The sequence below is a fragment of the Emys orbicularis genome, chromosome 2 (assembly GCF_028017835.1).
Source record: "Emys orbicularis isolate rEmyOrb1 chromosome 2, rEmyOrb1.hap1, whole genome shotgun sequence".
Taxonomy (NCBI): Eukaryota; Metazoa; Chordata; order Testudines; family Emydidae; genus Emys; species Emys orbicularis.
In genome coordinates this window covers 126,405,064-126,549,242 of record NC_088684.1, presented here as the reverse complement: position 1 = coordinate 126,549,242, position 144,179 = coordinate 126,405,064, and positions in this window count along the sequence as shown.

Sequence of the window (144,179 nt, the reverse complement as noted above, 5' to 3'; positions counted from 1 at the left end):
CTAGTATTATAGGCATCCCACATATGAGTTTTGATACACTGTATTCTGGTGTGTCAAGTCTCTTAAATTAAGCACAGACCTTTTTTAAACATAAGCAACAAATATTTCTGTATGCGTGGTTCAGATCCAAAGCACATAGTCTCATGGTTGAACAGGCAAAAAGGAGCAACATTGTGATCTAGTCTGATCATGATGCAGCCCAGAGGATTTCACCTAGTACTTCCTGCACGAAGACCAATATCTTGTTGAACTAGAGGATATCTATTAAATAGACATCCAGTCTTGATTTAAGAACTCCAAGTGATGAAGAATTTACCATATGCCATACTAAGAGTCCCTGTGGTTGCATACCCTCACTGTTAAAAGGTTGTTTAAATATTTCTAACTTTAACTTCCAGTCATTGGATCCTGTAAAATATGTCTGCTAAATTAGAGAGCCCTCTAGTATCAGATATCATCTCCTTGTGGGTAAGTACTTGTAGATTTTTATTACAGGTAACATTGGTGCTAGAATGGGAGCTCTTTGAAGTCTCTACGCAAAAGTCTCTTTGCAAAATAATAAATGGACACAAATCAGACATCAAGAATTGTAACATTCAAAAACCAGTAGGAAAGCACTTCAGTCTCCCTGGACCCTCAATAACAGACTTAAAAGTGGCAATTCTTCAACAAAAAACTTCAGAAACAGACTGCAAAACTGGAATTATTTGCAAACTGGACACATGAAATTAGGCCTGAAAAAAGACTGGGAGTGGATGGTCCAGTACAAAAAGTAACTTTCCCTCTGCTGATACTCACACCTTCTTGTCAACTGTTGCAAATGGGTGATGTCCACCTTGATTGCATTGGCCTCATTAGCACTACAAAAGTACTTTTCCCTCTCTTGATATTCACCCCTTCTTGTCAACTGTTCATAATAGGCCACTTCCACCTTAATTGAATTGGCCTTGTTAGCACTGACTCCCCCCCAACCCCCACTTGGTAAGGCAACTCCCATCTTTTCATGTGCTGTAATATTTATACTGCTTACTGTATTTTTCGCTCAATGCAACTGATGAAGTGGGTTTTAGAAAGCTTATGCCCAAATAAATTTGTTAGTCTCTAAGGTGCCACAAGGACTCCTCGTTGTTTTTGCGGATACGGACTAACACAGCTACCCCTCTGAAACCAGGTACTCAAACAGTGTCCCAGTATGGTGTTAGTAGGCACTGTGCTGCGGGAGGAGCCATTTTTAAGAAAGAGGAAGTCATTCTGGTTTATTAAAGATTGTATGGGACTTATGGTGTTTGACAAATTCTGCATAGCAGAACTTCAAAAGAATTGGATTTAAATAGCAATGGATCAAGGAGGTTGTGTTTGAATCTGGACGTTCATTGGGTTTGGAGAAGGGTCCATATATAAACATTGATTGGGACCAAGATTTTGGTTCAGATTTGATGGCATTGAATGTTTGCGAGATTTTCACCATCTTGGAAAGATGCAAATCCCATACGAGCCACTGATTTTCAGAGTTTTTTTTCATCATCAGAAAATTTAAGTCACACCCATAGCATTTTAGTTTTGGATCCATATCTTACTGGTTTTGAGATCTTAATGCAAATGGACCTTTGGATTTGATGTATTCATTTAAATGTGTATGAGAAGCACCTCCCAAGATTTGAGGTTCCAGTTTTGGCCCCCGAAGATTTCAGTAATTTTCCAAATGACAGACCTTTTACATATCTACAGGATGGAAAACAGAATTGTGAAATCCACACTGCACACTTATCATTTCTCCCTGAGCAGAGGATTTGAAATAATGCTTTCATTATCAGGGCCGACGAGAGCGGGGCGGGGGGAAAGCCAGTACAAATTACCGGAGCCCAGCGGTCCGGAAGGGGGTCTGGGGCCCGGCTTCCCCGGCTTCCCCCCCACACTCGTCGCCTTACTGGGGCCTGGCAGTCCAGAAGGGGCCCTGGGGCCCGGCTTTCCCGGCTTCCTCCCCACCCCTCTCGTCGGCCCTGTTTAGCCAGTCCGCCCTTGCTGGGGGGCCCGAAAAAATTTTCACCGGGGCCCGAACCCGCTCTCGGCAGCCCTGTTCATTATGAGCGGAGTCATATAAACTTCCTTAAAAGTAGTGAAGTCCTGGCAACAATATTGTTGTATCCCTGCTGATAATGAGAGTGCTCCTTTTAATTTTTTCTTGGCCATAAATATCTGCAACAAATCTGGAATGAGTTTGGATGAGATTTTAAATTTGGCAGTCTAGACATGAAAGATTTGAAATATCTGGGCGTTCTGTTGTTCAAAATATTGCATTAGGATTGTAAATGTAGTCAAAACAGCAGTCTTCTGTGCTCCTTTTTCATGTGCATCATAACCCTGTAAAACTGTAAATTCAGCTGTGGGGGAAATTATAAGGGTCTATGCAGACTACAAGCTAAGCAAGTTAGGTTTCTAGGAGTTAGTCAGAAAAGTTCTGACAAAACAGTTTTCAGAATGTACGGATTCATCAAAATCAAAACATTGCATGGAGATAATTCCATTTCAATAAAGTTTTTCTGGAAACCAGGCAGGGTTTTGTCAGAAATCTGCCTGGTTTCTTGCCAGCTTGCCTGCCTGGCTCCTCAACAGCATGGGCTTCCAGGGGTGGAGGCTCTGTGACAGTCATCCAGGCGGGCTACCATAGGGCTGGGGACTGAAGGGCACCAGCATCCACAATTCCAGGACAGACAGTTGGATTGCCCCAGGACACAGGGCCCAGGGCTTTGAGAATCTGTAACTCTAGGGCAGTTCTAGCCAAAGTTCTTTCCTGAAGATTTCACCACATATGCATTGTCCCCCAGCACTGTCAGTAGGACCATACCAGTTTATCCTTGGCGTCTCCCCCTTGCCTCCCCACACCAGCTTCCCCCCTTGTCACCTTACCGGGGCCTGGTGGTCCAGAAGGGGGCCCGGGGCCCGGCTTTCTCCCCCCCCCCCCCCCATAGTGTGTAAAAACTGGAGAAAAGGGGATTTATGCTGCACACTGCCTCATTAATTAAGCCGCCCTGAAAAATGAATGTGCTGCACAGAGCAGCTCTTTCCCACCCAGCTAACCAATCCTTTGTCCTCTTCCTGGTAGAGTTCTGGTCACATGGGTGCCATAAAAAAGTTTCAGGCAACTACATGGTGGGGTGTGGGAGAGAGAAAGACATTCCATAGCTTCCATTCATCTGCTCTAACCTTTTCTGTGGGGTTTCAATTCCTTTGCTCCATTCTACCGTGCTCAGCAGAAGGGAACATATGCCCCATAGATTACCAGTCTCTAACACTGTAAACACCATGGTCCAGATTCTGATCTCAGTTCCACTGGTGTGGATTTGGAGTAACTCCATGGATATCCAGATTTATATCAATGGAACTGAGATCAGAAACTTGCCCTTCATAGATGGAGAACAGATACCTTTCATAATGTTCTGGGTTTTTTGTTTTGGTTTTTTTTTACTTATAGAAACACATGGCCACAGTCATTTTTATAGAATGTAATTGAGTGGGAGATTCAGCAAGAAAGAGTTTAAATAATTTAATCCTGGCAAGGAATTGTGTTTAAATTGTGTTTATTGACATTACAAGGCAGATAATGGGCAGCCATATTGTTTCTTATGGATTATGCATCTCTCATGTTCGCTAGAGAAAATCCCATCAGGATTTCACTGTATAAGGATGGCTTTCAAGGCTTTTAACTACTTTGTTTCCTGGGGACTTGAGAAATTTACTTCTTGCTTTCCAGTTGAGAACCTGTGGCTTTACTAGTGTATTTTCTCCATGTTGCAGGTGCCTTGTGGAATAGGGATTTTAAAACCAAAACATTGAAATGCTTGAATTTAATTCCAAATGCATCGAAATAGACAAAAGAGTAAATATACAAACTCAGTGTTCAATTAGGGGAAGGGTAATTTCCCACACTTCCCCTCAAGTTGAATTGTATGAGTTTTGTAATGTTAGTACTGTTTATGTCATCCTATAATCTGTTTACATTCTGAAGTATGTAAAACTATGTTTCCCATAATACCTTGTACTGAACTGGAAATGAAATCTTGGCCCCAGTGAAGTCAATGGGAGCTTTGCCATTGACTTCAATGAGGCCAAGATTTCACCCCTGGTCATTGTCAATGATTAGGAAAATAAATAGAACAAGTCAAATAGCAGACAAATAGAACAAATGAGCATTAGACATGGACCCATACACACACACACGCACAGGTAATGGTGGGTGGATTTGGCTCTGGAAGCCCCTCATCACACCTTAATTTTCACTGAGAATGTGGTCTGGAGGATAAGGCAGTGGACTGCCAGAGGAGGGGCTTGAGTTCTGTCCCTGCGTTAGCCACTGACCTTCTGTGTGTCCATAGGCAAGTCACCACAACTTTTTGTTAGATAATTAAACAATTGAAACTACAAACTCGTAATGGGTATTCCACGGGCATATAAACTCAGTTTACACATTATTCTTTTTTAATTATTCACTCAATTCTACTTATGAGTGCAGATTCTCAGATGAGAAGAATTTTGCCCTATAATGTTTAGTTTTATTCAATGAGAAAATAACTTAGTTTTGTTTCAAGTAAAAGTATCTAGGTCAGTGATATCCTACTGTACCACTGCACATACTAGAGCCAGTTTCCAGTCTCCTGCTTGCAGAGTTCCATCCTTTGAGGGTATAGCATGGCTGAGGGAGTTGTGTCCCTGAGTAAGGTGTGTTTCATAATTTAAAGTGCTGAAAATCACTGGTGAGGTATAGTAATAGCATTATTATTGATCATATCTGCACTGCATGAGTATACATGCAGCACTAACTAACTGGCCCAAACCCTGTCCCAGAATGCACTGTGCTCAATGGAAAACCTGAGACAGATGTGAGGATGGTCTCCTCTTTGATTTTTCCCCAGTCCTGGTTAGGAACTGCAATGGATATGCCAGGTTATTACATGGGCATCATCCCATTCTCTTTCTTTTCCTCAAGGAAGCTGTGTGGGAGAAGAATCTTACTCTTTGTTGCGTGAGTAGGACCTTGTTGCTCCTCCTTGGTTAGGTGTTTTTGTGCCCAGAGATAAATCTCTGGGCACAAAATTCTCTATTAATTCATGGCATGCTATACTTTAGTCCAAGTACAGACTTTAACACCTGGTGAGATCTGCTTACTTAAACCACACAATAGGAGGGCTCACTCCTGCACATTTAAATCTTGGAGAATTTAGGACACACCCCTTTGTGTGCAGCTTTGGGGGATAGTCTGTCCTTTGGTAGTCAGTTGGCCCTCCTTGATCTAGGATATATTGTTTTCACATGATTCAAAAGAAATATGATTTGCTATAAAGTAGCACATTATATATAAACTGTATAAAGTACACATTTTCAGGTTCAAATGTATCACCAAAAGTTTTGTACAGCTCCCATAATAGAAGTCTGTAATACAAGGATTTAGTGCTTTTTTTTCAAATCAAGGAACCACTTTCCTCAGAATAAAATCTCTATGATAAACAGTACATATAAAAGTGAAAAAATTCATTTTGTCATGAAAAAGTGAATCCTGCAGAGAATTATTAAAAAGGGAGTTGTGTCATATTGACATGAAAACTTTCATGCTGATTTTTCCAAGACAAGAAGTATTTTAAATTGTGCTACATTAATAAAAGATTAGCTAAATATGCCAATTATCTCTTCAGTGTAAGACTTTTGCCTGATTCAGTAGCACTAGGAAGTTGGGAACTATTTTAACAATTTGTTCCACTTTAGTAATTTTTATACAAGACAAAAATTAACAAAGAAACCCCTGAGTTTGATTAAAAATAGCAGCTTTCTCTTTTTAATTTGCACCATATTATTTTTGCTTCAGATATTATTAGAATAATTATTAAAAGTTATGGGCTTGATTACTCCATGAGTTCCATTGTCCTCAGTGGGACTGTTTGTAAAGAACCTGGTTCAATGCCCACTGAAGCAAATCAGAATCTTACCATGGGCTTTAATGGGAGCTGGATTAGCTCTGTGGTAGAATTCAGTGAGTAAAAATGTCAGAGGCTGCCCTGGAGTATATGTGTGTGTGTGTAATTTAGTAGTGTGATATTCTTTACACAAAAGGATTATATTCCAATGGAAATGAACAGTTGTATAATGTATTTTTTCTTGACATAATTTGTTTACTTATATGCAGCTGACAACGATCAAGATGCCAGAAGCAGTTTGTATATCTAGCCTGATCTAATCGAGTTGGTATAAACTATTGATTTTGGTGAGGGAGGACACTAACAGTCCTGGTTTGATGAGAACTGTTTTGATTTGAGTGCATATTTCTGAATCAAATCCCATGGTAAGAATGTCAAATGCTCATACAGAAGCTTAAAAACAGCTGCAATCAAAGCTTCTTGGAAGATATTAAGTGAAAAGAAAATAAAGGAAAGAAACCATATTAAGCATAATACATTCTTGTATACTTTTCAGCTACATAGAATAGGGAAAAAATGTTCCTGTCTTGTTAAATTAGCAGATGTTATATATTTTAGAACAATCTACCTATTCTACAAATAGACATACATATGACACCATTAAAAATGTGAAAATTAAGGATCTATTGTTTCCAGCAGACTTCCTCATTCTTAAGTGAGGGAATATCATTAGAATTAGTACACTCTTTAAAAATGGAAGAACTTTTAAAATGTGCCCACTACACATAGACTGAGATTTCCAAATCTGCTTAGGGTATTTGGATAACCAGTTACATTTAATTTCCATTGACAATTGAGTGTCTAAATCCCTTACATGGGTTTGAAAATCCCACTCATACACATGCACGCTTCCGGAAGCATCAAAGCCCCAATCAAATAACCATTAATGCATGTGCTTAATCTTAAGCATGTGAATAGGTCCCATTGACTTAAAATTAAGCACATATGTAAATATTTGCATCATTTAAGCCTAATATTAGGGCTTGATCTAGCGCCATCAAAGTCAGTGGGAGTCTTTCCACTGGTTTCAGTGGAGGCTGGGGAGACAGCAAAAGACATACTATCATATCCTGTCTGCCCTTTCTTAATGCTCACAGCATTCCCTACCTATCAGCCCGATCCCCCTTCTGGTGAACTGGCGAACAGTGAAACAGACGCAGCACTCTTCTATCCCTCCCCCACAGGCCCACAGAAGAAACAATATAGATTTTAATTTATGCATGTAAATTTCTCTCTTCCTCTTTCATATATAATCCATATCATTCATATATATGAAAGAGGAAGAGAGAAATTTAAGGGGAAGAAAGTAAACTTTCATCTGAGATTTGAAAGTAGATGGAGAATCATTGCAGCAGAAAGATATAGGCAAGTTGTTCCACTTGGCAGTTGCTATAGCAAGAAGGCTCTTACAGTGATGTTAGGAAGAGACCGAGATAATGCAGGTTCTGAATAAAAAGAGCAGGTTAGAGAATAAAGAGAGACTACGTCTATTAGGTATGTGTTATATTTCCCCCATTTGAGGTATCCTGCTGAGGTCAAGCATGTTTAGGAAAATGTCCTTGTATTCAACCAACTATTTGGTAGAAAAAAGATTTCAGTTTCTATGCAGGCATTCTGGAATTATCTGCCCAAAGTGATTAGAAATTCTGACTCCTCCTATTTCAGAAGCAAAGCTAAAGCCTACTTACACTATATTTATTTTCAGATTTCATAACTGTTATCATTGCTATTCTTCTCTTTGTCATTCCTTATTTAGACTGAGGCTCTGAGGTACATTGTATAAAAAGCACTTTAATAAAAAAAAAAAAGTGTATTAAGAAGACAAAAGGCTTAAAGAGGATCATGCTACAGTGCCAAGTTAGTATTCTTAGAGATTTTAAATGACCTGATACAAGTTAGGTCAGGGCTCCCTATAAGGCTGATGCTCAGGTTCAGCTCACTGGCTCCAAAATTTTCTAGGGTTTGAGGGGATTTCTTCCCCCCCAAATATTTTTATACTGTTCATCAAAACTATATTGCCTTTAGCTGCCTTATTACACTCAAAAATGTGTGCGTATTCTTCTCTGTAACAGGAGGCGTTTCTTCATATCTGAGAAGCAGCTGGAAATCTTCTATAGGACTAAGGTAGGATTATGGTTCCATTTTAATGTTTATACTCACAGATAAAAGCTATCGTCCATGCAACAGGGGAGATAAGATGGCTGACAGCACTAAGCTGCCTTCAGTACGCAATGCTGATGGCTGCTTTTTTGGCAGCCTGGGGGAGTATGCATGATTAAAGAGAGAAACTTAAGCTAAACCAGACCTTTTAAAAATTTTAAATACACTTTGGAGTAATGTTAACACATAGCACTGAACATTTCACTGTATATCTTAATAGTCTTAAACAACTCCCTTTGTAAACAATTCATCCAGGAGTTAATTTGTCAAGTTCAATATGCATCAAAAAATATTCATTTGTATCTTTAAAGGGTCTTAATGCAGAGAAGCTTTTCATCTTGGACATGTCATCACCAGCCTTCAAGCAACTTACCAGAATATATGTCCTGTGGTACAGCTATGCCACAAAAAAAGATGGGCATGATTTTTTCAACTTTTTACATCATTTTCCCATACCCTCCACCCCTCCCCAAAACTCATTTTTTAAATAAATTTGGAAAGGCTAGACATATTTTACACATGTGCAAGAAATCAAAACAAAAGCCCCTTTTGCTAGAAAATATGTACTTGTAAAATTTAAAATCTGTCATCTTGGTTTAGTGGACTGAGACCAGGCCGGGAGCCAGGAAACCCTGAATTCTGATTCCACCCCTTCATGCACCACCACTGTCCCTATGTAAGTATTAGTAGCTTTGCTAGGCTGTTTTGACACACTGGAAACTAAGTGATTGATTTTGGCTCATGGAAGGCTGAGGAGCCAATTTTGGGTCATTGTTGAATTCAGCTGAGTTATACTGATTTACATTAGTTGAAGATCTGACACGCTGTGTGAACAGAAGGGAAGATTTTAAACTGAGATTGGTGTGGGTGCAGAGGTACGGTAGTTTAATATTAAATATAATACTCCTAAAAGGTAAAATATACTGATTTGGGCATACAACCTTAACTAAATTTCCTAAGGAAGTATATGCACATGCAATATGATAAATGGATATGGATGCACACTACATGAATATAAAGTATGGTACTTTATTCACAGTACTTATATGTGGATTGGGCATTTGGATTGCTGAGCAGAAAAGTCAATGGGCTTCACAAAGTTTCATGTAAAGAAATAACTTTAAAAAAAAATCATGTAACTGATCACCTTCAGTATTACATTTTCATACAAACAAAGCTTCTAAATGGAGCTTAGTTAATAATGCAGTCTATGGAAACAAAGGCTGAACTTTCACTTTATAATCTATATGGCTTCAGAGAGAAAATCATGTAGGCTTACAGACAGGCGGTCTGTTAGCCAAGGAATCTGAGTCATGAAAAACACCATCAGATTCATGGAGCAATAGAAATGATACATTGGAATGTTCTGTTCTTCTTTGTTTATCCTGGAACAATCTTTAGAATTCCTTTTATCTGCGTATGTGCATGAGCATGAGATGACCTTGATATTGTTTATGCAAAATAAGAGAAATTGTGCATTTTATCTTTCCATCTTTGGTTACATTAATCCCGGTGATGACATATTCCCCTTGGATGCTGATCCCCAAAACAGCATCTACTCTAAATTTCCCTTCTCTTGGGATGGATCCATGATGTTTCAAATCCAAATTGTTTACCTTAAATTCCAATCTACATCAGGATGTTCTTTCTAGAATGCTATGCAAACTTCTCTATACTTTTTTGGTAAGTAATATCGACAGTTCACACTGAATTTCTGTAGAACAAACTCATAATCTTTTCACATACAATTTAATATAATTTGTTTTGTTGAATGAGGGACCTCCTTGGTGATAGCTCTATAGGACAAATGCAGCTGATTAACACATTCTCACCTTATGGAAAGTTCTATTGAATTCCATAGAAAATTATGATTTTTTTTTTAAACAACCTATGAGATCTATTATTATTTGTAGTACAGTAGCACCTAAAGGTCCCAATTAAACCAGAGCGTCTATGTAAATCCTAGAATAGTTTCTGGGCAAATCAAGTCTTTTGGCCAATTTGAAAAATATGCAGTTCATTGAAGATACCAAACTCTGTTGCAGATGTGATTCACATAGCAACAGGTCCTGCCCCGGAGAGTTACAATTTGAATATGCTAGACACAAATTGGTAAAACGAAAGTGTTACACGAGAAACAGAGGATGGAGAAAAATTAAGTGGCCTCCCCAAAGCCACACGGAACTAAATGGAAATCTCTTGAGCCCAATGTCTTAACCACAAGGCAATATTTCCTGTCAGAATATTTATATCTGCAATAGAGTTTGTAGAACAGCTCAAAAAACCCCATAGGAAAGTTATCATGGGTGGGTGAAATCCTGGCCCCACTGAAATCAATGAAAAACTCCCACAGACTGACTTAAATACGACCCAGATTTCACATTGTTTAACACTAATAATCTTTCTGTCATAAAATGCTTTAATGGTAGTACTGTGCAACAAAGATACTACTTATTCTATAGTTGCCAATTAGAAAATTGAAACGAAGGGCTTAATCTTGCAACCCATATTCAGTTAAGAAGTTGTTACCTTATCTTATATATTTTGCTCACTTACAAGTAGCCCTCATACTTCATCTGGATTACTCATATGAGTAAGGGTTCATTTTAAGGGAGCAGGTCCTTAACAGTACAGTATTCGGGATCACAATAACTATTTAATATTTGTACCATGGTTAATCATCATATAGCGATTAGCTTAATTTTGATTACTGGCCCTGGTTATCAGTTACACAAAGCCCCCTTTACATTATTCTGGAAATGTAAAGGGGCTTTAAAGGCCCTCTGAAGATGTGCCCTACACAATGGGGCTCCCTAGTAAGTGTAGAATTGGCACAAGTACTCTAACCAGCACCAGGTACATGAGGAGCAGGATGGAGACAGGGCAGTGGATTCTAGCTTTAAGGTTATATACTGCTTCCCAGAGCTTATTGGAAACAGAGTGTGATTTTGAGTAGACTGGAGTGTGCTCTAGCTTATACCATGGGCCAGTCAGGACAGACCCAGAAAATGATTCCTGCAAAGGTGGCATAAAACTACATTTACCTCTCACTATCACTATCACTCTATTCTTGTGCAAAGCTCAGGTCAGAAATTTGGTGTTGGTTGAGTTAATTCACTGGATTTTATCCTATGAAGAACTGAGTTCAAATTTGTTTTGGATCACAAGTTATGAATTTCATGTCTTCAATCTACTGCACATTTCTCAGAAAGGCCCAAAGTCCTGAATTAATGTTAACTGTCCTGGATAATTTGCAAACATCCCAGGCATTCACAGTCCTGGTCAGTGTCCTGTGGGGGCTAGGAAAGAGATCTCTAGTTCCGTAAAGAATTGTAAGTATTTGGAAAACATTTAATCCTGAATCTGAGAAACATTCAAAAACTTGAAATTTTTCACAGAACCGGAAGTCCACAAAATTTTGTTTCGGATACACTGAAATGAAATAAGTTTCCCGGGGTCTTCTGGAGCCTGGCAGCCCTGAGATCCCTGCCTCTGCAGCCATTCTTTCGGCAAGCTGTTAAGCAGCAGAGGAGCTTGGGAGCTGGGCTTCCTCATCAACCTGCCAGTAAGGCTGCCCTGAAAAATGTTACATCAGAAAATTTCCAACCAGCTCTAATCCTGGGTACTGGGCATGCTGGGTTTACCTCAGAGTGGGCAGAAGACCAGCTGGATATTGCCCATTTCCCCTGCTTCATTTGCCATTCTATTCTGTGGCCAATATATGTATATGTGCAGAGGTGAATGATTATGGGGCAGGGAGCACATGGCTCTGTTTTTTCTACTGTGATGGTGGGGGGAGAACAATGGAGAGGAAAGGAGGGAAAAGTTCATTATCAGGTAAGTGAGGGAAATGGACAGAATAAATTGGGAGTCAGAGGCAGTTGGGGATGGAAGTGATTCATGTGGGAGCGAAGAGGGGGGAAGAAATAATGGGGCAGATGAAAATAGAGTGTAAAGGGGGGAGAAGGAGAGAATCAGCTGGGAGAGGAAAGAAATGGACTAACAAAATGTACAGGAAATTGGAAAAATGCTTCCTGAAGTTGACAATAGGTATAAGAACAGGCTTGTGATCCTCCCTCTGAACACAATTAACAAAGTTATCAAGAAAATGGTAGGCATAGTAAGTGGATGAATTAGGCACTGATCCTTCAATTGCCTACAGACAGACCCTTGCATGCACTGGTAGCCCTGTTGAAATCAGTGGTGCTCTGTGAAGGTGCACGAATTCATCCAGGTATTCATCTGTAAAATTAAAGCCTCAATCAGCTAGGGCCTGATCCTAGTAGAAACGGAATGCCTCAACTCCTATTGAAGCGATTGTGAGTTGAAGGCACTTGGCAGCTCTGAAGATTGGGTCTCCAGTTTCTCATTAGCATCAGAAAAGAGGTAGGTGGTCAGGAGGGATTTAAATGTGCAGGGGGAAGCAGTTTTTTGGATCAGGATCCTCCATGGCATGGGAGAAAGCATACAGTTAGCTGAGGGAGAAGCAGACAAACAAGGTGGTGATGAGGCATCGTCGGCTGAGTGAAGGGTCTGGGGTCAGACAGGTTAGGCAACAAAGATAATTTATGTATAGGGGTTTTCACAATATCGCAAAAAGGGTGTCTTTATGTGGTTCAGTTTTCATTCTCATAATAAAACGACATATTATAAATGTACTGTTATGTGCACATGCAGTTCTCCCGTGAGGTGTCTTGAAGGTCTCCACACATCATCCTACATGAAGAAGTGACCTTGGGTAGAAAAACTGTCAAATCTTGGTTACAGTGACATTGTGGACATCACAAATCCACCACAAATTGATATCAGTGGCAGTCACTTCTTAAAAGAGATCCAGGGCTGGAAGAGCAAGGGGTCTGTGAGTCGTCAAAACTAAGGTGTTTTGTCAAAATTTTGTGAGGAACCTTGAAGAGGATCTGTCTGCTTCGCTTTAACTAGTGCTGTTACTTTGGTAAGTACTAAATTCACTCCCATGACAAAGACCTAGATTTCTGACTTGCACAATACATCCACTCAACAGAGTAATAATGAGTAAAAAAACCTCCTTGCAGCCCTGTGCAGGCTACCCAGATCTTGTGTCTGGGCTCACAGGAGTAAGCAGATACTACTCCACTTAGTCTTTGCCAATTGGATTGTGAGTTAAGTGGGGTTGGGAAACCTGGCTAATACAGCTGACCTAACACATAATTTGCTGCTGGTATAGGGAACTCTCCTGGAACAATGAAGAAGCAGGGGTGTAACTGTGACTCAGAGGAATGTGTCTTGGTCTCCATGGTTCCTGAGGCTACTCCTATGATGGTGCAGCTTAAGCACCCACCCCCTTTCTACAGAGCTGTGTATAAAGTATCAGTGTAGTCCAAAGCAGGGGCTGCAGATGCTCACTTTAAATGGGGAGACTGAGGGATAGGAAGGGGAGTGGGGTTGGTGCTTTGCCAAGGGAGTAGTTGAGATTCAGTGGGGGCTGAGAGCTCACGCCAGGCTGGGAAGGGCGACCTGGTGGTTTGCATTTCTCTCACTGGCTGCCGGGGGGGAAGCAGGTCCCTGCCCCAGCCTGTTCATCCCGGTTCCTACCTGTTCCCCAGCCAATCTCTGGCACCACAGTGGCCACTTCAGTTCCTCTGGATCCTGCTCCCCCTCCTTCCCCACCAGCATGTGTGCAGTTTACAGGAAACATTGGTTCCTAAAATATGTAGTGGCAGAAAGCACAGGGGTGGAACATGGATCAATCCCCACAGTATTTCCATTGTTAAGGTGCTAGCTCCCCCCACTCAAAGAAAGAAATAGGTTTGTATCACATGTCTCTTTATTTTAAGAAGAAAACTGTATTTTACACTGGGAACATACAGGTTAACTTCAAAAGGACATGCAGTGTTACACAATCTCTTATAAAATATAGTGTCAGGTTGAAATGCGGCAATCAAATTTACCAGTTATATTATTAATTTGACTTCACTAATAAGTACATAGTGCATGCTGTGCGAAAGGATCAGATAAAACAGTCACAAGTTTATCCTAGGGGTTGAATTTCACCATTTCTGATGCTTTTATCATACTTTCATAATGAAGCTGAAAGAAACAGACCTTATGATTAAAGTTTAAACATTTCACAAAATTCCACCAGGTATGGACAACACAACAAAACGAAACCACCAACCACTCCTCATCATTTTTAGCCAGTTTTGCTAAAAGTAAGATTTTTTTCTAAGGCACAGTCACAGTCTTAGTGCACCCCTCAGTAATAAAGTTCATCCCCACCATTTACATCATCCAGTTCTTCCATAAGAAGCAATACCAGAGTCAAAGCAACACAAAATGTGAAACTATCATTTCACGCTTATCCATGGACTCTTGTATGTTATATCCCTTTTCCACACCCTCTATCTGTTCTGTTTGTTTAGAGCAGAGGTTTTCTACTGTTCTGTTTGTACAATGCCTAGCATAATGGGGCCCCATTCTTGTCTGGTTTCTTGGCAGTATCATAATAAATATGATTAACAGTAACAATGATCAAAATGTTAATTTGTAAAAAGACAGAATTGTTTCCTAGTTGTGCTTTAATTCCTTCATGATTTTGAATTAAAGCTAAACCTTTATTTACACTAGGTGGTCGAGACATGTTACAAAATGTAATTAAAATATAGATTATCAAGGTACTGATGTACCTAACTGAAATGATTTCAATGGGAGATGCTAGGTGCTGAGTAGACATTGTTGTCAAAAGCCTCTTTTCATAATACGTTTTTCAACTAAGTGTGGTGGAGTTTTTTTTGTTTTTTTTGCAAATTAAAAAACAAAATTCATTGATTAAATAAATGGAAAAAAATATTTTCACTTTCATCAAATTTTTTTGCAGGGGGAAATAATAATTTCCTGGCCAGTTCTTGTGGGTGAACACAGTTGAAAATTTGTTCATGACATTAATAAACAGGGTATTTTTTTTCACATTGGCATTTTTATTGTGCTCTTTTAACTAAAAATTAGGAAACATGCATAAAGAAGGATACTTCATGAGAGTAGGGGAGTGTTCATTCTGTTTTTACAGAGGTATTTTATAATGGCCTTAAATAAAAATTTCCAGTGTATTGTTAGTCTCTCCAATTCTCTGCTATAATCTCTCTGTCTTTTTCTTATATTGTGGAGATAAAGATTTTGTGAAAGAGGATTGCTGAGATTTTATAATGCCAACTACAGCAAAACAGAAACTCAAAAGAGAAAAGGCAGGGGCTCCATACAGCAAGTAATCTCTTGAGGCCAATAAATTATGACCACAACTAGAGCTGGTATCATTTAAGTACTCTTTAGTTTCTGATGATAAAGCACTAGCTTATCACTGTGCTGACAACTGCAAGCCCCTGTGGCCCCAGTTTATAGCTTGTCCATTCGTTACCCAGCCAGCCACACTGAATTTAACACAATGCAGTAAACTATCAAGTGGATCAGAAGCCGGGATGAACCCAAGCTTAGTCCAAACAAAAAATCCTTCAACATAGAAAGGGGAGGGTGGCAGGAGAGGATGTCCAGAGGTCTTCTATCCATACACCATTTGTCCACTAAACATGTCAGTAATTGACTTCAGTAGTGATTAGAAGCTAGTCTGAACTAGCTATGGAGATGTTCCAAGAGGGGGCATTTTGTTCAGGTAATTGAAAGTCCCTGTGGCAGAACACTGAACTTTGTTACCTTTGGTTCATGATCTCTGCAAGTAAATAAATATGTTAGCAACAATAATGCAAATGGTATAATTCTGGCTTAGTGCTAATTCCACTTGGGTGCTGTACTGGCTAAAAAATTGACCTGGCTTAGAGGGGAAGTGGAGACAGATAAACAAACAAACAAAACCCACAATATATCACAAATGGAAGAAAGGGGGGGAAGTTGATAGCAATTATTATAAACCAGAAGCTAGGAATTGTAGAGGATTGATATGGGAAGCAAAGAAAAAATCAATGGGCTGCAGAGTTAAGGACAATAAGAAGGAGGGTTTTAAGTATACTAAAAACAAAAAGAATCCTAACATTACTAGATAGAAATGGTAGCATTATCAATAATAATTCAGAAAAGACAGATGTGTTCAATAAATATTTATGTTCTGTATTTGAGAAAAAGCCAGATGGATGTAGTCATATCCTGTGATGATAATGATGACAATCTTTCCATTCCAATAGTAACTGAGGAGGATGATAAATAGCCACTACTAAAGTTAGACATTTTTAAATCAGCAGGTCTGAAAAACTTGCATCCAAGAGTTTTAAAAGAGCTGACTAAATGAGCTTACTGAACCATTAATGTTAATTTTCAATAAGTCTTCGAACAGTGGGGAAGTGCCAGAAGACTGGAAAAAAGCTAATGTTGTGCCAATATTTTAAAAGGGTAAATGGGGTGACCTATGTAATGCTAGGTCTTTCAGTGTGACGTTGATCCCAGGGAAGATGACGGATCAGATGGTAAGGGACTCCAAAAATAAAGAATTAAAGGAGGATAATACAATTAATGCCAATCAGCATGGATGTATGGGGAATAGATCTGTCAAGCTAACTTGATATCTTTTTCTGATAAGATTATTAGTTTGACTGATAAAGGTAGTAGTGCTGGTGTAATACACTGAGACTTCTGTAAAGCATTTGACTTGGTACCATGCAACATTTTGAATTTAAAAACATTGGAACAATACAAAGTTAACATGGCATATATTAAATGGTGTGAACAGAAGCAGGTGATAATGAGTGATTTGTCCCCAAGTCTCTTTAACATATACACAGATTTTAGCTTGGAAAGTTGTAATGAAATGGAAGGAACAGGAATTTCCATTGGTGGGCACCTCTTAATCAATCTTTGATATGCTGAGGAGATGTCACTCTTTGCTACAATCACCAATGCAATACAACTAATGTTGGAGTCAAAAAACAGTTAGTGAGGAATATGGACTATTCTTGAATACAACAAAAACAAAATGTGTGTACATTGATGCTGTGATGAATGGGGGGGTTCTGTCTGTACCACTTCTGAATTTTGGATGATTTTATGAAATGTATCATGAAATTATTGTGTTATGGAAAGCCTATATGTCTGTGGATCCCCCATGAGTTAGCAGGGTTGTGTCATGTCCCTTCCAGCCCAGAGACAATGGTGAATGACCAGCACTCAATAATGGTCTATTCAAAGTAAAACACCTTGGGACAATAGGTTTGCTCTACCTGGAAGAAGACACTTCCTCCTCTTGTCTTAAAGGAGGGCGTTTGGGATTAATGGTAAATTACCAGAAAGCAAAATAAAAGAAGCAGGTGACCCCAGCAAGGGACTCTCAGTAGGGAACTAAGAGCCATTTTACACCCTGACTGTGGCTGCTGCAGGGGCATTGTAGGCAAGGGAATGGAGGATCCTGACAGACTGAAGAACGCAGATCATCTCCAAGTACTCCCAACCCCTCCCCCACCCCCGGAGTTAAACTGTAAACCAGAAGTTTCACACCTGGGAGAGTCAGAGGGGTAAGTGCTGTGCCCAGAGGGTTTAGATGGCTGGGCAGTGGGTTCCAACACTTGGAAGAGGGTGTTAAATAGAAGAGATGCACCTTGAGAGTGAACTGAGGGATCCTGAGATTGGGGCTGTGGCTGGGCTCCGTTCAAGCTCCAGGAACTTTAAAAACCCTGAGGAATCCAAAGTGCAGAGTTGTGGATTCCCCACAAAGCAAACTTAGTGAGTGACCAGGAAAGGGATCTGTGACAGAGCCAACTAACACAAACAGACAGCAAGTGGACATCACGATTAATAGGCAAGCTGTAGAGGCAGTAGAAGGATTTAATTATGTGGCCAACCAAAGAGGCTTTGCTAAAGAATCAGAAAATGACTCCGGATGGCTTGCTCAGCTATTGCCTCTCTTAAGAAAGTGTGGAAAATCATGGCATCTTGAAATGATCGAAGATGTGACTGGTGAAAAGCCTAATTTTTTCCATAGTAATGTATGGATGTGAGCCGTGGAAAGTTAATGCTGCTGACAAGAAGAAAATTGAAGCTTTTGAAATGTGATTCTGGAGAAGAGTCTTGCATATCTCATGGATAGAAAACCAGATGAATGTCTATGTTAGAAATATTATTGGAGAGAAGCAGATCCTAATGTTATAAATGAAAAAAACCACAAACATATGTACTTTGGTTACGTTAGCCATAGAGATGGAAATAACCTTGAGAAAGTTATTATGGAAGAAATGGTCGAGGTTTATCATAGTAGTGGCCAATCAGTGAGGAGCTGGATGGGTGGTGTGCAGCAGATCACAGGAAGGTCAGCTGCTTTATGCTTGAAGTTAGCATTGGATCATGAAGGTTTCAGAAAATGCTGCTATGATTTTTTGTTACTTATTTACATTAAATTGATTAAAAACTGGATAACGGATAGGTCTCAAAAATATAATTGTAAACAGGGAATCATCAATGAGCAGGTGAGTTTCTAGTCGGATCTCACAGGGATCGGTTCTTGACCCTATGCTATTAAGTATGTTTCTCAATGACTTGGAAGAGAACATAAAATTGTCACTGATAAAGATTGCAGATGACCCAAAGATTGGGGAAGTGTTAAATAATGGAGAGGACAGGACACTGATACATAGTGATCTGGATCATATGGTAATCTGGGCATAAGTGAACAATATGTTTTAATGTGGCTAAATGTGCATGTTTACATGTAGGAACAGCAAATATAGCTCATATTTATAAATGGGGGACTCAATCCTGGGAAGCAGTGATTATGAAAAAGACTGGGGGATCATTGTGGATAATCAGATGAACATGAGTTCCCATTGAGATGCTGCAGCCAAAAGGTTTAATGTCATCCTTGAATGCATAAACAGGGACATTGCAAATAAGAATAGAGAGGTTATTTTGCCTTCTTATTTGGAACTGGTACAATGGCTGCTGGAATACTGTGTCCAGGACTGGTGTCCACAATTCAGAAAGGATGATGATAAATTAAAGAGGGTTCAGAGAAGAGCCACGAGAAAGATGAAAAGATTAGAATACATGCTTTATAGTGATAGTCTCAAGGAGCTCAGTCTTTTTAGTTTAACAAAAAGAATGTTAATGGTGACTTGATTACAGCCTAAAAGTACCTACATGGGGAATAAATATTTGATAATGGGCTCTTCAATCTAGTAGAAGAAGGTATAACATGGCTGGAAGTTGAAGTTAGACAAATTTAGACTCTAAATAAGGCATACATATTTAACGTCTCTAGTTAAATTACCCTCTAGTGAGATAATTAACCCTTGGAACAATTTATCATGAGTCATGTTGGAATCTCTATCACTGACCATTTTAAAATCACGAATAGATGTGTTTCTAAAAGCTCTGCTCTGGGAATTATCTGCTCTGGGACGGGCTCCACCTAATGAAGAGAGGGAAGAGCATCTTCGCAAGCAGGCTGGCTAACCTAGTGAGGAGGGCTTTAAATTAGGTTCACCGGGGGAAGGAGACCAAAGCCCTGAGGTAAGTGGGGAAATGGGATCCTGGGAGGAAGCACGAGCAGGAGAGCGCAAGAGGGGAGGACTCCTGTCTCATACTGAGAAAGAGGGACGATCGATGAGTTATCTTAAGTGCCTATACACAAATGCAAGAAGCCTGGGAAACAAGCAGGGAGAACTGGAAGTCCTAGCACAGTCAGGGAACTATGATGCGACTGGAATAACAGAGACTTGGTGGGATAACTCAAATGACTGGAGTACTGTCATGGATGGATATAAACTGTTCAGGAAGGACAGGCAGGGCAGAAAAGGTTGGGGAGTTGCATTGTATGTAAGAGAGGAGTATGACTGCTCAGAGCTCCGGTGTGAAACTGCAGAAAAATCTGAGAGTCTCTGGATAAAGTTGAGAAGTGTGAGCAACAAGGGTGATGTCGTGGTCGGAGTCTGCTATAGACCACCAGATCAGGGGGATGAGGTGGACGAGGCTTTCTTCCAGCAACTAACAGAAGTTGCTAGATCGCAGGCACTGGTTCTCATGGGAGACTTTAATCACCCTGATATCTGCTGGGAGAGCAATACAGCGGTGCACAGACAATCCAGGAAGTTTTTGGAAAGTGTAGGAGACAATTTCCTGGTGCAAGTGCTGGAGGAACCAACTAGGGGCAGAGCTTTTCTTGACCTGCTGCTCACAAACAGGGAAGAATTAGTAGGGGAAGCAAAAGTGGATGGGAACCTGGGAGGCAGTGACCATGAGATGGTCGAGTTCAGGATCCTGACACAAGGAAGAAAGGAGAGCAGCAAAATACGGACCCTGGACTTCAGAAAAGCAGACTTTGACTCCCTCAGGGAACAGATGGGCAGGATCCCCTGGGAGAATAACATGAAGGGCAAAGGGGTCCAGGAGAGCTGGCTGTATTTTAAAGAATCCTTATTGCGGTTGCAGGAACAAACCATCCCGATGTGTAGAAAGAATAGTAAATATGGCAGGCGAAACAGTGAAATCCTTGCTGATCTTAAACACAAAAAAGAAGCTTACAAGAAGTGGAAGATCGGACAAATGACCAGGGAGGAGTATAAAAATATTGCTCAGGCATGCAGGAGTTCTGGGCTGGCTTTAGCAAGAGCGGGGCCCAATTCCTGGGGACGGGGCTTGCTGTAAGCCCCACCCCCAGGAATCAAGCCGTGCTCCGGCCGGGGTTGCCGGGCTTGGGTCCGGCCCAGACCCGCGCCGTGCCGCGGGGGCCGGGCCGGAGCCCCGCCGCGCCGCGGGGGCCGCGCCGGGCCGGAACCCCGCCGTGTCGCGGGGGCCGGGCTGGGCCGGGCCAGAGCCGCGGGGGCCGGGCCGGGCCGGAGCCGCGGGGGCTGGGCCGGAGCCGCGGGGGCCGGGCCGGGCCGGAGCCGCACCGGAGCCGCACTGCGGGACCCGAGCCGGGCCGGGCCGGAGCCGCGCCACGCCGCCGGGGCCGGGCCGGAGCCGCACCGGAGCCGCACCGCGGGAACCGAGCCGGGCCGGAGCCGCGCCGGAGCCGCGCCGCAGGACCCGAGCCGGGCCAGACCCGAGCCGCGCCGCGGGGGCCGGGCCGGGGCCGGGCCGCGCTGCGGGGGCCGCGCTGGGCCGGAGCCGGGCCGCGCCGGACCCGAGCCGCGGGGGCCGGGCTGGAGCCAAGCCGGGCCAGAGCCGCTGGGGCCTGTGTGCTCGGCCGGAACCAGGGCCGGACTGGGCCGCGCCTCCCCAGAGCCCTTCACGCGCCCCCCGCCACCCCAGTTTACCTGGTGCTGCCTGCTCACCCCTGCTTCTTTTCAGACTTTTCAGGCCGGGCCGGGCCGGAGCCGCGCCGCGCCGCGGGGGCTGGGCCGGGCCGGAGCCGCGCTGCAGCCACGCCGCGGGACCCGAGCCGGGCCGGAGCCGCGCCGCGGGACCCGACCGGCCAGACCCGAGCCGCGCCGCGGGGGCCGGGCCGGAGCTGGGCCGTGCCGCGGGGGCCGCGCTGGGCCGGAGCCAGGCCGCGCCGGACCCGGGCCGCGCCACGGGGGCCGGGCCGGACCCGAGCCACGCCGCGCCGTGGGGGCCGGGCTGGAGCCAAGCCGGGCCAGAGCCGCTGGGGCCTGCGTGCTCGGCCGGAACCAGGGCCGGACTGGGCCGCGCCTCCCCAGAGCCCTTCACGCGCCCCCTGCCACCCCAGCTTACCTGGTGCTGCCTGCCCACCCCTGCTTCTTTTCAGACACTTCTTTTCAGAGATTCGCGGGAAGCAGGGGAGGGGGCGGAATGTTCAGGGGAGGGGAGGCGGGGAAGTGAGCTGAGGGCGGGGTGGAGAGCTGCAGCGCGGGGCCCTCTTAGCGCGGGGCCCAATTCAGCCGAATCGGCTGAATCGGCCTAAAGCGGGCCCTGCAGGAGTGAAGTCAGGAAGGCCAAATCACACTTGGAATTGCAGCTAGCAAGAGATGTTAAGAGTAACAAGAAGGGTTTCTTCAGGTATGTTAGCAACAAGAAGAAAGTCAAGGAAAGTGTGGGCCCCTTACTGAATGAGGGAGGAAACCTAGTGACCGAGGATGTGGAAAAAGCCAATGTACTCAATGATTTTTTTGCCTTTGGCCATTATCTTTGAAAACTCATGGCGATCAGGGGAGGTCCCGGATGACTGGAAAAAGGCTAATGTAGTGCCCATCTTTAAAAAAGGGAAGGAGGAGGATCCGGGGAACTACAGGCCAGTCAGCCTCACCTCAGTCCCTGGAAAAATCATGGAGCAGGTCCTCAAGGAATCAATTATGAAACACTTAGAGGAGAGGAAAGTGATCAGGAACAGTCAGCATGGATTCACCAAGGGGAAGTCGTGCCTGACTAACCTAATTGCCTTCTATGATGAGATAACTGGCTCTGTGGATGAGGGGAAAGCAGTGGATGTGTTATTCCTTGACTTTGATACGGTCTCCCACAGTATTCTTGCCGCCAAGTTAAAGAAGTATGGGCTGGATGAATGGACTGTAAGGTGGATAGAAAGCTGGTTAGATCGTCAGGCTCAACGGGTAGTGATCAATGGTTCCATGTCTAGTTGGCAGCCGGTTTCAAGCGGAGTGCCCCAAGGGTCGGTCCTGGGTCCGGTTTTGTTTAATATCTTTATTAATCTTCTGGAGGATGGTGTGGACTGCAGTCTCAGCAAGTTTGCAGATGACACTAAACAGGGAGGCGTGGTAGATACACTGGAGGGTAGGGATAGGATTCAGAGGGACCTAGACAAATTAGAGGATTGGGCCAAAAAAAACCTGATGAGGTTAAACAAAGACAAGTGCAGAGTCCTGCACTTAGGACGGAAGAATCCTATGCACTGCTACAGACTAGGGACCGAACGGCTAGGTAGCAGTTCTGCAGAAAAGGACCTAGGGGTCACAGTGGACGAGAAGCTGGATATGAGTCAACAGTGTGCTCTTGTTGCCAAGAAGGCTAACGGCTTTTTGGGCTGTATAAGTAGGGGCATTGCCAGCAGATCGAGGAACGTGATCATTCCCCTTTATTCGACATTGGTGAGACCTCATCTGGAGTACTGTGTCCAGTTTTGGGCCCCACACTACAAGAAGGATGTGGAAAAATTGGAAAGAATCCAGAGGAGGGCAACAAAAATGATTAGGGGTCTGGAGCACATGACTTATGAGGAGAGGCTGAGGGAACTGGGATTGTTTAGTCTCCAGAAGAGAAGAATGAGGGGGGATTTGATAGCTGCTTTCAACTACCTGAAGGGGGGTTCCAAAGAGGATGGAGCTCAGCTGTTCTCAGTGGTGGCAGATGACAGAACAAGGAGCAATGGTTTCAAGTTGCAGTGGGGGAGGTCTAGGTTGGATATTAGGAAACACTATTTCACTAGGAGGGTGGTGAAGCACTGGAATGCATTACCTAGGGAGGTGGTGGAATCTCCTTCCTTGGAAGCTTTTAAGGCCCGGCTTGACAAAGCCCTGGCTGGGATGATTTAGTTGGGAATTGGTCCTGCTTTGAGCAGGGGGTTGGACTAGATGACCTCCTGAGGTCCCTTCCAACCCTGAAATTCTATGATTCTAAGATGACCACAATGGTCCCTTCTGGCCTTGGAATTTCTGAATCTATCGTTCTATGAATAATGTCATTATACACACACTCACTTGGAATACTGTGTTCAGTTTTGGTCACCCTATCTCAAAAAGATATAGCAGAAATAGAAGGTATCCAAGTAATGATCACAAATGTAAGTGTTTATCCTTGTGATCAGAGAGCGAGAGAATGACTCTGACTCTGTAGTCCAGTAGTTAGGGCATCCACCTGGAAGATTCATAGATTCATATATTCATAGATTCTAGGACTGGAAGGGACCTCGAGAGGTCATCGAGTCCAGTCCCCTGCCCGCATGGCAGGACCAAATACTGTCTAGACCATCCCTGATAGACATTTATCTAACCTACTCTTAAATATCTCCAGAGATGGAGATTCCACAACCTCCCTAGGCAATTTATTCCAGTGTTTAACCACCCTGACAGTTAGGAACTTTTTCCTAATGTCCAACCTAGACCTCCCTTGCTGCAGTTTAAGCCCATTCCTTCTTGTTCTATCCTTAGAGGCTAAGGTGAACAAGTTTTCTCCCTCCTCCTTATGACACCCTTTTAGATACCTGAAAACTGCTATCATGTCCCCTCTCAGTCTTCTCTTTTCCAAACTAAACAAACCCAATTCTTTCAGCCTTCCTTCATAGGTCATGTTCTCAAGACCTTTAATCATTCTTGTTGCTCTTCTCTGGACCCTTTCCAATTTCTCCACATCTTTCTTGAAATGCGGTGCCCAAAACTAGACACAATACTCCAGCTGAGGCCTAACCAGAGCAGAGTAGAGCGGAAGAATGACTTCTCGTGTCTTGCTCACAACACACCTGTTGATACATCCCAGAATCATGTTTGCTTTTTTTGCAACAGCGTCACACTGTTGACTCATATTTAGCTTGTGGTCCACTATAACCCCTAGATCCCTTTCTGCCGTACTCCTTCCTAGACAGTCTCTTCCCATTCTGTATGTGTGAAACTGATTTTTTCTTCCTAAGTGGAGCACTTTGCATTTGTCTTTGTTAAACTTCATCCTGTTTAACTCAGACCATTTCTCCAATTTGTCCAGATCATTTTGAATTATGACCCTGTCCTCCAAAGCAGTTGCAATCCCTCCCAGTTTGGTATCATCCGCAAACTTAATAAGCGTACTTTCTATGCCAATATCTAAGTCGTTAATGAAGATATTTAACAGAGCCGGTCCCAAAACAGACCCCTGCGGAACCCCACTCGTTATGCCTTTCCAGCAGGATTGGGAACCATTAATAACAACTCTCTGAGTACGGTTATCCAGCCAGTTATGCACCCACCTTATAGTAGCCCCATCTAAATTGTATTTGCCTAGTTTATCGATAAGAATATCATGCGAGACCGTATCAAATGCCTTTCTAAAGTCTAGGTATACCACATCCACAGCTTCTCCCTTATCCACAAGACTCGTTATCCTATCGAAGAAAGCTATCAGATTGGTTTGACATGATTTGTTCTTTACAAATCCATGCTGGCTGTTCCCTATCACCTTACCACCTTCCAAGTGTTTGCAGATGATTTCCTTAATTACTTGCTCCATTATCTTCCCTGGCACAGAAGTTAAACTAACTGGTCTGTAGTTTCCTGGGTTGTTTTTATTTCCCTTTTTATAGATGGGCACTATATTTGCCCTTTTCCAGTCTTCTGGAATCTCTCCCGTCTCCCATGATTTTCCAAAGATAATAGCTAGAGGCTCAGATACCTCCTCTATTAGCTCCTTGAGTATTCTAGGATGCATTTCATCAGGCCCTGGTGACTTGCAGGCATCTAACTTTTCTAAGTGATTTTTAACTTGTTCTTTTTTTATTTTATCTGCTAAACCTACCCCCTTCCTATTAGCATTCACTATGTTAGGCATTCCTTCAGACTTCTCGGTGAAGACTGAAACAAAGAAGTCATTAAGCATCTCTGCCATTTCCAAGTTTCCTGTTACTGTTTCTCCCTCTTCACTAAGCAGTGGGCCTACCCTGTCTTTGGTCTTCCTCTTGCTTCTAATGTATTGATAAAAAGTCTTCTTGTTTCCCTTTATTCCTGTAGCTAGTTTGAGCTCATTTTGTGCCTTTGCCTTTCTAATCTTGCCCCTGCATTCCTGTGTTGTTTGCCTATATTCATCCTTTGTAATCTGTCCTAGTTTCCATTTTTTATATGACTCCTTTTTATTTTTTAGATCATGCAAGATCTCGTGGTTAAGCCAAGGTGGTCTTTTGCCACATTTTCTATCTTTCCTAACCAGCGGAATAGCTTGCTTTTGGGCCCTTAATAGTGTCCCTTTGAAAAACTGCCAACTCTCCTCAGTTGTTTTTCCCCTCAGTCTTGATTCCCATGGGACCTTACCTATCAGCTCGCTGAGCTTACCAAAATCCGCCTTCCTGAAATCCATTGTCTCTATTTTGCTGTTCTCCCTTCTACCCTTCCTTAGAATTGCAAACTCTATGATTTCATGATCACTTTCACCCAAGCTGCCTTCTACTTTCAAATTCTCAACGAGTTCCTCCCTATTTGTTAAAATCAAGTCTAGAACAGCTTCCCCCCTAGTAGCTTTTTCAACCTTCTGATGGTAGACCCAGGGTCTGATCCAGTCCCCCTGCTCCTACCACTCTTTGGTTATTTATCCACAGTGGAACAGTTTCAGCAGGAAAGTTGGAGGGAACCCCAGATCAGAATATTAGCAGTTAGAGCACTCTCCTGAGAGCTGGGAGACCCCTGTTCAAATCTTTTCTTCCCATCAAGCAGAGGCGGGAACTGAACCTTTGTCTTCCCACATCCCAGGCAATTGCTCTAACCATTAGTATAAAAGTTCTAAACTTGGTATCTCCACCACCTCATTTCCCTCTCCCATCTGCAGATTTTAAATGGGACCTGACCTGGTAGATGGCCTCTAAGCATTCCTACCGGATTCAGCTCTACACTTGACATAAGTGGCTGAACTCCATCTTTTCCTGGTTTGTAAATCACTCTAGGGCTTAGGGGGAGATAGGCATCCAGACACTAGAGGGAGGCAGCAGTGCACATGCCCAGAGATGGAAATATGGATGCCTAAAGAACTTTTATGCTGAATATTTAAGCGCTGAGTGAGTTTAGGTGGTTACAGGGTTTGGAGGGAGTTTTATGGATTGCAGTGGAGCCAAAACTGGGACTTAGGCACCTAAGTCCAGGGTTTAGGCACCTAAGTATCTTTGTGGATCTGGGCCAGAGAAATTAAAGTCAAAAGTATCCACTAATGTAGGGTGCCCAATTTGAGACAAATTAAGCATGGGTCCTACAGATAACAATCTCCTTCTCTATACAGCCCTGATACATCCCCAGAGCAGGTCCATCCTGAATGAGGCGGGGGTCCTGAGAAGAAAGTTTATGGCATCATGTCATTAAAGACTGTATTATAATATATATGCACAAGGGAGCTGAATTAAGGATACAGAGGCAACTTTAATTTTGGCATTTCCTAAATTTTCAGTGCTTCAGTTTGCAATCTTAATAATGTTCTTTCAGTGTAGTTTTCTATGTGTAATTATAACTAAAACTTGAGGTTAGCCTCTACTTACTGTGAACTATCATCTGTGTTTGAGAACATTTAGAGCTCGCTCATCCAGCTTGGATATCATCTGTGAAATAGCATTGTTGCTAGTTTATATCAAAAGAGACAACTAAGCAAATAAAACTATTGTTTCAAATGGGGGGGGGGGTTGTTTGTTTTTGCAAAAGAGAAAAAAAGGTTATAAAAGGTCTTTTATTTTATAAAGCTTCACTGAAAGTGACACTTACAACATTTCTTATTTCCTGCTTTTTATCTATCTATCTATCTAGGATGGACTAATCAGGCAATCTTTATTTTTTTCTCAGTTAAACTCCCTATCAGTCTCTCTCCAATTACTGATCTGTCCCAGACAGATCTACAGTTTCTCTTTCTGTCCAATTTCCGTGACAAAATGCCACAATGTGCTTCTACTCCCTGGACTCTTTCTCTGCCCCTGGAATTGCTTAAGCTGCTAAAAACTGGTTCTTGGCAGCAGTTGCTGACAACAGTTAAATTTTAATAACCTTTACTTATAATTACAAATGGTGCCATGAAGAGAGCTATTGAGAAAAGTGGAGTTTTTTTAATGTCCTGTAAACTGCACAGTGTTAACATCCATCTGGGAAGAAATAATGGGATTCCTTCTGTTCATAATTATGTTCAGTTTGAAATTAGGATATCTCTAATCTATTTCTAGGTGCCTATTTGGGGGCATTTGAATACTTCTTTTGATATATAAAGCCTAGAGTCTCTTTACTAAACTTATATTAGCTGTACTTTTTAGGTTTTATTAAACATCATTACAGGGGATTGTGGCCAACAACTGATGTGTGGTTAATTAATTCATGGGTTTTTTTTCCTCTGGAGGCAATTAACACATCAATCATAATAGATTTTTAACAACTGGTAAATGACTGCTACCAGGCAATACTGGCTATAAAGAAAAAAATCTCTCTGTGAATAAGAATATATAAATATTATGACAATTACTGGTGTATTACTTCACCAGTAAGTGATCAGAATGAAAATTTAATAATAGTGGCTTATTTTATGTATCCTCTATTAGGAAGAGGCTCACATACATTAATATAAGAGGAAATTGAGCATATTTCTTGGTTTCTGTTTTAAATATTAATCAGTTCCTAGGTGTTTTTGTCACTTCGTACTATCCTGCAAGAAACTTTCTAAAAATAAAATTAAAGGTAAAACTTCTGCCCTGACTTAAGCAGAATGCAACTTCTAATGACACTGAAAGCAAATTCCACACAAATTGAGTTCTGGACTGCAGATTCAGAACAAATTTCCATTGACTTCAAAGAGGTTGCATTTGGTTTAATTCAGGGCAGAATTTAGCCCTTTGTATTTGTCCAAATAATAAGATCCTGGTCTCCTTAATCATGTAATATTCTGACTGAAGCCAAGAGAGGAAAGATTAGTTCCATTGTTTGAACATTTGATTTAGTACCATTGAGAGCTCTGGCTTTTATGGTCAAATAAAATATGTTTTCTGTATATCTTATGGAGCTAACTTTGAAATGCATGTAGTGGAATTTGTGTTCTGTGAATGGAATGTGTATAGTCTGTGTATGCATGTTGTGTCAGTGTGGAATCTGTGTTTGAGTGTATGTAACACTGACAGACCATGGTCATCAGCGGGCAGGATTGAACGTGGGGCTTCCAGAGTTTAATTCATGAGCTTCTACCATATGAGCTAAAAGCCAGCTGGCTGTTGGCTAGGGTTGTAGAGCAGACTCATTTTATCTATCTCTCTAAGTGGTCGCGGTGCCACTAGATGGGACAGAACACCACACCCAGAAGGTGTGTGGGTTACATGTACATTACAGAGCCTGTTGTTGAACCATGTTTCTGAATTTTCAAAAGTTCTGAACATTGTAGAATTTGTTTTGCTGAATGCCAAGTCTCCTTAACTTGGGGCAGTAAGTTGCTTGCTAGCATTTATACAAAATAGTTAAACAGACACAGAGCTTATGAATAATAACTCACTTTAAAATGTGCCTTTCAAAGATGAAATATAATGCCAGGCAATATGAGTTTAGCACTCAGGGTTGGACATGGACATGTTCTGAGTCTGTAGTCCAGAACTCAGTTTGTGTGCTTGCTGTTGTATTTCTTTCTGGATTTTTCCAAAACTTATGAACATTGTGGAATTTGCTTTCAGTGTCACTAAAAGTTTCATTCTGTTTAAGTCAGGGCAGAAGTATTTTTAGAAATATGGTAGACAAGTTAAGGGCTTTTTCACTTCTGGATAAGAAAAATTAGATCATGTCTCAAAGATGAAAAACTGTGGCCTTAATCTTGCAAACATTTAACTTCAGACAGGTGACTTTCATAGGACAACTCTTAAGAGTTTTCATACATCCTTAACCATGTGCAAGATTGTGGCTTAAGTACGATATTGCCCTGAGTCCGGATTCAAACGTGAGTTCTAGGAACACCTAGATGCTGCGGGAAGAAGTAATAGTAATTTAGTAGGCAGCAGTTTTCCTCCATCTAAGTGATTACTGAACCAATGACACACCATTGTGGTAGGGCACACTGTGCAGCTGAAGATGTTGAGGTTCCAATCATATAGGGAAATCCTATAGAATATAATAGAACAGGGGTAGGCAATCTATGGCACGTGTGCCGAAGGCGGCACGCGAGCTGATTTTCAGTGGCACTCACGCTGCCCGGGTCCTGGCCACCGGTCCCGGGGGACTCTGCATTTTAATTTAATTTTAAATGAAGCTTCTTAAAAATTTTAAAAACCTTATTTACTTTACATACAACAATAGTTTAGTTATATATTATAGACTTATAGAAAGAGACCTTCTAAAAATGTTAAAATGTATTACTGGCCCGCAAAACCTTAAATTAGAGTAATAAATGAAGACTCGGCACACCACTTCTGAAAGATTGCCGACCCCTGTAATAGAAAATCATAATATTTGAATAGATTTGTTTTTAACGGTACTGGAGAATTCAAGAGTATTACATCCATACTATAGAATTGAAAAGGATGGTGTCACAACAACAAAAAACTTACAAAAGGGCTATTAAATTCTCTAGATTTAAAAATTCTCTAACATTGTGTACATTTTTATTAAAGAGACAAGGTATGGGAGGTACTATCTTTTATTGGAACAACTTCTATTGGTGAGAGAGACAAGCTCTTGAACTTACACAGAGCTCTTCTTCAGGTCTGGGAGAAGTACTCAAGGCTTGTCTACACTTAAAATGCTACAGCAGCCTGCTGCACCACTGTAGTGCTTAAGTATAGACACTACCTGTGTCAGTGGAAGGAGTCCTCCCATCAGCGTAGGTAATCCACCTCCTCATGAGGCCGTAGCTAGGTTGATGGTTGATTGGTGCAGCTATGCCAATCAGGGCCGGCTCCAGGCACCAGCTTAACAAGCAGGTGCTTGGGGCGCCAAGGGAGAGGGGCGGCACCTGCGGCAATTCGGGGCGGCAGGTCCCTCACTCCCTCTAGGAGCGAAGGACCTGCCGATGAACTGCCGCCGCCGATCGCGGCTTTTTTTTTTTTTTGCTTGGGGCAGCAGAAATGCTGGAGCCGGCCCTGATGCCAATGCGGCGTTTTAAGTGTAGACCTGCCCTGAGTATCTTTCCTAGACCTGAAGAAGAGCTCTGTGAAGCTCAGTAGCTTGTTTCTCTCACCAACAGAAGTTGATCCAATAAAAAACATTACCTCACCCACCTTGTCTCTCTAATATCTCGGGACCAAAACGGCTACAACAACACTGCAAACTCTCCACAGAACCCTATTATAGTTCTATTTACAAAAAAAAACCTCCCTAGGAAATTCTATGGGACTTTTTCCATAAGAATTAAGCCTCTTGCAAACATTAAAGATCCCTTGACATGTTTCATAAAAGCCAGGGCATTAATTTCTGTGTCCTGGCAAAATTCCAGCTCAGGTGATTACATCTGCCTATCTAAATTAGTGCTGCCATATCATTTGGATGCAGTATCCATCTTCATATCATGTGCTAAAGTGTTGGGAAGTTTTGCTGTGCGCTATTACATTGTCTTCTTTTCTTTAGAGTTGTCTGCATTTTTAGTGGTGAGTGAAATATCTCTTTATATCCCTTACTTTTTTACAGTTATATTGTGAGAATCAATTAACATTGGTAAACTGCTTAGACAGGTTCAGATGAAAGGCTTAATACAAGAACAAAATACTATTACGAATTCTCAGTGTCAAGCCGTAGTGAGCAAACTCTTTCAAGCACAACACACTGCACCAGTTCTCCCTCTAGTGGCTAGTGCACTAGATTATAACTACTACTTCTACCTGCTAACAGAGTTGTTCCTTTAATACACATGATAGAGGACTGTGCTTTGGGGTTGAAGGTCCTGGATTCAAATTCCACTGATGACCCACATGGGTATTGCTACACAAAGAGTTAATGGGTTGTCATCCTAGTTCACTTTTTGTTGTGACTGTACAATACATAATGAGCTAAACAGAAATCCTATGCAGGAGCCAGAGGACCTGCTGAAGCCATGAAGGGAAGTTTACACTTAGAGCATTGCCACTTGATCTCACCAATTTTCCTTTCTTAGTGGGGGTGATCCTCATCCTGGCTCCCTGTCAAATGATATAAAGAAGGGAGAGATGGGGTACATTGCCTAAACACCAAACTATATTTGTTTCCAAGTCATTTTGATTAATTTCAGGTTTAGATGGGGGAGCCTCAGTAAAGAAAAAAAGAATGCTCATTTGGGTCTTGATCCAAAGCCTTCTGAGATCAGTGGGAGTCTTTTCACTGACTTCACTGATGTTTGGATCAGGCCGTCTGACCCTAAAACTAAAAAAAAAATTAAAAAAATTATCTTTTCAGAGTTTTCACTTTAGTTTATGTGAAAGTTTGCTTGCTTGTTCGCTTGTTAAACCTTGGTGATGCAGGGTGAAATACTGGCATCATGAGACCAAATCCCAGATATTCTACTCAGACCTAAAATCAATGGGATTTTTGCCTAAGTAAAGAGCAAATAAAATATAGATGTTAGCCTATAAATTGTGTTTTATGTTCCATAATGTATATTTTAGGACATCACCATGGCTTATTCCGCATCCCTTCCCACCCAATATGAACACAAGCACATGTTCAATCATAGGATAACAAGTAGGCAGCCAAGTAAATGAAGCATAATTGGTTGACTACAGTTTTGTATCAATAGCACAATGTCTGATAATGTGACCTTTTAAATTAACCTACTTTAAAGCTGTAATCATTCAAAATAGACAGATACAAAGAAGCTTATTAGCAACAAGCAAAATGAAAATATAACCCATCAATCAGATTTCATGATTGCCAGATAAAAATGTTCAAACTCTCCCCATTCCAAATAAGTACCGGGGCCTTTTTGCTCCATTAGGAGCAAATTAATCAACATTGCTCAGTTTCAAGGGTTAAATTCTACTCCACAAGAGTTTGTCTCGCTCATTCAACAAAATGTCATGCCATGAAAAGGAGATTACACCTGTTTTCCTGATGTTCACTTAACCAGTTTTGAGAAACTGTTCTTGAAAATAAATTATTTCATTTACCTTTGCATGGTACAGGCACAACTTGATGCCATTGAAGAAGCTGGAGACAGTAGCATAGTATCCAGAGCTTAAGGAAAATGATCTTGACTAATTACATGATCAGTCAGTCCTTTTAAACATATGTCATTCACTTTAGCAGTCAGTCATTTGAGACATATGTCCAGTGCAATAGACCTCAATAAAGAAAGAAAAGTATATACTAATGTGAAGTCTGGACCTGAAAACATAGGTGCTTGATTGTGACTTTGCTACATCACCTTTGTGTGGGTATGATGCCCACTCTGGTTCCCCCGTGTTCCAGAGGATGGTCGTAATTTTCTGCTGGTTCACACTCCCTTCATCAGGCCAGCTCAGCTTTGCCATGCACTGATTCCCCCACCCATGTGCTTGGGAGAGAAGCAGTAGATGGGTGCAGTACCTGCTTACCCTTGCACATCTAGACTCCAGGTCCAAATAGCTCATGCAGCTGCATAAGTGGGCTTCCTACTCCCCCTTATACCATTATATAGGTGTGTAAGCTAAGTGACACTCTAGCACTAAGTTAATTTGCAAGACAGAATTTAACTCAAATGTGGCATGCTGTTCCCTGAAGGCCAGGGTCTATCTAGTTGTACAACTCAGGTGATTTAAGCATGTAGAAACCTAAGTGAGCATTTGAAGGTGTCAGTGTCTCATGAGTATTGGGAGAATCAGTCCATCACCCCCACTACATTAACAGTTCAGAAAGCATGTGATGCTTCCCTGCTCACACATTCACTATTTACAACACCTATTTCATGGCATAAGGAGGTAGCCCTAAGAATTGGGAACCCAATTAGTTTTATGTTTACCCTAGAATGAATTGCGTAGTTCCAGATCAGAGGAAGTGATTTAAGTTTGTCCTACATGGATGGACAGTTCTATACCCACGTCAGCTTTCCCCAGAAAAAGCAATAGGAAGATTCTAGCTATTCAGACTTGCCTTAGTAATGAAGGTTCCTCTTTGTTTCTGACAATCTCTGAGCCACAATCTGATAGAGATGAGACAACAAAGGGACTGCTTGACCTGTCATCCAAATTAATACATAAAAAATGTGTCAAGCTTCACATAAAGCACTGCTTTTTACTCATTGCTGGCCGCTAAACATGAAAGATCTTGTTGGTTTCTCTAATTTAAATATAGTGAGATCAAAGAAACAATGGCATCTAACCTGTTGTCTTCCTAGCACTGTTTCAAAACAAGAATCAATTGAAAATTGCCCAGAAAATGCACCATAAGTTGCAAGAATGCAGCTATATTTTTTTTTAGAGAAAATCATAAGTGAAATTGCAGGTGATCTTCCCTGACTGTTTTCTATTATCAAGCAATTGCTTAGGCATCAGACCAAGGTCTGAATGTCACCATGGAGAAGCACCCACCATACCATTTTTTTTTGGAAGGGAATTGTGTTTGGATTTTAGAATTATTATTAGGTCTCTCCAGTGACACCCACAATGTTCTGGGTGCTGTACGAACACAAAGGAAGGCCTGGTTCCTATCCCAAAGAGCTGATAATTAAAACTGGTTGAAAAATGTTAATTGCTTTCTGTGGAAAAACTTAAAAAATGCTTAGATGGGGGGTAGCATTTTTTTCCCTTTCTTACCTTAATTTGCAGTTTCACCACTAGAAAAAAATGAGGAATAAAAATTGAGAGAAAGGGGGAGACGATTCTTGTTTCAGAGAAAAAAAAAGTTGACCAAACCAAATTATTTTGGTTGAAAAGTTTTATTTGGGAAAAAATGCCATTTCCCCATGATGGGAAATTTTCTGCTTACATTCTTCTCCCACTGAACCTTCATGCTAGAGATATGGGTTCTGGGTGGGTTTCAGGGATCATCACTATCATGGTTTGTGGACAAGACACATCCAGAATTGGTAAGAACTGTCAAGAACCTTGAACCTTTCTTCATCACTCTCTTATTGTTGAGAACTATATATGAAGGTGTTTAAGATGTTTTTAATATCTTCATCACCTGGTTAGTCTTCACTTCCTGCTCTTTTGGCAAAATCTTGATGCTACCATTCAGGCCTTTGCCATTGTATTTCATGGCTTGACCGTTGCAATTTCCTCTAGTCTAGACTGTCACTAGAATAAATTCATTGCTTGGAGCTAGTGTAAAATGTAAAATGTAGTTGCATATTTGCTTTCTGGGATTAACATATTGTGCCCAACGTGTATTCTTGACACTTGTCAATAGAACAATGGGTGAATTACAGACTTGCTTTGATGACATATAGTTAGTTAGCTATACTTCCTCTATATAGTGCTTTGAGATCTATGGATGAAAAATGCTATATAAAGAAGGTGTTATTGTTATTTTGTGTATTATATATAATGCCTTGAATAGTTTGATCTAGTGTATAATGGCTAGTTTTTTAAATGTTTTTCTTACTTTTTCTGATTTTACATTAAACTTCTTTAAAAAGACATATTTAAAAGAACTCTTTGGACTGGCTGCATGTTCAAAGATGGAAGCAAATGAATCAAAATGAGCATTCAATCTTTCAGCCCTATCCTATATATAGGAAGCTCCCATCAAGGACAGGAGGAGTTTTGTGTGAGTAGAGATGGAAACAAAGACAGCCTGTAAATACATTTCACTGCTGTATTTATTGAGCAAGGAATTTAGCTTGACTCACTTTCTAATTCTTATACTTTTCCAGCTGTAATGACCTGCTACTGTTTTGTTTACTTTTTTTCCCCAACTGTATTTGCACCAGTCACTAATAGTGCACATTAGTGGTCTGTGAGAAAGTTAATAGCTCCATATACCTTATTAATCTGAGTTGGCTCTGTCAATATCTAGCAATATAAAAATTCAGATAATTGCTTCTCATTAGCAATGGCATATAAACAGTTTATGGGATAACTGATACTGAATCTGTATAAATAATGGTGCATCTGTTTGCAGGACCAAAAAAAACAAAAACAAACAAACAAAAAAGCCTAGTAAACACATTCTGGACACTGAAAGCAAGGTGCAGGCCAGGAAGGAAATAAAAGGCCAAACAAATAGCCATGTCATAATATAAGTTTTTAAGCAAAACCTCTGCAGAGAGTTCTGCAAAAACACAGACATACCATATTAGACAGAATTGTTTCTTATTCTTACCTTTATCCTAGCACTCTCTCCCTTCCTTCCCATTATCATCCCCACTAACTCTGCCATCGGACTTTCACTTTTTATCTGGCTTAGATGGTAAACTCTTTCAAGCAAGGATGGAGTTTTTGCAGCACCTTGTATAAAGGGGACCTGCTCCCTAATGGAACTTATGACCATGAATAATTGTTCTAATGCTAACAATGTGTCAGATAGCTTAGAGACATGTAGGGCTCAACAGCTAAAATTTTCTAAAATTACTAGCGATTTTGGGTTCCTCAATTTTTCCTCAAGTCAGTGCCTGATTTTTACACTTTAAGGTAGCCTAATTTTCAAAGAATGGGGGTTCAGCCATCTCTAAAAATAAGGTCCTTTTAAGGTGTCTCCTGCTGGGCACCCAAAAACTGAGAAACCCTAAATCACCAGCCACTTTAGAAAATCTTGGCTAAGTTCACTGCTCTGAAGAACTTTCTGTCTAAACAGGCAACATATAAATGGGGAACAAGAGGTAACAAAAAGCAATGGGCAAAATGTGAAAAAAATTGATGCTTAAAGTTAGGCTCCAAAATCTATATTTAGCTAAATAAGTGGCCTGATTTTCAAAAGTGCTGAGCACCCAGCAGCTCCCACTGAAGTCAATAGGACTATTTACTCACAGTTTGCTGGATGACTGAAAAACAATATAATGTGTAACTGAGTTGGATTTCCTCACATTCCCTTTAAAAAAAAAAAGCCTAGTATAATTAAGACTGTGAAATTGTTCCACACATGAACTGTATAAAATGTCTGTAGTAAATACCCGAAATTCTTTCATGCAGTACAATGCAGCTTTAACTACTTTTTCATTTTATAAAAATATATGCAATTAAAGTGCAATTACACAGAAATTAAAGTGCCAGTACAATTAAAACACATCAAATGTATAAATCTGTCCACAGCTCCTTCTGATTTCTTTGTCTGCTTAAACTTTCTTAAGCTTTTTCTTTGTGAGTTTCCTGTTTAGCATGTTTAGTTAGAGGAAAATACATGTACATCACGATCATTTAATCTCTTTCCAAAAACAATTAAATGAACATTTATTCTCAAAATTAAATTATACTTAACATCAAGAAAAACAATTCAATTTACTCAGAACATTGTTGTAGTAATCTTACTACCCGGCGTTCAATTAACCCCCAAAAAACTGAAAAAGTCAAAATCATGGTATAATGGAACCAACTTAGTACCAAAGAAGTCGTTAAAAAAAAGAGCCAATGTCTGTCTGTTAAAAAAAAATGTAATTCTTCTTAATATTTTTTGAACAGTGTTATACATCAGTTCATAATGTATGGTTGGAATTGCATTTCTGCAAGAAGATGTTCTGTTTCTTGCAGGCAACATACTATATATGCTATGTGTTGCTGTAGTTGCTATAGTAACTGCACTCATTTTTTATTGAATAGCAGAATTAATAGTGCATGGTCAGATGAAACCTACACAAATGGCCAGAGCATAATTTTAAAGCTACCCTAGGCAGTCTTAACTTACTCACTATCCTTTTATTAGAAACTATGCTAATTTTGGTGCTATTGTAGATATGCAAATTTAGGTTTATCCCTGAAACACTTTTTAAATTGATATCGGTTTTGTTTTCAGTATGAAATCTCTTGGAAGTATCACAGAGATGATACTTTAACCTAATATAAAATGAATCCTAAAATCACATTCCTGAAAGAGCTATGGCAATACAAATAAGAAATAAGAAGAAATAACATCTTCCTTTTTTCTGAATCTGCATGATCACATAACCTTCCACCTTAAATTATAAACTGTGATTTCATCTGAAAAACTCTTAGACAAACACCAGTTTCAGGAACTCAGAATTACAGCAGCGGGGGACATATAAATACTTAGATAGAAAAGTAGGGATTTATATATGTACGCAAAAAAGAGCGAAGTGAAATTTAAATTTAATAATGAAAATTATTAATAACTTAAATGCATATTCATATTTAACAAACAATCATTAACATTAATTCATTTAAAATGAAATAATGTAAATACACACCAATTTTGTTGTTGGTTTAAACTACCCCTTAATACAAATACCCACATTCTGCTCACATTTAACTAGTGTAAACCCAAAGTTAGCTCTATTGACTTTAGTCAGGTTACTCTAGATCTATCTTGGTGTAACTCAGGCAAAAGGTAATCTAAAATAACTAATGACATCAAGATTTACACCATCTTCTGAAAATAGTTCAGAATAAATTCTTAACTGGAAAAAAAATCAGCCCTTGAACTTTTCCATCATTTCAGAAATCTGAAATTTGCAAAGTGTTTACCTGACCAAATAATTCTCTGGAAGTTTGGTGACGATCAACACAATTATTTTTTTCATATCAGAAGATAGTTTGAAAATAAATAAATAAATATAAATATACAGGCTCAATGTATCTGAATATATATATTCATATATATATATATAATTCAGATAAACATAGTGAGCCTATGATTTCTATTTACAGAGATTTCCCTTTGCTTAACAAGTTACTCATTGTCAAGGCTTTGTGTTTTTTGAACAACTTGTATCAAACTGAAGACAGAAGTGATTGTGCTTTGAACTCCTTGCAAACAACAGCAGTGACTACTCTTCTCATCTCCCTACACAGAAAATGTAATCATTTTACAGCTCAAGTCAAGATGAATAATTGTTAACCTTTCTTTGCCTTTTGTGACTCTGAAACCTATGGCTCCAGAAGACTGCTCATGGATATCTATGTGGGAGAGTTGTTTTTGAAAGGTTTAATCATTATTGGCAGCTTGGGTTGTGACTTCACAGCCCAGACATTTCTTTTTACATTGGTGGTTTCACATGAAAGATCTTGGGCAAAACCACATTGTATCCATCAGAGGCTAGCTAAAGGAGCTAAAACATGAAAAGAGCACATTATCTGGAAAACTTTAGGGTTATTAAGGATAATTCTGGGCATCTTTTCATTTCATGGGCATGTCACATGAGGTGAGGTGCAGGTGCTCAGACACTATGGAGCCATTCAGTTACCACAGTGATGCGGCATGGTACAGTATTAACAGAGAGATTGATATGATGCGTGTGTTGCTGTTCAAAAAGTGAGACATAAGAATTTCTGTAATAGTTGAGATATTCAGTTAAAGTAATTGAATCTTCATCTTCACGTCCTTGAAAGGGGTCAGGGTGAGTATGGACCACATAAGCAAATGGATACCAGTTTCATTGTTTCTAATCTTCCAAGATAGATTCTGAGGTCTACACTGCCTGGTATTACTGGTCCAAAACTTGCAAGACATTTATCAACATCAGTTCTCTTTTCAGCATCTGCTAGTCAATAAGGATCCAGTTATGCTCCCACTGCAATCAATTATAAAACTATTAAGGCCTGATCAAAAGCTCATTGAGGTCAATGGGAAGATGCACATGGACTTCAGTGGGCTTTTGATCAGGCCACAATTGCAGATCAACCACATTTCAAGGATAGTCTATCATTAGGACTCAAATGACCACCAGCTCAGTCTTCTATTTATAGCTTAATTCCAAATTTTAAGTGGATAGAAAATCTTTGTATCAAAGTTTGGAATTGATTTTTACTTTTCGTTGCCAACTTTATTAACATATGAAAAACCATGTTAGACTGAGTGAGGTCTTTGGGGCAGCGATAATGCTATGCCCTGTGCACTTAGCACAAAATGTGGGTGCTCCTGCCAAATAAATAATCCATAGTAATAATAATGAACTGTAGTTAAGATTACTAAGAGAACTAATAATGAAACTGCAGTACAAAATATTAAAGTAAATAATAAAATCTGGGATTTTGAGATTATCCATTAAGGTTGCCGAGATGGTAAAGAAATACACATCTGGGACAGTTAACAAAAAGGAAACATTTAAAGATCTAGAAATTCATAGTGAAAGTTACCCAAACCACTGCCATGTTCTCCCACTGTCTCTGTCTATAATTCACTTATGATATGCCCAGAGCATTGTGTTCTCTGTGATACAATTAACCTAAACTTGGTAGTGGTCTCAGGTTTGTTTGCTAAATTGCTCAGGAAGCTGGAAATTCTATGGCAGCATGAGATGGATAGAAAAACTTTCAGAAAATGACTTTTAAGAGCTGAGTTGTAAAGAACTTTTTTTAAAAATTCAGTTGAGATCTATTTTCATTTAAGTCTGCTTTTGAATGTTTCCCCACAGATTTCAGGCAGCTGCCCATTGTTGTATTTGCCAGAGTATTCACTGTCTGCTTGCCACACAAATCAAGGGGACTTGCTGCAGTGTCCAACCATCCAAGCTGCTGAATGTAAGTAGCAGGCCACTTGCTCTCACCTCTGAGAAGACATTCTCAGGTGATGGTGGGAGCAGAGTGTGGGAGGGTTTGCAAAGGCTGTGTGGGATGTTTTCAGCTTGCAAAGTCCTGTTTAGATATGCCTGCTGTAAAGCTTCTTCCCTAGCAGGCTCAGGTTTCGCATTTGTCTGTAGACTTCTTCCTTTGAAGGGAAGAAGAACAGAACAGCCAAACAATAACTAGTTTAGTCCAGCTAGGGGCTAAGATAAAAGTAAAAATGGCTGCCAAGATTCCAGAAAATATGGATTTCTGTGTCTGCCTGGTTGATTTCTCTGAAAGAAATCCGCAAAGAGTAGATTATGCGGCTCTAGACTTGCAGAATTTACATGGCCTTGGTTCCAGTATGCGGACTCTGTTGTATGATAACTACTTTATGGTGCGCAACCTCCTGTACATCAGGTGGATGAATGGGATAGTAGAATATAAAGGAGTATTCTAGTCAACCGATATACTTTGTTGTGTGGATGAGATAGATTGGATTATAACTGGAAAGGGACAGTTTTGGTATTTTAGCACAAGAGGTGAAATGTTTATGTTTCTCATTATTGATACAATTTAGGTCTGGCTACTGGGCCACAGTGATATGTTACCCAAAGTTGTTTTCTAGATCTTTGTTCACAGTATATTAATATTGGTGAGATGAAATATGAGGTGCAGACAAGTGATATCTATTGGAAGCGTGGTAAAATATGTTGGGTCTGGGGTATAACAGCTTGTGGTTAACATGTTGTGGCTGGTTAGACAGAAACTGTGATGTTTAAACTGTTCTTGGTATTGGTATAGTGTTCTTTTCCCCCAGACTCCAGGGTATGTTTGTTGATGGGTATAATTGCTGGGTCACAGTGTATGTTGTTTCTCAACCCCTAACTGTGCTTCTAGAACTTCCAACATTCAAATCTGTTCTGTAGCACACGTTCAGTGGACTTGATTCTCACCTGTCCTTTCTATTGTGCAGTCATTTACCACATCTTCATATTGGGCTCAATCTTCAGCCCCTGATCAGGCTGGGCTATGATGGTACGGAAGGGGAGAAGAGGGATCGAGCACCAGATGTTACACCTGATTCTAGGCTGATACATCAGTCCCTATGGAATCACTGCAACTGCTGTAGTTTAGAGTATTTAAGTTTCTCTAAGTTATCACGGGAGATATTTATTGCCATCCCAGGATCATCTCAGAGCCACATTTCCCCCTCCCACTGGTCCTCAGCTGTGTTCAGTGTAAACTAGGTGGAGCTAAGGAATGAGCCCAGTGAGTGTAAAGTTAGGTGAACATGCTATCAGATCAAAATAATAGTGATTTACATGCATGCTGCACAGGTGTAAATGACTGCACAAAACAAGGGAGAATCAGGCCCTGTATGTCTATTATCTTATCTAATAAGGTTGCCTATAGTCCAGAATGATGTCCACTTTGATCCTGCCCAAGTAGTAAAGAGTCTGTGACAGAATCTCAGATGTAAGTGTTTACAGGCAAAATGATGAAATGGAGTTGGAGGCCCCTGAAATCAATCATTCCTTTTTTGTTGTTCATAGATTGTGTAACCCCAATACGCCACCCAAAGACTCTTTTATATTTTTAGCCAGAAGGAAGAACCATCTCAGGGTTATTTTCTATAGAGTGAAATGCCAAAGAAAAGAGACCTAAAAAGCACACACAAACCTTTGAAGGGCTCTGTCATTTTTTTTTTTATAAATTATGCCCTGAGTCCAGGGTGGCATCACACAAGCAGCAAAGCTTTACATGCTCCACATGGACTAAGGATTTTGACATGAGGCTTTTGTCTGAGATCTTGTATTTCCTAAAAGAATATTTATCAGTGTGCTCTTATGCATTTCAATCTGTCCAGTATCACAAACATTATCATATTTATTTCCTGATCTGCTCTCTACAAGTTACAAACGACCATGGGCTGCTAAAGGCCATTTGCACCACTCTAGCTGTTTAACATGGACCCTAAAAGTGGGTGTGTAAATGGATGGCCTGCCCCTTTATTGGCTATGGGCCTGGGGTTGGCCAGTCCTGGTCACTGAACAGTTCCAGCTGAGCAAGGGACAGATGCTCCTTATAAAGAGCTGCGGAGAGAAGCTGAGGAAAGGGGAAGTTTCCTGAAGTAGTCCCTGGAAAAGACTCCAGGAAGGAAGGCCAGGGGACCAGCCCTGTGGCCACTGTCCTGTACAAGGGCCAGTGAACTGGGGGAGAACAGAAGTTGAAGAAAGCCAACAGCCTGCAGTGGGGATGTTTCCTGCCAATCTCTGAGAGTGCTGAGATGAAGGAAGATTCAGGGGAGGACCCTTTTGCCACTGTCCCGTACAAGGGGCAAGGAGCCAGTTGGGACATAAGCCTTTTATTAAGCCCAGGTTGGGCAGACATTGTTTTATTTGACAGAAAGACTGAGGACCAAAGAAGAAATGAGAGTGATAAAAGCTGGCAGAGACTGAGATGTTTTGACTGACTTTGACAGTACGGGACTTTAGCTTATACCTTTGAGAGGTGTAATAATAAATTACCCTGTGATAAGATGTCCTCAGCCCAAGAGAGCGTACAAGGAATATAGACCCTGGTGGTGGGGGAGGTGGAACTGAGGCTGATTCCTGTGCTTGGCCATGAAGAGGTGCTCCAAGATGGCAACCCTAGAACAGGGTATAAATTCAATATAATGGGGTTTTCGGTAGATGAGAAAATGTAATAACCATCTGTGAATGTTTTAATTTAAATGTATAATATTTTAAAAGCAAACCGAAAATGGTTCCATTTCCAACACTTCCAAATTACAACTTTAACATTTCATCTCACCATCACCACCTTTCATGAAAATAGGTTTATATTTTCCAAACAGCTCTTGTCCTGGCCAAAACATCTTAAATCATTTCTGGCCAAATTCATCTCTGGTATAAAACCCACAGTAGGGATGAATTTGACTCATTATCGGTTTGGTATATTGCTTCTGGACCACCTGAGCACAGAAAAGCTATGGGCTCAGCCTGTCAGATCCTCTTTACCAAGGACATCTTTATCTTGGTCATGTGAAAATACCAACAATATAACAGCCAAATCTTCCCCAGATTTGAGCTTCTTATGCAGACCCACAACCATGGGTTTAGATAACATCCTTCTCTGGGCAACTGTTTTAGAAGCTCTTTGAGCCTGAGGTATATCTACACTGCAGCTGAGAGCATGCTTCCCAGTGTGAGTAGGTAGCCAGGTATGTTACGGTTTGCTTGAGCTAGCACACTACAAATAGCAGCTGGGGGTAGCCCTGGCGGTGGCTCCAGCTAGTGACCTTAGTACAAACTCTCCCGGACCCCCTACGTACGTACTTGGGCAGCTAGCTTGAGCTGCTGCCTATGCTACCCCCAGCTATGCTGCTATTTTTAGTGTTCTAGCTTGAGCAGAGCTAGCGCATGCCTGTTTCCTTATGCTGGGAAGCACGCTCCCAGCTACCGTGTAGACATATCCTATGTGAACTCCTCATTTACCAGGGACAGGGTAGGGTATCTGAATCCTATGCAATAAGTTACTTATAAATCAAATGACACAGTCATGTTTAATGTCTGTCTCACTATTATATTCAAGACTGACAGAAAACTATTTCTCTTGCTGAAGTCGAAAGCAAAGGGTGCATCATGACTTAAAGACATATCTCATAATGGGGTATTGATCCCTTTGGTTATGGTGACAGTTTCCTTGGTCCCCATTTAAAATTTGAAAATGGTATTTTAAAATATTTTGAATATTAGCATGCTTGAAGAAACTCTTCACTTTTGTGTTGATAGTACTGACCACAACATTAGCAAAGCCCTTCGGTAAATTCCAGCTGTGTGTTGTCTCATCAGTTTCTTATCTTACATTCTCTTATTGTGTTAACATCATGGGTAAAGTTTTTTGGTTTTGTTTTTAGCGAGAATAGGGTTAGACTTTTGGTTTGGTTTAAATCAATAGGGTTTGGTTTGGTTTAAATCAATGTAAGATAAAGGGCTTACACTGAAGACTCCCACTGACTACAGTGGGCATTGGATCATCCGCTAAACGAACAACATATTTCTAATTCACTTGGGAAATTAATCGCCGAACTCCATCACAACCAATTCCAAGACATGATCTCATCCTTATGATATGTGTTGGGCAATTTGTTTCTGTAATGGATGTGCTGGCAAAAAGCCAGAGAGGATGAGTAAAAATCCCTTTCTCTCTGTTATTTTTGTCAGCCTTTGCAAGCTTTATTAAACTTGCAAAGCTCCACTTCGGAGCTTTGACTAAATTGCTAAAGACAAAAGGCCAAATTCTGCCCTCTGAAATATGCAGTGGCTCCCACTGAGATCAATGAGTGCAGGGCATGCACATCTGAAGTTAGAATTTGTCCTAGAGGACATTGTTCTGCCTTGATATTCTTTCAAATAATCATGGGTCCCTCCAAATTCCCTCCTATTCAGATGATTTTATGTGATAATTCTGTTGGGGCATATGTGTAATTTACATCACATCAGCTAATCAGCATTGGCTTTTAGATCAGAAGCTCTTTCAGACTGAATGCTCTTTAGGAACAGGAACTGTCATTTACTATATGTTTGTACAGTGCCTAACACAAAGGGACCCCATGGGCTTGGTTGTCATCCAAGCACTACCATATTATAAATGTTAAATAATTGTCTGATTATATTCATAGTACTAGAGCCAAGTGCGGGATTATTTTTAATCCCGCTTCTGTCCCACCCCACAATACCCCCTGCCCACCCACTCCCGCTATTATGGCAGAGGGTCTTGCAGGACCCACGGGACCCCAGTCCCACTGCAAGTTTCTACACTAGTCCCGCACAGGGCTCTACATAATACTAAGGCTGCTCTAAACTTCTCTGAGACTAGGCCCGGGGATGAGAATCAGGGAACTGTAATTGAATCAAATGATAAGCAAGCATAAATGAAGCACAATTATTTTAATGCTTAGGGTGATTAAGCTCTGGGACAAACTACCAAGGGAAGTGATGGATTCTCCATCTTGATCAAGATTAAGACTGAATGCCTTTCTGGAAGGTGAGTTATAGTCAAACATAAGCTATTGGGCTCAATACAGGGGTAACTGGGTTAAATGGCCTGTGTTATACAGGAGGTCAGATTAGATGATATAATGGTCCCTTCTAACTTTAAAATCCATGAATCAATAAGCTGGACAAACAGAGACTTTGACCCTTGGCCTCCAGAAGTAGGACATTTCCTTATTAAGAGAGACAAGACAAAGACTCCAGATAATCTTTCCTAGTCTATTGTGTATTTATGTATAATATTTACATTGTTATTGCTAATGCTTAGAGCAAAGATAGATATTAAGAAGCAAAAGTTACAACTCTCATTCCTCCAAAAATCAGCTGAGTTCAAATCTTCATTTTCACAAACTTTGTCCTGATTGCTATGTCATAACAAACACATTAAAATCCTTTGTTAAGAGGATGGCCCTGGAATGTCACTAGAGCTTGTTGAATTATTTGTCTTGAATAATTTATCCAATTAATTTTGGCAGTTTTGTTGGAAGAAATTATTCATGAATATCGTTTTATTATTATTCACCTAGCTGCAACTGTCATTCAAAGTCACTACCTTCAGCCACTAGCCATGGGTGTCGATCAAAATCACACACCCAAACTAGTGTCAATCTGTCCAGGGCTAGACAAAAGAGATACATTTGCAGTCCTTTCTATTCATTATATTTCAGATCAGCTTTACTTTGAAAACAATAGATGCAGTAAAGATAGCAATGATTGAGTCAGGTTGTTACTTAAGTCACTCTAACAGATCACCCAAACTGATAATGAACCTCACAGACGGAATAGTGCTCTGGGCTATATAAATACATAGATATAGATAGACTTCTTTCTTTGGGTACAGTCATCTCACATATGAACTATTCTAATGGATTTATTATTTTCATAAGTTTAGCATGTTATCTACAGTATTAATTTGTTCTTTATATCTTTCCATTGGTCCTTGTACTGAGGGATAATAACTCCATTTTACTCCTGAAGGTACTTGCGTGCCACACAAATTTAGTATCCCTCTCACTTCTATTGTTGAAAATGATTCACATCAGAAGCAAAGAATCATTAAACTGAGGCTATAGAAAGATTTATTTACACTACAGGAATGAATCCCACAGAATTTCAAACTTCTTCCATGAGAAATCTTTATATTCCCCATTTTGTGTCTTTGGCATACACCACATCTCACATTTTGGCCTTACCAGGGTGCAAAGTATATTGTTTGGTGGATAACAGACAGGAAATTATGACTTTAAAGATGGCACTCCACCAAAATTAATACCATTGGCAATGATCCTGGTCAAAAGCAAAACTCTTTGATTAAAATATCACCAGGCCCCACATGTTTATATCATTATGCAACAACGATATAGAGCCCATTCTGTCATTATTTCTTCGATGTACATACTATATGCTTGTCTAAATGTATTAAAAAAATAAATTTGTTTGAAGAGAGGGAAGTTTTGGTTCTGTTTAGTTTATCCAAGACAAATAAGAGGGGAAATGATAGTGGTATACAAAATAATGAATGATATAGAGAAGATAAATAAATTCTGCTCTTCTATTGACATTTTCTCATAATACAAGAACAGTGGGATGTAATAGTCTATAAAACTGATCAAAAGGAAGCACTTTTTTACACAATTCATCACTAACTTGTGGAACTGGTTGCCTCATGATACTTTTTAGGATGAGGGCTTAGTAGGATACATGTGCATGGACAACTTGAACATCTACAGTTATATTGGAAAAGAAAAAATAAATATAAACTAAGGGTATAAACCCTCATGCTTCAGGTCATAATCCATCCACTAACTGACAAAATTAGGAAGGTCCAAAAAATCCTCGGAACATTCCTATGAAAACATTGTTTTCTTTTTTGTCCAAATTTTCCCTGGACACTCGCCCTCTCCCCTCGGCCTCATTTCCTGACCAGCTTTAATGCTCATGATGAGGTGGGAGAACATGCCCCTAGTAATTCTTCATTGCAATTTTGGGCATAAGTGTTTACACTGTGGATTTGTGCGTGTGTGCCTTCATGCACACACATTGACAGAATAGGAACCAGAGAGGAAAGCATCATCTCCCTTAACATGTGCATTTACGTGTGTGTACACAGACAGAAATATATACACACACATACATTGCTCCATTATATTGTTTAGCACAACCTCTATATTCTTTGCCTGTCTAAAATACTAAAATAATGAATGAGAGCACTGGAGAAAGTCTTTAGGATTGGTATCATTTAATAGAAATCTTTATATGTTCTATTTATATTGTTTTATCTAATCTGTTTTACTAATTCATTAGGGAGAGCTCGGTTGGTGGAGTCGCTAACAGAGAGTGTGAAAGAGAAGAAGTATCCCTAAGTGAAAAACTTGTTAACAGCTATTCAATGAATTTAATTCTTTCTGGAATACTGCCACCAATTACTTTTTGGCACGCTGACTTAAACTGTATGTTATACCTGTAGTCACCATGTACACACACCATAAGCATTATCCTATTTGGCTAAGCAGTTGGAAAATTTCAATCTGACCTGACCTGAGCTTGCATTGGAGAGAGAAATGAGAAAATATAAATTAAAAAGTTGTTATGAATGTTGCTGATGAAAAGGATACAGAGACAAATACATTAAATCCTTCAAAGCCTGGAGAATCTTAGTTAATACTAAAGATTTAGGCTGAAAGAGGGGGGGGGGAAATAGCTTATAAGACTCATCTGAAAATCTTAAACATTTCCATAATGGAGGATCAAAAAAAAAATGCCTGCACACAAGGGCTTGAAGAAATTTATGGATTTTTTCTAGCCATTATGCATGTGAGGGCAGATCCTCAGCTTCTATAAAGTGTATTAGCTCCACTGAAGGCAATGGAGCTATGACTGTTTGCTTTATGTGGAGGGGTCCTCAAGTACTCCTTATGGCCACTGCCATATGTAGGCATGCTTTAAAAGCACAGCTTGCATGGGTGTTGACAGGTGTAACCTATATTGAAGCACACAGAGCTCGGACTGAACACTTAAATTATTTGTTTATAAATCCAAGCTTGGTACTGAGTACACCAAGCTGTAGTTCCCTGCAGTCCAGGATTCCACTTTCCATGATGGAGAATGATCTTTGGTCTCTGCAGCCACAATCACATTTTAAGATAGCAGTTCAACACATCCTTCCCTGGTTTTATTTTAACATAGCAATCCTACTCCTCTTTCCCTGGTTAAACTGGCAGAAAACAATTGCAATTAAACTTCTGTGTTTGTGAAGGATCCTAGAGACATATGCTACTGGTCTAAAGGCTCAGGCTTCCCTTTGCAGTAGTACTACATCTAATTGTGGAGTTGCCATTTGGCTGTAGATTGAAACATGCTGTCAGAAATGGTGCTGCAAGTCTGGTTCTAGTTTTGGTTGCTCTGAATAATTCTTTAGTAGTCTCTCTTCATCTTCCTGAAGCTTATTCTATAAAGCTTGAGGCTGCTCCCAATAAGTCTGTGCCCAAGGGCAGCTGGGGATTATTTCAACATAGGGTTTGGCTACATGGAATGTTAGTCTGCACAAGAGGGATGTAAATTCCAGTTCCCATTGGTTTGTCACCTACTAACTGGCCCGGGTGGACCCTGCTGGCATGCAGCAAAAGTTCCTTAGTGCATGTTAATGTAGTACTGTTTGAAAGGGGACTACATTACTACACGCCAGAAGTGTCCATCCAGGCCAGTTAGCATGCAACGTGCTAGGGGGCATTAGAATTTACACCCCTTTGGTGCAGACTAATTGCACCCTGTAGACAAGCCCAGAATGTTTTGAGGCCACACCCATATCGTTCCTCCGATACCACATTTAGCAGTATCCTTGCCTGTAACACCAGAAATGTGAGATCTGATCCTTCTTAGTTGATGAGAGAGTATTTCTTTCACAGGCTGTTTTTCAGACTTCATTTTATGTAAACTAGTTATATGTCTCAAAAGTAAACTACACAATAACACTGAATAAAAGAATAAAATGTCTCCCAATGTTGATGGCAAGATGCTTTCCTGAGTAAGGTCAGAAATGAACATCAACATAATGCCTACGTCACTATTTAACACATTCTTGGCTGTCTGGCTGGCACTGTAAATGCAACATGACATTATATGCTAATGCACTTAATCAGTGGCTTTCAATCTTTCCAGATTTCTGTACCCCTTGCAGGAGTCTGATTTGTCTTTTGGACCCCCAAGTTTCACATCATTTAAAAACGACTTGCTTACAAAATCAGACATAAAAATACAAAAGTGTCACAGCACCCTATTACTGAAAAATTCCTTACTTTCTCATTTTTATCGTATAATTCTAAAATAATTCAATTGGAATATAAATATTGCACTTACATTTCAGTGTATAATATATAGAGCAGTATAAACAAGTCATTGTCTGTATGAAATTTTAGTTTGTACAGACTTTACTAGTGCTTTTTATGTAGCCTCTTGTAAAAGTAGGCAAATATCCACATGAGTTCATGTACCCCCCTGGAAGACCTCTGTGTACCCCAAGGGGTACGTGTACATCTGGTTGAAAACCACTGCTCTAAATAACTAGGGGCTTGCCAGAATGAATCCTGAACTAATCCTGAATAACTCTGTGTGGACATTCTTAATCCAAAGTAAGAGTTTCTTGTTCTGGTTTATCATGGTCTAGCTAAACAGGAACAAGGAACACTTGCTCCTGAATAACTCCATGTGTAGAGAAGCTGTAAGCTTTCATATGAGGGATGCATCCTTTGCACATGAAAAAGGAACACAAATGAGGCAAGCTGGAATCATGAACGTGAAGGATCGGAAGGGACCCTCAAGAGTCATCTAATCTATCCTCCTTGTAGTGAGGAGGCAAGGCCTTCCTCAGAGGTGGATGCAGAGGGAACGCCGCAAGCTGCTTGGTTGGTGAAACCAGGAGGGCCATGCCCCACATACCAGAAGCAGAGGGGTGGAACAGAAAGAGGAAATATAAAAGGCTGGCCCAGCTGCTGAGTTAGGAGGGAGCTGCCGAGGGAGACAGATGCTTCTTCCCTACTACTGGAGCGGAACGCCGAGGAAAACCACAGCTACCCCAAGGACCAGCCCGAGCTTCTGGAGAGCCCTGCCATTCCTTATGCTGAGGAGCTGCTACCACTACCCTTGGCAGTATATCTCGGAGAGGCTGAGGATGACTCCTGGACACTGGTACACCCAAGAGGGAGAGTAGGAAGCAGCTCAGGGGAACCAGACTACCATCTGGCTGTGGTGATGCCGGAAACACGGTCAGCGTGTTGCGGCTGGAATCCCTGCTGACCCACTCTGGACCACTCTGCCACTGTTAGGGCCCTATGCTGGGATGCAGTGGAGTAGGGAGGGCCCGGGTCCCCCCTCGTTAGGCCAGGAGGCCTATGCTCGTCAGTTATCATACTTGCCAACAGCTAATTTAATCTTAATTATCTTCTCAGCAAAATGCTATTGGACAGAATTTAAAGAACATTTATAGCATGGGTAGAGGTGAAACAGACAATTTAACCTCTCCAGTAATACACAGATTCATTTCACAAAATGTTCCCATCTGTTTGCATAACATGCTTTACTTAGGGTTCTGTCCATCATTTTGGTAAAGGGTCATTCAAGATGTCTTTGTGCAGTGAAAGGAGGTCATGAATCATGGGGGGAAATGTTTGGGGGAAAAGAGAAAGCTCTGGTAGGATTGAGAGGAGAAAGGGGGAAGAAGGAGCAAGCAGCTTACCAGAGGACTTTGTATTCTTCTCTTAGTTCATGTGTAAAAATTCAGAATGGAAGAATCTGAAGAAAGGTAAAAAAGAAAGCCTTGCGTTGCTGGGAAAGAAGTAACTGGAAGGTAATCAAGGAATATTTCACTGGTGCAGAATAATACTAGAGTACATTCACATTGCAGAGAAATAATGAGAGTTGAATGGTTATATCCCTGCATACTAGGCTAAAAATTGATCCCATACTGGGGTGACATTCTCAAACCAGGTGCAGGTTACATTTCTGAAAATACTTAGGTAATGGAGCTGTAGGTGGGAGCTGAGCAAATCTGGTGCAATGTGCCTTTTCCTTACAGCAGTGTGCACAAATTCACATTAGACTTTAAGCTTCTTTGTTGGAAGTACAAGCTAAGCTTTTGTTTTTTGGGGATGAAAATTTCTCATTTCCTGAAGATCCAAACATAGGTGACTCAGTCTCGCAGGCCTCAGGCTAAGGCACTGTTTAATTTTAGTGTAGATGTTTGGGCTTGTGATGGAACCCAGATCCTACGAGGTGGGAGGGTCCCAGAGCTTGGGCTGCAGCCTGAATTCAAATGTCCACACTGTAATTAAACACCCCTTAGCCCAAGCCCCTTAGCCTCTATCAGCCGGTGCAAGCCAGCTGTGAGTGTCTAATTGCAGCATAGACGTACCCAAAGAATGCAGTAAGGCTTAATGTGTACGTATTTGTAAAGTGTTTTGCTTTGAGATCCTCATATGGAAGGTGCAATTGTAATTTTCGTTAACCTTTTTCCATACTGTGTCCCCATGTTACAACAGAAGAAAAGTTTTGGGTTCTCCTCACCCCACCTTCTAGACATAAAAAAGGAACAGACGTCACAACCTGAGCTGATCAGGAATTTTTTGATGAAATGTTTTTCATCTATCAGCATTGATTTGTCGAAACCACACTTCTAACAGAAACATATGGGTTTCAATGAAATCTTCATCAGGAAAATTTCTCGGGTCCAGGGTGAAATTTCTGGTTTGAACCAGACACAGAGAAAGAAAAACTGACGCAAAAGCCTGGTGATTACAGCCTTTTCCTGGTATGTGGGCAAACCAGGTTTAGAGTTCCTGCTCTGAATCAGGCAGAGCAACCACTTGGCTATTCTAGTGACTGTTATGTACAGCCATTTCTGACAAAAAAAATAATGTTTAAAAGATCTCAATTGAGAAATGGAATACATGGGGAGGAGGATAGCTCAGTGGTTTGAGCATTGGCTTGCTAAACCCAGCATTGTGAGCTCAATCCTTGTGGGGGCCACTTAGGGATCTGAGGCAAAAATCAGTACTTAATCCTACTAGTGAAGGCAGGGGGCTGGACTCAATGACCTTTCAAGGTCCCTTCCAGTTCTATGAGATAGGTATATCTCCTTATATTATGTCTGTCAGCCAGCCTAGTCGTAAGCTTCTAGAACCTGGCTGTGACTCCCAGGCTGAGAACCAAACCAATGCAACTCAACAAGCAGGTCCTATTCAAGTATAGTATGTGATGACCTTCTCCCCCTTTTTTGAACAGCTGCCACATTTACACATATATACTTAGTGACTCTCTGTCTGGTACCATTGCTGTCACCATCCAGTATTCACTCCCTGTCTCTTTGAGACTTAAAATCTTAAAGAGTCTAGAGTTAAAAATTTTTAGTCTTTCCTCCCCAGGGACTGGAAAACACAGAGATACACTCTAGCATGTTGTAATTATTATGTGGCATCACTTCGAGAAGCAGCAGTTAGTTGTCTAAATAACTTAGTAACACATATGATGCTTAGCTTTAGAGTTAGTGAAAATAACAGATTTTGTTTATTACGCTCAGAACAAATACAATGTAACATAGAATTGGAAACATTAAAGGAATAGTTTCATTCACAGAAACGGCTCATTTTGTCCTGTCAGTCAATCTTGAGCTTCTTAATTCTCTACAAATATATACATGTATTGTGCCATGACCTTACTGTGTCTGGAGTCACCTTCCAGCAGAAACCCTTGCTGCTGGGTTACTTGGGACGGGTTTTCGAGTACCTCATTTTCTCTGAGGAATCTCTCCCCTCGAAAATCCAACACAGTCTACCTATGTGGGGAGCTTCAGAGGCTCAGGACACCACGCTGAGCTCTCTTCAGCCTTTTTCTTTTAATTTCTCAGAGCTTTACTAACCTTCTTAAGTCGGCCCATCTCTCCAGGCGAGTTTAGCCTGACCTTCCGTCTGAACACCCTGATTCCTTGTTCCCTGCTACCATTCCCAGATCTCCCTCTCTTGAGATCCACTGTCCAACTGTCACCTTGAACAATGACCCCCAGGAGCTCCATCCCCTCTGGGGATGTCACTAGCCTCAGCAGTTCCTTCAGACGTGCAAAATATTCTCAGCAGAGCTCACTCCACAAAGATGAAGACTTTCACAGGAGAGAGTATCCCCTCTTACTCATGTAATGCATGGTTACAGAGCAAACAAATATAAAATTGCAAATCAAGTCACAGAAATTAGAGAAGGGGGGCGGAACTATTAAGCCATCTAATCCACATCCCCACTTGCCCCAGTTGCAATTCACAATTTTACCTATGGTACCCCTAGGATGGTTTAAAAGTAAGATGCCTGTATGCATATGTGTGTGCATATATATAAACTATCATCACCCCTACCAAAACAACAACAACAAAAACCCTTCCAATATCAACACTATACCGCACACACAATTCGCCTCCTGGGGAGAGACTGTAAGAAAGAATGAGTCACACTTGACAGATATTAGTCATGTCACTTAATACAATATTGGAAAGTTCTCAGGTACCATGGTGACAAGGGCAGTATGTGAACCGCTATAGAATAAAATGGAATTGTAATGGTACTTGTGGAAAAGCTAATGTAAAGCTAATGTAGCACCTTAACCATTCTAAAATCATCTCAAGCCCCAAATATCATGAGATTGGCTTAGAAGCCATGAGACTTAAAAAAAGATAAACATGGAGTTATTTTTATTTGCATTCTGGTTTTTAAGTGTTTAGGGTTTACATGTTCAAGCTTTTTTTTCCACAGCTCTGAGGGCTGAAACATTTTTATTTTACACAAAAGTTGAGTTTATCACCTGGTCACATCATTCCAGGAATCGTGGGAGATAACACTGTTTTATGACAATGAGAGCCTTTTAAACAGCCTTAGTGGAACGTTCCTCACTGTTTTGTTGAATCTAGTTTTGAATTACTCAGATTACAGGGTTTCCAGCACTCCATTTGGGATGTTGTTGCACAATCTATCAGGCCTCCCAAGGAAGTATTTCCTGATAATTTAGCCTACATTTTCACTTGTTTAAATTCAGCTAATTATTTGAAATCTGCTATATTCCCTGGGACAGGGCCTTCAGCTAAAATGAATACAGGGCAGTTAAGGAACCAAAACAGTACCCAGTTTGGGTGGATGGAAAAAGTTTCCAAAATTATTTAGTGACTACACATCTATAACTGCAAAACATTAAGAACAATAAGTAATAATCTAAGGGCCTTTTTCAAAACTCACTGAAGTTGGTGGAAAGACTCCCACTGACTTCAGTTTGCTTTAGATCAGGCCCTAAACTTTTTTTGGCAGACAAGTTTCATGTGTGCTTTAAAATATAACAGAATTGTTTGGAAAGATAAGTGAACAAAATTTTAATTTGTATTCAAGTCCATGTCTGTTAACAGATGTCTCTGAGGTAAATGAAATACCGTAAGCACAGCTGAATCAGAATCTTTAAGCTAAAAGAATAACTGGTAGACATTTGTCAGGACAACGGTGTCATGACCTTACCAGAGTCATCTAACCAATCTGTGATTCAGTTTATTCAGAAGTAAAATGGGTATAATGCCACTTACCTACAGACACCAGTACATTGGTAATTTCATTAAACCATTTCATTAATGGTTGTAAAAGTATTTTGGGTTCCTTGGCCCAAAAGCTCTATAAAGTTAAGAAGAGTCATAGAATTCAAGGCCAAAATGGATCATGAGATCATCTATTTTGACCTTCTGTATGTCACAGGCCACCAGCACTGCCGAGCAGCCGCACACTAACTCAATGATTGAAATTAGATAGATCTTACTACTTGATGCCAGCACTGTTTAACTGATACCTCAAAAATTTCACTCAAAAAAATACCTAAAAACCCCTTCTGGATCAATAGTCTAGTAACGGAAACTCAGTCTAACTCAGTGTCCAAGGTGAGAGTAATGTGCTAGCATTAAAGCAGAGAGGCAGATAATTATTTAACTAATAAAAAGCGATGTGAGATGTGCATCCTGATCTGGATTTTGAATACTCCAAAGTGTGGGTATATTCAGAAGATGAGTTGTGAGTCTTTTCATTATTAAAATAGAGGCCATTTATAAAGCCTGGATTTGGATTTTCATCATAGGTGGGGCATTGGCACTATTTGTTGTTAGGGGTTTTGATTCAGGCCTGTCTTTTGTAAAATAAGAACTAACTGATATTTTTCTTAGGGCCAAAATTAATGTTTTGTTTTTTTCTCAAATAAATTCCTTTACTTTTTTTGTTTTCTTTGTTTTTATGGCCTACAGGATAGGGTACTGGACTGAGACTCAGGACACTTGGTTTCAATTCCCGGTACTGCTTTGGTGGGTGACCTCCAGCAAGTCACTTCCTCTCCCTGTACCTCGGTTTTCCTATCTGTAAAATGGAGATAATGAGACTGACCTGTTTTATAAAGTGCTTTGAGATCTACTGATGAAAAGCGTTACAGAAGAGGTATGTATTTTATCTTATTTTATGTGTCTGTAATTTCTGCCTTGACACTCATCATACCAGTGTCAGAAATACTGAGAGAGAAAGGCTGTCCTTACAGTATTTCCACCTGACCAAAATCAGGAAGTACTAGAGATTTTATGAAAAAAACTGTTCTTGTGAGATTTCCAACATAATTTGTAGAACTTGTCTGGCTGTTTTGAAAAGGTTTAGTAAAGGATTCAGATATTAGAATGAACCAGACTGAACCAAACTTCTCAGCCTTCTGAGGTTTGCTACATCATAGCAAAACCAAGAGAGCATATGAATTGGGCTTTTTTGTTGTTATTGCATAGTGAGTGGAGACCTGAAGAATAAATTCCTTCAAGTCTTAAACTGCTGTTGATCTTGGCTGACCTACAGAGGGGAAAGGCTCCAATGAGTTAGAAAAATGTGAATCAGACTGATAAAAGGAACTGGGGGGATGTGTTTGTGAACAATTTTGTTAGATAACAAAATGACTGAAAATCACTTGGAATTCAATAAATCACTTAGTGCCATTTCTGTTATCCAGACACCTGCTAAGTTAGTCCCAGGCTGGTGGAATCTGGCCCTTACTGCTAAATCATACAAACTACTCAATATCTCATGCTGATGAACCTGGTACCTCCGATTAACTTCAATGCGAGTTGTAGGAGCTCAAAAATTGTCAGGATCAAGCCCATGTGATTTTCTTCAAAATCCCTTTCTTGTACTTTCAAAGAACATTGATTGTTGAGACTGGTAGGTTCAAAATATAACCTTCAATTGCTTTTTTTTACTATTATTTGCAAAGTCCATGTAATTTTTTATACACCGTAGGCCTGATTCCAGTTTCACGTGTATGGTCTTCAGTGGAATTATTTGGATTTATTCTACTGTGAGTGAAATTAGAATCTGGTCCAGTACCTTCTTTATTTTCTGAATAAAATCTTATTTTTTTCTTTTTGAAAATTCCTTTTATGTGTATTGAAGATCAACAATTCTTTTGCGTTGTTCAAGTAATCATCCAAACATTAAAGCCATACTATATATATCAGACAGTTAAGGTAGTGGTGTCTGGCATGGGATTACAGACCAGTCATCTTAACTTTGGTACCCAGTAAGCTAATGGAAGAAATAATCAAACAATCAATTTGAAAGCACCCAGAAGATAATAAGGTGATAAATAACAGTCAATATGGATTTGTCAAGAGCAAATCATGTCAAACCATAGAACAAGGTCTTTCCTAGTTGGGGAGACCAAAGAGAAGTGTGTCAAAGAAGGGGAAGATTAATATCATATGCAAGAAATCCTGTGTCATCTGAATTATAGTCCTTCAATCCATCAGTGTCTGGGTGCTCACCTCAAGAGGGAAGCATTATCTTCAAAGGGACTACTCTTAATATGCTTGAAGTTAGGCATGCTTGTTAAGTACTTTGCTAAACTGGGTCCTTGGAGGTTTAATACCAGGATTGATGTGATTTTTCCATTAAAAAGTGATTGAGTTTTGCATAAGAAATGTGTTTCCACAAAATTATTTTTCACTATCACAAAGTCCCTTCTCTTTCCCTGTGTGGCTGGGCTGGTATCTGGGGAAAATAGCAGTTTGGCCCCTATAAATTCTGTTTCTTGTTGAGTATGATCAACAAGCAGAATTCTGTCTCTATCTTTCTGATCAGACAGAGATATGATGATGGTGTTTCCTCCCTGGAAGTTTTCATAGGTTTTCATCATAGGAATGTGTTAGCCTTTTTCCAAGTAGACAGGATATTCTTTTACATCTAGACTCAGAACTTTTGGCAAAAGATTTTTCAATAAAGGAAGGTCTGAATCATCTCTCCCTGGAGGATGGTGTATTAACTTTTTCTTTCAACAGAAGAAACTGAAAAACAGAAACAAAAACCACCTATCACTGGTTGAGCAATCCGGAGCGCTAGGTTCAGGCTACCACTTAACTTACTGTTCAGGCTACATCCTCTCAGTTTTTCTTTCTTTATAAAATAACAATGAGATGAGCTACCCTACCATGATGAACCACATTTATGCATCAATTTTACAGTGATTCCAGGAAGCTTTGGAATCCAAATCTGGCAATTTCCAATGCATGGAAAAGTGAAAATAAGATTGAATGGAGACTAATATTCCAAAATTTATATTTAGAAATACTGATAGTTTTCTGATTTAAAAAAAAAGTAGTCAATGAATTAATATGATCTTATGCTACTTGATATACTTTAATCATTGGTCCTTCTGCTTAAGCTATCAGAAAGGTTCCAGTTTTGATGGTCTTTTATGTGATCTGAACACTTTTCTTCCAGGGACTAGACAGAAACCACCAATTAATTTTACATAGAGCATTGAATAACTATTAGATAATGACAGCTTTTGTTCCTTGAAGATTTGGGCACGATATATACTAATACATTCCAGTTGAAAAGTCCATCACGTCCAGTTCCCAGAAATTTAATCCCTACATAGTTACTGCAGCCAGCGTAAGTGGTAAGAAGTCTTTGTTAGGGAGAAGTGCTGCTATTTCCTGCTTGCAAAGAAAGCTCACTGAAAGATTTGTCATCACAGGTTTCTGCTTCTCCACACTGCCATTTCAGTTATTACCACACATCTTCATGCCGGAATTGGCCTGAGGCAAGCAACAAGGAATGAGTAGTACAGCTGGCATCGCATCTCTGTCTTCAAGCTTTGATTGTAGACTAGGGAATGGGGAACACTAGCTTCCTTAGGGTATGTCTACACTACGAAATTAGTTCGAATTAATAGAAGCCGGTTTTATAGAAATCGGTTGTATACAGCCGATTGTGTGTGTCCCCACATAAAATGCTCTAAGTGCTCTATTCGGTGGACCGCGTCCACAGTACCGAGGCTAGCGTCGACTTCCGGAGCATTGCACTATGGGTAGCTATCCCACAGTTCCCGCAGTCTCCGCCGCCCATTGGAATTCTGGGTTGAGATCCCAATGCCCGAATGATGCAAAACAGTGTTGCGGGGGGTTCTGGGTACATGTCGTCAGGCCCCTCCCCCTCCGTCAGAGCAACGGCAGACAATAGATTCGCGCCTTTTTACCTGGGTTACCTGTGCAGACAACATACCACGGCAAGCATGGAGCCCGCTCAGCTCAGCTCACCGTCACCATATGTCATCTGGGTGCCGGCAGACGTGGGACTGCATTGCTACACAGCAGCAGCAGCTAACTGCCTTTTGGCGGTAGACGGTGCAGCATGACTGGTAGCCTTCATCGGCGATCTGGGTGCTGGCAGCCGTGGAGCTGGCAGCCGTAGGGCTGCATTGCATCAGCCCTTGCCTTTTGCCTTTTGGCAGTAGATGGTTTATTACGACTGGTAACCGTCGTCATCGTACTGCAGTGGCTGTCAATCATGGGCACCTGGGCAGACATGCTCAGTCCTATCGAACTGTCTTGACAATGATGGCTATCAGTCGTAGTATGCTATTTTCTGCCAAGCGCCCAGTATTTTCTGCTAAGCACCCAGAAGAGGCCGAGGGCGATCTGGGTGCTGGCAGACGTGGGGCTGGCAGACGTGGGGCTGCATTGCTACACAGCAGCAGCCCCTTGCCTTTTGGCAGTAGATAGTATATTATGACTGGTATCCATCGTCATCATACTGCAGTGGCTATCAGTCTTAGTACACTAACTGCCAAGCGCCCAGTATTTGCTGCCAAGCACCCAGAAGATGCCGAGGGCTATCAGTCATGCTGCACCGTCGTCTTAAGATGTAAAAAATAGATTTGTTCTGTATTCATTTGCTTCCCCCTCCCTCCATCAAATCAACAGCCTGCTAAACCCAGGCTTTTGAGTTCAATCTTTGGGGGGGGCCATTCTGTGTGACAGTTGTTTGTGTTTCTCCCTGATGCACAGCCACCTTTGTTGATTTTAATTCCCTGTACCTGTATGCCATGTCGTCACTCGCCCCTCCCACCCTCCCTCCCTCCTTCCCCTGGTCCGTCAGATACTAGTTTCGCGCCTTTTTTCAGACCAGACGCCATAGCTAGCACTGGGATCATGGAGCCCGCTCAGATCACCACGGCAATTATGAGCACTATGAACACCACGCGCATTGTCCTGGAGTATATGCAGAGCCAGAACATGCCAAAGCTAAACCAGGACCAGCCGAGGAGGCGATTGCAGCGCGGCGATGAGAGTGATGAGGAAATTGACATGGACATAGACCTCTCACAAGGCACAGGCCCCAGCAATGTGGAAATCATGGTGTTACTGGGGCAGGTTCATGCCGTGGAACGCCGATTCTGGGCCCAGGAAACAAGCACAGACTGGTGGGACCGCATCGTGCTGCAGGTGTGGGACGATTCCCAGTGGCTGCGAAACTTTCGCATGCGTAAGGGCACTTTCATGGAACTTTGTGACTTGCTTTCCCCTGCCCTGAAGCGCCAGAATACCAGGATGAGAGCAGCCCTCACAGTTGAGAAGCGAGTGGCAATAGCCCTGTGGAAGCTTGCAACGCCAGACAGCTACCGGTCAGTCGGGAATCAATTTGGAGTGGGCAAATCTACTGTGGGGGCTGCTGTGATCCAAGTTGCCAGGGCAATGAAAGACCTGGTGATATCAAGGGTAGTGACTCTGGGAAACATGCAGGCCATAGTGGATGGCTTTGCTGCAATGGGATTCCCAAACTGTGGTGGGGCCATAGACGGAACCCATATCCCTATCTTGGCACCGGAGCACCAAGCCACCGAGTACATAAACCGCAAGGGGTACTTTTCAATGCTGCTGCAAGCCCTGGTGGATCACAAGGGACGTTTCACCAACATCAACGTGGGATGGCCGGGAAAGGTACATGATGCTCGTGGCTTCAGGCACTCTGGTCTGTTTCGAAAGCTGGAGGAAGGGACTTTCTTCCTGGACCAGAAAATAACCGTTGGGGATGTTGAAATGCCTATCGTGATCCTTGGGGACCCAGCCTACCCCTTAATGCCATGGCTCATGAAGCCGTACACAGGCAGCCTGGACAGGAGTCAGGACCTGTTCAACTACAGGCTGAGCAAGTGCCGAATGGTGGTGGAATGTGCATTTGGACGTTTAAAAGCGCGCTGGCGCAGCTTACTGACTCGCTCAGACCTTAGCGAAAAGAATATCGCCATTGTTATTGCTGCTTGCTGTGCGCTCCACAATATCTGTGAGAGTAAGGGGGAGACATTTATGGCGGGGTGGGAGGTTGAGGCAAATCGCCTGGCCGCTGATTACGCGCAGCCAGACACAAGGGTGGTTAGAGGAGCACAGCAGGGCACGGTGTGTATCAGAGAAGCTTTGAAAATGAGTTTTGTGACTGGCCAGGCTACGGTGTGAAACTTCTGTTTGTTTCTCCTTGATGAACCCTCCGCCCCCCCCCCCACCCGGTTCACTCTACTTCCCTGTAAGCCAACCACCCCACCCTCTCCTCCCCCCTTCGAGCACCGCTTGCAGAGGCAATAAAGTCATTGTTACTTCACATTCATGCATTCTTTATTAATTCATCACACAACTAGGGGGATAATTGCCAAGGTAGCCCGGGATGGGTGGGGGAGGAGGGAAGGAAAAGGACACACTTCAGTTTAAAACTTTAACTCTTATTGAAGGTCAGCCTTCTGATGCTAGGGCAATCATCTGGGGTGGAGTGACTGGGTGGCCGGAGGCCCCCCCACTGTGTTCTTGGGCGTCTGGGTGAGGAGGCTATGGAACTTGGGGAGGAGGGCTGTTGGTTACACAGGGGCTGTAGCGGCGGTCTCTGCTCCTGCTGCCTTTCCTGCAGCTCAACCATACGCTGGAGCATATCAGTTTGATGCTCCAGCAGCCGGAGCATCGACTCTTGCCTTCTGTCTGCAAGCTGACGCCACCTATCATCTTCAGCCCGCAACTTGCTCTGTTCATCCCGCGATTCAGCATGCCACCTCTCCTCTCGTTCATATTGTGCTTTTCTGTAATCAGTCATTGACTGCCTCCACGCATTCTGCTGTGCTCTGTCAGCGTGGGAGGACATCTGGAGCTCTGTGAACATGTCATCCTGCGTCCTACGTTTTCTCTTTCTAATCTTCACTAGCCTCTGTGAAGGAGAAACATTTGCAGCTGGTGGAGGAGAAGGGAGAGGTGGTTAAAAAAGACACATTTTAGAGAACAATGGGTACACTCTTTCACGTTAAATTTTGCTGTTCACATTACACAGCACATGTGCTTTCATTACAAGGTCGCATTTTTCCTCTTATATTGAGGGCCTGCCGGTTTGGTGTGAGAGATCACTCACGCAGTGCCAGGCCACAGATTTCAGCTTGCAGGCAGCCATGGTAAGCCACAGTCTTTTGGCTTTTTTAACCTTCTTAACATGTGGGAATGGTTTCAAACAGTAGTGCTCTCATTTCCCATACCAAGCACCCGTTGGGTTGGCCATTTAAAATGGGTTTGCAATGTAAAAGGAGGGGCTGCGGTTTCAGGGTTAACATGCAGCACAAACCCAACTAACTCCCCTCCCCCACACACCCAATTCTCTGGGATTATCACTTCACCCCTCCCCCCCACCGTGTGGCTAACAGCGGGGAATATTTCTGTTCAGCAGAGCAGGAACGGGCACCTCTGAATGTCCCCTTAATAAAATTGCCCCATTTCAACCAGGTGACCGTGAATGATATCACTCTCCTGAGGATAACAAAGAGCGATAAGGAATGGATGTTGTCTGCATGCCAGCAAACACCGGGACCATACGCTGCCATGCTTTGTTATGCAATGATTCCAGACTACGTGCTACTGGCCTGGCGTGGTAAAGTGTCCTACCATGGCGGACGGGATAAGGCAGCCCTCCTCAGAAACCTTTTGCAAAGGCTTTGGGAGTACATCCAGGAGAGTTTTCTGGAGATGTCCCTGGAGGACTTCCGCTCCATCCCCATACACGTTAACAGACTTTTCCAGTAGCTGTACTGGCCGCGATTGCCAGGGCAAATTAATCATTAATCATTAAACACGCTTGCTTTTAAACCATGTGTAATATTTACAAAGGTACACTCACCAGAGGTCCCCTGTGTGCCCTCAGGGTCTGGGAGCACGCCTTGGGTGATTTCTGGGGTTACTGGTTCCAGGTCCAGGGTGATAAACATATCCTGGCTTTTGGGGAAACCGGTTTCTCCGCTTCCTTGCAGCTGTGAGCTATCTACATTATCTCCATCCTCATCTTCCTCGTACCCCGAACCCGCTTCCCTGTGTGTTTCTCCAGTGAGGGAGTCATAGCACACGGTTGGGGTAGTGGTGGCTGCACCCACTAGAATGGCATGCTGCTCCGCGTAGAAGCGGCATGTTTGCGGCTCTGCCCCGGACCTTCCGTTTGCTTCTCTGGCTTTGTGGTAGGCTTGCCTTAGCTCCTTAATTTTCATGCGGCACTGCTGTGCGTCCCTGTTATGGCCTCTGTCCTTCATGGCCTTGGAGACCTTTTCTAATATTTTGCCATTTCGTTTACTGCTTCGGAGTTCAGCTAGCAGTGATTCGTCTCCCCATATGGCGAGCAGATCCCGTACCTCCCGTTCTGTCCATGCTGGAGCTCTTTTGCGATCCTGGGACTCCATCACAGTTACCTGTGCTGATGAGCTCTGCGTGGTCACCTGTGCTCTCCACGCTGAGCAAACAGGAAATGAAATTCAAACGTTCGCGGGGCTTTTCCTGTCTACCTGGCCAGTGCATCTGAGTTGAGAGTGCTGTCCAGAGCGGTCACAATGAAGCACTGTGGGATAGCTCCCGGAGGCCAATAACGTCAAATTCCGTCCACACTACCCCAATTCCGACCTCCTAAGGCCGATTTTATCGCTAATCCCCTCGTCGGAGGTGGAGTAAAGAAACCGGTTTAAAGGGCCCTTTAAGTCAAAAGAGAGGGCTTCGTCGTGTGAACGTGTCCAGGCTTAATTCGACTTAACGCTGCTGAAGTCGACCTAAACACGTAGTGTAGACCAGGCCTTAGTTCTGCAGCCGCCAAGTCTTTTCCCGTGATGCCAATAGAAGATGCCGGAGGGTGATGTAAAAGAAAAGAAAGCCAGTGTAATAGGTGTAGGATCTGTTTTGTTTTTGTTTTTGTTTTAGTCAAAAAGAAAGACACAATCTGTCTAGAAAAGGAGATAGTAGGAAGGAGCAGAATAAGCATATGGGGAGAATCATTCTGCTCTGAGAAGTCACTTAAAATTAACCATACCAATGTCACCACTACACTCAGTAGACAGAAACGGAGAGTGTGCAGTGGCTACCAGCCTGAGATACAAATTATATCAACCCCCACCCCGAAAGCTGGCAGCCAAACACCCAACTGTGCAGCACCCAATGGCAGCGGCACTGGGCAGAACAAGCCCTAGAGCCTGGTCCCAAATAGGGTTGCCAACTTTTCAGTTTCTCAAAATCAGACACTACAGCTATGGTCAAAATTTTTGAGGCTGAAGGGGACTGTGTCTCTGCTGCTCCATCCAGCAGTGACTCCAAGGCAAAGAGTTTGCAGGGAGTGATGGGGGCAGGAAGGGGGGGGGCAGGGAGCTTCCTGCAGCCAGAGGAGGTTCCTGGAGATGGGTGTGAGACCCAGCCCCGGAAGCAGCCAGTGCAGTGGTAGAGGAAGTATCCCTCCCTAGCCCAGCCAGGTCTAGCAGCTGGGGTTCCTCCAGTTCTGCCCCTCCCCAGCTCTAGGGCCAGCGCTCGGGGATGAAAGCAGCCTTGGGCTGGCTGGGAGAGGGAGGACAATGGAATTGTGGTAATCAGACTTTTGGTGTCTGGTCAATACTTCTGACCAGAGACTGTACAGGTCCCCTTTAAAACTGGACTTTCTGGTCAAAACACAGACTCCTGAAAACATTATGTGATCCCTCCCCATTCTCCTCCCCTACACCAATGCAGCACAAGGAAGGATGGGGGTGTGAAGCAGCAGACTACACCCATCACAGGTAAAGGGGGGCGGGGGGAGAGAGATAGCACATGGAACACTGATCATACAACTGAGATCTCACCTCGCCACCTGAAGAGTGTCTTTTCTGCTGCCGTTCACTTGGTAGTGAGCAGTTTTCTTAATCATTAAAGCCATACTATATATTTGAAACTAAGATAGTGGTGTCTAGAATGGAATGATAAACCAGTTGGCTTAAGTTTGGTACCCAGTAAAAAAAAATTGAGCAGATAATCTGTAACTGGAAGTTTTTAAGGACAGATTAGACAAACACCTATAGGGGTGGTCTAGATAATACTTAGTCCTGCCTCAGTTCAGGAGCCTGAACGTATCAAGGTCCCTTCCAGTCCTACATTTCTATCATTCTATGGATTTGCATTATGCTAGGGTAATGTCATTGGTAAGTGTGGAAGATTTTCCGGCATCCTGCTTCCATGGATACTGCTAAGCCATCTTCACCCAAGGATTTACGAGTGTGCACCAAATGCTATGTGCATTCTTAAACGTTGCTTTTTAATACTTCCCTGTCACACCCACAATCTATTCAGTTTATGGTTTGCTTAAAAAAATATTGCGTAGTCTTCTTCCTCCATCCAGAACTGCCCCGATCACAATATTTGCTCTGAGTCCTTAAACATGGTGCAGGTTCATGTAGCTCACTGGTGTGTTTAGAGTGCCTCATTTGTTTTGAGTTGTGATATGGGCAAAACTCACATGGGGACTGGATTGGGCCCTAGGTCAGAACTCAGCGTTCCATTTACTTATGCTCACTATGATTTTCTCAAAGCAGGTACTTCATAAATCAGTGTAATAGTCATGGATACCACCTTCGATATTTTCAAACCACATGCAGGGTTTTGGTTTGTTTTTTATCATGATCCTGAACTCCAACCCAAATAACATTCAGTGAATGCACTGGGAAAAAAACCATTCAAACTCTTGTTTATTGAATGTCAAGCTGAGAGCAGTTATTGACCCAGTGAGATTAAAGTTTATTACAGGGTGCCAAGTAATTATAGAAGTGACATTAGACCATCATTTACACTCACAGTGTAGTCTTGAATGACAATGTCATCTTAAGCAAGGACAAATGAGGGAGGCCCCACAGTTTATAGTACTCCTGGCACAATGCTTCTCAGGGATAGGGATAATGGCTGGCCCAGTAGCTGCTCGGTTCCCTTGGAAAATTACCATCTGCTGTTCTTAGTGACAGTTAACACCAACACAAGATTCCCTGAGCCAAACCAAAAACCAACAGTAAATGTTGTTTTCTGTTATGTGTCTTTTCAGTTTGGTAATGGATGGAGGAAATTACAGAAGAGACCTCTTAAGGAGAAAGCTTAGGTACCTAGCAAATGTACTCCTTTATCGAGGAAGTATGTAGCAGAGTTTTTCAACTCTTACAGCACTTGCTTAAATTGGCACTAGTTTATTTATTTACAGGTCAGATATCCGTCCCCTTTACATATATTCCACACAGTTCTTTCCACACTACATGCTACCATGTGCAAACTCATCTGCTAGAAAGCTGAGAACTCCTAAGACAGGAAATGCCAAATCTTTCTGATTGTCATCGCCCTATGCCAGTGGTGGGCAACTTGTAGCCCGCAGGCCACATGCAGCCCGTCAGGGTAATCTGCTGGCAGGCCACCAGACAGTTTGTTTACATTTGCACGGCCGCCTGCAGCTCTCAGTGGCCATGGTTCACTGTTCCCGGCCAATGGGAGCTGCGGGAAGCGGCGGCCAGCACATCCCTAAGGCCCGCGCCGTTTCCCGCAGCTCCCATTGGGAACGGCAAACCATGGCCACTGGGAGCTGCGGGCGGCCATGCAAATGTAAACACAGTGTCTGGTGGCCTGCAGCAGATTACCCTGATGGGCCATGTGCGGTTGCCCACCACTGCCCTATGCAGATCCCCAAGCAAAACTAAATAACCCAGCCCTGAAACATTCAGCAGAAAATAACTTTCTAAAAATGATCACATAATGGCAGTCATAAGGCTTTTGACATAGCAACTTTGGAGACAGGAAGACTAGGAGAAATTTCTAGAGTTAGTTAAAAGAAACTAGTCATGTGGCTCTCACCCAAACAAGACTTATTAAAGACTCTTGTGTAAACGTTAATGAAAGCTCCTCCTGGTGGGTGATGGGCTCTAACATCTGAGAGAGGGATGATCAGCAGGTGAAAGATTTGTATGAACATGCCGGTTGATCCTGTCACCATGGCTGGATAAAGTCAATCTCTGGACACAGCAAAGTAGTTGATATCTGGAGAGCAAGAGTTTGTGACAAGCTGATGAAAGAATGGTCAGAAGAGAGAACTGGCTTCATGAGATGTACATTTTTCACTTTTCTTTGTTCGCTGTATCTAAAATGAAGATCTCATCTAGTTTCGTTTGAGAGGTATAGATCTACATGTGTTAAGAAAACTGTTTATTTTTGTCTGTTACAGCTGTCCCCCTGCTGGATTCCTTTTTTCCCCTCTCCTTTCTGTTTGTGCTGAGTGGCCGCCCCCCCCGGCCATGGAACTGACCAAAGTCACAGCCTGGCCCTGCTCATGGAAATGGCTTGTGCAGACTGACTGGAGCCATTGCTCTGCTCAGGGAGGTGGGGGCTTTTTCGCTCCTTTGTCTAGCTTCTTTGTTCGGACCCGGCTCGGTGTAGGGTGCTCTGCCCAGGTATGCAAGACCTAAAGTGGCCACATAGCTGAGCATATGAGTCATACCTGTAACTCAGAACTTGCCCAGACATGTCCTGTGCCTACCTGCAGTTTTCCCTGCCTTCTCTCCTCCCCTGGATTAAGGGGAACCAATCAAAGTTACTGTCGGGAAACTGCCTGAGTTTGCCCTTAAAACCAGACATTTTCTGATCAGACCCCCGGAGAAGGTCCTTGCTTTGCCACCTGGTCTGATCAGCTACAGGTCTTTGGGGGGCCCTCTCCCCGCTCTCGTTTGTTTTTGAGCGTACCCCCGTTTTTAAACTCCCCTCCCACGAACAATGAATTTGTGCCTGGAGATCTCCTGATTATTGTAAGTGAATCGAGTCCTCTCTGCGTCCTCTGATGCTGAAACTGCTGTTCCTGCTGCTGCTTTGGGGATTGGTAAGGAAAAACCTCTTGCATACTCCCCTTGTTCTAGCTGCTGGCTTCCTTTCCCCAGCAGGCAGACCCAAGCTAACTCCTTGGTCTGTATCTGTAATCTGCTTCTAGCTCCGCAGCGCCTTTGCTGCTAGAAATAAGCCTGCTTGCAGCCACCACTAGTTAAACACCCCCCCCCCCCTTGAAGCTGTATCCTGGGCACACACCACTCTGCCCTCTGGAACTACCCCTAGTATAAAGTGCACCCATTAGGTTAGATTTAGCCTTTAGTCTAGATAAATTGTAATTTCATTTTGCATAGTTGTGGTTAAGTTAGGTTAAGAAAATTGCTTGCATTGTACTCTGTAAGTTAGGCTTAAAGAATTGTTGCATTGTGTTTTGTTACTTGCTAATTTGTGTAGTCTTGGTTAAGTTAAATCATAGATAAGATTTTGCTGTGTTCTGTATAATTGTCTCTCTCTCTCTCTCTCTCTCTTAATCCCTTCCCCCACGTGCTCACCCTGCTCCTACTGCTGCCAGACCTCAATTGTATTACTGAAGTCTAGCATAAAACTCCATTGGTTACCCTTTTTCTCTCTAACACCATTTTACATTTACACCACTGTGACACATTTTTCCCTAGAGTTGTTGGATATTTAACACATTTTACCAATAACTGTTAGTTGGTTATATGCTGCTGTGACACACCCTTTACATAGAAACTGTTAGCTACCTGTTACATTTATACTTCAGTGTTAATTGGTTACCAACTGTATTGTACCCCATTGTATTGTACCCCACTATTGAAACCCCCTATCCTATTTACTAAAAGAAACCCCTCCCCAATTGTCTACCTTAACAAACCCCATACCCCTCACTATTAAATTTTCCCTGTTTTTGCATTTTCTTAATAAAGTTTATTTTACACCCCACCAGTGCAGTAGTTGTCCCCCAAGATTCCCTACCTGCTGGCAGGGTCAATTTTCTTTTAATTACTTTTTCTCTCTGTTTTTAATAAACCCTGTTTTTGTTTAAATTACTGATTTCTGGGTAATTTACACAGGTTTTCCTGGAGAGAGAGAGAACATCTAAGAATTGGTGGTAAAGGGTTTCTGGAACCTACATCTCCTCTCAGTCTTAGCCAAAGGATGCAACCCAGTGAATTATGTTGTTATCAGGCTGTGGCAGGCAAACACAAAGGAAGAAGCCAAAAGACCAAGGAGGAGGTGAGAGCTGGGGCAGTTGTCTGGTGCCTTATTTATGCATTTATTTATCAGGTATTTGCCTGCAAATCAGGTGTCCGTGTAGGAACAAAACAATTAGGAACCTACCTGGCCTTGTGCATATGTAAATATCTAATTTGCACACAGATCAGGTATTGCTTGTGTAAACAGAAGTGCACAAATGTATATGCATATTGACATACACATAGCTTTGATAATCTGGTCCACAACATATAGATTATATACTGCATACACATTCTTTATTTCAGAGTGTGAATCAGAGATTTCCCTTGTCATTCTCAAGATTCAAGCTGGAAAGTTGTGGAACAGCCTACTAGAACCCCAAATAGATCAAGAGATTTGATTGAAGATTTACTAACACAGAGATACACACATTTACTGAAAAATAATACTTCGGATATTTTTGTATGTTGTCCTTTACGTAAAAAAATTGGAAAATTGTCTGTTTAAAAACAATCTGTAACCAATAGAAACAAAGACCCTATTTCCTGAAATCTTTTGATTTCTTGCTGTCATTTGCACATGAGTCTTTCAGTGCTGCCATTTCAGATAAATTGTTTTACCAGTCTTCAATACTTGGAGGCAAGTAGGATTTCTACCTCTGCAAGATGAGACATTTGGCTGCAAGAGCATCCTGAAGAAGCTTGTTTCTGGGATTCTTTACACATTTAAAAAAATTATTGTTAAGTAACTTTCACTCCTGGGGTCGGAATTATTAGCAATTTACATCCCTTGTGGGGGTAGCTAATTAAATGCTCCATTGTTAGCCACTGAAAGCAAGGAATGATTAGAACTCTGCTCTTTTGCCAGTGAACCCTATAAGTCAAAGCTTAAAATATTCCACCACCACCCTACTTCTGCATGTTAGTTTTCAGAGATCTAGAATAACGGAGACATGTCAGCAATAATCTAACAAGCAGTCCAGTTGCTTTGCAGTTGTCTGAAAGACATTTGTACAGGAGCTAAAGTAAAGTAAAAAAAGCTCTAGAAGAAAACAGCTATATCTTTGCTATGTTATGTAACTGGGTAGCTGCACTAGAGTGGCAGGAGGCAAGTAAGGAAGGGAAAGTGTAATTTTCTGGCACTCTTGTAAAAGAAAGGTTTACCACAATTTGTTTATATCCTCAAGCAAATGAAATGCAATTAAGACATGTTTATGGGATAAAAAGAAAGAAACATAGCAAGAACTGGGTGATATGTGTGTGGAATTGGAATCCTATCATTAATCTAATCATCATCTACCTTTAATGTTGTGGTGGGGTTTGCATACCCCGCACTGGACAAGAGGGGGTTAACCCCACACTATGGGTGGCGGAAGTCCTGCCCCTCAGACCATGCTGGACATGCTCCAACTATTGCCTGAGTATAAAAAGGAGCAGCCCAGCTCATTCTAGGCTGACCGCCAGAGGGGAAGGACCTTGGGTGGAGGCTCCAGCCAAAGAGCCCTCACAGCCTTTGCCTGCAGGAACTGGAGACCCTGAGAGCCAGATCAGAGGGCTGCAGCCGACGGAGCCGCAGGGAATCACCCACACTGAGGAGCCCGGTGACCCCGATACTCTATCGACTACAATGCCTGGAAACGCGGTAGGAAGTGACCCAGGGAGGGTGCACGAGTGGTACCTCACACCCGAGTGAGGTCAGCGTGTTTCGGTGGGAGTCCCTGCTGACCCAGTGGTGGACCACTCCACCACTTTCCAGGCCCTGGGTCGAGGCTCGGTGGAATCGGGTGGGCCCGGGCCTCCCTACCTGGGCTGCTATCGCCCTGGTGGTGGTCCCGTCCTCCTCCCCAGATACAGGCCCTTGGGCCTCATTGCCCCATGCCTAGGAGCTGCGATATTGACTCTGTCCATTGGGTCGTACTGCCCCGCGCCTATGGGTTGCGACATTGACCCCAGCCATTGAGCCATATTACCCCATACCAGAGGGCTGTTATATGGACCCTGGCCACTAGGCCATATTGCTCTGCACCTGAGGGTGGTTATATTGACTCTAGCCACTAAACTATGCTGCCCTGAACACAAGGGCTGCTGGAATTGACTCTGGCCACTAGGCAGTGCTGCCCTGAATGTAAGGGTTGCTGTAATTGACTCTGGCCACTAGGCTGTGCTGCGCTGAAAGTAAGGGCTGCTGGAAATGACTCTGGCTGCTTTCGGCCTAAAGTCTATTGGGGAGACTGCAACAGTGGTGGTATCGCAACCCTGCCCTGCCCCAACAGGGGTATGGGGTGTGCATACACTGCAACAGGTGTTCATTAAAAAACAAAAACTCTGGACAGCGACAGCTACAGCAATAAATGTCTCTGTCATAGCTCTGTGCCTTAGGCCCTGATCCTGCAAACACTTATGTATATGAGTACCTTTTAATGGAGAACTCAATTAATGGAGAATGGTTGATTGGGCTATCTTGTACAACAACTATCCCATTGGACTACTCACAACACATAGTGTAAAGCATGCATATCACTTTGCAGAACTGGGGTCTCAGATTGAGTCCCAACCCTGTAATTCACTATGTGTGCCGCATCAACTCCAGTGGGACACTGAATGGCATACGTGAGGTGAATTACAATATCAAGGACGTCAACTGTAAGCTCTTAGAAGCAAGAACTACCTTTTTTTTAATGTGTGTTCATAGTTAGCTCCAATTCTTGATTACCGCCTTTAGATATTGCAATTATTATTAGCTCTAATAATAATAATAATAATATAATATATCCTGCAAGGTTCTGAGCACTCTCGATGTTTATTGATTCAAGTGGGAATTGAGGGAGCTCATAAACTCCTAGGGGAGCTCAGCACCTCCTAGATCAGGCTCCTAGTCACAACCACCCTATCGCAAGTGAACTTCTAAAGGTCACCAGCAACTGGTAAGGGAAAATACCCGTCATTTCTCTTGACAAGGGATATAGCAGTGAATTATGCATCTCTCCCCTCCCCCACCAAGCCAGGAAGCTATAATAATGGCCTTGGCTAGAAAAGGCCAAATAGTGTAATTTTTACTTTGTGAAATTTTCCAATACAAAATTAAACATTTTAGCAAATCTGAAAAATTATATCGTATTAGCAATATGCCCATTGTCATTTGACTTTGCATTTTTCCCCTTTCCTTCTCAGCTTTTCTTTGTCCTCCTTCTGCTTAATTGGTGTCCTGAAGATGTATTCACTACCGACCATGCAGGTGGGCCAACTCCTGTCTTCTGTTGTGTGGTTGGACTGGGGTGTAAGGGGAAGTGGGGAACATCTGCCCCACTCCTATTAAATGTACGTGCCTAGGAGCAGGGTCAGACTGGTCCATTACAGTCCCATCTATGAGTGGTCTGCTAGCTAGTGGGCAGGATGGAGTTCCACTCTGCTATTGTTTGTGCTGTGTTCTAGAGCACAAGCTTGCCAAGGACCATGATTTCAGGGCAGTAGTAAAATACACCAGGAAACAGGTTTCCAACTATCAGTTTTCTCTGAGGGCAGGTCTTCACTACAGGGGGGGGTCGATTTAAGATATGCAAATTCAGCTACACGAATAGCGTAGCTAAATTCGATGTATCAGAGCCGACTTACCCCGCTGTGAGGACGGCGGCAAAATCAACCTCCGCGGCTCCCCGTCGACGGCGCTTACTCCCACCTCCGCTGGTGGAGTAAGAGCATCGATTCGGGGATCGATTGTCGCGTCCCGACGAGACGCGATAATTCGATCCCCGAGAGATCGATTTCTACCCGCCGATTCAGGCGGGTAGTGTAGACCTAGCCTGAGCTATTCATCCCAGTAGGATGGCTCTTGGATCAGGTAGATGCTTCACCCCCAATGTTCCTGAGACTCCTGAGAGATTTTAATTTGATCTTCTCGCTCCCCCCACACTTGGTAATGATGCACAATTTCCAGTTTTCATTGAGTAAAAAGCAGTTCTTACTGTCATATCACAATGGCAACAATTCTTCCCTCAAACCCAGCCCCTCAGCCATAATCCTCACAGTTCTATTTTCTGGAAAATGTCCAGAAGTGACCCCAGCAGTGACAAACTATGAGCAGCGGACCAGATCTTCATCTTATAAAGATTTGGACCAATATTTCCTATACTGCTGCTAAACAATGGTCAGCATTAAAAGTCAACAACCATTCACAGTTAACCATCTGTTGATATCTGATGTAGTACAGTATTTCCCTGTGCATGGATGCATTTCCCTATGAATTTCACTTTATGGATTTATTTTCTTTTGTTGTTATATTTCCTATTACCACCTCCAAAAACATCTAAGAACCAGAGTGAAAACATTACAGGAATAAAACATCTGAATGTTTGGTGGACTTGTTTGAAATGTCATGTTTTGTTTAAAAGGGGGATATCAGAAATCTTCTCATGGTTTTTAATGGGATCCATTGTTCTTGAGGTTGGTTCTAAATCTTGCTCATCAAAATCAACAGGAGAGCAGGGTCTCTTCTAATTAGTTAATTTTGAGAACTTGACCATTGGTTGATATTAAAATCTGGGTACAATCCATCTTCTTTAATCATCTGATTCATGTATCTGAATAAAAGTAAAGGTATTATCATCGGAAACAAAATTTACCCCAAAAGTACTGCTAATTTACAGTTTCATTGCAGAGTTACTGTTGCAAGGTAAAAAGCGAATTAAGTTAAATATCAAAGAATCATAGGGTTTGTGCTCTGAGATGTAGGGTAAAATGTTCAAAAGCACCTAAGTGATTTAGGAGACTCATTTCCATTTTCAGAAGTGACCTGGGACTTAGGAGCATTTCAAAAATGTCCTCTTAGGTACTTGGAAGCCTAATTATCACTTTTGAAAATGGGCCTTAGATTGACAAGTCATGTAGGCACTTTTGAAAATGTTACACTTCCAATACAGTAGTGAGGCAGTGCCATTTTAATTGTTGAAAGCTATGTTGGTCTGAATTCACTTCACACACTGTTATAGCTTAGGAGTAACTCCACTGCAGGTGATGGTGTTATGCTAGTATACAAGCAGTGGCAATGAAAACAGAATTAGACTCAGTGTTGTTCCTATAACATCTGTTAAATATAATAATAATTAATAATTAATAATTAATAAAAAAAATCAAGGGGGACAAAGCTTCTAAACCAACTACCATTTGGAGTAACAGAAATAGAGCCCTATGCTAGAGCACATTGATCTCCCTAAAATGTTAGTATACACATCTTTTCTGACCTGCTGTGCCCTCCCTGTACAGCCCACCCACTTTTGGGCCAAGAGCATAAATAAACTTTGCACACAATTATTCATAGAGATCATTGCTGTATCATCAGCATTCACACATAAGTGTGTGGACAGTCCCATATGGAAAATCCAATAGAATTCAATAGGAATGAAACCTAGAGGCTTTATAGGAATTCTGTAATTTCTGTTCATTTAAAATCTGCTAGATTTTAATAGAGATGATTTCTTTTCAATAGATATTTAGAACCATCCTCCTGAATTCTACAGCAGGCTTATATTCTCTATTGAATCTTATAAACTTGTTAATAACAAACAACAGGCTATAACTTGCTATTCACTTTAATAGGCCTTTTCAGTAAAAGACCTAGGCTGTTTACAGCTTCTGTCATAATTAGGCTGTAGCACAACCTCTCTTTAGAGTATGAGAGAGTAACTTGTGAGGCAGTCAACTTCTACTCCTCCCTTCTACTTCCAGGTAAGGGTAGCAAGTGCCAGTAGGGTATGTACGCATGTAAATAGTCCCATTGACTACTCGTATGTTTAAAGATAGGGAGGTGCTTAATTATATATGCAGTGCCTGCCAGATTTTGGCAGAGGTATAGAAGTATAGTAAACACTGTTTTATTTTACAGTTGCTCGGCTTAGAGATCATACAGACTGTATCACTTTGTCAGGTGGATTAGGTATTAAGTGTCAGAAAGAACCTATATTTTAGACATTCTGATACATGCCCTGTTTGGCACAAAAAGTTCATCTGTGCTTTGACTGCAACTCCATATTTTTTTCTTGGAGATAATAAATGTGTGTATTTATTTGTTATTGTTTTTTATTTATTTATTTTATTTGCTTGCTGCCAGTTGAATGCATTATTGCCTCCAGGAGAAAACTTGTGGTTTAAAGGCTCTGTGATGTATGATACCATGGCACCAGAGTTCGGTTACTAATTTAATTAAAACTCACTCACATATGCTGTCATTATTACCCAGACTTATCTAAAGCTCTGAAGCTCCTGGGACTGCATAGACATTTTACATCCAAATGTATTTTATGTGCCAGTTTCTTTGCAAATTCAATCCCCCTTTTTTTTTTGTCTCTTTCCAGCATACCTTTAATCACACAGGCAAGGAAAAAAGCATCAGCAAAGCTGTGTCTTTTAAAGATTATATTATTGTAGTCTCCTTGTTTCCTCTTGCCCAATATAAGAAACAGATTTCTTCACATATCTGTTCTTTCTCTGTAAGTAGGTTGAATGTGAGTGCTGATGTCTGAATGATTTTGTATTTGAGAACAGAGCTTATATTGAGAGTGCTTCCCAGGATTTACACTCATCTGTAGCTTCACAAAGGTCAGTTGTGATATACCTCAACCACTTGATTACCAATAGTTATCCTGAAAACATTCAATTTTCCCACATGAGTCTATCAGTTATCTGAAGCCACTGCTGGCATCTTCAATGAAGTTATTCTGAGCAGAATGGCTCTTAAACACAGTCCCTCAAACAACACTGTCTGCCATTTAGCATAGTGGACACAGCCCCAGAGGTGGCATTGCTAGGGTGCATTACCCAGATAGGTAGGTACTTCTATATCCAGAATTATCTGAAGTTGTTCAAAGTCTGGTTATAAACAGAAGAATATAACAGTTGAAATTAAGGTGGGAATGGACAGACAGAAAGGCAAAGAGGAAAAATTGAGTAACAGGATAGCTATAACTCGGGCTGAATAAATTATATGTATGAGTGAACTCTGAACCCATTAAAGACACCTAAAGGACCACACTGGTGGCAGCAAACTTTTTCTAGTTTTTGAGCCCTCCGATAGAATTTATTAGAGAATTACATCCCTGCAATAAAATTTTACTGTGTGTCTCAAATTCCATAGAATAGGTTTGCTTTGAAATTGTGTAGGTTTAAATTGTATAGGCTAGAGTTAATGTCTGTAGAACCCCTTTGGCTTCATCTTTATTAAGACCTACAGGACGTTTGCTTACAAGAGTGCCATACTGATTTCTTTAAGCTATGCCAAAACTAAGAAGATCCACATAAAGTAGATAATCAATTTTTTCTTTTTTCTTTTTAATTTTAATGTTGTTGTAGCCATGCTTGTCCCAGGTGTTTTGTTTAGACTTTCGAGAAAGGTCTGTTCAGTTTTTGGTTGACACTTTGAATTAGTTTTTATTTTACTCAAACGGGTCTTGCCCACCTCTAGAACATATCCCTAATTACTATTTTAGGATCTGTTATAGCTATTGTGTTCTGTATCATCTATCGTCCTTCCTTAATTATCTGCTTTTACTGTCAGCAAATACCTAAACTTGCCTTTCTTGGGCTTTTCTACAAATGGCATTTCAGTGCTAATGAGTCAACCAAAAGAAAAAAGTCTGTTTTCAAACAAGCTAATTGCATGAATTTAAAAGAAAAATTAACAAATACCTTATTAAATGCATTTTAATGGATAGTGAAGGCAAAGTCCGCTGCTCTAGCTATAAAAAGATCCTTCTAAAGACATACAAGGGAAAATTACTTGAACAAGCTCTAGAATTGCCACACTCAGAACCAAAAAGTCTCTTCTCCTATCCTGTCCTATAGGCTGTGGATGATGAGGACTCAATTCTGTTTGACAGTCTCATCCCAAAGGCACAGCATCCCAAAAGGAGCTATTTGAATGCAATGGGCCAGATCTACAAAGGGCCTGAGCCATTTAAAGCCCACATTTTTAATTTGCCTTCTGTTTCCTGAGTCTCTCAGGTTCACATTTCCCAGCTTTTCTCCACAACCATGAGGGCTGGAAACTAAGTTCATTAAAAAAAAAAAAAAATAAACCTGATGCTCCCACATAATCACCTGACTCCAGGATCTGGGGATCTAAGAAAGCACTAAATATTGAAACTAAAAACATTTCAAGACCTGTCAATGGCTCTGCTAACAAAGGGGGAGCAGAGCGACTTCTGTGCCTTTGAAGATGGTCAATGTGCATCCCTTTGCTCCTTCCTCCCCCCACACCCAGCTATGCTTGCCAATACTGATGCAGAGTAAGGCCATGACTCAGCTGTCACACTAGCTATCCCCATTCCCTATAGGGAATCTAGCTCCAGAAGCAATACTAGATGCAAGGAACAATAAAAACTACAACCCTGTCCGAACATTAGGAAGAGTCTTAAAGTTGAGGGGAAGGAGGAAGTCTCATCACCTTATGCTCCCTTAAGTGCAAATGCCAAAAAGTACAAATTGCTTCTTTCTGTTATTAGGATTCACTGTATAGTATGGAATTTAGTATAAGGTACATTCAAGTTTTTTCTATCATTAATTCATGTCACTGATGATGATGTATCACTGTTCTGCTAGTCCAGTTTCCTCAGTGGAGAAGCTCTTTCTTTCACTCTTCTCACAACCCCAAAGGAATAATAATATATTTATTCAGCTCTGTTATTCCCAAAGAACTCTACAAAAGCCTTAATGTATAACAGTACTATAGAAATGTAGTTGTTTCTGGGCAAGCATTATAAAGGACAGTGCACAATAGTAGTGAGGAAGATAATATTTTGTACAAGGATAGTGAGATAAACCTTGACATCTGTGAAAAGTGCCATGACATTTGTTTGTCCTAGTAGAAAGGTCTCATCTTAAAACACCCTGAGAATACAACATATCTCACAAAGATAAATAGAGTAACTAGAATCTGCAGGGATATGAATTTCTGCATTTAGGGAGTCTAAGCATTTCAATAAAGCAGAGGTTAACACCTCTAAGCTATTTCCTCCAGCCTAGGGACAGATTTTGCAAGTGCTGAGTGCCTTAAATTCACAATGAAATCAGAAGGGCTTGAGAGAACTCAGCTCATTGGAAGGGCTCAGCAATTTGCAGCACTGGACTTTTAACAAGCATTGAAATGGACAAAATAATATAGTATTGTATTAGTCAGCAATTGTGATTCTATTGCCCCATTACCTTTTAAATTAAATTAATGGAGATATCCTATCTCCTAGAACTGGAAGGGACCCTGAAAGGTCATCAAGTCCAGCCCCCTGCCTTCACTAGCAGGACCAAGTACTGATTTTGCCCCAGATCCTTAAGTGGCCCCCTCAAGGATTGAACTCTCAACCCTGGGTTTAGCAGGCCAGTGCTCAAACCACTGAGCTATCCCTCCCCCCTACCTGATTTCCAGCAGCTAGTGGGTCATCATTGTTCTCTTGCTGACAGGGGCGGCTCTAGCTTTTTTGCTGCCCAAGCACGGCAGGCAGGCTGCCTTTGGTGGCATGCCTGCGGGAGGTCCCCGGTCCTGCAGATTCGACCTCCCGCAGACAAGCCACCAAAGGCTGCCTGACTGCCGCCCTTGCAAGGGACTGGCAGGGTGCCCCCCGCGGCTTGCCGCCCCAGGCACGCGCTTGGAGCCCGGCTGGACCTTTCAAACACCTAATGGCATGTCTATACTGTCTATACTGACCCAGAATTTGGACTAAGGGGGTGTAAATAACAGTGAATAGTAGTCAAAGAGGACTACACTAGTGTGAGCTTGGGACCTGTAAGTTCATGTCTGTAGTATCTGCATGGGGGAGTTACAGGACAGCACATTGGCGAGCCCTGCTCTTCACACCCCCTTAGTCCGAACTGCGGGGCAGTATAGACATGCCATTAGTGAATAGCACAGTTGTTATCAATATCCATTCTTCCCTTCTTAACACACACACAAGTTATAATACAATTGTTGAAGTAGAAATGGAGTGTTAGGGCCAAACTTCACTGTCAAGGTGAATTAGAAGCAGAGCTGGCCAAAGAACTAATGTCTTATGAGTCTCAGTCTGTTTCCCAACATCCCATGCACCTGGTGCCTGGAGCCGCCGCTGATTGCTGAGCCTTCATTCCTAAGAATTCCGAAGTTGCGGAGAACTCAGTACTCAGGGATCAGTATGGTGAAGGTATGATGATATCCCCTTGGAGAATAGTGATGAGCGGATAGTTCAATACCCACCATAAGTGTGTTGGGTCATGATTTCCCTGCACTACCTATGACACTCCCAGTTATGGCCAAGTTGGGGTCAGATTTTCAAAAGCACTTGTTGTTGGCAAACTCTGCTCCTATTGACTTTTACTATTAATTTAATTCAGCAGAGTTAGGCCAACACTAAGCAATTTTGAAAATACCACCTCTTGTGTTTGGTTGCTCATAGTGACCTGAACAATGAGACCCACTGTAATAGGTCAAAATTTTAAATAGGAAAATGGCTGGTGTTCCAAACAAAAACAAAACATCCCCAGCAAAACAAAGTGGCTATTCAAAATCAAATTCCTGCCAAACATTTAATCATTTTAAAGCCTTTAGGCGCTTGCATCTTCAGTGATATCACAAAGCTACAGTATGGTGTAAACAAATGTAGGGTCTCAGAGTCATAAAATTTATTGACCTTTATAAGGACATGGTCAGAAATTCTTGATTAATACAAGTACAGGGTGGCTTGTGCTGTGTGTCAAAGTGACATAATAATTAATAGCAATAATAATAATCCAATGTGTTTTTATACTTATCTGTGAAGTGCGCAATAGGGCATTCTGCTTTTGTAACATAATCAAATTGTGTGATGGGGTTTACAGACCCCACACTAAGGTTACAGAAGTGGTAGAACAGCATTGGGCGAAGAAAGCACCCTACTTGACAGGAGTGGCCCAGGCAGTGTACTGGGGTCTCAACACAATGGCTGAACAAGATTCTCCTCTACTTTAAGCCTGCTATCCTAGATGCCATTGATGTTTCCGTCAAGATATACAGCTAGCGATTTTTGACAGGAAAAGTTCTCACCCAGGGTGTGACCATGGGAGGTGGCTTAGCACCTGAGAGAACACTGCAGGTGGTGGCTCCAACCCAATGAAAAGATGGGAGCCCAGGTAAAAAGAATTGTCCTAGAAAAGTTTACACCAATTCTCTCAGCCAGAGGAAGAGAGTGGGTGATGCCCTGCCATCCTGAAATCCTTTCTGAGGCCACAATCTTGGCTGAGAATTACCAAATCCCCAAAGGGCCCATGAGGAGACACCTGGAGCTTGTCCAGCCCTACCTCAACAAGCCCAGACAATGGATGGGAGAGTGAGAAGGAGTGTGGGGGGTTCAGAAGGACAGGGCCTCCTGGGCCCAGCAAAGATAGAGTTGCAGTTCAAGAGTGGCAGGTGGGGATGCATCTCCAATAGGACCAACGATTAAGAAATGTAGGGGTTTTGGGGTGCAGCCCCTCCCGGAAGCTGGTGGGAGCTGCAGAAGACCAGACAGAGCCCCCCCAAAGACAGGGGTTTGCTTGGCATTTGGGGAGCCAGCCACTTCTGTCATGATTGCCCATACACGGACTGCTTCTACAACCAAATATGGGTGGCTGAATCTAAGGCCTGCAAGAGGGGTCTAATGAAACTATTAATACCCATGTGGGTCAATGGCATAGAGGTGCAAGGATTAATATACTCTGGGTCCTGCCAGATGTTTGGGAGGGCAAGTGTGTGTGTAGGTGGGAGGGGGGGGCTGAAGCAGTTCCCATGGGCACCTTTTATTTGCAATGCTTCCATGGGGATGTGTGCCCTTACCTCACAAAGAAGGTGCAGTTCAGGGTGCGACACCACAATAAGGAGATCAGTGTGGTAAGGTAGCCCCAAACCTTGCATATACAGTGATAATCAGGCAAGATTGGAGGTTTTTTAGAGACCTGATGAGGTCTGAGAACAAGGAGCCCCTGGAGAGACCAACAGTGACACTGGATATGGAGAGACGGCAGATCTGCAAGCCTTAGCAGGTGAAGGTGTGGAAGAATACCCAGGAGATGAAACATCGACCCCACAGAAGATGCCTCAACTGGGGCAGGGTGGGTTTTCCCCAGTGGGGAAAACAAGAGGAGAAATTAAGTGAGCCACCAGAGACTGACATATTTTCAGACAACACACATTTTGTGTTAGAACAAAGAAATGACTTAACGTTGGGATGAGCCTATGAACAGCTCATGTGGGTCAATGGTGAGGTGATAGTACCTCAACTCCTGAAGCCCTAGCTACACTTTAAGCTAGAGGGAGAGAAAATATAAAGAGCAGAGAAATACCACCAGATGGGGGAAGTTAAAATGCAGCTGATTATCCCAAAGAAGTACTGCAGAAAACTACTATGCCTAGCACACGCCATAGCCTGTGTGGGACACCTTGGTTGGGAGAAAATACTCAACCGAGTGACTCTTCATTTTTATTGGCCAGGCATCCACCAAGAGGTGCAAGAGTAAGGCATCTCCTGGCCAGAATTTCAGTGGGCAAATCAAAGGAAGGTACCCTGGGCCTCGCTCATACCTCTCCCCCGGGTAGGGACGCTATTTGAGAGGATTGGCATGGACCTGGTGGACTCCTTGGAAAAAAAGAGTGCAGCTGGATTCCAGCATATACAAGTCATATTAGACAATGCCATGCAATACCCCAAGGTGATTCACTCAGCTCCACAAAGGCAATGGCCCTTGTCTCAGAGCTCATGAAAATATTTGCCTGGGTGGGGATCCCTTGGGAAATAATCACAGATCAGGGCACCAACTTTATGTTCTGATTTATGAGGGAACTATGTAGTCTGTTGAAAATAAAAACCTTAAGAATGTTGGTTTGACACCCTCAATCTGATGGACTGGTAGAAAGATTTAATAAGATCTTGCAAAGTATGCTGCAGAAGTTCGTAGCTTTGGAACCTCACCAGTGGGACCAATTAATTCTGCCACTCCTGTTCATCATCTGCAAAGTACCTCAGGCATCAACGGGGTTCTCTCCATTCAAATTGCTATATGGGGGACAGCCAAGGGGAATACTAGAGCTCCTTCAGCAGGTGTGGGAGGAATAAAGTTCCAAGGCCATGAACTTGGTACAGTGTATGCTACAGCTGAGAGAGAAGTTAAAGGCCTTATACGAGTTTGCAAGAGATAATCTAGTCAAGGCGCGACAGGGACAAGCACAAGCATACAGCAAGGGAACCTATGCTCGTGAGTTCCAACCAGGGGACTGGGTGTTACTTCTGCTTCCCACCTAGGAATCCAAATTGTTGGCCAGATGGCAAGGCCCCTTTGACATGATCAGACTAATTGGAGCAGTAAACTATGCCATTTGTCAATCTGACAAGATGAAAGATACTAAGGCATACCATGTCGACCTGCTAAAGGTCTAGAAAGTTTGGGAAGGCCTCTGGTAATGTTGTTTCCCCCAGAACAGGAATTTGGGTCCCAGGTCCCCATAGACCTCCAGCTCTGACCTAGTCCCAGTAGGAGAACATCTGCAGGTAGAACAAAAACAGCAGATCCAAAAATTCTCCCAGTCCCTTTTGGTGACCTTTTCTCTGGGTTCCAGGACAAACTCACTTAGTGTTTCATCATATAATGACCAAACCAGGGGAAAAGGTGAGAGAGAACTTTTGCCAAGACATAAGTGGGAAACAGTACAGAAGGAACTCCAAGCTATGTTAAACCTGGGGGTGGTCAAGGACTCACAGCTAGCAGTGAAGCCCTATGGTTATGGTACCTAAACAGTACTTGACAACTAGATTCTGCTTAGACTTCCAGAAGGTCAATGCAATGTCCATATCTGACACCTACCCAATGCTGCGGGTCGATGAATTGTTGGAGGTTGGGAGCTTCCAGATATATCACCACCCTCAACCTAACCAGGGGTTACTGACTGATCCCCTTGACATGCCATTTGGCTTGTACCAATTTAATACATTGCCATTTGGCTAATGGCATACCAGCTACCCCCTAAAGAATGATTGGCAAGGTGCTTTGGCCTCATGACCAGTATGCAACCACATACATCGATGACATTGTCATCTATAGCAATTCCTGGAATGAGCATTTAAAACAATGTTGCAGTGGTCTCCCAGGCCCTCAAAAGTGTGGGATTTACTGCTAATCCTGCCAAGTGCCACCTAGCTAATCAAAAGGTGATGTACCTGGGGTATACAGTGGGGAGAGGGTAACTGCACCTGTTGGTGGGAAAGATCCAAGCTCTAGAAGAATGTTGTGAACCCACCACAAAGAGGTAGGTACAATGCTTCCTGGGGTCGGTGGCATTTTATGGGCAGTTTATTCCATATTTTACCATGATTGTGGCCTCGCTGATAATCTGGTGAAAGATGCAGCCCCCCAAGAAGGTTCGGTGATCTTGGGACTGCACAACCAGCCTTCAAGAAATTGAAAGGCCAACTGATTTCTGAGCCCATCTTATTCCACCCTTTCTCAAAATCTTTTGTCCTGCAGACGGATGCCTCCGACATTGGTCTGAGGGCTGTGCTGTCCCAAGAAATGGAAGAAGAAGTATCCTTTACTTTAGCCATAAATTGTTCCCTTTGGAAGTGGTGTACTTGCAGGGGGGCCGGAATATGGGGGACCAAGGGGCCCTGACCAGTCCACTTTTTGCCACAGGCCCCCCAGCCCCTCCTCCTCCCCCCAGAGGTCCCGCCCACCTGGCCAGGCCAGCAGCTGGACCTTTCAAACACCTAATGGCATGTCTATACTGTATTGGAGTTTGGACTAAGGGGGTGTGAATAACTGTGAATAGTAGTCAAAGAGGACTACACTAGTGTGAGCTTGGGACCTGTAAGTTCATGTCTGTAGTATCTGCATGGGGGAGTTATAGGACAGCACATTGGCGAGCCCTGCTCTTCACACCCCCTTAGTCCGAACTGCAGGGCAGTATAGACATGCCATTAGTGAATAGCACAGTTGTTATCAATATCCATTCTTCCCTTCTTAACACACACACACAAGTTATAATACAATTGTTGAAGTAGAAATGGAGTGTTAGGGCCAAACTTCACTCTGTCAAGGTGAATTAGAAACAGAGCTGGCCAAAGAACTAATGTCTGATGAGTCTCAGTCTGTTTCCCACATCCCATGCACCTGAAGCAGTGCAATGACTGCAGTTTCCTGAACTGTTTTTGATGTTGTTCATCAACCATTGAAAGAGACAACCTTGATTGCAAGTCCTGACAAGTAAAAAGCCTTTTCATTTCACAGTTAGGACTATACGTTGAAATGAACAAACCAAGATTACTCACCTGAAAATGCACATACAATTGTGCTTTCTATAATACCTATATTTGCCCACACAAATGATCCTTTGCTTGTGTAAGTCAGGCTCCTGTGATCCTAACTACCTAATTTGTGTGGATAAATGTGGGGTTTTGCAGACACAACAGCTGCCCCTGCTTGGAAACTTGCTTGTACATGTTTGATAGCTATCAGATGAGGTATCTTCTTCAGGGGGTTGGTCAATTCACTAACCTCCTTTGAAAAAATTAGACAAGCTCGAGGACAGCTACATAAGCAACTCCAGCTCTTTTTTCTAAGTTATAGAGCTGTCCCTCTGACATTAATGGTCTGAAAAGCATTTGACCCCTGAGAGTTAACAATTTTATTACCTTTGCTTTGTCTTCTACATACACTTCATCAGTAATACTTTTCTAATAATTAATTGTCATTAATGGAGTAAGTCATTTTTTAAATGTAAAGAGTTAGATATTTAATAAGAAAGTCTATCACAATCTTGCCCAAACTCCAGAGTAGTACCTTACTCCATAGTGGATCTGCTCATGGAATAAAGTATTAATGTGCCTGAATCTGGCCCATAGTTATTTGGGTTTGTAGATTTCTCTGTTACATTGGGTTGGATCTAGCACTCCTTGTACAAGAAATTCAAGTGAATTTAAGTCCATGGGAAATTGTGTTTCAGAAGGAGCTCTGAATTAGGTTCACACAGTATAGTAGTTAATCCCAGGTGATACATCTGAATAATGAATAGATATTTAATTCATTGTGTCTCTCTCTCACACACTCACACGAATCACTTTTACTTCCAGGCACTGAAACATGCTGCTGTGCATTCAGTGCTGAGCTATGTAGTGATCACAATAACACAAATTAATTGAATAAACTGAAAGCCTTTTAACAGTTTGTTTGGCTGCCCACAGAACTGCCACTCTCATCTAATGAATCCGGCCCACTTCATGCTTCCAAATGCAAGGGAACAAAACAAAACTGAAGAGAAACAGAGTCAAAGCCAGAGACATGCTGGCAGCCGAATGCTTACTAACTGCTGTTGTTCTGTCAGAAAGTCACCCCTTTTTCATGTACCTTTTAAACAAATATGAAAAGAAGAGTTTAAAATATAGATTGCTGTATGACCTGATGGCAATGTTACCTCATCTTATGTAACATGCCATATCTCTAAGTATGATGGGAATGTGTGTGATTTATGTATTAACCTACATATTGTCTTTTTTAGAAGCAGTTATTTGTCACTGTGGTTTAAAAGAAATACATTTGCTACTCATGAAGTTCTGGCTTTGAACCCACTATTAATTGCTGCTCAAATCATATCTACATCTCTCATTACTACCCAAAATATTATTTTTATGTTGCCTTCCAAGCTGGCCTCACATTCTGCTTCAGTTGCATGTATACAGTATGTGCCTAGAGCTATGAAAAAAAAGTCTCACTGGCAGTAAAACTGGGGAAAATTCCTATTTTCAGAGTATACTTTTTTGTTTGCTTGGGTTTTTTATGCAGAATATGTTGCACTTTGGCTTAACATTTCCAGAGAAAACGACAGGCTGTTTTTATTTTAATGTTTCCACAGGAAACCATCTTTCAACCTGAAGGGGAAAACAACCTGCTTTGGGTTTTTGCAGCAAAATAACATTTCAGACATCATGTCTTCTGCCTCACTGTCAAAGTAGGTGAGACTTCATCTAATCTAAAAGTAAAACGATAACAGGGACAAATACCCAGTCACCGTTAGAATGAGGTTCATGCCATCCATTGCTCTTACCTTGTCGTCTGAAGATTCTGAAACTGTCTGGTGAGCTTGTATATATTTCTTTGTGTGTAAGGAGTGTATATTTAAAAAACAAACAAAAAAGCAAACTTCTGAGGAAAAGGAGGACTGAACAACTCAGAGGATGGGTAGTGAACCAGGAGAAAGAGGCATCCTAATTACAAATCAGCTGATATCATTAAGAGATAGACTTGTTTGTTGAGTTGTTTGACCTGTTTTAAAAATTATTTCCATTTTCACCAAAACCAAATCCTCACTCTGGAATACTTAGAACAGGATCTCCAAAACCTTCTCCTAGCCTGCCATTAGTGTAAACTCATATCATTAATATGATCAGCTAAATGGTAACTCCCTGTACATTAATGATACTGAGGTCCCCGCCCTCTCCATGAAACTGATCTCCAAATATTTGCTTTGAAATATATTTTGAATATATTATTGCCCTTATATAAATCGATGGTACGCCCACATCTCGAATACTGCGTACAGATGTGGTCTCCTCATCTAAAAAAAGATATACTGGCACTAGAAAAGGTTCAGAAAAGAGCAACTAAAATGATTAGGGGGTTGGAATGGGTCCCATATGAGGAGAGATTAAAGAGGCTAGGACTCTTCAGCTTGGAAAAGAGGAGACTAAGGGGCGATATGATAGAGGTATATAAAATCATGAGTGATGTGGAGAAAGTGGATAAGGAAAAGTTATTTACTTATTCCCATAATACAAGAACTAGGGGTCACCAAATGAAATTAATAGGCAGCAGGTTTTAAAAAAAATACAAGGAAGTTCTTCTTCACGCAGCGCACAGTCAACTTGTGGAACTCCTTACCTGAGGAGGTTGTGAAGGCTAGGACTATAACAGCATTTAAAAGAGGACTGGATAAATTCATGGTGGTTAAGTCCATTAATGGCTATTAGCCAGGATGGGTAAGGAATGGTGTCCCTGTTTGTCAGAGGATGGAGATGGATGGCAGGAGAGAGATCACTTGATCATTGCCTGTTGGTCCACTCCCTCTGGGGCACCTGGCATTGGCCATTGTCGGTAGACAGGATACTGGGCTAGATGGACCTTTGGTCTGACCCGGTACGGCCGTTCTTATGTTCTTATGTTCTTATGAAATATATAGGCAAATGCTAGGAGTAATGTGCATTTCATAGATACAAATACCTACAAACTAAGGCCTTAATTCAGGAAAGCCTCCCTTTTCAGGAAAACACATAAGTATGTGCTTAAGTTTGATTGATACTAATGGGACTTCACCACGTACATAAAGCTAAGTCTGTGCTTCAGTGCTTTTCTAAATTAAGGCATAGCTCCATAAATGCTATCATGCAACTAACAAAGTAAATGTAGAACACATTCATCTTTAAATTGTTCTGTTTTCCTCTTTTATTTTCCTTTTGGGGGGCTTTTTTCCTTTTCTTTTTGTAAATATTCATAATACAGAAACCAATGTACAGTTTTCATTCATTGTCTTTGTATTGTCTGCCAAGCTGCCAGTACCTAAACAAATAAAAAGAGCATATGAGAACTGGAAAGATTACAATATATAAGGCACTTAGCAGTTTTCTTGAGACAAGCAGCTAGCAGCTTTCCAGGCTTTGCTTAGCAGTTTTTTCAATAAGTTGCTTCTGTCTAAAGCAGGGGTTCCCAAACTTGGTTCACGGCTTGTTTGGGGTAAACCCTTGGCAGGCCACGAGACACTTTTGTTTACTTAAGTGACCGCAGGTATGGCCGCTCGCAGCTCCCATTGGCCGGGAATTGACTGGGAGCTGCGAGTGGCCGTGCCTGTGGAATCTCAGGTAAACAAAGTGTCTTGCGGCCCGCCAGGGGCTTACCCTGAACAAGCCGCGAACCAAGTTTGGGAACCCCTGATCTAAAGGCTTGTCTACACAGGGAGTTATGCTGAATTAACTAAAGACTTGAAGTTAATATGCATAAATTAAAGCTAAGCTATGGTGAACTAAGACCATTTTACTTCTGAATAAGAGCATCCACCGGGGGGAATTAAATGCACTTTAACTTATGCTCCTTTATTTAATTCATCTTAAGGTTCCTGAGTGTCCCCATGTGTATATAAACCCTTAGGTACTTACATGCGCCTATTACCATCATATCTGAACACCTCACAATCTTTAATGAATTTATCCTCACAACACCCTCGTGAGGTTGGGCAGTGCTGTTATCCTCATTTACAGATGGGGAACTGTGTCACAGAGAGGCTAAATGACTTGCCCCAGTCACTCAGGAAGCCTGCAGTGAAGCAGGGAGTTGAACTCAGCTCATCTGAGTCCCCAGCTGGTACCCTAACCACTGGGTCATCCTTCCTTTCTCATGCTGGTCCCTAAAGCTGTCCTGAACAATTCGTTTAGCTGTACTAAACCATGTGCAGCACTGGTTCAGCTGCACCCATTGCAGACACTTGCTGTCAGCCACAAGTAATTTGTGTATTGTAGACAAGGCCTCATACTATGATCCTTGGTTGAATGAATAGATTCATAGATCCATAGATTCTAGGATTGGAAGGGACCTCGAGAGGTCATCGAGTCCAGTCCCCTGCCCGCACGGCAGGACCAAATACTGTCTAGACCATCCCTGATAGACATTTATCTAACCTACTCTTAAATAACTCCAGAGATGGAGATTCCACAACCTCCCTAGGCAATTTATTCCAGTGTTTAACCACCCTGACAGTTAGGAACTTTTCCCTAATGTCCAACCTAGACCTCCCTTGCTGCAGTTTAAGCCCATTCCTTCTTGTTCTATCCTCAGAGGCTAAGGTGAACAAGTTTTCTCCCTCCTCCTTATGACACCCTTTTAGATACCTGAAAACTGCTATCATGTCCCCTCTCAGTCTTCTCTTTTCCAAACTAAACAAACCCAATTCTTTCAGCCTTCCTTCATAGGTCATGTTCTCAAGACCTTTAATCATTCTTGTTGCTCTTCTCTGGACCCTCTCCAATTTCTCCACATCTTTCTTGAAATGCAGTGCCCAAAACTGGACACAATATTACAGCTGAGGCCTAACCAGAGCAGAGTAGAGTGGAAGAATGACTTCTCGTGTCTTGCTCACAACACACCTGTTAATACATCCCAGAATCATGTTTGCTTTTTTTGCAACAGCATCACACTGTTGACTCATATTTAGCTTATGGTCCACTATAACCCCTAGATCCCTTTCTGCTGTACTCCTTCCTAGACAGTCTCTTCCCATTCTGTATGTGTGAAACTGATTTTTTCTTCCTAAGTGGAGCACTTTGCGTTTGTCTTTGTTAAACTTCATCCTGTTTAACTCAGACCATTTCTCCAATTTGTCCAGATCATTTTGAATTATGACCCTGTCCTCCAAAGCAGTTACAATCCCTCCCAGTTTGGTATCATCCGCAAACTTAATAAGCGTACTTTCTATGCCAATATCTAAGTCGAATGCAATTGTGCTGCACCGTTGTAAGGTGTGATGCAAATTTCTGGCCCAAACTTGCTTCCATTGATGTCAATGGGACGGATTTTGGTCTCAGACTGATTGTACATTGATATCAATAAAATTATTCTGATTTCAGTGTGGAAGGAGAGTTATGCCCAATGAAATTTCTGCCATTGACCCTAGTGGGAGCGGGAACAGACCCTATCTGCCTTTCTATTTGTTGATTATTGCTGCTTAAGGGCCTGATGCTGAAACCTTACTCATATGAGTGGTTCTCAGACACATTCAGCACTAACTTACTACAAAAAGGAAAAACTCAAAACTTAGTTTGAAAGGAAGAATAAGATTACATGAATATCTTCATTTGGAAAAAGCCTGGATTGATTCCAATGTTTTGACCAGGCTGGCATTTGTCAAGGAGTGCTGTCAATAGGAATAACTGAAGCCTCTTCCACAATCATTTATTATTATGTATTTGTATGGTGGCAGTTCCTACAACCTCATTCAGGGATCAGGACCCCACTGTGTACTGTAAACAGACATAAAACAATGGTCCCTGCTGCAAATTGCTCAGAGACTAAACATCTAATTCAGGAAAGCATCCCTACTTAATCACATGCTGAAGTGATATCCTATCTGTGCTTCAGAGCTTTTCTGAAGCAGGGCCTTAGTAATCATCTGAATATAGCTTTCAACTTAGACGTAAGATCACCACCTTTGTGCAAAAGTAGTGATGTTCACCAGTGCTGGTGGGGAATATCCCCAATGAAACACGAAATCTCATGAAAGCTGTCTGATTCGCTTTTATTTTAATACACTCAGAGCTCAAGCAATGTTTGCTGAAAGGGTCACTAAGCATCATGAACCTTGCAAGCCAACTTGAGCCCAGTTTTTCTCAAAAATAGATTGATTTAAGGTTTCACAGTAGAGTGCAGATTGAATAATTTGAATTTGACAGCTTCTCTTTGTATCGCACAGCAATCCCAGACAGACTGGTTCGAAGTCCACCCAAGCTGAGGTAGTGGGAGAAGGGGAGTCTCATTATTATTCACTGTTTGTGCCGAAGTAGTGCTGAGAGGCCCAGCCCCATCGCAAACAGTGCTGTACAAACACATAACAAAGAGTCAGTCCCTGCCCCGAAGAATATACAATGGAAAAAGAGCATAATCCCACCATGCAAAGAATATGAGGGAGGGCTAGTCACACAAGTAAATTTTTGCCAAATCGGGCCCTAAATAGAGGAACGCTCACTTTCTTCTGATGTCAAATTGTGAATCCTTCACAGCTGTGGGGGAAACTAAATGAGAAAAAAAGATTTAAAAGAGAACCAAAATTTAAGTGACTTAATTACGATAAAGTAGTGAACATGATAAGACATGGTTAGCAGGTTTTTGGATATAAACTGTTTCTGCCCCTTTAGGTTGGATTCCCTATGCTGATATAATCTGGAAATTGCCCCCATCCTGTACACTCTGATGAGGATTTGCTTTTGTTTTATTTTGCATTGCTTGACTAAAATAATTAGATTTTGCTTCCCACTGGGATTATCACATTTTACCTGCTTAGTTTGAGGTGCAATGTTGGGAAATTACCAAACCACAAGAAACGTTGAGGCTTATTTATAAGAAGTTTTATTTGCAATTATATTAAATTGTGTGCTACACTGGAAATTAATAAAGTTTTCCTGATGTGGAGCTTCACAACTAGGATTCCTTCAGACACTATGATGTGTTCACTGTGAGAAGCTCTACTAACCAAGCACTTTGCTGGCTTTTATTAATTCTTCCTGTTTTTCACAGTTCGGAGATCATTTTTTAAAATTCCCACAGAGCAGCCAGATGCTACTGTGAGCAGTCAGCCTAAAGTAGTCTCTAGCAGTCAGCACCAGAAATTGAATGACTACAGAATGGAGGAAATATGGAGCAATTTCCCCCCCCCCTGCTAAAATTCAATTAATCTGGCAACATTTCTTCTGGTAAACATGCCATAAAGCCTGCTTGAAACACCATACATTCTTAAAAAGAACAGGAGTACTTGTGGCACCTTAGAGACTAACAAATTTATTTCAGCATAAGCTTTCGTGGGCTACAGCTCACTTCTTCAGATGCATAGAGTGAAACACACAGACAGAAGATATTTATACATACAGAGAACATGAAAAGGTGGAAGTACGCATACCAATTGTAAGAGGCCAATCAATTGAGATGAGCTATCAGTAGCAGCAGAAGAAGAAACTTTGAAGTGATAATCGAGATGACCCAAAGAAGGTGTGAGGAGAACTTAACATGGGGGAAAAAAAATTCAATTAGTGTAATGACCCAACCATTCCCAGTCTCTGTTTAGACCTAAGTTAATTGTGTCTAATTTGCATATTAATTCGAGTTCAGCAGTCTCTCTTTGGAGTCTGTTTTTGAAGTTTTTTTATTGCAAAACTGACACCTTCAAGTCTGTCACTGAGTGATTAGAGAGGTTGAAGTGTTCTCCCACTGGTTTTTGAATGTTATGATTCCTGATGTCAGATTTGTGACCATTTATTCTTTTGCGTAGAGACTGTCCAGTTTGGCCAATGTACATGGCAGAGGGGCATTGCTGGCACATGATGGCATATATCACGTTGGTAGATTTGCACAAAGACATATGTGTGCATTCTCTCTCTCTCACTCACACACACACACCCCCACCCCCCCCACACACACACGTACATGTAGTGATGGATGAACATCATAAAGTTTTTGAAGTTCATTGCAGTTCAGGTAAGCATTAGACATTTCAGATGACTACACAAACCTTATCTGAACTTTCCAAACTGTTTGAATCTGCAAAACAGGGCTGGACATTTCACATGAACATGATTTCTTGTAAGATGTTGAGTACTTCCTGCTACTGGGCCTGATTGTCCCCTTCAGAACTAGACATGAAGAGAACTGACTCTCTTCTACAAGAAAGGAGTTAATGGGGGAAGCAGCCTTTGTGGCACTGTTTGTCTGTGCAGGAAGCCTTTTGTGGGGTCAACAGTCTGCAAATAGGGTGGGCTAGGAGCCAATAACTCCTTTTCTGCCTTCCCCAAACCCAACAGTGAGTCCTTGGAAATATTAACACGGCCTGAGATGGCTGTTATAATTTTGCTGCCTCCCCACTTCCATGTGGTTTTAAGTGGAGGTTCTGGGAGAAGCTGTCAACATATTAATCCCTGTCAGCCTGGTTCCTCTCTGAGGGTATTCTTCACTGTGTTAACCAAGGTGATTAGCACCCAGGTTAACCTAGCCCAGCGGTGAGCAGCCATAGCCGAGTTCCTGTGTCCTCATTAGTGCTGCACTTCCCTGTGTCTCTCTAGGATTTCTGGGAGGCATGTGCTATGGTTCTCGGCACTGCAGTAAGCTGAGCCATTCTATGATTCTTTCCCAGTGAATTATGGGGGAACTTGTCTATCCGTCTGGGTAGACGGGGGGATTGTGGGAAGGTAGTGGGGGACTATCTGAAGTTGAGTGACGGAGCCTGCATCCTCATTGCAAAGTGCGTGGGTTACCAGCCAGAGTGAAAGAAACCCAGGCTCTAACCCATACGTCCGGCCATACCGGCTAGCCCAGGTTGAAAGTACCACTAAACTCCGGTGAGAGGTTTGTGTGTATCTAGATGGGAGGGAAATTAGAGGCAACAGCCAACTAAAAGGCTGGGCTGACTTTGCATTGAAGACATACCCAGCAAGAGAGAGAGTCACAGGTGGTGGCCAGGTGGCAACATAGAGGAACAGGCTCTTCTTGCTGGTAGCCAAGCCGTCCCAAGGTTTCCTTGCTATCAGGACCCTGTGTACTTTGATTCCCCAGTTGTGAAAATTGCTGCAGAATACACTCTTGCCACAGGATGGTGTTCAAAAGTCTATGCTTTATTTATTTAAATAGTTTCTCGTCCTCATGGCACTGAAGAAAAGATTCCAAAAGTGAACTGTGTTTCAAACAATGCAGTGATGTCGTCTAAGGATGCACATTTTACTGACTATTGTTAACTATTTCACTCCTTACCATCCAGCTAACATGCTATCCCACAAACCCAAGCCGTCTCCCAAAACCTTGCCAGGTGCCAAAAGCTCCAAATGTCCCCTACCAAACTGCCAAAACCTCCAGCTTCCCCATGGTAAATTGTATAATACACAAAACATTAGCCATAGCAAAGTCTGCAGAAAACTGAACACTATAAATGCAGGGGCAGCATAAATTAAATGTAAAATCAAATTAAACAACAGAGGGGATATTGTATGTTTGCTGCAGGATCTCCACTCTGAAAATTCAGGGGTTTTACTGCAGAATTCTGGTCAAGCTTGCCATACAGTACATGGGGCCTTGCATGAGTTCCTGCCATATCTTGGGAATCCAAGTGACTTGGGGACTGCATCCTTCTTTCTTCTATGGGGCTGAAAGGGGAACTCTGCCAGCTGCTGATGGAAGAATGTGGGGGAAACTCAGCAAAGTTGTCTATGGGGAAGGTGTAATAAACATTTTATTTGGACTATAAATGTCAAAGATTGCCTTTTCTTACAGTGTTTTCTCACTTCTGCATAAAATAAAAACAGCTAATTCAGCCTTTTCAGTCCTCAAAAGATGTTCAGATCAGGTTTGCTTCAACAAAGCAAAGCCCGAGCAAAGTTTCAAGTTATTTTTTATTTTCTCTAGCCTGGTTTTCTCACCACTAATCTCATGACGTGCAAGATGGTTTGTTATTCCTTTTTAAAAAATGCAGCCGGTTTCTAGAGCCTGACTTACAACCAAATTTCAAACAAAAATAGGAGGATGAGATCCTTTGAACAAGGGCTTCCCAACAGAATTGTCCTCAGACATGGATTTTATCACGTATTGAGAAAAAAAAATCTCAGTTTGAATTCTGACAATGTTTATCAAAAGTAAAATTACTTTCTTCACTAGATGGGTCATGACTTAAATATTTAACTTCTGTCAACATTGTACTACATTAAGAGCAAACTTAGTGTGAGGTAGAGGGCTTTGATATATAATGTTCCAAGAGCCAAAAGAATCCACACACAATTTATTCCCCAGGGTGCAAGGTCTGTTTTTCATCATCTGGTTGCTCAAGTCCTATAAAACAAGGCTTATGCTTGACAGAACCCCAGCTCCTAATCTGTGATGGAGAGGTCATGTCTAAGTAACATGAAACCATGGCTCCTTGGTATTCGAAAATGAAAAGCTAAGTGATCTGTATTAATTATAAATAACACCACCCTGCCAAAACTCCAGTGGTATTGAAAATCTGCTGCAGAATGAAAGATTTCAGACTGATAGAGAGGCATTGTAAATTCACTGCAAGGTCTCTGGAGAGAAGCTGTAGAAATATTGTCTTAGCACACAGAGGAGGCTATTTTTTCAAACCCAATTAAACATAGTGAGTTTGAAGTTTGCTGACAAGTGCTGAAGTTTGATGATCTCCATTTATTGTGGTGCTCTTTAAAGGCTGGCCATGGAGAAGAAGTTTAAATAGTAGCTTACTCAACCCTATCTGCCCCAGCCAGTCAATCAAATTATAGCAGGTGGCCAAGCAGTGAAGCAGGAAGTAGATAGCGTGGTGTATCAGCTAAATGGAGGTGGTACTGAAAGCACTATAAGTGGCACGGAAAAGCGGTGAAAGTTAGTCTTGGTTATGAAAGGAAGTGGGAGGGGACCTGGACAATAAAGAATAATATTTGATGGAAAGAGTGGGAAATGGATCAAGAAGTGAGAGAGGCCTGAAAGAGAAAGCAAGAGAGAAAACATAAAGATGGAGATGCATCTCTCTCAGTAAAAAGGAGAGGGGGGCAATAGAAAAAGATAGAATTGGGGAAAGCTGGGCACCACAATCAGAGCAAGCCGTAAAAACAGATCAAATGAGATTATGGTGCCTAATACACTCAGTACAGGGTTAATTAGCTCTTAGAAGTTATCAGGTAACAGTGTGTTGCCCTCAAGGTACAGTCAGACAATGAGGGTATGGTCAGCCAATTATAATAGTGTCATGCTCCTATCTTACATTTCATTAGTAGAGTGTATTGCCATTCATTATCTGGTGGAGGCGGAATCTTCATGAAGCTCAGTGGGGATGTAAGCTTCATTGTGTACAGCGTTTAGTTTTAACATAAAAGCAGATATCTTTTTTCCTAATTCACTTTGGACTCTTATTACCAAACTACCAAAACCCAAATAACAGGTCTTGAAACCAAGTGCAAAGAGATCACCTAATGAGTGTGTGTGTGGAGGGGAGAGACTAAGATTATGCTGTGGGGTTTAGACACTGATCCAGAAAACACACATAACCCCTGTGTGATTAATGAGGGGGTAGGGCTGACTGATGAGAGATGGCCTTAAAAGCCAGAGGCTAAGCGACCAAGGGGAGCTAGCGAACAGGGGACCGCAAACAGGGGAGTTTGACAGGGAGTTGGTGGGAGGGAGTTGTAATATAATCGTTATGGTTAGGAAGGGCCACATCACCAGTGCCAATGCGGCTCCTGTCTTCTCCACCTGCACCTGTATCCAGACAGAGAACCTAACCATGGATGCCTCTACCCAGATCCTGGTGTGGATTTACAGAGACTATGGCCTGCATTTCCCACTCACAGAAATCCAGGCTGGGGGGACCATCCAGTGTGAAAGCCTGCTGGTGGAATCTCTCAGGAAGCAGGTGGGAGAACTACAGAAGGAGGTGGCCAGGCTGAGGAGAATTCGTGCCCATGAGGAATTCCTTCAGAGTATTCATATGGAGACATCCAAGGCTGAGGAAGCTACCCAGCTACAGAGGATTGAGGGGGAGGAGGCTATGGCTCTGTCACAGGAAGGACACTGGCTGCTGGTTACTTCTGGTGGCAGGCAGTGCTCCACCCCTACTCCCAACCCACCCAACGTGGTGATGGAAAACTGATATGCTCCCCTGGCAATGAGTGATGAAGAATCACGTCCAAAGGTGGAGGAGGAGAAGCCATGTACCCCCAAGGCTGGGAGGTTCGCAGCCACCACTGCTGCCCCAAGGCTGGGAGGAAACATAGGGTAGTCATTGTTGGTGACTCTCTTCTGAAGGGGGCAACCATCTGTTGCCCTTCATGGCATCCCGGGAAGTATGCTGCCTGCCAGGGGCCCATATCCGAGACATTATGGAGTGATTGTCGAGGATCATCCGGCCCTCTGACTACTCATCTGGCCCATTCTTCTCATCCATGTGGGCACTAATGATACTGCGAGATATGACCCTCAGCAGATCAGAAGTGACAACATGGATCTGGGAATAAGGATGAAGGAGTTGGGAGCGCAGGTGGTGTTCTCTTCAGTCCTTCTGGTCAAGGGTAGGGGCCTAGGCAGAGACAGATACATTCTGGAGGTGAATGCCTGGCTGCAAAGATGGTGTCGCCAGGAGGACTTTGGCTTCCTTGACCACAGGATGCTGTTCCAGGAACAAGGACTGCTAAGAAGAGATGCGGCCCACCTATTGAGGAAGGGGAAGAGTATATTTTGATACAGACTGGCTAGTGAGGAAGGCTTTAAACTAGGTTTGAAGGTGGCAGGTGACCAAAGACCACAGGTAAGTCAAGAACATGGAGACCTGGGAGAAGGTTCAGAATTTGGGTGGAGCATGGACTGTTATAGCAGGGATAAATGAGAGACAAGACACAACTGTGGGGGAAGGGAATCAAATCAGTATTTTAGATGTCTGTATACTAATGCGAGAAGTATGGGGAATAAGCAGGAAGAACTCAAAATGCTAATAAATAAATACAATTATGATATAGTTGGCATCACAGAGACCTGGTGGGATAATACGCATGACTGGAATATTGGTATTGAAGGGTACAGCTTGCTCAGGAAAGACAGGCAGGGAAAAAATGTATATACTTGGACTGAGGTTGAGATGGAAATAGGAGACGGAGTTGTTGAAAGTCTCTGGGTAAAGATAAAAGGGGTAAAAAAAGGGTAATGTCATGGCAGGGGTCTACTAAAGACCACCTAAGCAGGAAGAAGAGGTAGATGAGGCTTTATTAAACAACTAGTAAAATCATCCAAATCACAGGACTTGGTGGTGATGGGGGACTTCAACTACTCAGATATCTGTTGGGGAAACAACACAGCAAGGCATAGATTACACTGGTCTACAATTTTTGAGAAGTCGTCTGCTTCAGAGATAAAATGTGCTATTTATTATGTATTTTGATGTGCTGAATTCAAAGATGACAATTAAAACAACTGATTGGCTACTGTTTCTAAGATATTTAAGTTTTTACATTTTATGTCGATGTATATTGTGTAGATAGTAGAGTTTTAATCATAAATTGTAAACCTAGGTCTTTTCATGTGTTTATGGTTGCTTTACATGATAATACTTCACCTGTCCTGTTTATGTAACACTTTAAAAATCAGCAAAAGGGTTATATAAATAAAATTTATTATGAAACAAAAGGCAAAAAACTATTCTGTACATAGTTTAGTCCTATTCAGTGTCTACTCGGCGCTTCTTGGCTTGTCTCTTGTATTCATTAAATGGAGCATCTCTTGTCACTGTCCAGCAATAGTCTGCAAGCATTGATGGGCTCCATTTGCCCTGATAGCATTTCTCCATTGTTGCAATGTCCTGGTGAAATCGCTCGCCGTGCCCGTCGCTCACTGCTTCGCAGTTCGATGGAAAAAAATCTAGATGAGAGTGCAAAAAATGTATCTTTAGTGACATGTTGCAACCAAGGCTTTTGTATGCCTTGAGGAGGTTTTCCACCAACAACATGTAGTTGTCTGCCTTGTTGTTTCCGAGAAAATTTATTGCCACTAACTGGAAGGCTTTCCATGCCGTCTTTTCCTTGCCATGCAGTGCATGGTCAAATGCATCATCTCGAAGAAGTTCACGAATCTGAGGACCAACAAAGACACCTTCCTTTATCTTAGCTTCACTTAACCTTGGAAATTTTCCACGGAGGTACTTGAAAGCTGCTTGTGTTTTGTCAATGGCCTTGACAAAGTTCTTCATCAGACCCAGCTTGATGTGTAAGGGTGGTAACAAAATCTTCCTTGATTCAACAAGTGGTGGATGCTGAACACTTTTCCTCCCAGGCTCCAATGACTGTCGGAGTGGCCGATCTTTCTTGATGTAGTGGGAATCTCTTGCACGACTATCCCATTCGCAGAGAAAACAGCAGTACTTTGTGTATCCAGTCTGCAGACCAAGCAAGAGAGCAACAACCTTCAAATCGCCACAAAGCTGCCACTGATGTTGGTCATAATTTATGCACCTCAAAAGTTCTTTCATGTTGTCATAGGTTTCCTTCCTATGGACTGCATGACCAACTGGAATTGATGGCAAAACATTGCCATTATGCAGTAAAACAGCTTTAAGACTCGTCTTCGATGAATCAATGAACAGTCTCCACTCATCTGGATTGTGAACGATGTTGAGGGCTGCCATCACACCATCGATGTTGTTGCAGGCTACAAGATCACCTTCCATGAAGAAGAATGGGACAAGATCCTTTTGACGGTCAGGGAACATGGAAACCCTAACATCACCTGCCAGGAGATTCCACTGCTGTAGTCTGGAGCCCAACAGCTCTGCCTTACTCTTGGGTAGTTCCAAATCCCTGACAAGATCATTCAGTTCACCTTGTGTTATGAGGTGTGGTTCAGAGGAGGAGGATGGGAGAAAATGTGGGTCCTGTGACATTGATGGTTCAGGACCAGAAGTTTCATCCTCTTCCTCGTCTGACTCAAGTGAGAATGATTCTGGTGCATCAGGAACCGGCAGTCCTTCTCCGTGGGGTACTGGGCATATAGCTGATGGAATGTTTGGATTATGCACAGTCCACTTTTTCTTCTTTGACACACCTTTCCCAACTGGAGGCACCATGCAGAAGTAACAATTGCTGGTATGAACTGTTGGCTCTCTCCAAATCATTGGCACTGCAAAAGGCATATGTTCAACCACTGGGCGAAGATTTGTTGCACAAGTGTTGCAGCATATGTGTGGGGCCCACCTCTTATCCTGATCTCCAATTTTGCAGCCAAAATAAAGGTGATAGGCTTTCTTAACCATAGTGGTTATACTGCGCTTTTGTGATGCAAAAGTCACTTCACCACAAACATAGCAGAAGTTATCTGCACTGTTCACACAAGTACAAGGCATCTCTGCTCACTTTGGCTAAACAGAAATGTGTCCCTTTGCAAAATCAAACACTGACAAATAAGAGAGCACGACACTGTATGATTTCTAGAGCTGATATAGGGCAATTTGTTCAGCAGAGTGATGTAAGCTTCGTTATGATTGCATCATCCATGACTTCTAGGAATAACATGATTCAATTCATATCATGTATGACGTAATACCAGCTTCCGATTGCATCATTCATTGTTTTGCCTAAAAAGCAAGTACTGTCCAAACCCAGTCATAGATTTACTCATAGATCCAGTCAAAGATGTATTTTAGTCATTTCTGGTTTAAATTGAGATCCCTTCCCTTTATAACTCACTTATCCTCCGCCATTCCCAAGTCAAGGGTTGTATATACTGACCCAATAGCATATCTTGAAAACTAGAGCCAATCAACGATTTTAAGCATCATTTTCGTTCTCAGTGACCCAGAATTAGTAAAGTTTGACTACATTTATTTCAGAAGCATTTTGGCTGTAGAGCAGTGTTATCCAACAAGTTCTTGGAATGTATTGGAGACAATTTTTTGTTTCAGAAGGTAGTGAAAGCTACTAGGTGAGAGGCTGTTCTAGATTTGATTATGACAAATAGGAAGAACTGGTTGAGAATTTGAAAGTGGAAGACAGCTTGGGTGAAAGTGATCATGAAATGATAGTGTTCATGATTCTAAGGAATGGTAGGAGGGAGAACAGGAAAATAAAGACAATGGATTTCAAGAACGCAAACTTTTGCAAACTCAGGGAGTTGGTAGGTAAGGTCCCTTGGGAAGCAAGTCTAAGGGGAAAAACAATTGAAGACAGTTGGCAGTTTTTCAAAGAGACGTTATTAAGGACACAAGAGCAAACTATCCCACTGCATAGGAAAGATAGAAAGTATGGCAAGAGACCACCCTGGCTTAACCAGGAGATCTTCTATGATCTAAAAATCAAAAAAGAGATCAAACTAGCTAGAGACATATAGGGTACAAGAAAACATTCTACAGATACATTAGAGGCAGAGGAAGACCAAGTACAGAGTAGGACCATTACCCAATGAAGGGGGAAAACAATAACAGAAAATGTGGAAATGGCAGAGGCGCTTAATGATTTCTTTGTTTCAGTTTTTACCAAGAAGGTTGGCGGTGATTGTACATCTAACATAGTGAATACTGGTGAAAATGAGGTAGGATCAGAAGAAGCTAAAACAGGGAAAAAACAAGTTAAAAATCACTTAGACAAATTAGATGTCTTCAAGTCACCAGGGCCTGATTAAATGCATCCTAGAATACTCAAGGAGCTGACTGAGGAGATATCTGAGCCATCACCAATTATTTTTTAAAAGTCATGGAAGACAGGAGAGATTCCGGACGACTGGAAAAGGGCAAATATAGTGCCCATCTATAAAAAGGGAAATAAGGACAACCTGGGGAATTACAGACCAGTCAGCTTAACTTCTGTACCTGGAAAAATAATGGAACAAATAATTAAGCAATCAATCTGCAAACATCTAGAAGATAATAAGGTGATAAGTAACAGCATGGATTTGTCAACAACAAATTGTGTCAAACCAACCTGATAGCTTTCTTTGACAGGGTAACAAGCTTTATGGATGGGGGAAGCAGTAGACGTGGTATATCTTGACTTTAGTAAAGCTTTTGATACTGTCTTGCATGACCTCATAAACAAACTAGGGAAATGCAACCTAGATGGAGCTGATATAAGGTGAGTGCAAAACTGGTTGGAAAACCATTCCCAGAGAGTAATTTTCAGTGGTTCACTGTCATGCAGGAAGGGCATAACAAGTGTGGTTCTGCAGGGATCAGTTCTGGGTTTGGTTCTGTTCAATATCTTCATCAGTGATTTGGATAATGGCATAGAGAGTGCACTTATAAAGTTTGAAGACGATACCAAGCTGGGAGGGGTTGCAAGTGCTTTGGAGTATAGTATTAAAATTCAAAATGATCTGGACAAACTAGAGAAATCGTCTGAAGTAAATAGGTTGAAATTCAATAAGGACAGATGCAAAGTTCTCCATTTACGAAGGAACAATCAGTTGCACACATACAAATTGGGAAATGAGTGCCTAGGAAGCAGTACTGCGGAAAGAGATCTGGGGTCTCTTTCCGCAGCGGACCATAAGATAAATATGAGTCAACAGAGTAACGCTGTTGCAAAAAAAGAATACATCCCAGAATGATGTTTGAGCAGGAGTATTGTAAGCAAGACATGAGAAGTAATACTTCCTCTCTACTCTGTGCTGATTCAGCCTCAACTGGAATATTGTGTCCAGTTCTGGGTGCCACATTTCAGGAAAGATGTGGACAAATTGGAGAGAGTCCAGAGAAGAGCAACAAAATTGATTAAAGGTCTAGAAAACATGACCTATGAGGGAAGACTGAAAAAAATGTGTTTATTTAGTCTGGAAAAGAGAAGACTGAGAGAGGACATGATAACAGTTTTCAAGTACATAAAAAGTTGTTACAAGGAGAAGGGAGAAAAATTGTTTTTCTTAACCTCTGTGGATAGGACCAGAAGCAATGGGCTTAAATTGCAGCAAGGGAGGTTTAGGTTGGACATTAGGAAAAGCTTCCTAACTGTCAGAGTGGTTAAGAACTGGAATAAATTGCTTAGGGAGGTTGTGGAAGCTCCATCATTGGAGGTTTTTAAGAGAAGGTTAAACAAACTCCTGTCAGGAATGGTCTTGATCAGAGGTGGGCAAACTTTTTGGCCCGAGGACCACATCTGGGAATAAAAATTGTATGGCAGGCCATGAATGCTCACAAAATTGGGGTTTGGGTGCTGGATGGGGTGAGGGCTCTGACTGGGGGTGTGGGCTCCAAGCTGGAGCCAGAAATGAGGAGTTCAGGGTGCGGGAGGGGGCTCTGGGCTGGGGTGGGGGAGTGGTGTGGGGGGGGTGAGGGCTTTGGCTGGGGGTGCGGGCTCTGGGGTGGAGCTGGGGATGAAGAGTTTGGACTATAGGAGGGTGCTCCGGGCTGGGACCGAGGGGTTTGGAGGGCGGGAGGGGGATCAGGACTGGGGCAGGCAGTTGCAGCACGGGGAGAGGCCCAGGGGTGCAGGCTCCAGGCGGTGCTTACCTCAAGTGGCTCCCGGAATCAGCGGCATGACACTTCTCCAGCTCCTACATGGAGTCATGGCCAGGTGGCTCTGCACGCTGCCCCGGGCTGCGGTTCCCGGCCAATTGGGCAACGCTTGGATGGGGGCAGCATGCAGAGTGGAGGCTCCTGTCTGCCCCTATGCATAGGAGCCGGAGGGGGGCCATGCTGCTGCTTCCGGTAGCTGCATGGAGCGCCCCCCGACCTTGCTTCCTGGCTGGAGCGCCGGAGCACTGGGCGGGGCAAGCCCCAGACCCCGCTCCCCAGCAGGAGCTCGAGGGCCAGATTAAAACAGCTGGCAGGCCGCATCCGGCCCGCGGGCCATAGTTTGCCCACCCCTGGTCTAGATAATACTTAGTACTGCCATGAGTGCCGGGGACTGGACTAGATGACCTCTCAAGGTCCCTTCTAGTTCTATGAGTCTATGATTCTATGATAAATAGCTGTATCTCCAAAAAACATGCCATTAAACTCAATGGGCCTATGCATGTGTACAACACATGTTCACAAGATCAGGCCCAGCTTTGTATGGCCCTCTCAGCCAGTCTATTAGGTGTCTGATATTTTAAGTTAATGTTAATTACTATTTTTTGCCACTTGATTTAAATTAAAAAGCACACAAGGGCTACAGTCAACAGGTTTTAATTATTCTAAATGTCTTGTGATTAATTAAGTAACGTACAAATCAGTTGCTCGCTTCCCATTATTGATGAGGCCTCGTGCTTGGAGCTGGAAAGACACATACTGAGAGACAGTGACTTCAGTGAAAAGTTTCCAGTCTAAATAGATAAAGCTAACCAAGTGTGGGAAGGAGAATGGAGGCACAGAGGAGAAGAGACTTGCCTGAAGTCAAACAGCACTTCAGCGGCAGAGACAGGAATGAAACACTGTTTCCAGATTTCCCCTCTACTGCCTCCATCCACGAGACCAGGCTGTTAACACTCTCATATTAATAGTTTTGGCATGTTTGTATGAATTGCTATATTAAATATTCTGGGTCAAAGTCTGCTATCATATGCACATGAACATATACAGGTGGTCAACCTTAAAATAAATAAATATTGGTAAACCAAAACTAGAGTAGGTGTGTGGTACATCTCTCTGTCTGTCTCTCTGTAAATATATACACACACAGTTTAAAATGTTAGTGGTCAATGAAGTCCAGAAACTCCTTTAAGCTTCCAAGAAGCTGTGGCCTTGCACATATGCGTTATGGACACTATTACACGTCTTTCTGTTTCTCAGCTAACAAAGAATTTTAAAGGGCCACGAGACTCCAACTTCTACTTTTGCTGTCAATCTGACAGGTATGATTTCAAAATTGTCTATAGTCCAGGCCTCAGCTCTTCCTCTTATACACTCTTGAGCAATTCTCACAGGCTTTATAACCTTCGGTGGGAGGGAGACAGGGACATTTTCAGCATAGAGCAGGGCAGAGCAATGAAGGTAGAGAACTTATTTGCACATAAACTCATCTTTCTCAAGCTGCTTGGCAACAGCTTGGCACCAAAGTAAGGGGTGTTGATAGGGAGAGGGGATGCTTGTCTATTTGCAGCAGGCTGGCCTCTTTCTGGATAGGTTGTCTTCCAAGGAGTGACATATGCAAATGAGAGCAGAATTATAACCCTGTATCGCTAATGAGCACCCAGAGGTGTTGCTGGAGCTGGCCCAAAAGAATGCTGCTGATATAATAGCCTTCAAACCACACATTTACATTCCTGGAAATGCCCCATGGCTGAAACTCCTAGAGAACATGTTGAGTGAAACTGTGGCTCACAAACTAAACCCACCTCATGTACAAAATTATAGACATATTTCACATATGTCCTTCTCCTTCCCTCTCCCCCTTTTAACCACCCACCAGATTCCTTTATGAGCTCACTGTTCTTCTGGGCAGTTGTGGTGCTGTGTTTTTAGTCTATCTCTGACTGAGAGTTTCTAAAATACCATAAATGAGGAAAAAAATCAAATATTTACAGGCTTATTCATGTTAAAGAATGAAGCAAATCAGCTGTAGTGTCAGTGAGCAAGGAAGCTGTCAATTGATAAAGGGTTTCATAAGATACACACTGAAGAGGGAGAAAAGGTGAAAGGTGCTAATCCAGCCATTTGGCCTTCCACCTATCTGAGGAGTGCCAGACTTTAGGCCAGATCCTCATCTGCTGTAACTCAGTGTAGTCTCATTGATTTCAATGGAACTATCCCAGTGTACACAGGTGAGAATCTAGATCTCTAGGTTTTCTTTCTGCGGCCAGAGGAAGACATGGCAAGCAAAAATATAACTTCATTTTCTTATGGTTCTCCTGCCTTTTATTACTTTCGTTTACCCTTTACCTTATTGCTGTGTCAAGTTAGGATGAGGAGTGTAATTCTTTAGCCAGCAGTGCCAACTTTGCTTATTGCTCCCACTCCTTAAGTGCTAATTTATTGTATATTCACATACTTCCTAGCTCCCTATCCCAAGAGGTCAAAAACCAAAACTTATTTAATTATTTTTTTCATGCAGCGATTGCAACTTCTGTTTAATCATTATAAAGGAAATTATAGTACTTTGCAGTGACGTAGCACTTTCCTTCACACAATGTTTCATTGTTGCCGAATCTGTGTTTTTCAACAAGAAAGTGTTTGGTTGAAAAATTTTGCTCAGCTTTATTTTAGACATGCAGGTCACCACTGGCAAATCTGAAAATCAAGAAGATATATGAAGACACACTATGTTATTCCACTGGGTGATTAACATAGTCATTCTGGCCACTTCATGCAGATTTTTTGACCTGTTATGTATATCATATAACTATCTATGTATCTTCCTACTTCTCTATAGCTTTTTGTCTGAATATGTGTGGAAATGAAGAATACAGACCCTCATCCTGCAAAAAACCTTAAGCATGTACATAACTTTGCTCACAAGAGTAGTCTCTGGCTTCTCATAGCCCATATCAGTGAAGATGTGGGAGTCTATGGCCAGCTACTGACCTGAAGAAGAGCTCTGTGTAAGCTAGTAAGCTTGCCTTTCTCACCAACAGAAGCTGGTCCGATAATAGACCAGGACCACTGGATCCAAAAATCCCCTACTCTTGTAATTTTCTTCTGGCCTTGCAACCAAAAACATATGAAAGAATCAGTGTTTGCTAAAGAGCAAAGGACACAAAATCCAATTCTGCAGCCAGTCCATGAGCAGAACTCCCATTGTCTTTCATGGTTGTTCGTTCCATAGAGAGGCTGCAATGCTGGATTAAAATTTAGCAATGATAATTTTTTTTTTAACTTCTATGATGGTGTTCTCAACAATGACTAATTAGAAATTATAAAATGTGTTTTGGCAGTTGGGATAGATTGGGCCTTCAGACTCCTATATTGGAAGTGAATGTGTAGAATCAAGCAAAGGTTTTTTAGGGGAAGACTGTGAAGAGGGCTGCCAGGTACCTGGTTTTTAACCGGAAAGTCCATTGAAAATGGGACCTTACAGTGTCTGGTTAACACAGGCAAGTGGGGGTGGGGAGAAAGGCACCGGGTCATCAACCTGCATCAGCCCCTACTCAGCTAGGGCTGCCTCCTACCTGCAGGCAGACAAGGAGGCAGACTCCGAGTCAGCCTGCAGCTCCCACCCCCAAAGCCCAGTGCCAGGGAGGGAGGGAGAGACAATCCAGTGATGAGGAAAGGGAAGGGGAGAGAGCACTGAGTGATGGTGAAAGGGAGAGAGGAGTGAGCGGGAGGTGGGGCTTGCAGGAAGAGGCGGAGCAGGGACGGGGCCTTGTGGGAAGAGGCAAAGCAGGGCAGGGCTTCAATGGAAGAGGAGGGCAGGGGCAGGGCCTCGGGGATCCAGTTTTCAGCAATTAGAAAGTTGGCAACCCTAATTGTGAATCTCTTATTTCCTTTGGGGGAGCAGTTACTCTCTGTAATAGTCCCACTGAAGATGGTAAGCCTACTTCAGTGCTTGCCACTGTGAATAAGGGGTTCACAATCTAGCCCTCAGAATGCAATATTATTGAGGTAGGGACCACAAGTGGTCAGAACACTTTCAGCAAAAGAAATCTCACCAAAATGTGCTGTCTTATTGAAGCCAAAATGTTTCACGGAGATGGATCTGTTTCAATGAAGTTTTTGTCAGGAAGGTTTTTGAGGTGGGGAGGGGAGAGTGTGACTGATTGACTCTCACACTCTATAGCCTGGTGGTCAGGGCAGTGAACTAAATTTCCACCATCCCATCAAATAGTCCCTGCGATGTGGAAGACCCAAGGTCAAGTTCTTGCTTCATTACAGAGTTTTTCATCCCAGATCACTCTGAATCAGACAGCAGGGACATGAAACTGGGTCTCCCACCTCCCAGGTCAGTGCCCTAACCACCAAGGGACACACCTACTGATCTTTCCGAATTGAAAAGCTCAGGTTTTGATCTGGAAATGGACATTTTGACACAATTCTGTTTCTGTGAAAACACTTAAAGGGTTTGAGTTTTGTTCCAATGCAGAATGAAAAGAAATTTTGAAACCTCAAAAGGTGCCACAAAACAGAATTGTGATCCTCCGGTCAGCTCTATAGGAACTGTGTTTTTCTGTCTCTGTGGACAATGCCTTACATTTTGTTAGCACAATAAGACTGTAAATAATGAATAAGCTACTCATGGACGTCATCAGATGATCTATTAGAGTAGGGGTGTATTTAAAGACACTTCTATAACGCATGTTGTATAAAAACTGACAGCTGATTTATATTAAGAGTGGATCTGAGTCACAAATTTCAGATCCAAATTCAATCTTTGCCAGAGTTAGAGTGTGTTTTCATTTTGATCCTAGGTTTCAACTTTTCATCAATGTATACTGATTTTTTAAATAGCTAAAGAAGGGAAAAAAATTCAGGAAACAGGACATATATAAATAGCTGCTCCAATTTGTAAACTACTTTAGGGTACAGCTTTTCCTGATGGGCAGTTTGTATGGTAGAACGTGTGTAGCATAACATACACGCTAGCTGTAACTTTTACATCTCTGGTCTGATGCAACCGTTCTTAAAGCCCTGATGGAAGCTGAATGTTTTTCAGGCTTGCTGTATCTGTCAAGAACAGCTGACTTGCTCAGTTCTACTTTTTGAATAGTCTGCCCCTCAGCTTCCTGACAGAATGTATGGAAGAGATAAAAATTCATTTTAAATGAGGGAAATTCAGATTTAATGAATTATACTGATAGGGAAAAAAACCTCTAGTGTACCTGCATAGAAAATAAAATATGACCATAAGTGTAACTATCTATTAGATTAGAGAGTAATTGTTGGAAGAATTTTACTGTTTTCACAATGTATTATAATTGTATCTCCTTCCCCAGTGTTAATTGTTAAGGGATGTGGGTGTGTTGTTTATAGTGTACTTTCATAATTCACCTTCTAATTACAAGGGTACAGGCAGAGCAAAAATGTAAATTTCTGGAGCATGAGAGAAAATAAGGTGAATCCCGATTTAGATTGTAAAATATGATTAAGAGGACTGTCTTTGGACACATTTTCTAAGCAACCACAGAATATGGCTTCCCTTTGTAATGCATAAAATTCACAGGAGGGAATATTCTAAAGCATGTAGGGTCATAGGTATTAAGTAACCAGTAACAAACTGTAAAACAAGATAAAATCTTATTTAGGGCTTGATCCTGCTCCCACTGAAGTCAATGGCAAAGCTCTCATTTACTTTAGGGGGAACAGAATCCAACTCGTAGAGTCATATCCAATGCCCATTGAAATCACTGGTGGTCTTTCCATTGGCTCTGATGGGATTTGGAATGAGCCCATAGTATATAAAGATTCCTTTCTATAAAGAATACAAAATAAATTAATCTTAAAAGCTTATGTTAGGGTCCAGTCCAATTCACACATATGGTAGGTTTAAAAAAAAAATCCAGGTAAAGTTTTGGAAATTAATTTTATTAGTTCTCTGAAGCTCTAACCACTCTTTTATTCTCAAGTCACTTAATTTTAATGGGTGCATGTTACTTGTTGCTTATACAGCTGGGTAAACAATCCACAACAAACATTTTATTCAATAAACTGAGCTCATTTTCTTCTTATGTAGATAATCCTGAGCAGACTGTGATTGTTACCAATTTGTTTGCTCCTCAAAATTTGTTGATGAATGTTTTTCACAAACAAATTGCACATGAACTGTTTGCAGTGAGTATTCCTTTGAGTAGTTATTATTTTAGGAATCAATATTTGAGCTGGGTGAGTGGTTGCCTAAATCAGTGATATTGTTCCCATGTCCTTATTGGATGATCTAACTCTTCTGCTTCCCCCAAGATGAATTCCATTTTGACACAAAACATTCTTTAACATAATTGCATAGGTTTTAAGGCAGGAAGAAATCATTAATCTAGTCAAACCTCATGCATAACACAGGCCATATAATTTCACCAGTAATTCTTTCATCAAGCCCATAACTTGTGTTTGAACTAGCGCATGATTAAATGAATCTTATCTGCAGTTACAAAATTTGATTTCCATGACCATTCATATTCACAGAACTTCACTTTCTTGAATGTGTGTGAAAAGCCAGTAAAAAGGGATGAGAACACCATAGAGGTGAAGTTCAGTTTAGAAGTCTCAGAAATATTTACATATCATTTTTCTCATTACTTATCACTATTCCACTATGTGGAAAATCCACACCTCTGAGAGGTGCAGTTATATTGACCGAACTTCTGGTGGAGACAGCACAATGTCAACAGGAGGGCTTCTCCCATCAACATAACTAGCGCCTCTTGGGGAGGTGGTATACCTATGCTGATGGAAGAAGCTCTCCCATCATCGGCATAGATAGCGTCTTCACTAAGCGCTACAGCAGCGCAATTGCAGCACTGTAAGTGGGGACAAGCCCCAAGTGACTAAGGAGGCATGCCGGAGTAGGGATGAGCTGATTCTCATGCCATACAAAGAGCAGCAGGAAGCTGCAGAGAGATTCTCCAGGAAGACCTGGGTGGGGATACAGAGAAATGCAGAGTGAATTCAGAGGATTCTCCAATAGAAAAACTTGTAAATTTAGATTATAGTAATGAAAGACCTGGGGTGGGGATGCATGACCTGATAAGGAGGTAAATGGAGGGACCTCAGAACTTTATTATGAAGGTCCATTAATCAAATAAACCAGAACCTATGAAGGGATATGAATGCACAAAAGGGTTTGTGAGTTACTGAAGAAGCCCCTTGAAGGGGGAAACTGAGGCAAAGAGTCCTTGTAGGGCTGTGTGGAGGCCATGTGGGGGTGTTTGGGAGGAGGCCACACTGCAACACCAATCTACAGCTGTTTGAGTGCTACCACAAAATTCTGTTTGTACCTATTTATTTAATTTTCTTATTAACTGTCATTTTCATTCCGAAGTATTCTTTCACCCTCGAAATCATGCCAAAACTATTTACAATAACAATGGTGATTGTAACTTAAATCTTAATAACTCATTGGCAGTTTGTCATATTGTCTCTCCTGGATTATAAAACTACTAGAATTAATCAAACTGTTGTTCTACTGTCCCAGAGACTCACTTCACATTCTTTCACAACAGAAAGTGTGTGTGATTTGCATCAAAGAGGTACTTCTGAAACTGAAAACCTTTCCTATGCTGCCATTATAGAGAATCTCTTTCTACTATTCTAGTTTCCAAAACTTTTTTTTTTTTTTTTTTAACATTTGTATAATTGTTCTGGGCCTATGGCAAAATCTGCCTTATTGCTTGTTTGAAAACAAAATTACTTCAGCACGCCTAACTGGGGATATTAAAGTATATTTTAAACAAGCCTGAAGTGAATTGGAGACAGACTGAAAGGCAGTAGCTTTGAATCTGTAAGAGGGAGCTCTACACAGTCTCTAGGTCTGGCTATCAGCTGCCACTGTCATGATCAGTTTTGTTCTGTCAGCACCATTCAAAACAGGATGCCGCTGATCATTTGTGGTAATGCAGTATATTACAACATATAGATGTTCAATCAAGTCTGAAATAAACACACGCCTGGGATTAAGCCATGGACTTGTCTCTTTTACTCAGAACTCATTTTTGCTGGTCAAGTCTGATTATTGGCTGAAGGAACCAATTTCATTCCACTTTAGTTTCCTGTGCTTCTCATTGTTTATTTCATTAGCATGGTACCTAGCCCTGAGACTTCACAGCAGACTTAACTGGTCCATTCGCTCATTGCACTGACTGCCAAACGGGGGTGTGTGTGGGGGGGACTCTCTAAAGAGAGGAATTTGTTAGGGATGTTTGTGGAGTAGTCTGTGCTGGGTGGTGGGTGTAACTGAAGCAATTTTGAAAAAGCTGCAGTAGACCACAAAATGAACACACACAAAAAACTTATGATGAGGGGAAACCATGGTAACACAAAAATATTTTATGAATGTCCACACATGGAATAAAATATACTGAAATTGTTCTTCCATCCATATAATTGAAAGAAATGTTGGTACATTTTGTAAAGATCTGTGATAGTTATTTATTTCTGTTTAGTTCTCTTCCATGAGGACATTCTGTGGTTCTGACACAAGAAATGACTCAAGCCCAGACCTGGGTTCTATAGCCAGCTATGCCTCTGACTGTTATGTGATATTGGGTAAAGCCTTTCACCTCCTTACATTTCCATTTCTCAATCTGTAAAATGTAGATAAGGATACTTGCTTTTCTTTATAAGTGATTGTAGTTCCGTGAATGAAAAACAGTATTTATAATCTAATTATTTTCTCTTTCTGTCTTTTTCTTTTCTTTCTTTCAAGTTGTGTAGGATGAAATCCAGGCCACTTTGAAGTCAATGGCAAAACTCCTATTGACTTCAAAGGAGCTAAGATTTTACTCATCGTTTTTTCTCTCCTGAATAAACAGTTTGGCCCAATTCATTCCTAGTGTAACTCCAGTGATTTGAAAGAAATTACAGGAGCGATGAATGTTACACCTTTGGAACAGATCTTCATATCAGTTACACCTGGGCAACCCTATTGCTCTATTGAGAGCAGAATTAGAAACTTTGTGATGTAGGAAGCTGATCAAATTCTCCATAACAATACTACATGATGCACAGCACCTTATGGCTGTCTAGCAAAAATCACAAAGATAAACAAATAAATACACAATTCACTTGTGGAGTCTCTGAATCTTTTATAATATTTAACTCAAGTTTTTCCTCCCAGTGTGGTACGCCTTGGTCCTATTTCAAACACCTGTCTCAATCCAATTAGAATGTCCTTTGGCTGATGGACACTAATGAAAGAGAATGAGAGGTTAATGCTGAGCACTGCAGTGCTGTCGCTGACAGTAATAGATATGGATAGCAGCATCATTTATGAGGCAAGATTTAAGTTTTGGTCCCCCCAGATTTTCGATGGAAACTTGCCATGGCTCAGATTTCACAGTGTCTATTAGGAGAGATCTCAGTAGCCAGATGGTCACGGAAAATATCGCGTTTCACATGCACTCCTTAAAGGTTAGTGATATGAGGAAGAGGATACTGTTACCTACACATTAGCTATGAAGTGAAGATAATGCTCAATGACACAAGACCAAAACATGGTTTATTATGCATTATGCTTTATTTTTACTCTCATTATTGCTACCTTAATTCTTCCCAAGAAGGTTTTGATTTTCTTTCCAGATGCTGCGAGTTGAGCTGGCTTGCTGCAGTCAAATACTGATTGAGACTTTGTTTTTTAATTTTATTCCTCTGTCAAACTTCACCTTGCCAGAAATGCCTACAGATGCTCTGCTAGAACATGTATTTGGATGAAGCCTGGCTGCCAAAATGGCAAATTAGAAATTGAAATAGCCATGCTATAGAACCATCTCTGCAGAAATGTAAAGAAAAAATCCAGTAAATATGTTGTTCATTCTTGGTGCAAGGTGAAAAGTAACTTCAATTGTCTACTACTATAGAAGAAAGACACGTGTAGGTCTATCTTTCACTTTATATCCTGCCAACACAATTAAGCTCAGATGGGTTGTTCTTGCTCACTAATCCCAGAGAATCAGTCTGAATTGGGCTGAAACAGTGAGGGCTGCCTCAGCAATACCGCCTTGCCTAAGGCGTACCAAGTCTGAGGATGTCAGCTGCCATCTCTCTGACTGTTCTCAGAGCTCTTGGCAGTTTAATCTTTATGACTAGGGCTGATTGGAAATTTTCTGTCAAACTTGTTTACAATGGAAAATTAGGTTTTTTGATTTTATGTGTTTTTTGCAAAAGGTATCTGCTTTCTGCAGAAAATTAGACTTTTTTGGAAAACTCAATATCTGAAAAAAATTGATTCTGAAATATTGCTACAGTTCCTCATGGGAGTTGAATTTCCTGGTGTTCCTGTTCTCAATGGTATGGGATGTCCAGCTGGATTACATCTCCCATGATACACCACATCTACGTGAAAGCCATGATGCATTACATTCTCTCACCACAAGGGGAAACTGTGGTGCATCATGGGAGATATAATTCAACCAAGCAGCCTCACATCTAGAGAAGAATAGGAGCATGAGGCGCCTGAACTATAACTCCCATGAGCTACTGTGATAGCATTGCAGACTCAAAATATTTCTGTTTTTTGAAGATAGGCTGCTTTGTTGTTATTTGTTTGTTTCCTGTGATAGTTCAGCTGTCCCAAACTAGCAGAAAAGGGCTTAAAAGCAGCCCTAAGGAGGCTGCACCAGAGCCAGCCAATTAGAAAGGGTCTGAGAGGAGCAGCCAATCATGGCCCGGCAGGCACCTATAAGAAGGGCTGCAGAACAGAGCAGTGGTGTTACTCCCTGGAGCTTGAGGAGGGAGGTAGACTGGTTGCCTTTCAAGCTGAGGGCAGCAAGCACACTGGACATAGCAGTGCTGCAGGCTGAGGCCCTGAGGCTAGGGCAAAGAGGGTGCTGGGGCCAAAGGGAAGTGTCCCAGGGAGATCCACAGAGGAGTTGGAGGGGATGCAGTAACTGGCTGCTATCTATAGAGTCCCTGAGTAGTGGGTGGGCCCGGGTCCCTCCCCCCCTGCTCCTCACCACTGGGGAAGTGGCTAAACAGTAGACTGCGCTTGCCACGGAAGGAAGTGGCTGGACAGTGGACTGCAGTTCCCCCGGAAGGGTGGAGAACCGAGGGTGACACAGCCAGAGGGCTGTGTCCTGAAGAGGACGCTGCAGTACTTGGGATGACACAGGTCCAGGAGCAAAGGTGACGGCATGTGAGACACCACCTGAAGAGGTCACAGAACTAATTCCCAGGACAACCAACAGGAAGCACCGCAGTGGTGAGTTGCACCCCGTCACATTTCCAATACACTCATTTTCTGAGAGGGAAAAACTCCCGTTTTCTGATCAGCTCTAATCATGACAAATGCAACCATTTAACTCCCTCTCTTCTCATCTACCCTTCTTCATGAACGGAGGGAAGAGGCACCTAATAATTGAAGAATGCAAGTTACGTTAGCTCTGCACTTGAAGAGATACAACTTTTCTCAAGGGTAATATTTCCAAATGGATGAATTGACTTTTAATAGTAACTTTGTTCAGATTTTGTAGGCATTTATTGTGTTTAGAATATGTTATTTGTAACATATGGCAAAAATTAATAGGCTTCATTGGAGTTGTGCCTGCTTATTAATTGATAATGATATTGTCAATGAGATTGCTAGGCAAGTAGAATCTGATCTTTTTGTTACCTGAAAATGTTGTCACACTGTTCTATTAGAATTAAGGTTGTGATCTGAGCATATCTGGAGCTCATGGGGCCTAATGTAGAGCCCATTCTAGTCAGTGGAAAGGTCCATAAAGATTCCAGTCCTGTTTACAGTAATGTCAGTAGCAAAGCTCCCAGCAATATGAAGCCAGATACTCACATGGTGATATATAGATCATAGAATTCTAGGACTGGAAGGGACCTTGAGAGATCATCTAGTCCAGTCCCCTGCACTCATGGCAGGACTAAGATATCTACAAAAAACATCCAAAAATGGTTAGTATGCAAATACCTACCATTATTTAACATCAGCTGTCTAGTAATTATATTCATACTTGTTTATCCCTTTGGGAATCAAAGAGTACATTAAAGCAATTATGTGTTTTACTGATGGCACTTAAAGAAAAAAGGTAAACAGTTAAATGTACACTATCAAGTAATATAGGCTCAAAAGGTAGGATCTGGGGAAAGAAAATGGGTATTTGTAAAACGTAACAGTGCCATATTCAAACAAGAGGCAGTCCCACTGATGTCAGAGGAGTTATGCCACAGATAAATTTGGTTCTCTGTAAATGGAATTTTTTCCCATGAAATTAAATGAAACGTTAACTGAAAACATGTTTAATGTAAACTTTCCCCGTTTCTGTTTACGCCCAAACATAGCAGCATTATATTAATTCATATGAAGCACCAAATGAAGACATGACTCTAAACAAAGTGACAATATGACCCCCCTCTTGTTTTTCTGTCCAAGGTGAATTTAAGTGCAATGAGTAAACAAACACTGTAACTGGTGAACAAGTTTTTTTTTTTTCAGATATAGGAATTTTAATATTCCTTAATATTGTCCCTCAAAAAAGCTGACATTTTAACTTGAAAAGGATAAAATCTTTTAAACTAACTAAAACATCTTAAAGTACATAAATTACAATGGTCTCAACCCATACATCTGACACTATAAATTCATGACTGAATTTACTCTAAGGGCGAAGCTGCAGTACATAAAGTACATACACTGAGTTTTCATGGTTTGTGACATCAGCCAAGCCCCTCAGGAGTTATTGTCTTCATTTATTGTCCTATATATTCTGCTGATCAGGATTCTGTACCATCTTGGATTGTAGTACAGCCACACAGGGGAATCTGTCTGGAAAGAAAGCTAACACTTCACTTGAACAAGAAAGTAAGGACTAATTCAATCGTGCATTATACACTGCTTAAAGTGCATCACATTTTGGGGGGGGGGACCATCATGAGAAAAAAAATCCGAAAGCATGTCTGATTTCTTGGTCACAAAAGCTTTTGGTACTGGCTATTGTGAAAAAGGCCATGCTGCCCCTATTATTGTTTTTTTTTTTATTTGGCTTTTATGATGTCTAAAGTCGCAAGTCTAGATTGGGGCCCCATTGTGCAGAGCACTGTAGAAACACACATTTAAAGACTGTTACTACCCCATGTTATATGTATAAACATGTAGCCAATGATTTTAGTTCATTGTCCATTTACTGTGTGATGTTATGATGAACTAACATGTTATGTCATATATAATCATTGTATGCTAAATAGAGTTAAATTGTAGGATTATTGAAGTATAAGATTGATCAGTAGTTAGAAGGGATAATTATGTATTAGGTATTTAAGTAAGTAGGTCTGAAATGCAAGGCCTACAAGCTGAGACCTGTAAGATTTTAGCTTAGCCATACTAGGCCATAGGCTTAAGAAATGCTTGGCATAAGTAAGTGACCAAAGAATGACCCTATGTTACAAGATTATGGGGGAAAATGTACCAATGGGTGATATTGTGAAAAATTAACAATAAGAGTAATTTTTTGCTTATGAGATACCCGGTGGTCACATTTTTCTAACACATGCCCTAACCACAGGGTGCACTGTGCACATAAATGCTAATGTGGTGTAGTCAGAATCACATTATAAAAAGAGGGTGCCCAGATTGGGAAAATTGCATTCCTTATGGGAAAACTCCAGCAGGAACCATCCCTGTACTGATGATCGATTGGAAGGCAGCCATCAGACCTTAAGAATATTGTTATGGATGTGAGTATGATTATATTTGTAACCTTGCATAGGTCTTTACAGAATTTTTATATGCATGGATAACCATAACTTTAACTGTAACTTTAATAAAACTTGTAAAAACAGATTAGACCTTGTTCTTGTGTAATGTATGTGTGGTCACCACCCTTGATCTTTATGTGTTCCTAGAGACTCTAAATCTGAAACAAGTAGCAGAGGTGACTTTCACTCTGTTGAGCTTGAAACTGAAGCCATCAGAGCAGAACCCAGGGTGGTGTAACACCACATTACAAAACTCACTTTAAATAAAATAAAAGGCTACAAACAGAAGTCTCATTTCTGCCTCAGAAGAATAGCCCATTTACAGCAGGTAAGTTTAGTCTCTGGAGGACCAATCTTACTTAGAATCATATATTTTAAGTCCCAAAGGGACCATTATAATCATCTAGACTGACCTGAATAACACAGACCATAGGATTTCACCCAGCTAAAGTCGTTCTTGTACTCATTACTAACTACAGTATTTCATGGGATTTCATCCTAGCTTATGCCATAATATTTCAATGAGCTCCATTCTGGCAGGATAGGGTCTTTTATTCACTAAATAATACAGAAAATGGCAAGTACTACTGTGCACTATATGCCACCTCTAAATGTAGGATATTGATTTTATGGCCTGAATATAGGAATTCCTGAGTTCTAATCCTTCTGTGGTCTCGGCCAAGTTACCTAAACCTTCTGTCTCAATTTCCTTTTTGATAAAATGGAGATAATCATATGAACTTACCTTTTGTAGTGTTGTGAGGATTAATTAATATTTGTAAGATGTTTTGAAGTTGGAAAGCACTAGAGCTAGGTGACTAATTTATTCAACTGATTGTTCCCTTTTTATGTTAATGAATAGTTAGGGAAAAGATCATGATTTTCTTGAATTTATTCATTATTCAAAATTATTCGCTGATTAATTTCTGGGAGTAATTCTTGGTTACAGCAGCTTGTCTGTGAGCAGTCAGTTGCAAGTATTCAATATTTGAAATCTGAGCTGTAATTATTAGATACAATCATTGAGAAGATCTTCAGCTGGTGTAAACTGGCATAGCTCCACTGAAGTCAATGGAGTTTCCGTGATTGATACCCAAGGCGCATCTGGAGCATAGGCCATATGGTATATTTCATTTCTCTGACTGGTTGAGTATAACTCTTAAATTCAGGTTTCTGGTGTGAAAATGCTTTCAATTATTAATTCCAGAATTAGCTTTCGGCAGATATTCTGTACTATTGACTTAAAATTTGCTGTTTCAGCTAACAGTCCTGCTTGGAAACTCATTTGCTAGAATATCTGTTGAAATTCCCTCCCCTCCCCGCTCCAATTTTCACCTAGCTCCAGAAACCACTATATAAATGCTAAGTATTACTGAAGTACACTACGTGTCATAGTCAAGGCAATAGATATCTGATATCCTTGGATTGTTGAACAAGTCTCAATGAAACTTTGACATGTAGGAGATGTGGAAAATTCACTGATGAGCTGGAGGGGTGGCACTTGAGCCCCTAATTAACGAACTGACCTTTTGGGGCTTAGAAAAGAGAATCTCAGCTTTCATTTTTTTTCAAAAGTAAGGGCCTGTGTAAAGTCCACTGAAGTTAATGGAAAGGTTCCCATAGATTTCAGTGTGTTTTGCATCAGGCCCTAAAAACTCTAGCTCTTTTCCTTGTGGAGAATGTAACCCTGTGTAAAAAGGTGCAAGCCTGTTGGTAAAACTGAAAGGGATAGCAGATGGGCTCCATGTTTACAGCATGAGCTACAAGAACCAAAAAATCCCTTCCCCCATACATTTTTTTGGTAAAATTAGTCCATGTACATTGTATTCCAATTAATCATCTCCCTAACTCAGTCCAGTCCAGTGCATAGTGTGGAAATACTAATAGCTGCAAGGTAGCAATGCCGTACAGGAGAATCTCCGTGAGCTGCTGTGGAGGAAGAAACATAGTGGATCTCAAGAGGTGAGCCAAGTTTATGGGATGGAAGAATTGATGGATTTGTGAGGGAGCACAGTATGGACTTGGTAGATTTTTGTAAAGGAAAGAGTATGGAATTGATGGATTTTGGGAGGAGGGGTGAGAGAGAAGACTATTAAACTAATAGATTTTTTTATTTTTGAGAGGAGGATTTTATTTTCGGGAGGAAATTATGGAATTTATTGAGCTGAAGAGTAGGGATGGGAAGGGAGGGTATGGAACTGATGGGTTTTTTTAAAGGGAGAAGGATATTTTACCAAGGAATGTCACAAGCACTCTTGAGGGAGCCTCTTGTTCTTCTTCGAGTGCTTGTTCACGTCCATTCCAATCAGGTGCGTGTGGGCTGCATGCACAATTGCCGGAAACTTTTTCCCCAGCAGCTCCCATCGGGATGGCTGTGGAGCAGCCTGGAGTGGCGCCTTCATGGTGCTCAATATAGGACCCTGCCAATCCAGCTCCTCCTCAGATCCTTCTTACCACCTGTGATGGTTGTCGGAACTGCGGGTGGCTTGCTTACAAGTTTTACTCGCTTCCCCTAGCTTTCTAGTGTAGATTATTTTAGTAGTTTATAGTTGTTCTAGTTTTTATTAGTTAGTAGTAGTTCTGTTAGGAGTGGGGGGTTACCCCTCCACCCCGACCTTTCCCCTTGGGGACCTCGGGGCATGCCTCAATCCCCGGGGTTCAAGCCCTGCAAGTCCTGCAATAAGCCTATGCCAATGGGTGACCCCCCACGACGCTTGTTTAAAGTGTCTGGGGAAGGCTCACCAAGCCGATAGGTACAGGATTGTGGGGATGTATCATCCTTACGCCAACCTAATGGAAAGTTCCATGAGAAGGTAGGGGTCACGATGGGACACTTGCCAGGCAATGGCTCATGGCCTTGTAAGACAAAGGCGCCCCCTGGTGGTCTAGGGATTATATAAAATGAGGTAAACAAGGTAATAAATCATGGCCTTATGTAAGGCCCCCTGGTGGTCTAGGGATTATATAAGATGAGGTAAACAAGGTAATACATCATGGCCTTATGTAAGGAACGGTTGAACCAATCGGTGTGGGGCTATACATGTGATAAACACATGATTCTCCTTCTTGTCCAATCGGTGGATGTGTGATTATAGCCTAATTGTGTTATGTAATGTGGAGAAAAACTATAAAAGAAAGCTTGTAATAAACAGGATTCAGATTCAGCTTGCAACCACATTGGTCGTGTGCTTTATCCGCTCCGCATGGGACCCCACACAGGATTTGCAAGGGTTTTGGACCTAGGACCAAAAAGGAGTGGGATTTCAGGTTGAAACTGCTCCTCATGGAGGCATCTCTTAAACCGCAGCCCACCTCAGCGCGGCAGGGCCCGACACCAAGCTCCTCGGTGCAGCGCGCGCCGGTGTTGGTGACAGAATCAGCACCGCAGAAGATCTCTGAGCACAGAGACTCGCAGCACCACCGATCCCCCATGCCTAAGACTGTAGAAACTTCACATCACCAGTCCCACTCTCCGGTGCCGCAGAAGAAGCACGCCAAGCAGGGTAGAGGCGGATCTCCTGTGAGACCCTGCCCTGCAGCTCGGCCAATGGGGCGTATCCCAGAGAGGAACACCCAGCCCCTCGAGACCCTTGGAGTCAGCTCCCAGACCGTCAGACACACAAGGAGTACCATTGAGCCCAGGGCCGTTGGACTCCACAACCCATATGATGGAGAAGGTGGGGCTACCATCCACTCCAGACCTCACTGCCATGATGGCACCGCAGTCCCCAAACTCTCCACGACAAGCCCCCAGCACCGCCAAAGGTGCTACCATCCTGTGGCAAGCCAACAATGATGTGCCCACCCACATTGCAAGGTCACCGATCCCCAGCACCAGAAAGGGGGCACCATCCTGATTCCCAGTGCCATTCGGAGACCCAGCACTGGTCAAACTTGAGGCACCGGTCGAACTCATGGCACTGGTCGTCTCAGCACTGGTCCCTGGATCGTCGTAGGTCCTGCTCCAGTGCCGATGATCATCGCGTCGCCGATCCCTTCAGTACTGATCAAGATCTCAGCACCGCTCCCCTTCCTCACGGCACCGCTCACCTGGCCAGCTCCCATCGGCACCTCCATGGCCCTCTAGATCCTGGTCCCTTTCCTCAGAATCAGACACAGGGTCTAGATACTCACAGCAGAGCCAGCACCGGTTGATGCATCAACGGCTCGACGTGGGTACAATGCCATGGCCACCCTGATGGCAAGAACCGGCACAATGGACTTTTTGGACCCCTTGGGCATATCACCAGTCCCAGAGTACCTTGTCCAAGGGCTCCCAGTCGGTGGCATCCAAGTCCAGGCTGCCGATGGCCTCGGCCAGCCACCGTGTTCCCAGAGATGCTGAAGGGATTTCAGCTACAGCACCTTCACTGGCACAGACCCCCGCCCATATGGTGGAACAGATGGTCATCGACCTGGAACAGCAGGTCGAGCAGGAGGTCCCCATGGACCAAGAGACCCAGGATGACCCAGTTTCCCCAACTGCGTCCTTGTCCTCTTCCCCAGAAGAGGCGGTAGAGGGAACTTCGGTCTCACCCATAGATAGTCACACCCCCCAGGACCTACTCCGCAGGGTGGCATGCAACATGGGTTTACAAGCTGAGGAGGTGGTGGAACAGGAGGACCCAGTGGTGGATATTTTGGCTCCAGAAGGCCCATCCTGCATGGCACTGCCACAGATTAGGACTATTCAAAACAGCACCAAAACTGTGTGGCCTCTATTCCCCCAATGGCCAAGGGAGTAGAATGCAAATACTTCATTCTCTCCAAGGATTACGAGAGAATGCTCCTTGGTGGTGTCTGCACTTAATGAACATGAAAGGCAGGGGCAGCAGGGACCCACGCAGTCCTGAGCAGATATAATTTTAACTCATGGAATTCTATGCTCAAATTTAAGGAGCTAATACCATCGGAGTCCAGGGATGAGTTTGGGGCCATTGTTGAAGAGGGCAAGACAGTGGCACGGACCTCTTTACAGGCCTCACTGGACGCTGCTGACTTGGTGACGCGCACCTTGTCCTCTGGCATAGCCATGAGGAAGACCTCATGGCTTCAAGTTTCGGGCCTACCCCCTGAAGTCCAACAGACCCAGCAGGATCTGCACTTTAATGGAACAGGATTATTCGCGGCGCAAACAGACTCCAGGCTAAACAAAGGATTTGAGGTCGATGATGAAGTCGCTGGGGATGCATACCCCAGCTACTCAGTGAAAACACTTTAAGCCTCAACCCCCTCAATGTCCTTACCAACCTTGCCCTAGGCAAGACTTTTCTAGAAGGTGAGGTAGGAACAGCAGACGTAAGCTGTCCCAGTCCTCATCATCACAGGGCCAAGCGCGCACCTCCTCGGCCTCCAAGCAGGCCTTTTGAAGGTGCACCTGGGGATGACATGCCAAACTGTATACCGGATCCTCAACCCTGCTTTCAGAATCATTTATCCCACTTCTACCATGCATGGTCCCAAATAACATCGGATCGCTGGGTTCTTCGCGCAGTAGAAGTAGGATATTATTCTCTCCAATTCTGCTCCTCTCCTCCCTCCCCGCCTTCCCCGTCCCTCTTCAGGGATCCCTGTCATGAGCAGCTCCTTATCCAGGAGATGTAATCGCTCCTTGCTATAGGAGCAGTGGAGGAGGTTCCTCAGGAGCTAAGGGGCAAAGGGTTCTACTCCCGCTATTTCCTAATCCCCCAGGCAAAGGGGGGTCTCAGATCCATTCTAGACCTGCACGGCCTCAACAGGTTAATGGTGAAGCTGAAGTTCCACATGGTGTCCCTGAGCACGATTATCCCTTCCCTGGAACTGGGAGACTGGTACGCCGCCCTCGACATGAAAGACACGTACTTTTACATAGCTATTCGGCCTGCGCACAGGTGATTTCTTCCAGCCACAAACACTATCAGTTCACGGTCCTCTTCTTCGGTCTGTCGACAGCCCCCCGAGTGTTCACCAAGTGTATGTCAGTTGTAGCAGCCTTCCTCCAGGAGACGGGTGCAGGTATATCCCTGCCTCGACAACTGGCTACTCAGGGAGCGCACCAGGGAGCAGGTGGAGTCTCAAGTCTGACTAGTCAGAGCTACTTTCGAGAGGCTGGGACTCCTGCTCAACGTGAACAAGTCAACCTTGTCACCAACTCAAAGAATAGAATTCAGTGCAGTGCTAGACTTGGTGCAGGCAAGGGCGTTCCTGCCAGAGACCTGATTTCAGACCATGACAGACATTATACAAAGCCTCAGGCGGTACCCGTCCACTACCGCGAGGGGATGCCTGAGTCTCCTTGGCCACATGGCAGCCTGCACTTACGTGGTCAGGCATACCAGACTGAGGCTCAGACCACTTCAAGCATAGTTTGCATCTGTACACCTCCTGGGGCACGACAGCCTGGAATCTGTAGTCACGGTACCAGACCAAGTACTCGAGTCCCTCCAATGGTGGTCCGACCCTCGCACAGTGTGCAAGCCAGTCCTCTTCAACAGCCCCCAGCCCTCCTTGTCCCTAGTAATGGACACGTCAGCTCTGGGTTAGGGGGCACATCTGTGAGAGCTCCAGACACAAGGATTATGGTCGCAGGACGAGCTCTCCCTGCATATCAATATAAGAGAGCTCAGAGCAGTATAGCTAGCATGCCAAACTTTCCTATCCTGGCTCCAACGCCAGTATGTGGTGGTGGTAATGACGGACAACACCACGGCCATGTTTTACATCAACCAGCAGGGTGGAGCCCACTCTTTCTCCCTATATCGGGAGGCCCTTTAGCTATGGGAGTTCTGCATAACCCACTCCATTCACCTGGAGATGTTCTATCTCCCAGGTGTGCAGAACAAACTAGCGGACCACCTCAGCAGATCGTTTCGCAATCACAAGTGGGCCATCCGTCTGGATGTCATATATTCCATCTTCCAAAAGTGGGGGTTTCCCCAGGTCGATCTGTTTGCACCCGGAGCAACAGGAAGTGCCCAATATTCTGCTCCTTTCAGAAACACAGCCCGGGTTCAATCTCAGATGCATTCCTGCTTCCCTGGGGAGACTGTCTCACGTATGCCTTTCCAACATTCCCACTCATGCACAGAGTAGTGCTGAAAATCCGTAGAGACAGAGCAAAAGTAATTCTGCTGGCCCCAGCGTGGCCCCGCCAACATTGGTACACCACGCTTCTGGAGCTGTCAGTAGACACTCCCATCGTGTTACCACTCTACCCCGATCTGATCACGCAGGACCACGGTCGCCTTCACCACCTGGACCTCCAGTCCCTCCATCTAACGGCCTGGAAGCTTCATGGCTAAACCCAGTGGAGCTCCTGTTCTTGAAACCAGTAAGAAAGGTCCTGCTTGGCAGCAGAAAACCATCCACCAGAGCCACTTATCTGGCCAAGTGGAAAAGATTCACTTGCTGGTGTGCCCAACATCACACTCCTACATTTCAGGCATCTATACCACTCATCCTGGAGTACCTTCTGCACCTCAGCCAACAAGGCCTGGCAGTGTCATCCATCATTCCATAAGGGCACAGGCCTCATCAGCTGCGTTTCTGGCCCAGGTCCCGATACAGGAAATCTGCAGGGCAGCTACTTGGTCCTTGGTGCATACGTTCACCTCTCACTATGCCATCACACAGCACACTAGAGATGAGGCAGCTTTCAGCAGAGCGGTGCTCCAATCAGCGATTCCTTAACTCCGACCCCACCTCCGGGGTACAGCTCGACGTCAACAAGCACTCAAAGAAGAAAAAACAGTTATTCACCTTCTTATAACTGTTGTTCTTCAAGATGTGTTGTTCACATCCATTCCAATACCCACCCTACCCCTACCCCTCTGTCAGAGTAGCCGGCAAGAAGGAACTGAGGAGGGGCCAGGTCAGCAGCAGGGCTGTCCCTACCTATTCTGGGGCCCTACGCAGCCCCCTCAAGGGGGTGGGGGTTCCAGGCCTCCATGTGTGGGGGGGAGGGCTGGTCCCAGGCCTCCCGGGCGGGGGCGAGGATGGCTTGAGGGACAGGGGGAAACCACCCCCCAACACTCACCGGCGGCATGGCTGGGGCCAGTCCACTGCACTTCCCATCGCCGGTGAGTGCAGGCCCAGCCCTACTGCACTCCTCCGGGACAGGGCTGGTGCGGAGCTGGTGTGGGAAGAGGTGGGACGGAGCAGGGGCATGGGCTTGGAAAAGGGATGAAGTAGGGGTGGGGGTGGAGCAGGGTGGGGGCTTTGGGGAAGTGGTGGAGTGGGGGTGGAGCTGAGGCAGAGCAGGGGTGGGGGCCATGGGGAAGAGGCAGAGCAGAGGCTGGAGCAGCACGCAGCTGCGCAGGGCACAAATTTCCTGGTGCCCTTCGCAGCTGCGTACTTTGCATATGGGTAAGGACGGCCATGGTTGGCAGGGTCATATATTGAGCACCATGAAGGCACCACTCCAGGGGGCTCCACAGAAGACCTGATGGGGCTGCTGGAGGAAAAACTTCTGGCAACTGTGCACACACCTGATTGGAATGGACATGAACAACACATCTCGAAGAAAAACAGTTACAAGAAGGTGAGTAACCGTTTCTTACAATTTGGCAATACATCCTTGGGAAGGTTAAAAAAAAAGTGATGAGGACAGTGGAGCAATGTGGCAGGTCAGAAGGACAACAAATAGCACTCAGGAGAGAAGAGAGGCTGAGAAAAACCTTAAAAGATTACATATGCCCCTAATTACTGTCAAAACTTGGGCAAATATTTCAAGGCACTATCTGATACACTTAAAAACCTTTTCTTTTTTTGAAGCAGATATCTTCCCCGCCCCTGACGGTTATCTTTTTGCTGAACGTATCTGGTGGAAATATAGCCTCTGCTGCCACAAGATTATCTGTGCTGCAGGGCCCCAGAACTTGCAGGATAGTGATAATTTATGTGATTGTCAGGCAGGTGCTTCTTGTATGTGTTGGCTTAGTAGTGCAGAGGCAAGCTTTGTGCATGAGTTGTTGTAGGTTCAAGTCCTATCTCCTCTGTTGTAGTGGCAAATATTTTTTTCTGGCACCTCTCATGCACGCATGTGATTTTTAAAAATGGGCTTGGGTTTTCAAAGGAGCCTAAGGAGTGGGGTGCCTAACTCCCTGAAGCCCCTCAGAAAATCTTTTGATACATGTTAACTTAACTTTCGATATGTGTTGGTTCTCAGTGATAAGCATAAACTTGAGGCTGCATATACTGAAGTCAGTTGCCAATCTCCTTTCAGTGCTGAAAGATCAAGGCCTATAGGAACAATTATATTAAGATAAGGGCAAGATTCTAACCTAAACCAGCAAAAGTCAAATTCAGACCTAAAACTAGAACTCCTTCAATTTACCACTTTGGTGGTGGTGATGATGATAATAACAATAATAAAATTTCTAATAATTTGAACTTATAAAACACCTTCCTTTCAAAGTTCTCAAAATGATTCACCTCATGCTACTGTGAGGTGGGCATCTTTTACTGAGGGAGGGATCCTTTACTATAGGAGAAACTGAGCCCAAGCTAAATAAACATAGCGCTTCAGGGTGATGAGCGTCTTCATCTCCCACTGATCGCCTTGCTCAACATGTAACAGGAGTGTCCAGGTCCATTCAGAATGGATCCTATAGTAAATCTGTAGCACAGTGAAGAATAAAACTCGGGACTCTTGAATCCCAATCAACTGATCTAACTAGTAGACAACACTGCCTCCTTTGTAATAGGCATTACTTTGGATCGCACAGTTTTCACAAAAGCCTTAACTTTTTGCTATTGTGAATTTAGATTAAACCTGTAACATATTCATTGTAACCTTTGTCTTGCTTTCTTGCATTAGATTTATTCCATTAAGATTGGATTGGTGTTAACTGAGACATTCGCTGTACATGTTGTGACTGTATGCAATTTAATTAGAAATAGATCCAGACAAAACCCCAAGCTGTAATGTGGGGACATTTGGTTTAGAATCCAAACTTGGATTCAGATCCAAATTTTGCAGCTTCTCCTCATTTTTATACTGTCAAACCAAAACCTTTGCTCGGTTCCCTCTTCCCCGTCCTCCCTCCCCGCAAGCTTAGAAAGGTTGTAAATCTGGCTCAGACTTCCACAGCTGGAGTTATCTCCACTTCAGATCCAGAGCTCAGCAGGAATCAGGGGGGCAAAATATATGGAAGTACCAGAGACACTGACTCCACTTCTCCATTGTATAAACAAAACAAAAATGTAAAGTCAGGCAACCTTGAGTTTACTTTGTGGGTGAAGGTCACATGCTTGCACCATGACTTTTTCATGTGTTTATATCTATGATCTTGTGCAGTTGGAGCCAGAGATTTGCCTATTCCCATTGATTTAAGAGATTCCTGAGCTCAAATACTGTATTATTTTTCCTCTTCAAACTTACTTTTTGCTCATGTATTCTCTTTTATCTTTCCCCTTCTTAGCCCTTCTTTATCTTTCATCCCATTTTTCGCTGTTCTCTATTTCTCTCCAACTACTTGCTTGCATTCTTTCTTTCCAGTTCTATGTGTATGCCTTCTGCCTTTTGACTCTGACACATTTTTTTTAAATCTCTGACTTTATATAAAACCGTAGAAGATTACCAAAATAGGTAATGGTGTTCTTGACAGGGAGAATGTCTCTTATATTAGAAGATGTCATTGTGTATGTTGAAATTAAACAAATTTTGTTCTTACGAATTCTTTAAGTCATTCTACAGTGTATATTCACAGTGCAATGGAAAAATAGTTTATGTAGCTGCACAGCACATCTGTACTTTATTTCCCAAAGTGCTCTAATTGCATACAGTTATACACTGTAATTAAAGGCAGTGGAGGTAAACACATTAAATAAAATCCAAATGTCCTTTTGTAGGAACAATCATTTTATTATCAAAGTGAACAAGAGCTGTAAAATTGATCTTCCAGGACCAATACTCTCTTCCTTAAAAGGAAATTGGAGATTTCCTACATCCCTCTGGTGATTGAAATGCCTGAGGTTTTGCAACTGTATTTAGCCACATCATGAAGATTTGCCCATATTAGATTACCCCCTGTTGTCCAACTATTAATGGTCATGTGAAATGCTGTCAATTTTTATTTTGGAATTCCTCCATACATACATTTGGCATTACACTGCAATATACTCTACATGCTGACACTGACACACACACACACACATACACACACAGAGCCATGTTCTTACCTGCACATTTTCCCAGTAACTTCTAAAGGATGACAATTTAAAAATTTACGTTATTAAATTAACTACTAATTTTTGTGGAACTTCTGGATACCAATACATCTGAAACTGACAAGGCTACAGATACTAATTAGGAGGCTCAGCCAGAGACACTGCAGGGTTTCCTCTCTTGTTGGTGCCTGGGGATTTCAGCAGGTATTTCCAGGAGCATTACCGGGTGTTATGCATTTCAATTCTGTTGGCACCAAGAAGAGAAGTCCGAAGCCTTTCTTGTTGTTTTGTTTTTATTTTGAAGGATGCTTCCAATGTATATTTTTGCATTTTTAACGGAATTTGCCCCCTACACACACACTTTTTTGGAATAATGCCTTGACAGTTTGAAATAGGAATCTTTTCTCTTGCTGTATTTGTTATCTTCTCTATCATGTGTAATCACAATACTTTGTGGTTCTCTAGGGTGGCTTCTGATATGCATTTAATGGACTTGATTCACCATTCACTGTGTCTTGTGTAGTCACATATCAGTGCAAACTGTTTGTAAACTGCTACTATTGATTTGATAGCATATTACACCCACTTTGCACTGGTGTAAATGTCTATACAAGGTGCAATGATATGGTGAATTGGACACTATATATATATCTCTATATAAAATACTTGCACGCCCACAGGTAGACACCAAAGCATCTATCCTTAAGATCGTACCTGTTTTACTTAATCTTCCTAATGCTTGCTCCAAGGGTGCACCCATGATGCTGCACATACTGACAAAGTTATTTTGTTGTCTAAGGAACTGGAAAGTTGGTAAGGATGTCCACTGTGTGTGCATATGTATATAGTATTCTCAGGCAATCCTACATCAACAAATACATATGTTTGTGTGCTAGAGGATGAATAACGTAACAGCAGTCCACTCTGCCCCAGCACCCTGAGGGCTCAGTTCACTATTGATCTGAACTTTATTTGGCCATTTAAACTTGTGCTAAGTAGATCAAATCCGAAAGGTTGTTGGTTAAGTTTGAAGAAACTAGTGTTTGTTTCAGAAAAAGGGAAGAGAATCACAGGAAAGAAAAGCTCAACTATTGTTCTCACCCAGGTGAAAACTGTGCAAGGCTGTGATGCAGGGGCCTCTTGGCCTTAATTCTAGAAATTGTATGGTGAAATCCTGGCTCCACTGAAGTCAAATGCAAAACTCCCATTGACTTCAGTGGGACCAGAATTTTGCTTGTAGTGTCTAATCCTTACATACCAGAGTTTAATCTGTCACTCCAAGGCCATGGTATTTGCTTCCCGTGGAGAGCCAGAGGCTGATTCCCCTCCCACTTACACAGATGTAAATGAGGAGTAATTCTAGTGAAGTCAGGGGAGTTGCCAGTGTAAGTGAGAGCAGAATCAGGTCCCTGTCCACATACTTCTTTTCATCCGCAAAAACCTATATCACTCTGTAACAGTGCAGCCTGCCTCTTTAAGAACCAAGAGGCCGTGGGCCAGCCAAACCTGTTGAATTAGCTCTGGACTGGGTGTTGGATTTAAAAGGAGAAAAGCCCAGTAATTAGGGGCTACCTAAGGAAGAGAGCAGTTGAGCTGAATTGTGGCTGGAGAGACTCCAGGCAGGCAGTTCTCGCCTGGGGCTGGTGTTCCTGGTTAGGATGCTCTAGAGCAGTGGTTCTCAACCCACGGGCCGCTTGTGGCCCTATCAGCACATAGCTGTGGCCCATGTGACATCCTCAAGGCCATACAAGTAGTATATGTATTGTATGGATGCGGCCTACATGACACACAGAGAGCTGCATATGCGGCCCACAATGGTAAGTAGGTTGAGAACCATTGATCTAGAGAAGCTTAATTCAGATGACAGGCTTTAGCCCACACAGTATCAAAAGATGCATCAGTATATTTGGCTTGGTTTGTAGTTTTCTGTTCCACTGAGGGGCTCCAGGGAGATGCCCTGAGACCTACCACTCTGTAGGGTGACCAGATGTCCCGATAAAATCAGGACTGTCCCGATATTTAGGCGGTTGTCCTGCGTCCCGACCGATATTTCGAACTTCCCCAAGTGTCCCGATATTTTCTTCATCCCATCTGGTCACCCTACCACTCTGAAAGGAAGAGTGTGATGCAGCTGAGTTTTGTTTAATTTGGAAAGACTTTGCTGCTGAGTGAGGGGACTTCAAAGAGGCCAGCTGGGGAAAACCAGTTTAAGGCCTGATCAACTACAGCTGGATGTGCATTCCCTGGAAGTGGCCCAAACTTGAAATGTGATCTGGCTGTAGGGCTGGGCCAGAAGCTGCAAACTGCTGCAAAATCAGAACAGCAGACAATAGGGGGTGCTAGAGTAGACGAATTCCAGCCTCGCCACATCCTGGCATGAGGAGGTGTTTCAGTGGAGAGTTCCCCCTGTTACAAATCTCCTGATACATATTTAAAACCAAGTTCTTTGTCCCTTCCAAAGGGCTCCCGCATTGCTGGTGTCTAGAAAGTGGGACACTACAAATGACAGAGGGTCCTGTGGCACCTTTAAGACTAACAGAAGTATTGGGAGCATAAGCTTTCGTGCGTAAGAACCTCACTTCTTCAGATGCAAGTAATGGAAATCACTTTACAAATGACAGGGCATTTTAGGCCATGCTTTTTTCCATCTTTTTAAGGGAGCCACTTGTTCAGAAAATCTGCCTTTTCTACTTAAAGCAAAGTTCATGTTGGTAACAATATACAGAAAAAGATTGTTAAATAGGTACAAGATGCAAGTTTTAAAGAAGCTCATTAAAGCATTTATTTTGAAAACAAAATCTCACAAATACTGGTGGGACTAAATAAACTCTACAAACAGTTATAAGAAAAATAATACAGTAGGTCAGATTTGAGGGTTATTAACCTTGAAAATGTTTTATTACCCAAACAAACATTTTAGCAATTTTAATAGCTGGTATAATTATTGGATAGGTCAAAACTGGCACCTCAGTTAATGGGTTGACTCAAGAAAGGAGGCCGTGGAGATGTGTACAAAATATAGGTGGTTGTGGATTAAAACAGTGCAATGGAAAAATAGTTTATGTAGCTGCACAATATCAATGAGAACATCATCTGGAGGGCATTGTGCCTACTACAACTGTGAATGGAGCTCTAATGGGACTGAATGCACGGGGTCAGATCCTCAGCTAGTGTAATGAAGTCAGTGAAGCTAGGCCAATTTCTACTAGCTATGAGGATCTGTCCAATAATACTTTGAATCTCATTTGCATTGTAGCACAATGTATTTATTTATGATGTATTTTATTTACTAAAGAAAAATGAGGTTGCATTCATAGTCCCATTCATCCGGTCAAGGAATTGAAATAATACCAACTCACTTCTGTGATCAATCACAACTAATTCTACACAGTTTGAATTTTGAAAACTGAGTACTGAATATGTGCAGTAAACTTGAGAAATAACTCCTCTTCCCCCTCCCCACCCAAAAATCATATCTGGTAAATTCCGATAAAAAATACCAAGGCCATTGCAAACCAAAAGCTACATTTGTCGAGTGAATTATTTGCTGCAAAGCATTTGCTCAGCTGTGTTCACAATAAAATTCACTTTGCTTCAGGTTTCTTCCCCCAGTTTAATATATAGAGGAGCTCAGGCCAAGTTTAGAATACAGTTAGATGGTACCAACAAAAGATTTATAATTTTGTGAAGAAATCATGCAAAATTCTGAAGTTGTGACTGAGTTTTGCTTTGAACAAAATTTGCAGATTGAAAATGTATATGTAAAATGAACTAAAACAGAAAAAGGTTTACAGAACCTTCTGGAAACTGAGACCACAGTGTTTCATAAAAACTCTATTAAACAACTGAGTATTGACTAATAATGTCACCATTATCATTCATGTAAAGGAGGTTTTCTCAACCTTTCTCTAGAAGTGCCAGTATAACTAGTAACATTTTCTAGGTGTGACCTCCCCATTCCTATAGTCTTTGTGGTTATGTCCCATAATCTTTTTGTCGCCATTGTAACTATTAGAAATTACAACAACACACCTGTATTTCATTGTAAATCTTTGTTTCTGTGAGATTTCTAAAATAAAATAGTTAAAAGATTTATAGGCTAAAGTTTACAATGGAATCATGTGCCATAGATATCATATCTAGGGTCCTATCTTCTGTCCATCATGAAATTTAGGTACATCCACAATTCTGTAATTTGCAACACCAATTGTATTCTTTGCAGAATTTCCATGTGAAATATTACATATGGATTTGTTATAATTAACAATGAAACCATTACAATCATATCACTTACCCTCACAATTTTGTTACTGTCAACAGTTATCAAAGTACCAAAGAAATAAAAATGCCATATTTGTTTTTAAAAAAATGTTTTTTTCTGAGAAAAGAAAACAATCATTATACTCTGTATTGGGGGTAAAATCCACAAAAAGCATGCTACCTTTGCATTACTAGTAATAGCATCATGTGTGCATCTGCACTTCGTTGGATATTTGCAGTGAATGATATACCTTGTTGTTTTCTTTTCGTTCAGGATGGTGTTTGTCTTTGTTTTCATGTGGGGAGAAAACATTAGCTAGAGGGGACTTCTAGCTGTCCTTCTTCAAGTAAACTAAAGCAGAAAATCCTGTTTCAAAATGTATGTTAAGGAAAAAGCTATAAGCTGTTCTAGAGCCTCACTCACCATGGGTATTCATACCATAAAGATGAACTTGTCCTCCTGCATGGAGAAGCACTCAGTCAGACAAGTGCTCCTCATTAGTTGATCAAATTCATCTGTGTTTTCTATTCATGGATTCATCTTTATCAACATCAGTAGAAAACCAGACATTTATTTTGTTGCTGTTGAACCAAATAGAGATTAGTTTTGGAGCTATTCTTACAAATTGCTGAGCCCCTTCTGGGAAGTAATCTATGCCTCAAAATCATATTGATGCTAATTGGAATTGAGGATGCTGAGTAGAGCAGGGAAAATTAATGCAAACAAAATTTTCTACAAATATTTGTCCCCATTTTTAAATGAATCCACTTCAGCCCTATTTGCCTCTTCTGTGTTCACTTTCCACAGACATTGGAATGATAGAGTCTATTGGTACAAATGTCTGGGGAAAATGAATTCCAGTATTCATGCTTGAAGTATTTACATGTTCATCCACCCAGGGAATAGAAATAATACTATATTATTCTGGTGACTTATATGGCCAATCACAATTATTCAACAAGCTGCAATGCAGAAATACATAATAGATTTATCCAGTACATAAGGCACACTGTCCTGTATGGGAACCGTAGGCAAGTCCCTAATCTTCTGGGTGCCTCAGTTCCCCCATCGATAAAATGAGCAAATTGATACTTAGCTATTTGGCTAAAGAATTTGGAAATCAGCTGGTGAAAAGAGCTATTCTAGGTCTATCAGCCTGCATGTGCTAAAAGTGAGCAGCTTGTATTTATTTCCAGATTCCCCACCACCACCTTTCACCTTCCACAGTTTGGTCAGGTCTCCGACTGCCACCCTTTTGTAATCCACCTAGAGGTCATGAGCTCAAGAGGAAGAAAGGATGGTGCAGAATATAATCTTGCTTTTCAAAAGCATGTTGGTTAAAAGAATGAGAAAGCATGTGATAAGTCAAAAGGGTTTTTTTTGTTTTAGGTTTTTTTATTTGCATTTTTATTAACTATGCAGGACAAAAAGAAGTCCCATATATCCTGCTATGTTTAGAAATATCTTTCTGCTCTTTAATCCATATAAGAAGAGGCAGTAAAATCACATATTTGCATTCTTTCTATGAAGTCTACATAATGAACTCCACATAAGAAACACATAATGTAGCTAGTATAATTTGGGGCTAAGTGTTCATTCACTTATCCTGATTTTACATTAGTATAACTCCATTCACTTCAGGGAAATTGCTCTTGATTTACACTGGTATAAGATCAGAATCAGACCCTTTTTCTGTTTAGGAGAGCCAGGCCAGTTAAGGCTATTTGCACTTTTGTAGTTACTATATTTAACCTCTCCTTCTGAAAATGATATAGCTGTGGACTTGGCTTTTACAGTAAGATGCACAATTTGGAATTGAAATTCAGCATGTTGTATAGCAAGAATAATAAGTATCTATCGAAAGAAAAGAGAGTAAAATCCATAGCCATAGATGTAAAACAAAAAGTGAAACTAACATGACATATGTCTGTTTACTGTGTTGAACATTACATCCCAGTCTCCCTTTTCCTCTGTCTATCTATTTAGATTGCCAGCTTTTTAAGATAGGGACTACCTTTTGTTCTGTGTTTGTACAGTACTTGGTACAATGGGGCCTTGATCCTGATTAAAGCCTCCAGGTGCTAATGGAATACCAATACAACAATAATAATGGGGGCCCTGCAGGTCTGAGAACTTTTTTTACTGTTCCTTTTCTCTCTGCCATATAATACTTTGTTCAAATTTTGCATGCTTTGAAATTTCCGCCTGAACTAGTGCAACCAAATCCATTTAAAACTCCACTCCAACACCACCAGTCCCAAGAGCCCACAACCCATCTGCAAAATTGTCTTTGATCCTTCTGCTTTGTAATAAGCCCAAAACATGCCTTTTCCCAGCTACTAAATATCCCAGATTTGCCTCTCACTCCAGCCTACCTCCTCCAATATCCAACACTTCCAGAGCCCCTCTAGTAAAGTGACAAGCCCATAAATTCTCCCTGCTGCTCTCACGCCTTACCCCTGCAAATCCACCCTTTCCGGGATAAAGACTTGTGTACTGCACATCCCAGAGCGACGCAGTTATACTGACCTAACTCCCAGTGTAGGCAGCACTATGCAGGGCCGGCTCTAGGATTTTTGCCGCCCAAAGCAAAAACAATTTTGGCCGCCCCCCCCCCCCCGTTTTTTAATTACCCCACCCCTGGCCCCGCCTCAACTCTGCCCCTTCCCCAAATCCCCAGCCCTGCCTCCTCCCCCCAGGCTCTCAAGCCTAGGAGGGAGGGAGGGGGGAGAAGCGGCGCCCGCGCCGCGGCCGCTCGGGATCTCCTCCTCCCTCCCAGGTTTGAGAGCCTGGGAGGGAGTGGGAGACTCCGAGTGGCCGCGGCGCGGGCGCCGCTTCTCCCCCTCCCTCCCAGGCTCTCAAGTCTGGGAGGGAGGGGGAGCAGCGGCGCGCGAGCGGCAGCGGAGGTGAGCTAGGGCGGCCGGGGCACATTTTTAGGGGCGGCATTCTGGCACCGGCCATGCCGCCCCTAAAAATGTGCCGCCCCAAGCACCAGCTTGTTTTGCTGGTGCCTAGAGCCGGCCCTGGCACTATGTCAATGGGAGACAGCACTCCTACACTGAGTCCTAGTAATGGAACAAGACTCCACTGCTCTAGGTGTTCTTGCAAACACAGAATAAAAAGATGGTCCCTGCCCTAAAGAGCTTACAAGTACTTTACTTTTGTTCCCTATTGTTTTCCTTAAAGTAAAATAAGTCCTTCTGACTGAAAATAATACAGCGGCTCTCTGTCTATGAAAATAACAGCAAGGCCCAGGATTGAAAAATGTGGCAATGAATGGCAATGGGATCATGTCATTGCCTTCAGCTCACCTCTGCTCTCATGCCTTTCTGTGACAAAACACGTGTGATCTGCAAGCCCCACATTCTCTCACAGCTATTTTATAATAGGCAGGATTTACCAGTGATTAGCCAGTTAACATTTTGGAAACTTAGCCTGAAGGTAAAAATTAGGAAGAATTGCCTGAAGTTCACTGTGAAGGCTCTGTTGAGAATACAACACACAGGAGGGAAAACCTACTGAGCAATTTTAAGTGTTATTTTTCAAGTTCATTAATAAATGTAGAGAATTTAAAAAAGGGAATTATGCTTCCTGAAGTCTTGAGGGATTTTACTGCCAACTGTCTGAAAATTATCATTTTTTTAGATAAGCCAATTAAAAGGAAATAAGGCTTTTGCATCATACTGAGAGTACTAAACAGGGATTTTGAAAGGATCTGTTTCTGCTTAATAGTTTAATACGATTTTCCTTTTTTGTATTCTCACAATGGGCAATTGACAAGCAAAATCTCTTATTTAATTTCAATTAGAATCAAGTAATTTGTGGAATCGAGTCACTGACATTGTTTGGGGGCATATAGGGGAAAGGATCCCCTTTTGCTGTACAGTAACTCCTCACTTAACATTGTAGTTATGTTCCTGAAAAATGTGACTTTAAGTGAAACAATGTTAAGCGAATCCAATTTCCCCATAAGAATTAATGTAAATGGGGGGGTTAGGTTCCAGGGAATTTTTTTTTTGCCATACAGTACAGTACTATAGTTGGGAGGTGCCCCCCGCCTTACCCCACACAGGCACAGCCCACTGGCACTGGAGACAATGAGGCAGGCAAGGAGGCTGAAGGTGCTGTAGGCTAGGAGAAGCACGTTGCGCAGCAGCAGTGGCAGCTTCCCCTACTCTGCAAGCACCTGGGGCAGGGGGCTCAACCCTTGGCCTGCCCATGCCCCCTCCCATCCCCCAAGCCCTCACCCTTAACTCGCCTCTTCTTCCCCCCTCCCCCTTTACTCCACACGCCGCATCCTCGCTCCTCCCCCTTCCCTCCCCTGCCTCCTGCCCACAGCAATCAGCTGGCTTGCAGTGTTCAGGAGGCAGGAGGGAGGGGGAGGAGCGAGGACATGGTGCACAGGCTCCCCCTCCCTCCCCTGCCTCCTGAACACCGCAAGCCAGCTGATTGCTGCAGGCAGGAGGCAGGGGAGGGAGCGGGGAGGTGCACCGTATCCTCGATCCTCCCTCGTGCCCATGGCTATCAGCTGGCTTGCAACGTTCAGGGGCAGGGGAGGGAGGGGGATCCTGCGCGCCGAGTCCTCCCTCCTCCCCCCTCCCTCCAGAATGCCACAAGCCAGCTGATTGCTGCGGGTAGGAGGCGGGGTGAGGAGGGGGAAGGTTCTGATCTGCAGGGTCTGCCGGCCGGCGGGAGGCGCTGGTGGGGGGGGGCATGGGGAGCTGATGGGGGGCTGCCAGCTGTGGACAAAGCAGGCAGCCAAACGATGTTATAGTGAAGCATTGCACAACTTTAAATGGAGCATGTTCTGTAATTGAGCAGGGACGTAAGATCGAAACAATGTTAAGCAAGAGGATGTTAAGTGGGGAATTACTGTAGTAGTTTTCCAATGGAAAACTATTTTAGTTACGGCATGTAGGGGTTCTGAAGTGGTGATTCATGGTTCAAAGTAAGGTTGATAGGCAGACATGGAGGAATCTAAATTAAAGCCATCAACCAAGGTACCAATCCAGCCTCCATTATGATCAGTGGAAAGGTTCCCATTTACTCCAATGGGCTTTGAATCAAGCTGTTACTTTTCTAGTTCTTGCACCAGTAGCAGTGGCAATATGGTAGAGGTGATACTTGACATTTTAATCCAAGGAGAGGAAGGAATCTAGGTAATCATTGTGGTCTGGTTGCAGAGGAAAATGGCTTTGATTTGCCTGAGTTAGGATCTTTTGAAAATTGCACACAGGAAACGTACAATAGATTTTCACCAAACCTCCCTCCCTCCTCCTCCCCTGCACTAGTCTCATAAAGTGTGCAGTTAAGGAAAGGTTCGCTGCCCGTGCAATTAATTTAGCTGCACAGTGAAATCTCCAATAAAATATATAGCTGCAAATTAGCAGGGACACCTGGACCTTCGGGAAGGACTGCTGTGGATTTTGTGATGTGCATGGGGATCAGCCAGGGTTCATGTGGACTTCATAAGGTGCACAAGTGTTGAATAGGATAGAGCCATAGATGGAGGATGGAGCCTTTGTCTTAGCTCTTGTAGTTCAGAGCTCCTGAGGTGCACGTAAGAGGGGAGATCCAGATAAAAAAGGGCTTGTCCAGCACCGGTTGGAACTTTTTTTTTTTTTTTGGTCTTGCTTAGCCCTTTGACTAAAGTGAAAATGTTTGTGGAAAACCAAGCTTTTTCACTAATTATTTTTGAACCAAAATACAAACATTTCTACCAAAAATGGCTTTTGAAAACCAAAGTATTAACCTCCTTAAAATATGTTAAGTGCAAACTATTCAGGTGCCTCAGCTCTAGTGACTTCTGGAAGGTGGGAAGGGTCAGAGGAAGGGCCACTGTGAACTGTGCTAGGTGCACGGGATAGTCTCTTAGTGGTGTATCTTTAGATGCTTTTCAAACAGGGAGGGCAAAAATCCACTTGCCCCAACTTTGTAAGGCTGGCAGCAGAGGAGCTCTGTCCTATGGATGTGGGGCAGCAATGGTATTCAGATGGTGTCTAGCTAAATAGTTCCAGATTATGGAATATTTAAAACAAGAGTAAAGCTCCTTTTATAAAGATTTGTTTATTTTCCTAATCTTCCCTTCCCCCCCAGTTAAAAATAAAACTTTAGGAAATTCCATTGGGGAGTAGGGCCTTTGTTAATGGAATATTACGCCTGCTTGGTTAAGTGCCCACAATTAAAGATCTATCACAGATAAGGTTGCTGTCTCTTTACCTTTTTGCATATGCGTTATGACACAGGGCCAGACCCTCAGTTAGTGTATATTGTCATAGCTTTGTTGACTTCATTGGCACTTTTCCACATACACAAGCTGAAATTCTAACTGACAGCTGTTAATTACACGATCACATACTATTTCTCAAATAACACAATAGACTATATCCGGGCACTTTTTTTCTACAAACTTTGCTACATGTGTAGTATGCATTGCTTTGCATACAATGGACAAAATGAGATGAAACATATTTATGTGAAAAATACATAGTAAAGCATATTTACACAGCACACTACAGATGAAGTATAAAGTACAGAATAATAGTGAAAATGCTTGTGCGTGTATATATATATGTATACACACACACACAAGACCATTTTCACTATTTTATATATATATAAAACCCTAAGGGTTTATTCTTATGAATCCACATGCATATGAGTAATTTTAGTACGTAAGCAGTACATCACTACAATGGCATAATGTGTGGTGAGTTATTGATATGCATAAATATGTAGTATTGGGCCATATATTAGAATTTAATTTGAAGCTGTTGTTCAGTGCTTCAGCCCCTAAACTGGATCTGGAAAATCTGCACTGTGCTTGTGTGTGCATCTAAGTCATCTTCATAATTAACTGTCTTATGCTCTAAGCTGCACCTAATAAAGGCTGTGCTGCTGAATGAAAATAAAATGAACTTATTAAAATCTATATATATATACAGAAAAGACAATATATAAAAAGTCTAGGTCAATAACAATACACTGGATCAGGATGACAATGAAATCAGTCTGAATAAAAAAAAGATGTTATGCGTGTATCAAACCTGAAGAAAACATGCATTCTGATATATTGTATTATTTGAAAAATAATATGCAATAATGAAATTAAAGACTGCGGGTCAAATTATTATCTGGTGTAAAACAGCATTGCTTCAGTGAAGTCAATGGAGCTACGCTGATTGACACCAGCTGAGGATCTAGTCCTGTGGACGAAAGTTGCTCTCAGCTTGAGCTCTTTTCTACTGACTTCACTGGAGTTACTCCAGATTTTCAGTAGTGTAATGGAGAGCAGAACTTGTCCCTCTATTGCAATGCATACAGACAAGTAAGGTAGAGTTAGCATTGCATGTGCAACCTTAGCTTTGACATTTCCTGACTTTAAGGGCTTGTCTATACTTACCGCGCTGGTTCGGCGGCAGGCAATCGAACTTCTGGGTTCGATTTATCGCGTCTTGTCTGGACGCGATAAATCGAACCCAGAAGTGCTCGCCGTCGACTCCGGTAATCCTGCTCGGCCCGAGGAGTACGCAGAGTCGACGGGGGAGCCTGCCTGCCGCGTCTGGACCGCGGTAAGTTCGAACTAAGGTACGTCGACTTCAGCTACGTTATTCACGTAGCTGAAGTTGCGTACCTTAGTTCGAATTGGGGGGTTAGTGTAGACCAGGCCTAAGTGTGCAATGTCAAGGTCAAATTCTGCCTTCAGTTACAGCAACTGATGGCAGATTTTAAATCCTTACCGTTTTATCCAGTATTCCGTCCCATTAAAGGAATAATTAATGCCATTTCCATGCCTATCATCCCTCTGATGCTAGACATCAGTACATTGGATCCTATACCTTTGTTTTTATGTTACTCTCCTCTCTCATTCTAGTTCTTATGTCTTTTTCATGGTTTTTTCCCCCTATCCCCTGACTCTCCCCCTCCCCCCAATACAGGGACAGTTTCACTTAGAGTAATGGAGCAGTGGAAATTAAATGAGTTTACATGTAGTCCAATGAACTCAGTATACAGCTCATCTTGTAACTATACTTAATCTAAATAACCTTTTTTATGGTCTGCTGGAATGGCATTTTCAAAAGGCTACATAGTAGTAAATGAGTGTATATGTCAGGAAGGATTTGCTAGACAAATCAAATCTTCCTGACAAGTACATCTCTTCATTACTATTTACTACACATCCGAGATTGAAGGACAATTTTTGTGATCGGACCATTAACATTTACTGTCATTTTGGCAGTGTCTTCCAAGTTTTCTTTCGCTTTACCTCCTTTTTTGAGTGTGGCAGATTTTTCTTCCCAATAGAAGTCAGCTTTACAAGGAAGGATTATATCACCAATATGTTAACGAGAGATTTTTTCCCCCCCTTCAAACTGTCTTATTGCACAGAAGGTTCTTAAGTACAAAATAAAGGTTAAATACAAGGTTCCTAAGTACAACATTAAAAATTGGTCAGTGGATGTAAATTGATGTAGCTCCATTGACTTCAAGCTGAGGCCCTGACTCTAAAGCCTGGCAACACTATGATCTGTGTCAATATCTTGTGCCTCTTTATTTTTGCTGTTTGATTCCATGAATAAAAATGTAATCACTCTGAAAGTAAAACCAACCAAACAAGAGAATTCACCAATTTGGAGGTCTCCCTCCCTTCACTTTTCAACTGTATCATAGCAATGGTTACCATGAAATTATTCATGTACATGCTTGATATGAAACTTTCCATTAAAAGTTTTAAACATAGAGGGTGAAACCCTAGCCCCATTGAAGTTTAATGGCAAAACTCCCATTGACTTCCTTGGGGTCAGGATTTCACCCAGAGACTCTGGTCTAGGGAAAGACATGAGGACTGGTCACAGCAATTCATCTGGCTAGTCATGAAGTCCCTTTATAGGGCAGAGCACCTGCACAAGGCCTGACTGAACTACTTCTGGGAGCACAAGTTCTATATGGACAAATTCCAGTGCCTTTGGGCTAAGAAGTATCCCAGATAAAAATTATGGTGTCCAAGCAAGAGAGAGGAACATGTAAAAGAGGAGAAACCAACGCCACAGGTGAGCAAGAGGGGAGCAACGAGGCTTGGCCAGAAGCTTAGCACAGACATATACGGAGGATAACAAACACCTGCATGGAGTTTTGCTCTTTGCTGTTCAAGGACTTGTAAATTATTCAATCTAGAAAAATACTCTGAGTCTGTATCACCAGTATCTTTTCCAGGACAAAAAACATTCCACTGCAAATACCGCAAATCTGCTACCACTCAGTGATGAAGCAACACTATCTTAGACCCTTCAAGGTAGAGGAAAGCCCGTTGTCTGTTACCAATGTGTTACCATCGTTTTGGAACATTCATATATACTGTGTGAAATTCAGTATACTTACCTACAAGCAGTGCTATGTCCCTTGAATGAGAATGAAAGGGAGGGAATGAAATGTACTTGGTAGTGTACAGTTAAATGAAGTTTGTCCAATCCTCCAAACCCTTACGCACAAGTATAGTTCTTACTTGTCTGAGTAAGAGCATAGAGTTGTATGCATGAAGATGGGCCTGGTCAATAGGATTTGGTCCAGGATTAAGTCTTTTTTTTTTCTTTTGGTCATTTTAGGGTGGTATGATGGGTGTTCAGCCTGGAAAGGGTTAATGAGTCTCAGAAGAGGCCATTCTTCCTCTGGTATGGCTTGATAGGCAATCCCTGATTCAAGATGGAGCACAGCTGAGCAAAAGCAGGAGGGGCTGGTATGAGGTTAGGAAGAGAGGAAAGAAGGGACTACTGTGTGGAAACCTGCAGTCACTCTCTCAGCTTAGAGAGGGGAAGGAGGAAACCTAGGGGGAGTAGAAACTGTGGTATCTTGGCCCTGAAGGATGGTGGATAAGGAAGCCTGATAAAGATGGAGTAGGAAGCAGTCCAGGGAAATAATAGCAAGGTTTATGCTGGAGCAGACCTTGGCTGCTGATTGTAGGATCCCTGGATCGGAGCCTAAATTAGTTGGCAGGCCTGGGTTCCCCTACCTCACCACTGGGGAAGTGGAACAGCTTTGAATTGGACAACTGCAGGGAACTGTACCCATTCAGCCAGTTCAGTGAGACTTTGATACCCCAGAAGAGGAAAACTATATAGTAACCTGGCAGGAGGGCCCAGCCATGAAGAGGGAGCATCCTGACTCACACACAGGAAGCATTGTAACTCCTGGAGAATGAGAGAGGTTGCAGTGTGAACAAGAGACAGAAGGGGGGCATCTGACTGGGCGGAGCAATTCCCCAGATGTAGCCACAAGGAGGTTCGTCAGGTGTGAGTGAACCCTATGGCAGATGTGTAGAAAGAGAACTCCTGACTACAAAAAGAAAAAAAAAATCTGTTGCAACACGCAAGTGCAGCCAACACAGATATGGAAGAGCAAACTAATAGCAGAGTGCCTCCGGCCTCATCATCAGCACTGTTAGAGCTGGCTGGAAAATTTTGAAATATTAAACATTCTGTCCAAAAACAGGGAATGCAGATGTTAAATTCTGATAGTTGAAGATTTATTACTGATTAGAAGTGTGGCTGACTGGATTCTGGAATTCCTGTTCCATGGAAGAAATCTGAAAATTTCAAAAAATATCTCCTTCTGCATCTAAATAAAATTGACAACACTCCCCAAGGTGCCAGGAGTGCCAGCTGCCTTTCTGGTGGGATACCAAGAAACTAGGGGGTTGAAAGCCCTGACAGCCTCAGCTCTAGCTGGCAATCCCTGCTGGGGAGGGGGGAGCTTAGAAACTCTGAGAACGCCAGCCCTGATGGGTGAGCTGGCTGGAAGACTCAATGAACCTGGCACATTCCTGCTAAATGTTTTGATTTCAGTGAATTGTGATTTTTCAACAGAAAAACAATCTGCTGGGAAATTCCTGACTAGATCTAATTAGAAAAGCTTGGCTTTCATATTCCGAGATGAGTTTGCAGCATTGGGTTTTAAAAAGATTCTTTTTTGATTTGTAAACCTGATATGGATTCAGAGAGAGGATAAATATAGAACGCTGGGATGTCATTTTTACAGTTGCTTTTCTGACCATAATTGCTCTGTAAGCTTGGAGTCTTTCTTACACGTGTCCAGAAACATCCCTGAATGGTTAAAATCTAGTGGCTTCATTCACCATTGCATCTTATGTCAGCATAACCCCAGACTGGAGTGGCACAGTGGTGGGTCATGCTTCTCAGTGTGTAGCATTTTGAGTCTTGTTGCTTTAAATGAATTTTGCTGAACTGTGTAAAGAAGTAAATATGAAAACTGGATTGCACAGAGCAGATCACTCATATCCAGGGCTTGATTCTGATTTAAACACTCTAGTGTGGTATAACTTCATGGACATTAATGGAATTATGTAGGTACAACCCTGGTATCTGAGCATGCCCAAAGCTTCTATTACATACAGCTCAGTGGCGTATGTTTATTATATGGATTCAAGATCAGATGTTCAAGAGTATACAATGGCATAGCTCCATTGACATTACTGTACACCAGTTGAAGACCTGCCCCTATTTTTTTTAAATGATTTATCCCTCTTCATCTCCTCTCCTATTCCTCCTTGTATTGTTTTTTGTTTTGTTTTGTGTTAGGCCCCAGTCCTGTAAATATGCATGTGAATAATTCAGTGGTACAGGATCAGGCCCTTGAGAGCATACTTTGCTCAGAAGGTCAAGGAGGCAGAGTTCAGGTTGAATATCCAACTTTCACCCTACTGACACTTGAGCCCTTGATTTTTGATCCTTAATGTTGCACTTATGCTTGGGGTTTTGTTTTGTTTTGGGCTATTTTCCCCCATAGAATGTATTTTCTTTTGAAGTGGCTGGATTTATTGTTGAGCCTATTAAAAACAAACAAATAATGTATTGGCAAAGACCTATTCGAATGAATCATGAATATTGCATCTGTGGCTATGTCTGAAAGTTCGATATGAATCTCTTTTAATAGAACTTTAGCCACCCAGACATAGCCAGCTGAAGCCAGGTAATCATGTTTGTCTTAGACCTAGACACAAAAGATCAGACCATCTTTAATACAAATGGACTGGGAACAATGCCACAGATTGGGTTCTCTGAGGTTTCTTATTTTTCATTCTAGGGTATCATCATTGAAGCAAAAGAAAACTAAAAATGCACCACTTGTAAATGTCTTTAAGTATCATCCTTCTAAGCTTAGCTTGGAACTACACAGGGATACATCATTTCTATTTAAAAGGCAATGAGGATGCAAGGACTGTCTGTCCTTTAGAAGGTTAAGATTTTGTTTAGACATATTTCCTCTCCTCCCTTCCCCCCCCCCCTCCCCGCGCGTTTGGGGAATAACATTGGGAGGAAAAACTGTCTATGAACAAAACATATTTGT